The sequence below is a fragment of the Poecilia mexicana genome, unplaced genomic scaffold (genome assembly GCF_051168715.1).
Source record: "Poecilia mexicana isolate PSO_F unplaced genomic scaffold, ASM5116871v1 scaffold_19, whole genome shotgun sequence".
Taxonomy (NCBI): domain Eukaryota; kingdom Metazoa; phylum Chordata; class Actinopteri; order Cyprinodontiformes; family Poeciliidae; genus Poecilia; species Poecilia mexicana.
In genome coordinates this window covers 14,877,960-14,979,821 of record NW_028263388.1, presented here as the reverse complement: position 1 = coordinate 14,979,821, position 101,862 = coordinate 14,877,960, and the positions used below count along the sequence as shown (strand labels likewise).

Below are 101,862 nucleotides of genomic sequence, written 5' to 3'. Positions count from 1 at the left end.
ATGTTCTCCTTGCTCAGCCTTTCCGTCTAGCTGGATGGTGATATCTTGGTAGGTTTATGGTTGTGCCATACTATTTTCCTCTTAGATGTTGGACTGATCACTGTTCAATGAGTTGTTCATTGCTTGGCATAGTGTTTTACAACAACCCTGCATTAAACTTCTTCAAAACAATTATCCCTGATCTGTCTGCTTCCTTCCTTAGTCTTCATGATGTGGTTTCTTCACTGATGTTCTCTAACAAACCTCTGAGGCCTTCACGCAAGAGCTGAATATATACTGAGATTAAATCAAATCAAGACACCGGTGGACTCTATCCACTAAATAAGAGACTTCTAAATGTAATTTAACTGTCTTGATTTTATTCAGAGGTAACAAAAGGAAGAGAGCTAAAACATGCGTATCACATTTTTCAAGTTGATATTAATAATAAAATAAAAGCATGTTTGCTTTTCCTCACTTCACAGTTATGTAACACTTTGTGTTTGTCTGTGATATAAAATGCATAGTTCAAAGTGGATGAATACTTCTAGACCGGAGGGTCAAAATAAAATTCTGTCAGTTAATTTAAAGAATGGAGGTAAAAAAAAACAAAAAAAAACATAATAAATAAATCCGATGTCAATTTGTTACTACCCTGAAAAGAGCGCTAATTTTCTGTGAAATATTTCTAAAGTATTTCATCATTCATTTGCATTTTGTCTTTCCTGTCTTTTAGGTGAGATGAGATTTACTCCCTTTTACTTAGAATGTTTTTGTTGACATTTTAAAATGCATCTTATAAAAAATGTACATTAATATTGAATAAATAACCAGATAATTATGTATTTTGTAGATATTTTATCGAGATATAACTGATCAATTATGTCTGGAGTCATTATAATTATTATTAAAATTGTCAGAGTGAATCTTTTTTACCCCTCAAAGAACTGAATTTAAATGCTAATCAACAGATTAGTCTTCTGTGAAATATTTTTTTTTATTATTCTTATTATTTGAAGTTTTTTTTATCATCTAACAAAAAGTGATAAAAGTCTATTATATCTGATAAGAGTTAGCTATAAATATTTTATGAGTGTGTAAGGAGCCGTCAGGTTACATCATGATGAAAACACGCCCCCTTGTGGCTTCTGATGTGACTGAATCAGCTCTGACTGGATCTTCCATCTAAACAAACAATCAACACTCCCAAATGTTTCACAAAGGAGATATGTTCGAGTCTTGGAGGGTCAATGAATTAGATTTGCAGTGATGTGGCCATAGCTTCAAAAAGGGAAAACACAAATTAGACCTCTTATAGTGTATGGTAAATAAGCATATAAAATTACATGCACTTATACATGAGCGAATGTCAAATGCAGTTATAAATGTAATTTAATTTGGACTTTTATTGATTCCTTTGAACTTTTACTTTGGTAAAGGTGAGGGTTAAAGTGGATCCGCAGTTGTTAGCTCTCTGTAGATCCACTTTAACAATGTGAAGAAAGTTGGATCTTAGGAAGCACAGATTAAAACAGAAGAAGTTCATGACTTTTGCAAAGTACTGTAAATTACATCAATTAGTCTTGAAAGCATTACAAAATATTTTCTAAAGCTTTAGGACTCTAGTGAACCACAGTAGAAACCATTATCCACAAAATCTTGATGGTCCCAAAGACTTTTGGAAAATTAGTTTCTGGACGTCTGATACACAAATGTAAGGTTTTGGAAGGTATGCAACCTGTAACATCTGGAATATAACTAACCGTGTTTCACAAAAAGATCATGCCAACACCAAAGCACGATGGTGGTAGTGTGATGGTCTGGGCATGATTTGCTGTTTTCGAACCTGGATTAACAGAACGATTAATTCTGTTCTGGAGATTTTCCGGACTTCACTTTTTGCCCTTTTAAGCTCAAGCACAGCTCCAGTACATAGCAGGACAGTGATCCAAGTGACAGTGATCCATGGCTAAAAATTAACAACACATTATTAAGGTTTGGGAGTTGTCTAGTCAAAGTAATGCCCTTAAACAGGGCATTCATGCTTAAAACCCTCCAAAGAGGCTGAATTAAATCAATTCTGCATAGGGTGGACTGATGTTCAGTGACATAAAAAGTTATTTGCCAGTAACAATAAATACTGCCACCAAAGTTTGGTACAAGCAGTTATCAAGTTTGAAATTGGATAGGGCCAGATTGGTTGAAAATGACTTTTCATGATAGACACTTAAGTTTGTTTAACAAAGGAGAAAACAAAGGGACTCTACAAGAGATCAAATTATTTTACACAGCACTTTTACCAAACAGAATAAGAGTATTTATTCACCTTTTCGCTGGTTTTACACCTTATTTTCCTTTCATCTTGCCCTGATCTTCACTTTCTCTTGCCTTGTCCTCCTCCCTGTTGTGAACAGGACCTCGCCCGTTCACCTGGCCGAGGGGCTCACGCTAATCTCAAGCCGATTAGACTTCTTATCTGCTCAGCTCTGGTTATGTGCTTTAGTCCAACAAAAATACCGCGCAGAGTTGGCCTCCCCACCATTCCTGCTGACTCTTCACGCCCCTCCCCGTGTGCTCTCGGTAAGCCACACCAGCTTTGATATCAGGGCCTCTCATTCCTCGTGGTGGGAGTTTACACAAAATGTGGATCTCAGCTCACATGCACATGTTATTAGTGGATTGAGTCTGAAGAGGATGGATAAACAGGGCCATGCTAGTTATTATTTATCAATATCTAGGCTGAAGGGATCACGGGGTTTGTTATTTGCATGCTATGAAGTCAAATCTTACGCTGCAGCAGATTTAAGGGCCGTTATGCTCAAAAATCAAGAGAGTCGGCAGCTGCATTGTGCATTTTACACACCCAATTGACCAGTACAGCTATGTTTACGCTTTAGAACGCTCTCATGCTCTGACACAAGACATGTGAAAAGTCATCCCATGTCCATGTGAAAGCAGTAATACCATAATTACCCTTATCCTATTGCCTTAATCAGGAACCCTGGGGCACTCGCAGTATGGCTTCCCTGACGGTTTCAGGTCTCTGCACTTTCAAGGTCGGGACAAAACACCAAGCTGTTGTTTCACAGTCAGATCGTATCTCTAAAATCCTTTATTCATTTACATGTTCTTGGTTTATCTACATAAACACACAGAAGTCAAAAATATCACTTGGAAAATTTAACATAGAATTCAATATTTAACTTAATTACAGTATATATCTCTTTTTTTATTTTTAAAAAAGTAGAATCTTTTCTACACTATTTACAAAGATCCAGTTGTTACAATATACATACATACACACGCATACATACTGTATGTTTCAAGAAATAGATACAGGACAGGGGTCAGGAGGCCAAATTTTAGCTGCCAATTCACTCTAAACTGCTTCACTTCAGGGCACACCTCCTGATTCTCATCCTTCGCTGGCCAAACATTCGCAAATCAGTCACCTAATTCCGATTTTTGCTCCATGTGAGGAGCCTATCCAGGCTTTAAATGTGGACTGAAGTATGATATATATATATATATATATATATATATATATATATATATATATATATATATATATATATATATATATATATATATATATATATATATATATTCTGTGCATTCAGATGGAGATAAAGCTAAAAAGCCAAACTATGACAAACTATGAATGTATTTAGATATAAACTGTCAAGTAAAGCTGGATACTGAGCTTTGCAATAGAACAGAAACCCAGTTGGGAGGGTTTCTATCTTTTATATTCTTATGTACTGTGGCCATGAACCAGTTCAGTTGTAGGATCGTTATCACGTACAGATGCGGACACGTTTGTTGGCCATCCTGATGAAGACGTGACAAGCCTTAAGATTTATTAATATGTCACTGCAGTAGCATAAACTATCACAGAAGAAATTTAGAAACATGCAGTCTTCAGAAGTAGAAAAACAAAACTAGCAGCCTCTTTAAAAATAAATTAAATCAAATCATTTTTATGAATACTTGCTTTTTAAAGTTGAACCGAGTTTTTTAAAAAATGTATAACTAATGATACACAACCTTCTGCTTGCCTGGGATTGTGATGTGACACGGTGACCCACTTCTCTTAGGCACTCTTCAAATGGGAAAGACAAGAGAACATGCCAGTAAAGCAAAGCAGATGTGTGCAGATCCCCTTAAGTCAGGAAATGGCTACACGAAAATAGATACCTACCTAAATGTACCCAAAATTACAGCCTACATTAAAATCTTTAAAGCCCACTCTTGAAGAGATGCAGAGCTCTCAACATGCCAACTTGTTGTTTAAGAGGCATCCCAAGAAAAAGTCATAACATTGTGTAAAAAAAAAAAAAAAAAGAAAAAGAAAAAAAGCAGAGCATGCTAATCTGTAACTTTAAGTGAAAGTGGGTGCCTTGGTCAGATGAGACTTTCTTTCAACAGATGCTCCAAGTGGGTCTATTTTGAAACAAAAATCATAATAAATATAAGGGACATCTCCTAAAAGCCTGTGCAAAGTTCAGTATAGGATCTGTGAGGCCGTGGGCTGCTATGTCTTCCAAAAGCCCCTGGAACCTTGTTGAAGTTCACTGCATCATGAACTCTTTCAAATGCCTTATGAAACAAAATGCTGGATTCAGCCAGAAACTGGAAATGGGTTGCCACTGGGTCTTTCAGCAGGACATTGAGCTATAGCATATGCCCAAATCAACACACAAATGATTCACCACATGCAAAATCAGTCTTCTTTGATGGCTTTCTCAGTTTCCAGAGCTACATCATACGGAGAAGCACAAGGGTGCTTCTCCGTATGATCGGTCTTCATCAACACAGGACTGTTGATGAAGACCGATGAACGACGAAACATACTGCTTTACTGCACTGTGAAGCCATCTATTCTTTAAAAGTTCAAGATAAAGTTCAGGACAATTATAAAATGTTGCATACATGGCTCAACTTGGAAAGTTAAAGTAATTCATTAACAGCAGGGGAGCCAATGACTCTGCCATTATTTGTTAGAAACAGTCAGTTCTCTAACTGTATTGTATTGTATATATTTTTAAAAAAAAATAACATTATCAATGTGAAATTATGCTGCAGAAATTTCAAAAATAAATTTATTTCAAAAGCTTAAATCACATATTTTTATTTTATTTTATTTTTTTTATCAGATTGGGTGAGTTGGTGGAGCTGGAAAATAAAGTCTGGTAGAAAATGTTCTCTTCTCGTCTCCACTTCAGGTGGAAGTTTTCACAGTTTCTGCGGGTGGCTGGAGTTTTGCTCAGCTGACAGTAGCGACGCCCTCCTCGCCCCCTTCCTCCACCTTTGCCCCCTTGCCCATGGCTTTCATTTTAGCCATGATGTCAGTGAATGTCTCCTTTACTGTCTTCTCCAGGAGGAAGCCCTCACTCTCGCTCTCCATGTCCTCCGGGTTGGCCAGCGTGGACAGGGAGGTGTCAACGTACTGCAGGCCGACGGTCACAGCAACCTGCAAGAGTACCGGTTGAGTTTAAATGTGAGTTTGTTTGTAGCAAGGATGGCGAATATGAATATAATGAGTTAACACATGTGCAATCCACTACTTGATCCGGTTTCTCATTGACAACCAAGAAAGACTAGACATTTCTCCCAGCTGGCGCCAGTCACTGCCAAGTCAGATGTGTTATCATGAAACTGAACTGAGGCAAAGCAAGCAACAAAGGGAGTATGAATCAAATACATTTAGTTTTGGAGGAGCTTTTAGAAACAGTTGTTGACATCATCTGTAATATCAAAAGTTATTGGAGACATTAGTTTTGAAGATGACGTTTCAGGTTTTGGAACTCAATCTCCCGCAGATTGACCCATTACTTCTTCTCTGAACCCACTATCTGTGTCAGCACAAGCGACGGTTGCATAACTTGATTCTGGAAATCCTCCAACCGTGCCACTGATAAGCTCTGCGTGTTGCCTAAATCTGTATTTTTAAGACAGGTGATCTCCTGCGGGGTTTAAAGCAGAGAGATGTTATCTAAATGGCTCTATTTACAGTCTCTGCTCGATGATGATTCATAACATACTTGGTATTCTTAGACTTCAAGGATTTATCTCTACAAGTTCATTCTGAAAGCCCCAAACAACTTTGGTCTTTGCAACAACAGACGGTGGCAGCAAACCCAGAGGAGAGATCTCAAGTGAGGTTAGATCCTATATGACTGCTACAGATTACAACGTTTGCAGGTTGGTATTACTGCCGAGGCCAGCAGAAACGATATCAAGGTAAATTGGATAAAGGTGTTTTGGAAGAAGGAGAAGAACAGGAAGAAGGAAACAAATGACGAAGCTTTTTAATCCACGCAGCAAACACTTTTGGAGCAACTGGTCCTGAACTCAAAACAGACCAAATCTAAGACTTTCACTTTCATTAATCCCCATTTATAAATTCTGTTAAAGCTGGAAAAGATTACTTGCATTGATTGATCGCATGGATGCTTGTAGAAATAAACCAACCAGGATGCTTATGCATTTGGACAGTGCAGTATTCAGCAGATTCAACTCCATGACTTGTACCAGGCTGTTGAGATGGGCACGATCATGCGAGACAACAGTGAAAAGCATTAGAAACCATAATAGCAGCACCTTAAGCCTACAGCAGCTCCTGTGTTTCAGATTCTTCAAACGAGTCTCTTGCCACAGAGTTGAAGAAAAACACACAAAAAAGCAAAGCTAAATATCTATTCAGATGGTTCAGATGCAGTGTGTTTGAATATAATAAACATAACTTCTTTGTTATGACAATCTTGCCACAAACTAAAGAAAAGGAAAAACTCAGAACTACTTGAAGCATTCTTTCTGGATAATGCCTCATTTCTAGAATTGCACTGAACCCCTCAATAGGACTAACCCAGCAAAGTACTTACCAATTCATAAGAAATACGTACATTCTTTACTTTTAATAAATACATATGTTGGGAAAATTGAATTCATTGTGTTGAATAAAATTCTAGTAAGCTTATGTCATCTTTAGGTTTTTGTTGCTATATAATTTATCTTGGATGACAGTAGGCAGTTTCCTTGTACTTTCTCAGTGAAATTGAGTCTAGAAATTTGAAATGAAGCCTCATTGCTTTGTGACGGTAGCCTCTGTTTAGGCCTGCAAAGCTGACCAATCAGAGCACATGTCTTTACTCAGACTCTGCACACATCTCCTGTCATAGCTTTTCAGATGACGCTTAGATCTACAAATGCTTTAAGTGAAACAATTTACTAAAATATATTACTATAAATTTTATTGAGGACAAGCCTTATTTAGTCTTAGTGGTACTTGTAGAAGCACAACTTTGGATCTCTTTTAAGGGATCATGTGAAAAACAGGGGTGTGCTTTTTGACAGTGACTTTAGCAGTCAGTGAAAGAGTGATTGAATGAAACCCTTCGAATACATATGTGTACATACACATATGTACATATCATAAATACACATATGTATATAGCATAAAACAATCATATAAATGAGAATAAGGAACTATGTAAGTCAAGCTCCATAATTAGATAGCGTGAAAATATGTTTGCAATATTCATGGCCTGAAAGGAGAAAAGGAAACAACTAAATCTTACTTTTATTTCACTCATCCTCCAGGATATACAGTCTATGCTGACTATGAATACCTCATATTTAACTGGATAATCTTAATAATAATAAAATTAAGCAATTTCAATAAAGTATATGCTATTCTATTCATAAACTTACAACATAAAGTTTACATGATTATAATTGTAACAGGTTATGTAACTTATTGTAGAACAGCCTTCTATCAATATATGCTTATTTATATCTACTAATATATTAACGATAACTAGTCAATGTTCTTCCTTTCCCCCATTTTAAAGAATTCAGTCTGTGTGTTGTGTGCAATTCATCTTTTTAAATTTGTAATTTGTGATTTGTTATTTGTTTTAAAAATATAAATAACTCTGTGAAACAAACAAACCAAGTAGTCTCTCCTAGTAAATTCCAGAAAAATCAGTATTAAAAAAAAAAAAAAAACACCAATGTGACAAAATTATCAAATAATTTAAAATGTTCGTATTTTGGCAGTGCTAACCTCCAGCATAGTGACCAGCAGCACTAGGGCTCCAATGGTATTCATTATGCCTCCGTAATATGACAGCAAGGCTTCCCGACAGCCACGTCTCCACACGTTCAGCTCCTCGGTGTAGTGGTCATAGCTGTAGTGAGCGGAGTTGTTGGTCATCTGGTACTGGATGCAGGGTCTGGGGGAGCTGGGGTTGCAGCAGCTGAACGGGACTCCATCCATCAAATACTGTCCATCCACGTTGCTCCCGATCCGACTGAGAGGGCAAAACAAAGGTGGAAGTGAAATGAGGAAAAAGCTCAAGAACTTTCCATTCTTTCTTTCAGGTCTGTGTGGGGGGAAAAGGATACAAACAGAAACATTTACAAAAGTATAATAAACTTCCTTGATTTAAAGAAAACACCTATTTAGTACAAGCCTCTGGTCCAATTTGCCAATCACACCCTAATTTTGTAAATTTTCAGGTTACACATGTAACAACTTGCATAAAATATTGTCTGTACAATATGTTATGCAGTAGGTGGCACCAGCGTGTATCGCATATCAGATGTGACACCAGTGTGTCAGATACAAAACAATCCAAAAGTCCAAAGATACAAAGTAGTAAAAGGGAAAAAAGACCATTTCAGAAATTACTTACTTGGGTCACACAATCAGCTTTGGGTGAATTCATCCTTTCACCAATTCTCACAGATGTATTATGTTTTTGTCCATTTCTCCTTTCATTTGGTGCCTGTCATACCCATGTACTTTGTTTTTGATTGTGGATGAGTATTTCCATGTCACTACCAATCATAAAGATACTTAAATCTTAGATATAATATCTGAAAACCTTTGTAATATGCTGTAAAATCTTGTTGATTATCACTAATCAATTCAAAAATTACTCAGAAGGGACCTTTCGCTGGTAGGAATCATTTATTGGAGTCATAAAACCACATATTCATGTGGCAAACCACGATTACATTGCAGACATTACTTTAGGTCATCTGTTGTAAAAGTGGATACAAAACTTGTCTCTAGTTGGCACATAGTGATGTACGGTCAGAACAAACTTGGCAAACGGCTCCAAAAAAGTCAATTATTAAATAGCTAAAAGTCCAAAGGTATAACATGTCAAATGGCAAAATACCATGCATCCACAAAAACTAAACTGATAAACAATGGTTTCAGAACATTACTATAAAATTATTAGTTTGCTAAATGGAAGAAGGAAGAGTTGAAATAGCAAAATGGATGTGCAAATTGGTAAAGTAAATAACTTATCCAGAGTTATTTGTATTTATTTTGGTTTGTAACCTCAGTTCAATCATTTGGCTCTTACAACATGTCGTACCTGACCTTTTTGGGTGTGAGAGATCAAAACTACAAAAGTATGGAATTGCAAAGAGGGGAACCTTTGTTTATCCAGGGTATAAACAAAGGTTTATCTCCTTTATTTATCTCCTAGAGAATACAATGTTTTGAGGTCAATGAAAGTGTTAAGCTTTGAAAGGCTACATGCTATAGTCTAACAACAACAACAACAACAACAACAAAAAAGCTAAAAACGGAGTTCTCATTATGAAAAAAATATATTTTAACAAGGTAATCAAAATGAAATATCTTTGAATTTGATAGTCATTTTAATGTTGATTCATAATATTTATTACTGTCTTTACCATGTGCATGGTTTGAAGAACTAGAGATCAAACTTGTGGAAAATACTCCTAGAGTCTCAGGTAGCATGCAGATGGATAAATAGCTGCAATAAATTGCAAAGCAGTCAGCCAAATGAGTAAATCTGGGCCAGAGATCATTCTCAGAAGCTGATCTCATCTGTGACTGATAGTAGTAGGTCAATGGAAAGCCAAGTGAAATTGGATCACAAAGCATCAGTTATTTCCAGAAACTTCCACATTCTGATTGCACGCAAACAATCATGCCCCACATCGCACTTTAGTAAGTTAGCAAGTTATATTAAACTGAGTTTTAGGTAAAAAATAAATGAATAAAAAGTGTTTCATCTGCCAGAATTTATTTTTGCAATTATGTTATAGATTTGTTATTGTTTAATTTTGTTCTTTTTTACCTTTTTTTTGTATTATTTGAGCATGCCAAGTTACAATTAAATGACAGCAATGCAAACAATAAATATTCAAAGGAGTGAGTAGAAGTGTAAACTCCTTCTCATGTTTTTAAAATATGAGAATTTATACCTAAGTTTACATTTTCCTGTCTGATTACATCATATTTAAGTATTAAATCAGATGTTAAGATCATTTATCCAACTCTTGAGTAGACTTTCTACAAAATACTTTTTCACTATTGCTTGAGTAATTTATTGGGTGACTACTTTGTACTCATGTTGAAGTAGCTCTACTCTTACTTGAATACATTCTTTTGGCTACTCTGCCTATCTCTGGTTATTACAAAAATGCTATTTATAGTGACAGGATTTGAAAAGGAATAAAGGTCTCTAATGGGATCATGATAATTGTGACCGTTCAAAAAGTCTGCAGAAAATTAGGTGACATTAAACAATAAAACAAATGCGCCTCTTGCTCTCCTTCCTGTCAATGTTAAAGTCTGACGTTGAGCAGTGCTATTCTTGGGCAGCTGCTGTCAGGTCTTTGGAGATTGAAGAGGACACTGATTCTTGAAGGACATGTAATCCTGTAGATTAAACACTAATTATGCCCCAGGTTTCAAAACTCTCCCTTTTTCATTTGTTAATAAAGGGTGATTGAGACAAACCAGTCATATATCGCTGGATTGTAACAACACCTATTAAAATCTTGCAAGTGTCATCTTAAAATTTATACTTTTGAAAACTTTCACTTAAACAACCCTACATAATCTTACTAAAGCCTGGTCCTTCCCAGCTGCCACCACGGCCCAGATGTGTATTATTAGTATTGGGAGCTGATAAATACCTGTGATCTGACCTATCCCATCTGTAAATCCCCTCAAACCCAACTCAACATAAACAATCCCAAACACTATCGACTCTGCAGGATTTGAGCTTGTACATTAAGGCTAATGAGGAGCTAATTCAGGAATTTAACTCTTTACACTCACTCTTTGACTTCCTTTGCGCTGAAGTCCAGGTACCGATTGCTGACCCACTGAATCTCAAACCAGTCCCTGTAGTTATCATTCCCACAGCAACGAAACTCCATCTGCATCAGGTCCAGGGTCCTCTTCATGTAGCAGCGTCCCGGCGTGTCCGTGTCCTTGTAGAATTTCATGCCATTCTTCAGACCCTCAGCCAGGGTGAACTGGAAAGGGATCCTCATTACAAAGCATAGCAGGGCGGTGGCAATAAGGAGGGCATTGAACCCCATGCAGAACACCAAAAAGGTCTTTAACATTGGCTTCCATTTTGCAAACTTTGTAGGGTCCAAGGAGTCATAGCAGACTTTGCCTCCAAAGGCATTGATACCACAAGCTATAAGACCCATAGCTATGAGCACGTTGGGCAGGAAGTGGCTCTCATTGTTGTCCATAAGTTCTGAGCGTTTTCGCAGCTCAATCTTGAAGAATAGGCCCAAGCTGAGCACGAGAATGCCAGCCAGTACAGCAAACCAGTACATAAACCAGACCGTCTGAGCAAGCTTCACTCGCTTCTTCAAATCAAACTTGACTACCAACAAAGCCATTGTGCAAACTCCTTTGTGTCCTTGCTACTGAGAAGAGAGTCAAATGGTGAACGGTTGCAGGAGATTCAAGGTTTCCCACACTCTACTTAAGTTTTAGAAATGTTCCTTAATAAGCCGACCTGGGGTTCTTGCTTCCTTGATGCTTGGTTATCAGGATTTCCTCAAGATAGTTGACAGACATGAGAATCAGCTCAATGTAGAATCCATCCCACAGCAAAGAAACAAAGGTAAGGTAATTCAGTCAGACCTCTCAGTCTTATTTTTTCAAAACCATCTCCTTTCCCATTGTGCCAGACAAAAATAATCTCACAAAGCCCAACCTCACCAAAATCGGGTGTTTTTCTTTTCTAAACAAACAGGTGAGGCTAATCCTGATGCGGCGTTCTCCCAGAGACGCGGAGGATTGCTGAGGAAGCTAATGATTAAACTCAAAGTTGCTGTACGTCATGCTAAGCCTCTGTAAGCAACCTGATCCAATTAACAGAGCAGAAATCTCCCCCACACACAAGAGGAACCTGATCATAAGCTGCTGCCAGGGACCATAATTGGTTTGAGTGTTCACGTGGTTATGTCAACCTTGATGGAGCACAACAGGAGCCGGGAGACTCACAAAGACCACGAACACAACAGAAGAGATGCAACTTGAGTGTGTTTATGAATGGGTACGGGGTCCATATTTTCGTTAAAACAAATAGGCTCACTTACACACATCAATGGCTTCAGAGTAAGAGTCACCGCAAATCAATTTTGTGGCAACTAAGTCTTTTCTTGATCAGTCAACCTATTTTCAGGCAATATCATAGAGCACACTGAAAACAAAAAAAAATAACAGTCATGCAGTCCTGCAGTCTTGGATGTTTCAGTGTCAAAGCCTGTTCCAAGACGCATTTTTCAGTTAGGGAGTTTGGGCATCAGGGCTATATATTAGTCATCCCACCAATCATCTCATCTTCGAAGTTGGCATTTCAAAGCCTAGGAGAATTTAACAACAACGCTCTAGGAGAATTTAAAGTATTAAATGTAAGACTTCACATCATCTTGAACTCAACATGTAAGCCACGGTGTTGGCAGCATCATGCCCTGGGATTGCTATTCCTAAGCCTTATTCAGCTGGCTGGAGCTGAATGAAAGACAATCCCGGAACGAAACATGTTGGTGGCTGCAAAGACGCGAGACTAATCTAAAAGATTTACCTTCCAGCACGACAAGGACCCTAAACACATCATCAGAGCCACAATGGAGAGATTTAGATCAAAGAGTCTTGATGTTCACAGACACCCTCTATCTAATGGGATTGAAGTATTTTGCAAAAGAGAATGTGAAACAATGTCAGTCTTCAGGTGCACCTTACCTCACCTATTTACAATTGCAAAAATAAGCTAGACATATTTTAAGTTAACCTATTCGAGTCTGGTGCATGAAGTGTCACATGCAACACATCCTGACCTCACCCATTTCCTGACACTCTGTGCAACACTGACACAAAAGTTGCACAACTACTATATTTGGGTTTAGGGAAGTCATGATGAATGTTCTCATTTTACAATTAAATTATGTTACATTTATTGTACTACAACACAAGCTTTGAGTGGAAAAAGGGACTGACATGACACTGTCATAAACATGACATAACATCTGTCATGAACATGAAGGAGTCTTTATGAATGTTTATGAATGTTGTCATGAAGTGTCATTCGGTAAATAATGACACTTTTAATGCAAAGTTGCTTTAAAAGTTGCCTTGAAAGTCAATTAAAAGTCCTATCTTTGCATTAGTTTGTAAGTAATGACATTTTAATGCAAAGTTGCAAAAAAATACCTGTGTGATCATAAGGCAGATATGTTTGATATTTTGGACCATGTTAAAAGCTCAAGTAATGGTTTCATTTTTATATATTTTAGAGTTTACAAATATACAAACCTGTTTTGCACCTGAGTACTATTAGTAACAAAATAGTAGAAATTCACATATTAACATACTGGTATATTAAAAATAATTTCAAAAGTGCTTTTAAAAACAACGTGGTTCCGACTTTTAACGGATCAGTGTTGTTGATAGGATTATCAGATCACTGGGTGCTCAGGTAATTAGGTTAGTGTTCCTGGACACTCCACACAAACACTGCACGCTAACACTTTTTAAGCCTCAACGCTTATCAGCACAAAATTTAGACAGAATAGACCAATTGTCTCACAAAATATTACACAGAGAGAAAAGATTTGCACACCTAGTTTGACTTTTTTCTCTCCATTGTCAGCTACTGTGACTGTACTTATATCACAGATATTAGCTGGCAAAGAGGAAGTTCTGAAATGAACAGGATAAAATTTTAACGCATTGGTACCCAAACTTTTGTGTTTCTGACCTGAAATTACAAGTGGGAGAGACTCATGACCCACACTATTTGTTGCATTTACAAGCATTTTTGCTTTAACTAGAGAGACGCAACTGCCCCACGAGTGCTTTTATCAACTTTTAAGTGATGTTTTAATCTGTTTTAACATTTAAAAATATGCTTCACCATTTATTGTTTATTGAATTTATTTTTTTCAGAGGATACTGGCTCCCCACCTTTGATTTTGAGGAAGCACTGTTCAAACCAGTATTATCAGTGCATTTAATAAGTTAGATTATCACATTAATTTATTTTAGAAATTCAGTTCAAAAAGTGAAACTTACATCTTATAAAAATTTCTAAACTCAAAGTGAGTGCATTATTCTAATCTGAAAGTTACTCCAGTAACTTATTTGGTATGACATTAAAACAACTTTAAACCATAAGAACAAAATAATGGAAGATTTTCTGTTTTTAAACATGTAAACTTTTAAATATAAATCTACATCCACTAATAGCAGTGACCAATGTCGACTGTAAAGAAACAGACTAAAATTTGACTCTTTTCTTAAATAAGTAGGTAAAGGATCACATGGGTTTTAGTGTAATAAGAAGTACAAATAAAATGCAAGAAACTTTATTTTAAATAATCAATGTATACATAAATTACATTTAAGTGCATCACCCAAGACTGAGTGGATCAATGACAATTATCAGGTGGGCTTTTTCTCCACTTTATTTAATTGAACATGTGAACTTGGAGAACATCTTAAGGCATTCAATTTTAAGGATCCCAGGTGGTTTTTCTGTCTGCTTCTGGAATAACAGTCCAGTTTGGGGACGGCGTCCCAGCAGCCAGCCAGTTGAAGTCGTCCACCTGGCTCCAGTTGTTTCTGTCCTGATCCAGGCCAGACACAGCAAAATCCTGGTCCAGGGTGGGGTAAGACCAGCAGAACGGGGCAAAGCTCACCCCCTGGCAGTCCTCGATGATGGCCCGGCTGGTTACGTGCAGGTACACCTGGGTGTCGGTGGTGTTGTGGGTCCTCAGCTGCTGGCAGGCCAAGCCTAGGACACTGTTGCTGCAGTGATCCACGAACACAGAGGTAGCTACAGGTCCACAGAGAACCTCACAGGCTGTGATGTGTTTCAGGTGCAGGGTGCTGGGAGAACCATACAGACGAACCTTGCAGTTGGTCAGGTGAGTCAGCAGCACATCACTGCTTTGGATCTCCTCTGACGTCTTTGTCAGAGACTCGTTGCTGATGTTGGAGAAGCCAGTCTGCGCTGAGATTGTAGCTTCATCCACCTTGGTGACACCTGAACTCACAGTCTCAGATGAAGGAGGAGGAGGAGAATCAGAGACGTTCTCCGCAGCTTTGGTTCTCGATCTAAATGCGAACTTTTTCTTGGGCAGGGCCTCCTCTCTGGTCTCATTCAGAGATGCCTGGAGCTTTTGCAGAGCACCCTGAGCTACTCTTATTTGGTACTGGCTCAGAAATATCATGCTGTCGTTCAGAAATTTCTGTAGCTGCGTCATCTTGGCCGTGGCCTCTTCCAGTTTCTGGGTCACAGTGGGTCGGTCAGCTCCAGAACAGCCGGAAAGAAGCTCCTGGATACCCGCTCGCTCCGCATTGAAAGAGCTCACAAAATATTCACTCTTCTCCTCAGCCACCGACTGGCTCTGTTTCGCCTCTTTTCTTCGTTCAACGTCTTCTGCCAACACCTGCTGACGTTTCTCGATTCGCTCATGTAGTTTGGCGGCTGCATTTCGGTCATAAAACCCATTTTCTTCACTTGTTTCTAGAGTTGCGTCCATGTTGATACGGTGACGGATTTGATGTCACAACCACTATAAGGGTATTGTAGTGGCACACTGCCACCTGCTGGTACGGAGGACTAACAGAAAAGCTTCTAAAACCTGTAAATCTTTTTAAAAAAAAAATCATTCCACAGTTGATTAACTGTGGAATGATTCCACACTGATTCACTGATTAATTCACTTCTCAAACTGAATCAGTTTGAGAAGTGAAACTCAAATGTTATACAACTACATTACTCAAAAAAACGATGTATTTCAGGTGTTTCTTCTGATAACTATGACTGACAAGAACCCAACATTCAGGATTTGTAATGCAGAAATGTTATGTTAAAGCCTACATAATCATGAGAAAGACCACTGACTTAACAGTTGTCAAGCAGACAGACATTGACAGCGTAAGTCACAAAAGGTACATGTTAAAAAATTCTGGTTATTCACTTAGTACTGTAAACATGTTAATGGAAAGTTGAGCGGAAGGAAAAAGTGACGCAAGCAACACAGATCATAGTGACCAGGGCGAATTTATGGGTCGTCCTAAGCCTGTCATAATTTATCCAAAAGAGTATCAATGTCGATAAATACACATTTTTTAGTTGTATTAAATCTAATTGATTTCTAACTTTTAACTTTTTCTATACTTTATTTTAATTTTTTAAACAATACAATAGTCAGAGCTTCGTGAGCCACCACATACAGATCATATCAAGTACATATATCACTGTTACAACAGTCATACCCCTTCTGATAAGCAACTCTTGAAACTGAGACAGCATCTTATCTGGACTAAAGAGAAAAAAAACTGTTGCTGATAACATTTTTGTGAATTAATGATGACAATGGTTAAAACAAGTGAATAAAGAGATTAATTAAAAACACTGTAAACTTAGCTCCATATCTAATGCTGACAACACCTCTGTGTGTCATGTGACCTAACTTTGTGTTTTCAGGCCAATGTACTGACACCCTAAGCTTTACTATGTAATTTCAGGGCAATAATTAAATATCTACCTTATCCAAATTACCTCTTGTCACAATTTACCAGAGTTCAATGCACCATAAATATTGACTGAAAATGTTTCTAAAGTTATAAAACCTGTTGTATGTTACAGAAAATTATATAAATATACAAAGAGAAAGAGAGAGAAAATGAGAGAGAGGAATATTACATTTTAACAATGTTGTAATATTGCCAGGATGTTAAAGTAGCTATTTCACATTAGTTCTGATTTGTTCTTTTCATAGACTTTTATTAGTAACTTCTTTGTTTGAAAGATTACATTGACATGATCACCATTCTCTTTGGTTTGGATGCTGTGCAGCTAGAATTTTTGCTGTCACTATTGTGCTTTTTGACAACTGTTTTGGGAACAAAGTATTACTTTTACATCTGGCAGCAGCTGATTAGTATCTCAAAAGCTCAATAATACATCATGGATGCTCTTCATGGATGCAGAGCAGGATCAAAGAGTAGATACAAAAGGAGGAAGTTCAAACCTTCTCTTCCATAATGGGTAAGGGTCATATATCCCTGACTTCAACAGTTATCTACCCAGCTTTCTAACTATATGGTCAGACATAAATTTAAAGAGGAAAAGCTAAAGCAGATATGATGGATTAGCAGTGCTGTTGAGCAGAGCTGTTGTAGTCATACAGCAACGTATTTCAGTCAGAGGCTTCTTGAGACTCCAGTAGCAACACTGATTGCTACTGGAGATCCCTACCGCGACTCTGAAGATACTTGGATTATATAAGTTATAACAATATTTAATTTTCCTTTGAGATAAATATAGTATTTTCTAACTGCATTGAATATGCAAGGTTTTACATCTTCAGCTATTTTATAATCTTATAGTTGGACACAATAACCCTTTGTTTGTGTGTGTGTGTGTGTGTGTGTATGTGTGTGTGTGTGTGTGTGTGTGTGTGTGTGTGTGTGTGTTTAAACCAAACATTAAATAGCCTAAGTAATGGAAGATATCCAATGTTAATAATACTTTAAATTTGGCCTGGTTTTGCTGAAGTTGGATCACATGTTCATACCTGAGGAACGTCAAGGTGTGGTAAACACAGGACCGCCCTCTACTGTTGGTCATGATAAAGTATATGTCTTTTATTCACTGGCGTATGAAATATATGATATAAAAAATACAACTTGATGTAACCTTACTTTTTATAAATAAAATATCAGTGTTTGTATATTTCCCGTAGAAATATGTGGGGTCGTTTGGTGTCGTTGAGCTCCGCTGATTTCGCTGTATGCATTACCCCAGCGACCCGTGCGGTGATGGCGAGGAAACCCCGTTGACAAGACACTGCTTTTTCATGACGGTGAGTTCCCCTTTGAGTGTATTATAATTTTGTGATAAAAATTTCAAGGAAAAAACACACACAGGCTCCTTCCTCCCTTCCTTCAGGGAGGGAAGAGAGTTTGAGCGGAGAGAAAAATCTATCCGAGACAGAACAGGGACAGTGAGAAAAATATATGAGTGGGAGAGGGAGAAGAAGGAGGAGGAGGAGAAGGAGGGGGGAGCAAATTAAAAGTTGCCAAATGGAGATATTGGGTTTCAAGAGGAGTGAGACAGGAGTAAAGGGTTTGCCTCTTTTCAGTCGTCTTTATGTTATGCTAATCGGGATAAATATTTATGGCTCAACGCGGTTTAGTCCTTTAGCCTTTCCAGCGAATTCCAGCTGACGGTTTCAAAACAGGCGTCGACGACATTGCGGCTAGCTAACCTGACGGCAAGAACAGGCCGAGGGTTGAAGCTGAAAATGCGGCGTCCGAGACTGAAGAGCGACCCAACCGGGGGTGAAACCTGTTCTAACGCCCGAAAAGAAACCTCTCCGCTCGGCACAAAAGTGACGGTGTTGTGTTTTTTCCCGTGCTGGCGGGTGAGCCAAGCATCGAGGGCAAATGAAGGCTTCCCCCTCTCGGAGCAGGGAAAGAAAATGCGTCAGAGACGAACGGGCGTTTTGTCCTGCTTCAATGCGATTATCTTTTTCTAGATTCGGTTTATTTTGTGGGGGGATTTAAACCTACAAACTCAACTTCTCAGCAACCGCTTTATTTAAAAACACCAGCGTTTAAACGACAACCAAAGAAGCTCGGACTCAAAGCAGTTTTTTTCTGCGGTGTTACCTACATGCTAGGACGGATTTTCGGAAATATCCGCACTAGACTACAACAAAACGTTAAAAACCCCGCATAGGAATGAATGCTCATATTTGTTAACGTTTCATTTCAAAACCCGTTCAACACCTGAATCAAAAAGATTTAGTTCAGGGTGGTAACAATTGTTTTTAACTGGAAACGGACTTTCAACCTCATCTTGTTTTTATGACACTAGCTTAATTTTGGTTAAACATAAGAGCAGAGACAGCTGTTAACCTAATAATTGGCTTTCTTAAGTAAAAAATATTACCGTTTTTTCTCACTAGCTTCCCATATTTAAATCTAGTAAATTAATAATATCTAATGTATAGCCCTTTAAGTGTTTGTTTTCCGTTTCAATGCTATAATCGTCGCCTTTTAGCAACAAAATAGTCGAAGTTGTCTAGAGGGGTAAAAGCTTAACTTTGGCGTGTTTTTTTTCCCTTGTATTCACTCATAATTTAGCAAACAATTCTTAGTTTTTGGTACAGTTTCCCACTCGGTCTTTGTTCACCCAGAATCAAAGATGGTGGCTGAGCGTGGTGCGGCTACAAAGACAGCCCCATGGTGTGGTACAGCCATTTTGTAGTGCTGCAGTTGCTTCCACACATGCCCACACAATCAGCAAACTCTTACAATAACTGATCAGAATAAAGTCTTTCGCTGCTTTTTCCACAGTGCTTCAGGGGGTTTGCTTTCCTGACACTCTTTTACAGAGTTCTTCCATAGAATTATTCAAATACTCCAAATATTACAGCACACCAATTCTGGCTGATACATAAAGCCATTCAGCTGGATATTGAAATACAAATCCCTATATAATGTGTATATTAAGTCAGCATTTGCACCTGAATGTAAGTTTTTACACTGCAAAGCACAATTTATAATCAGTGAAGGGCAGCAGAGAAGAGTAATGGGAGAGAGTCTGTGTGTCAAAAGCATTTGTAGGAGTGGTGAAAGCCTTCCTGTTCTTCACTTGTGTACTGAATAACAAATGTCCCCTTCCACTGCCTTATTTCACCCTCTAAATGTGTGTTACAGGTTGCCATACTCACTATTTGCAATAACCCTGGCCAACAACCTTGTAAATGTACTAAAAACAGTTTTTCACACTGCAGCCCAGCCTGTTACAAGCGAATAAGGCTGTTACATGACTGAATCCATGCTTCCTGGTGGACATCTTGTGAGTTACATGCCCCTACTATCATCATCACACTGTACCGAATGCCAACATCAGCATGATTGTTATATTTACTCTGGGCTTTTAAAGGTTTATTGTGACCATTCTTTCATGTTGGAATGTTCCTACAACAAATGGCTGCTATGAAAACAAGTTATTACTTGTCCAAACTGAGTCAAAATGATACATACAGCAATATGTACATACATTATTTAGCCTGAAACTTTTTAGAGTGGTCATAATGGTTCTAGAATGCATTTTAATGTGGCAAAGCCTCAGTACGGCACCCATTAGATTGACCAATGTTAAAAACCCCATAACTGCCACTCTCAAAACACAAGTCAATAGGAGGACACCAGTGTCATTGTGACAGTTAAGGGGTTAATTCAATGATAAGGTTCAAGAAGCTCAGTGACGACCCAGAAAAGAGAGCAGTAGATTTATATGCATTCAGAAAATCTTCATGCTTTTTAAGAAAATTTGTAGTTTTTCTTAAAAAAAAAAAAATGCAGATTTTATAACTATCGGTTCAAACAGTTTTCTGGAGAGAAGTTATATTGTCAGACAATATAAATAATAACTTATGTGAATGCAATGATGGGACAAGATGTTTGATCAAGTCAAGATGAGTCTTTCTGTTGTGGTAATGCCATGCTGTTGGTGTTTTGGTACTGGTGCTTTACTCAAAGCTGATGGACATAGCTCCATAGTTCTTCAGTGTCCTCTAAAATTAACATTTAGGTAGTTCAAACCTTTATACAGTTTTCTTTCATCAGGACTAAAATGCTAAACACATCAAATCTTATTTACAAAGGGATATTTGAGGCTATCAATAAGCTATCAGTCTCTACCAAAACTTCCATCAGTCATAGCAAAAGATTGTAGCAATGTACTAAATTACAATTGTCAAGCCAATGCAAATTTTATGTGCAATATTGCAGCCACAAAAGGCTGTCAAAGTACAATGTTTGATAGTACATCACTTTTCAAGTGCTCTGCTATGACACCTTAAATGTGTAAAGTTCCTAATTGCAGTGTTTCACTTCCTCTACACAATATCTGGACTTGAAGAACTGTGACAGTAAAGTTGAATAATGGAGATTAATTGCAACATTGAAATTTAAAATGTTCATAATTCTCATCTCTACCAACCAATTTAAATGAACTCTGTCAATTCTGCCAAGAAGAGTGGTTTAATGTCATGTCTGGAAGAACATTTCTTTTTACCTAAGTGAAATACAACCATAATTCAAACACGCTTTTTTATTTTATAGATGCATGTGTTGGAGGTGCAACTTGCTAAGGAACATTTAAACAAATAATATTGAGATTGTGTGTACATCTATGCCTGTTTGCATAATTTATATACTGTGCGAACTGAAGAAAATCCATTATTAATTCAAGATGATGCATGTAATTTTGGCTCATATGTCATTGCAGTTGTTAATTGTGTAATCATTCCACCTTGAAAAATGAATGGTCTACATAAAAAGTCAAAAACCACAAATGATCATGTCATTCAACTCTGTGATTAGCTTATGCTAATCACCTCTGTGATTAAGCTAATCACAGAGGAATGAGAAGTGACTAGTATATGGTAGTATGTCTTCCAGTATACACATACCGGCATAAAAAAAGTCCTCACGTTTTTACTTAATACCATTTCAGGTGTCATGGATGATGAAGACGATCGCCGTCTTCTGGATATTTTAGGGTAAAAGAAACACCTGTTTTTCCTTCCTAAAGTGATACAAAATCAATGCACAAAATGCTTACACTAAAGTTTATAAAGTTTATACTGATCTCTTCTCTTAAATTAATGTAGTTAACCTAAAGCCCTAACAAGATTTTTGGGAAAAGAAAAAAAAAAGTTTTCACCAATTATTATGTGATTCACAAATGTAAACAATTTAATTTTGCCTGTTTATTTAATTTAATTTTGCCTGTTTATTTAATTCTCCCTTCACCATTTTCAGAGATGTGGAAGCGTTGAATGATTATCTGCACGGCAGTAATAGCAAGTCTGTAAGTGGCATTTTGCTGAACATTTTCAACCATTTACATATTTTATAAAAAATCAGCAGACTGGTAATTTAAGTGTTTTTCTTTTTTTCAATAGATTGGAGAAGATGACGTGGCAAATGCAGCTTATGGGTCAGATGGATCTTTTTTCACTAACGAGACAGTGAGTATATATGTATACTTCCACCAAAGTTAAATACAATCATGATTCAAACAAGAATTATAAAAGTGGTTGCAGTTGAAAGAATGAATTTTGTGGCCTTACATCACAATTAATTATCAGGTTTTTACTATATGCTTGAAAATTCTGTTGCACCATACATACAAGCCATGATTTAACTTTATTGCACCATTATTAATGACAAATCTTCAAATAGCAATTTTCTTTCTAGTTCAGGATTGTCTTGTACAAGAAGAAATTATTTTGACAGTTGTATGAAAAACAAATTTTTTCACAAATAAATAACAGGTATTTAAAATTAAATATACAATAATACCAACACTTTTAATGTTTCCTTCAGACTGGCTGCAACACTGGCCTCAAGGATGGCTCTTCTTCGATGGGTGAATTTGTGGAGGATCCAGCTGGAGGAGGCCTCCACCTCTCTAGTAGCCTCTCTTTTATCGAGGATGAGCTGGGGACTGGGAGCTCCCCTGAAGGGGTGGACCTTGGTGCAGAGGATCAGCCGTTTGACATTCTCCAGAAGTCTCTATTGGAAGCTGACATTACGGAGCAGACTTTGGCCCAGGAGGCCATGTTGGACTGCCAGCCAGCTCCAAATCTGGTGCAAGCTCCAGTTCCCTTCTCCTCCCAGCTGGTCTCTGGGGGTTATGGAGGAGGAGTGGGTGTGGTAACCACTGGGACAGCTGCATTCCCAGCAGGCCAGGTACTGCAAGGAGTACCTCCACTGGCTAATGGCTCTACCCAGCATATCCAGGTCTTGGGCTCGTTTGGGGCAAGTGGAGGTGTAATGACTCTGAGCAGCTTGGAAAGAACTCCTCAGATTGTTCTAAGGCCAGGAGTGCCTGTTGCTCCAGCGGTGACTGCAGCAGGGGGGCAGGTCTTTGCCCCAACCCAAGGGCAGGTGGGCTTACCTTTCAAAAACATCCCCCTTCAAAACATCATAATTCAGCGAGGACCTGGAGGGACCCAGGCTATCGTTAGACCAATCCAGCCTAAACCCTCTCAAGCTGCATCTCAGACTGTCTTCAGCCTGGGTCTTCAACCCACTCCCTCTACCCTGAGTAGTGTTGTGAACGCTAACACTGTTACTCCTGGAGGACAGTATACAGCTAATGGTTCAATAGTTGTGCAACCACCAATGGACCAGCAACAAATGCAGGCCCAGACAAATATATCACAAGGACAATTCTTACTACCCAACTCTTTGACACTTACTCCGTCCAACGCCATCCACAATGGCTCTGCCAATCCCAGCTCAAGCACCCTAATTGCCAACCAACCCACAGTGCAGATTGCACCAGGGCAGAACTTCTCTGCACCAGGAAGTCAGCTAATCCTAAACCATGGAGTAGTAAGTGGGACTCAGGTTGTAGGGACCGTGACTCAGACGTGGACGGGAGTTTCCTGTGCGAGCTCCACACCCGTACAAACGTCCTGCGCTCCTGGGCGTCTGACTCTGGTCGGGTCGATCGGGGGTCAAGGCCAGGCTTCCTCTTGCCCAGTGCAGCGCCTTCTAGTGACTCAAACCCAGAACTGCACTTCTCTGTCTCCTTTACCCAGCAATGTGACACAGGAACAAAAAGATTTTAGACAGGTATAGTTGTCAAATATCAATTAATTTCTCTTTGTTTTTAACTCTTATTTGATGAACCTGACTTTTCTCTGCAGAATTCCTTATCACCTGCATTCAAACAGGCGCAGGCCAGCAACATCCATGGTAATTAACACTATCTGCCTTATGGCGCTATTTTTTTAAATGCATTTTGAAGTCATTTCTGTTAAAATTCAAACTCATTTTTTTATTTGTCTACCTTAGCCCTGAAAACCATAACGCAAGATTTAACGCTAAACTCTGAGGTATGTTCAATAGTGATTTTATATAAATGTCTTTAATCTTAATGTTGAGATGATCTAACAGCACATGCATGATTTTTCTTTTTCTATTTTTTTTTTTTGTCTTCATAGAAAAGGCTAACGAGGACAGAACAGTGAGTTTTCACACGCTGTGATATGCAGGTTTTGTTAAGAGTTTAGTGGTTAGTTGGTGTCTGAAGTTTGCATTTTTTTTTCCCAAATTCAAAAGGGTTCTTCATCAGCTGAGGAGGGATCACGCCGGAGTTCAGAACCCAAATCGACGAAAGTTCACATCAGTTGAAGACGCGTTGCAAAGACTACTCCCTTACCACGTGTTCCAGGGCGCTCCGCCATGTCAGGACGAGTTCTCGCAAGGTAAAGTTGTGAAAAAAACAACAAAAAAAAAAAAAAAACAGACTTCACTTCATGTCGGCAAGGAAAACTGAGATTAGCTACGTGCTATGTGCTTGAAAATTCCCAGTGGATGACGAATTCGAGGACGTTGCGACTCAGGTGGTGACAAAGACCCAGACGATGGTCAATAAATACAGACGACTGCTGATGGTGGAGGCTGAGGTAAGTACATGCGCAAATTTGCTGTTGAGCTGGATTTAAGACAAATAAAAGCTGATCACAGGCATTATTTAATTTAGTTTTTATTGAACTTTAAATTATACAATAGAATAGAATATTGTTGTTTGTGAAGTATCAAAGATTTTGGGGGGATTTTGTGGCCCTCTAACTTTTCTGCACACCTTATCATTGTGCTTCCTTGGACATTTTACAGAATTGATGAATTTAGAGGATAATTGGGGTGCTTTAGCTTAATTTTGGATTTCTTCCAGATCAAATTCAGTTTTTAAAAGTCATTTGGCCTCTTTTGTTTGCAGCGTTCCAGCCCTTCATCAGAAATGGTGATGATCGACAGGACCTTCAACCAAGAGGAGCGCAGCAACCTGACACAGGACAAACGCATGGTGCTAGTGGATCCAGGTAGACACTTAAAAACCAGAAAATGCAAAATGGCCATTTTAAGATTAAATGGACATGTTTGTAATTTTGAAATCAGGCTGAGTTGAGGGTTAAGCAGTTAATATGTTACCTACGGCAGATAAATCTCTTTGGGTCTTCATTTTGTGTAAATCCAGATAAATTGTGCTGGGAAGCTGAAGCTGACAACTGAGACAAAAAGTATTCCTAAGTACTTCCAGTCTGAAAAAAGTCATAATGTCATATGTAAACGCTGTTTACAATACATACCAAGAAGTGCATTTCTTTTTTTTTTTTTAATAACTATACTAGTCTATTAAAAAATTACAGGATTACAAAAGGTAGGCTATTATTTCCTGGTTAGTGAACATCCAGATCACTTGGGGTCAGTAAGGATTGAGGCTAGAAGGTGAAAACAGTAGCAAACAACTTGGATCAACACAAGAAGCAAGTTCTAAGGTACGCTTTAGTGAACCTTATTCTGAGCAAGTAACCTTGGACAGATTCCTTCATGGATTCTGAAGCATTTCCATGTAGATGAGATGAACTTTTCCCTTAAGGATTAAAGCTCAGATGGCGTAAAGGGTTATGAGGATCAGACAGACGACTTTTTATCTCCCTTTGTTCAAGTTTTATTCCTCGGGGAAATGTTCGGTCAGGTTGGGTGAAAATGCATCTGACTCCACACCAAATTTGGTCATTGTCTCTGCAAAGTTGTTTATTAGAACCAAGCAGTCACCTCGAAACTCCCTGATTTCCATTAATTCCCATTTTAAAACTTTTAGATTGTGAGAGAACGCATTAAAAATAATTGCATTCATGTTGCTATTTTGTATTGTAATTCTTCAGTTGTCGAGGAAATGCATTGAAGTTTCAACATAAACAGATGTGAGATTTTTGAGGTTGAAGTTGTTTTTATGGTGGAACAAGACCGCTTTTGTCTCGTTTCCCATCAGACTAGTCGTTAGTTTCAGCCTCCAGCAACAACCAGTTAAATGAAGCTGCCAAGAGTTTTATAACATCGCCTTCCTAAAATGATGATTGTTTTTCGCCAAACAAGATTTTTTTTTCAAAGATCTTTTAGACCAAAACAAATGACTTAGGAAGGTGGCAATATTGCAGGTGGGATACTAACTGCTTACTTTTTAGCAGAACCACACTTGGAAAAAAAAAATCTGAATTACCCCTTTTACTTTTCAACAAAATGATTGTATGTAACCCCCACTTTCCTCTGTTTTGTTCCAAGATGGCTTCCTTGAGGAATTCTGCTGTGGAGCGAAATCCAAAGTTTTCCAAGATCCCCTTCCCTCTCCGTCGGAGAACACTTGCGACCAGTCAGAACAAGGCTCTGCGGAGCCAGAGCACAGAACAGACTTCCAGCCCGGGTTTGGAGACCCGGGAGGGGGCGGGGTTGCAGGAGCACTTCCCTCAGACAGACTCCACCCGCCACACCTAGATAACCAGAAGGTTTTGGAACTGAAGAGACCGCAGCAGAGCTTCGGGTCGGGCAGCGCCGGCAACAGCCCTGACGCTGCCAACAGTTACGCGCAAGGTAAACGCTCGCCTTTTGCAGCAGCTGCAGGAGGACAGACTCACTCCCAGGTGTCGGCCCACCTCTCGTCCCAACCTCAGTACTCGCCCCAGCTCGCCTCACCCCCTCACCCGGACACAGACTCTGCGTTAGAGGCGGCAGTCAACAGCATCCTCGAATGTTAAGACGGATTCTCCATATCATCCCTAATATGTATGATTTTTGTTTTGTTTGTAGGTACATGTGTATTTTATTCTATTTTATTTTATTTTTATTTTTTTTTTGTCAAACTCCAGTGTGGAGAAAGGTTTACTCTAGCGACACGCAGCCATGTAGCATTTGTGTAGTTTGCGTCGGAAGGTTTTAGAGGCATTACGTCTGCGAAGCATCAAAGGTGTAGTCGGGCACTTAAAAAGATCCGGGAATGTGTGCAATGAAGCAGAATAACAGATGCAAAAAAAAAAAAAAAAGAAGCAGAAGAAAAAAAATTGTGTGTTGATTTAAAAATCTTTATTTGAAACTTTTGAATGCAGGAGCGTTCCTATCTTCACACATTTAACAGCTTGTGCCATTTAATTTTCCCCCAAACACATGGGCGGATGACGAGGAGGTGGCGGCTCTGTGCCTGACTCTAGGTTTTTATGTGAAAAGTGTTTACACAAAGAAGTTCTATTCAGAAATAATTACTCCCTTCCCGTGTTCATAATTCCTTAAAAGCTTGAGCAGAGTGTTTCTGTGTTAAGTTTCCCTTTGAGATAACCTCAGTATAGAGACAGATTCATGTAGAAATTTGCACTGAACACACCATATTTTCAGGGTTTTTACATCAACGTTAGACCCACATTATTAACCAGCACTAATGTGCGTCTGTTAATTTAATTTAGCAGTTAAACTCAAAAAGTGAAATACATACACATTCATTGCACTTAAAGTGATATATTTTAAGTATTTATGTTATTTTGATGATTACGGTTTACATCAAATAAAAACTCAGATGTCAGTTTCTCTGGTGGTTCTTGAAGCAGCGACTGCAGCCACTGTCCATTGTCTTCTCAAAGTTGCTGTGATTCCTGTACTTTTTCCTTCCACTAAACTTTCCATTAATATGCATGTATTCAGAACTCTTGACAGCCAGCTTCTTTAGAAATGAGTTGGGTTTTTTTTTTGTGACATGCCATCCTGAGGTCAGCAGTCTTCCCCATGGCTGGGTTTTTATTGGTCTCATCTAATATTCACACATTCTAAGAAAGGGTTTCCATTAGCTGTATGTCAAAATCATCAAAATTATCTGAAATAAACACTTGAAATATATCACTTTGTGTGCAATGGATATGTGTCAGTTTTTGAACTGAATGACTGAAATACACCCACTTTTCAGTGGTATTCTGACTTATTGAGATGTACTTGTATGTGAACTCTAGGAGCAGAACCAAATTCCCTTTTGTTCCCCCTGCCTTCAGCTGCCTCTGAGAAGAACCTCTAAATCACACTAAAAGAAATCAATCAAACTTGTCAACTGGTGTTGCTGTACTCAGCTGTGTTCTTTAGTTTTAAGTATCTTTCTATCAAGCCTCTTCTGTACCTTAATGGTTTTCAAATCCGGACTCAAACACAGTTCAAACCTTCCACTCACTTTTTGTTAGCATTTCAAAACAAGTGAAGATACATCCTCAGATTGAGGAAGATGTGTTGATATATATATATACATATATATATATATATATTTTCTGTTCTGTTGTTGGTTCTTTTATGAGTTGTTTATGTGTTCGCCAGTTTAAAAGTCTGCCTTCTGGATGCAGTTGTACATTGATCATATCTGCCTGATTTTTATTTTTTTTTCATGCTGTCTACCAGGATATTTGTGTGTGTTTTATCTGTGTTTCCACACTGTGGTTATGACTGTTTTCAGGTAGCTCGCCTCGCTATTTGCTTCATGTTTCCATGTTTCACTCGCTCACTAGCAGTTCTCCGGTTTCCTCTACTTTCCCTCTCAGCAATACAACCAAAAATAAAGTTGGAAGCAGAATAGTCAGCTCTGGTCAGTTTGCCCCTTTGCCAGGTCACAGACACAAATTGTCTATAGTCATGTCTATAGTCATGTTTTATTGCAGTTTTTCTATCGATTCCAGTCGGCTTTTATAAAACATGAAAGATTATGACTCCTGATCCAATCAAAATCTCTTAAACCAACTTCCTGATGGTATATTCTTTATTAGAGCTGCATTACCATATTCCCAGCAGCTTAAAATCACTTAAAAACCCAGAGTAGAAGTTTCCTGCTTTATTCTGTACCCGAAACAAATGGCAAAGGTTAAAAATGACCAGAATCTGAGTGGTCTTCTCCACAATACCCCACTGAGATCTATTCAATTCTGGACAAATAAAAACAAACCACAATTTTCTTTAAAGCTATATGTCCTGATTTTAAGTTGTTCTTATATCATTTCAAATCTAAAACTCATGTTTAGTTGATGATTAATCTTTACTTTTGTTTTGAAATGACCTTTTTAAAAACAAACCTGTACCGAGACTGCTTTCACGACCAAAGGTTAATGATTCTGGACAGCACTGCTTTTGATCCCCCTGGTTTTACAAATAACGCTTGCTGTCCTCCTGGAGCAGACTTAAAAGGCCTTTTCAGCAGGGTTGATGGGGATTATTTTATTTTTTCTCTCCTTTTGAGTGCCAGTGACCATCGCAGCCTGCTCGTATCTGCCTGAACCCTTGCGGACATCTTCTAGCAGCGACCGCACGGAGAAAACTTTCTATTTGAGAGAAGGAGAGATTTTGTGCCTCTACATCACATACGTCCATAGTAACGTTGTGCTTTGACAGAGCAGCGTACGCTGGAGAAACATCAATATCTGGATGCATGTCACGGGCTCTGGTGGGAACATACTGTGCTCTCTCTCTCTCTCTCTCTCTCTCCCCCTTCACTTCTTTACTGCAGTTTCTTGTTTTTTCATCCATTTCTTGCTGTTGGTTTATCTCACTTGATTTGTACTGTTTGCTTTTGTACGAAGAAAAGAAAAAGTTAAACATAAAATATTTATAATTTTGTATGGATAAAAAAAAACAAATATTGTTTCATGAAAACAAGAAAACACAAGACTGAAAATTATTTTTTTTATTGTGTTGGCTGAGAGGCCAGATGTCAGGAAACGTAGTTATAACAAATGGCTGTCATTTCCTCATTTGTAGCTAACGTGTGTTCACTACAGCAGTGAGGAGACTCAACAATAAATTCATTTTGAACACAACAAAAGCAGATCCAGTCTGACTTAGAAGCCTCCTCTGTTTCCCCCCACCATTGCTATTCTGTGAGAGTTTGCAGGCTGGTACTGATGGACTGAGCATGCATAATCACACCAAGTGACAAGGGAAGCGTTGCAAGCAAAAAAATGTATTTGACATTTAAATTGAATCTGTTTGTGTACCACTAGGTCAGCATGTTTAGGGTATATGTTAGTCTTTATTGAGTCAAAATCTGTTGGTTGCATTTAATCTGATCATGCATTTGCACAAACGAGTGAGGAAAAACCCTGCTTCATGACACTGAAGCTCTTTGGTTTTAGCAACGACTCAACAGTGACATCTGGTGGAGAGCAGGATGTTCCACAGGCACAATTGGCAAAAATAAATAAGTTCTGGACGCTTTTCTTATTGACATGAGGCAGGATAATATTTACAACAGTCATACTTAGATTTAAAAAAACAAACAAAACAAAAAAACGAAATAAATTCACAGTTCAGGTTTCCTAAATAATTCCTGCTTAAAACTTTCACACTTAAAATATCTTGCGATTTTGAAGCCATTTCTATCAAAGTACCATAACGCAGCAGTTAACATTAGTGGACTGTGAGCATAAAAAGTCCCGGAAAATTTCAAGCACTAAACCGTGACAAAACTAGCTAGTTTTGTCACATGCTAATATTGTACTTAAAATGTAATATATTTAAAAACTTTTAAAGGAATTACAGAAATCTTAGCTTTGTCCTGCTGGCCTACTGGAAAGTGTGCATAGTCCTTGATTTGTTCTCCCGTTTGCTGAAATGTAATGGGAACACAGGTTGCTTTGATAGCCTTCAGGTTATGCTTATATTTTTCTTATTTTAGCATAAAGACAACGAGATTTCTTAATAACACAAGGAAGTATTTTGGAAATAAAGATTTCAAAATTATTTTCTTGGTTTACAATTATCTTAAAAAACTGATACATCATTCTTGTGTTTTTCCCAAAACTGTAAAATTACATAATTATTTCACAAGGTAAAGTTTAAACAATTTAGATAAGTTATTAATATATTTATTTCAAATACAACACAATGCTTCAAATGCTTCAGTGTCTTTAAAATGGTTGGATGAAACTCGAACTAATTCACCCTGTTATCTCAAAAAGTGAACTGTCTTTCTCAAATCACATTAAAATGACTTTAAGAAAATTACTTTTAGAAATTTAAATTGCTTTAGGAAGTTTCCTTGGATTTGTTACATATACTGTGTTTGAAAAATATTGTAAGACTGTTTAATGAGTTTTTGTACAGATTCCCTTTGGTGTTGACTCTAGGCCAGGCTGGGCAGCTCATCATTTTACAGCGGTTCTCAACAAACTTACTCAGTTAAATAAAGTATTAATAAAAACATATTTAAAAAATGCAAAAACAAACTTCATTGCCTTCAGCCAGAAAGTATAGATGGCAAATGTATTTGCTTTCCTCCACATTTCATTTAAGCTACATTCACAAGCAGCTGCCTTATGCTGTCTGATCAATAGGAGTCTGTTCAACTACAAGTTGAAATAAAAAATCTCTTCTTACATCAGTCACAAGTTAAATATAAATCCAGTCAAATTCACAGTTGCAGAGACTCAAATGAACACTTCCTGCTATTCCCAACAGTCACGATTGTCTTAAATCCTTCGTTTTGCGTTAGTGATACTTCCTCCAACGACTTAACTCTGAGGAGACAAGAATATGGACGAATTAGCACATCCACATTTTATAAGAAGGCACCGACACTGACACTAATGATCACACTCACTTATATGGGGGTAACTCCAGATGTAGCTGAGCACACAGTATCCTGCCAGCAGCATGCCGAGTCCGCCGACTCCGCCTTTCTTTACATCAATGTACCGTCTGTAATACCACAGCCAGCCTGAAAGGAACAACGTGCAAAAAGCTGATGGACACATTTTCCTCTATAGGATGCTGAAATTTGTTGGAAACAAAAAGCACATTGTTTCCAACTTAATAGCAAGAAAAACAGATTTTAAAAAAGTATATACAAATACAGACACTTCTAATGTCATTCTGTTGTGGAAATTAAATGCAATTATCCCATGAACAAACTGAATATAATGCATTTGCTATTATATTTATAACCATCATTTTATAATTTTTAGCCAAAGTTAGTAAGAGTTGACCTACAAATACAGACACTTATCCAAGTGTCTGTACAAATACAGACACTTATCCAATGCCAGTTGTGACTTTGGATAATAACAAAAAAAAAAGGCTCCAAATAATATGTTGTTTTAATTGGCAAGGTGGTTTCACAGGATTCTGCATAAAGTGCAGTAAAATAAAAAAAAAAAAAAAATTTTTCTATTCTGTGAGAAGATGTTAAAGTTATGTCCACGAAATTTTCAAAACAAAAAATATTTTGAGCAACAGGCTTAATTATTTTATTCGTGACTGAACTGGATGTGTACGGCCCTGACCTCTCTGCACCATTTCTACCACATCTCTGGGCCGCCTGGGCGTTCTGCTGGCCAGCCAATTAGGCAGCTCCCTCAGTCTCACCTGGTCCAAACTCAGCTGTGTCGGCAGTCCTGCATTTCACAAAAAGAGGAAAACTAAATCTCCCTCTCGACACTGGTTTGGGACAGCTTAGGGAGTCAAAAATTACAGACGCAAGTTGAACAGAAGGCACAATTGCTGACGCGGAGTTATCTAAAATGCAGCTTCAATGTTTCTAGTGTTCAATGTTAGACCCTCAATAACGAGACCTGGCCCTGCTTCCTGGAACACCGACCTTCAGTTGGCTTTTCGGCGATGTTTCTCTTCCCGGTGAGGAGCTGGAAATTTTCGGCCATGCCAGGCAAACTCTGTGTTTCAGCAGGATGGATATTGTGGCTGGAGAGCAGGTGGGGGGATGCAAAGACTGAGAGCAGTCCTCTGTGAGGGTCCACCTTCAGGCTCTCATTTAAGATGGAGGAACTTGTACCACGCTGTACTCTTGCACATGCTGAAGCTGGCTCCAGCTGACGATCAGTATCTTGTTGAGTTGGGTTGAGTTGGGTTGAGATTTTCTGAAACAGTTGTAGCTCTTTCGGTTGTTTTCTGTTGCCGAGCTGCTTATCTGACTGAGCTGTGGGTGTCGCCAAATAGTTTACGGCATGTTTTTGGCTCTCCGCTGGAAGCGGGATCAGACCGAGATCAGTGTCCAGCCTGATTTCGCTGTTCAGGCTGTCAGCTGCTGCGATGCGGCTCAGGACGCTCGGCCAACTGGACTGCCGGTGGCTGGCAGCTCTGCCTAGTGTGGCTTTAACATCTTGCAGGGTGACTCTCATCTGGTGATCATTTCCTGGCTCCACAGGCCCCTCATTCCCCCAATCAGAGTACTTGACATTATTTTTATTCACAGTAGAGTCCAGGAAGTCAGAGGTATACTTGGTTGTCAAAAGAACATCCTTCACCTTTGGTTCTTTGTTAGCTTTAGTTTCTGCAAGCGCTGAAGCAACACTGATGTCTTTAAAAGAGTCTGGAACTGCTTTGGCCTCTGTTTGGTCACTGGTTCTACTCAGACTTAAATCTTCTGAGGCTGACCTGTTTCCCGTTAGAGTTTCCTTCGCAATATGCTCAGATTTTGCTGCTTCTATCAAAGCACGGAGACTCTTCTTCTTTGGCTTGGACAAAGTAGAGGACAGTGGAGAAGGTGAGGAGGTAGACGGGGCCGTTGTAATGATTTGATCACCCAGGGACTGTTTCTTCTTCTTCTTTGAGGTTGGTGAGCTCGATGCAATAACTGACGATGGAGATGAGCCATCTGGTGTTGCTGAGTGCACTGGTTTTAATGATGCCACTGAACCTTTTTTGCTCTTCTCTGATGGTAGATACATTGCCACGGAGGACATTTGCTCGCTCTTCTTTCCCTTTGAGGTTGTTCTGAAAACCGCTGCAGCCGGATGGGAAGCAGGTTTCTGAGTGGCTGCAACATCCTGTGTGGTTGGAGGTGCTCTAGAGCTCGCTGCCGCCTTGCAGTGTGGAAGGTGACTCTTCAACCTTTTGTAAGTTTTTCCACAGAATGGACAGACCTCTGTGGGCAGAATGAATGATGGTGAGAGATGTTTGAGGTAAGTGCAGAGTCAAAGTAACACATGTATATTCACTCATCATGAGTGTGGATGTCATTAATTTGGACTGATCAAACTTTGAAATACAGGCTCAAATATTGTAATAATACACTACTTGCATTCGGTTAAATGTCCCTTTGAAAGTTATAGCCATCAATGAGCATTTGGTGTAATTTGTGTGGATATTTGATCCTTTTAATAGCAGAAATGGCAGGTTTCCTGGTTATTCTTAACTTGTCTGATCCAACGTTAGTTTCTATGTGGCCGGGATCCTTGTCCTGCCAGAACTCTCAGTTGTCAGTATCATAAAGCTTAATATGAGGGCCCAAAATGAATAAAGGTTACTTTTCCTATCTTTTTTGTAAAATACCTTAATTAAGTCCAAATTATTAAATGCATCTTCATATTTAGGAGACATAAATTCTTTCTTTTCATGAAACAAGCTTCCATATTCACTGTTCACAAATGTGAGCGATATTCCGCTTCCTGATCAAATTTCAGACTGCACCTAAAATGCATTATCGTCACTGCAGGTGAACTCAATTTTAGCTTTTCTTAGTGCACCTATTCAACTGTTCATTGCTCAGCATTTATTACATAACATGCTTTTCTGTGTCTCATCAATGAATCAACCACCATGTGTTCTGGGTCAATGGCTATTTGTATTTAAACAGTTCTCAGTGCTGTCAGCCAACAATTGATGAACCGTACCTGGCCATTGGAAGCCTTGTTGGTGTAACTGGATGCCCAAGGAGGAAAACTGTCTACAGAACTTAGACATAAAGTGTCATAGAGTGTCATTCATTGAGGCAAAGAAAGGCACACAGGAGTGGAAGCCCTTGCCCACACCCATGCTGAAGATGCCAAACTGTGTTCAGCTCCCTGTAGAACCTGATGAGGAATACAACTCAACACCAGGAACTGCTAAACGAGGCAAGAAACTGCACCTAAAATGCATGTGTAACTTCAGACCTTCCCCAGAGTGGTGTGGATGCTAGGTGACCTGCAAGTAAACCTGCCCACAATGCCAGATAGTTGGTATAATCACAAATTGCATAACAATGTGATAGAAAAATCACATCTTTCATAGCTGAGCTTCGACTGAACTATGAATATTTAAATTCACAAAAGATGTGAGCAGGATAAGAAACCGGTGGGCATCACTGCAGTTTCACGCTGATTCACGCTAACAATGTTGGGGGTGTCAAGGAAAATGTTATGCATCAGCCATGCTATCGCTGAACAAGCCATGTGATTACTCAATGCAGAACTGGCCTGTACCTCGTTAATAGCACTGTGACAAGCCGCTACTACTTGAGTAATATCAGTACTTGTGCTTCTGAGTGAGTAACACATTTCATGTTCATGGACGACAATGCACCAGCATCATCAGGAAACATTTATGTATCAAATACTGTGACCTGCAGTTTCTAAAGCCCTGCATCCTATGGAAACCTTTGAGAACAATTGTGTATAGGACTATAACCTTGCACTCCAGAACCCCAGAGACCCGAGGGTAGCTCTTCAAGAAAAGTGGAAAACATTTATATTCTTTATTGTGCTTTATTGTTGGTAATGTCAGTTTTAATTCATAAATTCAGATTATTCAAATTACCACTGGAATATATGGCCAACTTTGATGACATACATTTAATATGCATTTCAGCTCATAGGCAACTATCCCAAACTTTGTATTAGTGTATGTTTCCATGAATAGATAAGTCAGCCATGAAAGACAAGTTTTTAGCGCCTTTATCAAGTTAATGCAACATTTAAAGTTACATCAATAAAAAAACAATTTAAATAATATTAACCTATTTTATTTATTTCAAAGTTACAAATAGGGGTGACCTTTTCGTTTCTCACAAGGTCTCTTTAGATGACGAAAATTTTATATTAAATAGTTAACAGATCATTCTGTAGATGTAGTTAAGAACTGACAGCTCTAAATATGTGGATTACATCAGTTTTTAACGCACTTACCAGAGCTCATTTTACGCAGTTTTAAACAGGATGCTCCCAAAATGAAAAGAGGGTCAGTTTCAGCGGAGTCACTTGTTGTTGTAAAGCACTATCTATCATAACATTAACCAGCGCCAATGTAACACTTAAGCACTTAAACACGAGTGGTGTTTTTAAAGTTCTGGCTTCACAACATGTTGGGGAAAGACCTTTTTGGGTAGCAAGTGTGAAGCCTGAGTGTAAATAAAAACGATCAACGCAGATATTTTGTAGAAACTTTGAAGTCTTATAATTCAAAATTAAAATGATGCTTAGAATTCGATATTAAATGAACGAGTTATATAACTGGTTAAACTTTTATTTGAATTTGTAAGTGTAGAACAGTAGACTGCTTTGGTCGCCGAAAGAAACGATACGTGAGCGAATTCCGCCATTTTGTGAGTGGCAAATTCTCGGACTACAACAGGAATCTGTTACTCCTGATTAATAAAACACAGAACTTTATTATGAACTAATTCCATTAAATATTTTTAAATAGAGAATTGTGTGTTTATTTCAGTGCTATTTGTGGAGCTCACTGGACACAAATAGCAAAAATGAACATGCCGTGTGGTTTCAACACAAATATTTCTGAAGTGGATGTGTGTTTTTATATTAATGAATATTTTACAAACGATAAGGCTTATCATCATCGTCCAATAAATATACATTTGTAACACAGTGGAGAAATGCAAGTGTCACAACAGTTAAGCTATGTAGGAGCATGCACCAAGGTAAAAAGTCCAAATACATAAAGAAAACGTACAAGATATAAATGTAAAAATCAATAATATTCACGATTTTTGATAATTAAGGAGCTAACTCAACTTCTAAAGAACATATTTACTGGCAAGGTAAGCAGTTACCTCTTGAAAAACAAACTGCTTGATCAGTCACTTACATTCTATTAACGAAGTCTACAAAATTCAGTAAGAAATCTAAAATTCTGCCGCAAGCTTTCTGATTAAAACGAGAAAGCTAAACAAGGAGAGAGATAAACACATAATGCAAATATAGAAGTTAATTTATATAAGTTTAAGTGTATTTTGAGCATGTTTGTCTCTTAGTACTTCATATTTTAATCAGCAGGTATTTTTTTTATTTCTGTCCAAAGAGCTGCATTTCAAGTCAAGTACTAAAGTAAAAGTACTATAAATGGCTTATAATAGTCTCTATTTATAATTTAGTGCGTTAACTCAGGAAACCCCGTCCCCATGCACACTTGTTTCTGTCCCTAAAGAAATCTTGCCCGTTACAATATGGCGGATGTGCGACGTATTGTTTGCACAGGGCAAGAAAGCCGGTATATACTCTTCCGTGTCTAGGCGTGGACTATTTTATGTGTATAGGCAATAAAAGGGAGGCCAGGCAGTCAAAGTCCTGTTTGGACACGAAGCTTCAACATTATCTTTGGTAGTGTTAGGGCGATTAACACTCACTGTTTCCGCCTTTGCGTAAATCCCCCAAACCTCGGAATACACAACGTCGTGCGTCTTTTCCAACGCATAACGTTAGAAAAGAGAGTGATGTCATCTTTTGTTTCGGTTATATCAGCAGGAGCGTTTCTGATCTCAGTTCCAGCAAAAACGAAACACTTTACTACCAATCAAACAGTTCTTCCCTTTTTATTAAAACTTAGAATTAAATCTAGTTATGGTTTTTTTTTTAAGAAAGAGAGAGGAAAAAAAGAAATAAGCTTACACTCTCAATTTAAGGGTTTTACAAATCAGCACATAAAATCATCTAGTCTCGGAGTTTAAGTTTAGATTATGTCTTGTGATTTGGAGTACTGCTTTATTTATTGTTATCCAAACACAATGAATCACTCTAGTTTGCAGTAAATGTTTACTGAGTAGTTTAATTTGCAACCATGTACATTTACTTCTCTTATCTATTTTCAATCAACCATTTTTCATCTTTGGCTTGTGATTATGATCGATTGGTTTGTTTTACTTGTTTCTTCTTTTCCATGCCCAGACAAAAGATGGCAGCCAGCGCTTAGAGCACATGGGCATAATCAGGCTTTATTTGCCTGAGGTCAGTTCAGTTTTGATAATCTGACCTCTTTCTATTTGCTCAGCATTACTTTATAAATATGCATTTTGAGTTACAAGATGTATGTTTACATTTATCATTATGCCAGATGAATCCACATGATCTGGCATAATGTGAATTTAGTTGATGATAAATAGCTCTTTGAAGTAATTGAGGCACAAATGTTCTACCTTGTATCAAAAGGCTGTAGAGTTAAATATGTCAGACAGCTGAGGACTACGGGAGAAAAATGATTTCAAACGCAGCGGCAAGCAGTATGACTGAAAAAGAAAGCAAACAAGGTGGTGGTGGTGCCATGGCAACCTAAATGTGGGCCTGCAAACCTCAATAAATGGGGACAACGCTGGAAAGAAGCGTGGGTCAAAATACCTCCAACACAACGTGAGAAGCTGATGAAATTGTAGTTGAGTACTTGTGCTGTAGCAGCTTTTAAAATACGAAGTGTACAGAAACTTTTCTTCCAGTCTGACAAATATTTACATCCTTATGTCTCTCTGTGCCGCTTAGATATTATCTTCATTCTCGCACAAAAGGTGATTCATTTTTGGAGCTTCATTTTGAGTATCATTTTCGTTAACTCGGAGTCAGAATCAGCTTTATTAGCCAAACCTGTGTTCACAAACAAGGAATTTGACTTCTGTTCCATCAGTCCTTCTTTTTAATAACTTTCTTTACTTGTGAATTTGTTTTTCCAACATCTCACATTTAAACATTTACCTTTGCCACATTTAGTTCATTTTGGATCCTCTAACATTGACTGTTTGAGAAAATCGCAGGGTTCGTAACGGAATGTGCATTTTTATTTGCAGAAAATACCTTTCGGGGAAGGTAAGAGAGTTTCGGGGAAAGTGAGAGAGTTAGTCTCACGAATCCCCAGGATATTCTCCCCATATTCTTGGAAATTATCGACATGTTTGCGGAGTTTTGAAACGTGCCCTTGCGATCCTTTTTCAACATTACCTTCCTTGAAGTAATGTTGAAAGCATGACCTTTATTTGCTTTATTTCACATGAAAGAAAGCAGCGCTTTATTTCCTGTTAAGTCTTTAACAAAAGTCTTTTTCTTAAATTTATTCACACCAGGGCATGTGAATAATGTGACTTCATGCTGTCAGACAGGTCCTATTTTAAATCATTACTTTACTATGCAGGTCAGGCAGTCATCAGACCAAGGTGTGGTTACAAAAATAAAATCCAACCTTAAAAATACATGATTAAGCACAGCTAATTCACTATCTAACGGTGATTGGTACTTTTGTTGATTTGGGTGTGCAAACCTTCTTGATTGTTTCCCAAAGCAGCACAGAATACTAGGAGCCGGCGTATCTGGGAGAGGAGTCATCATGATGGCTGAATAGCCAATCAGATGAAAAAAGTCACGGCATGTTTGACAACCCAAAAACAAACATGGATTTTTTTTTTCCTCCCTAAAACTACATTCCTTAGATTAGAGTGAGACCAAAAATGTCAAACCCACCTCGTAGATGAAACCATCTGCTGATACAGACATTTTTACATTTACGATTATAAATCCTTGAATGCAGCAGAAGCTCACATTGTATCTGAAATGTCAAATCTTTCACCTCTATAGCAAGAAAAAATGATGCTCAACAGTCAGGAAAAAAAAAAAAAAAACGGTTATCGTTATCAGTATCATTAGAAAAAGTTTATTTTATTGATAGGGTTAGAGTAGCATGGGATTTGACATGATAAATTTGAAAAAATGTGATGTGGGGGGGGGGAGTTACAAAATAAAATCTACATCAAAAGGTCATTTTCATTGGTAAGATGCAGTGATTTGAAGAACATCCAGCATGGGAAAAAAATATGCATTTTCTACAACCATTTACATATAAGAAGATAAACTGGAATAATATTTACAGGAAAACAGATTACAGTATTTACAAAGCCAGGGATGGAAGGAAACCAAAGCTCTGCAGAGCTCTACTTATGAAGAAATAAAATAATGCAGAAAAATTGTGAAAATAAAGCGTAGAAGTATTTGGCAAAAGACACTTGAGTGCCTCTAAACTGTCCTCTAACAAAGATCAGCCGCCCCTACAGGTTACAGCTTTTCCCCCCTCTGCCAGATTTCAGCAATAATCACAATGCATTTTCAAGGGAAGTCCAAAGCAGCACAAGTTTGTGTGCAAAGAAAAACAACAAAAAAGGGAAATGTTCAATGCTTTTTTTTTTTCTCTTTTTCCATAAACACGCTTAGAGTCACAACTCAGTGCCAATAACGAAGTTTTCACAGGCCGGTTACAGTTTATTCAAAACAATCAAGAGCAAATCCCTGTACAATTATTAACACACATTCATGATTAAGGCAAAACAAAGGGGAGGTGGGCCTTGTGAAGGTAATTTTATAAGGCATCTATAATCAGTAATAAAATCAAAAGAGGCGGAAGGACGAATTGGGGGAAGGATGCAGTCCTAAAAACACCAACTAGCTAACGGCGTGGAGGCCTGTTCCCACCGCCAAACATCGAGCTTCACACATCAGTATCAACACGGGATCCGATTCAACCCTGAGGAAAGAGCGGACTTTATGTTAACTTACTGGAACCAAACGGTCCGACGAAGGTAACCGTTTTACCCTCTCGACATCCCAAAAATAATAATAATAACAACAAAAAATTAAATTCTAAGGCAACACCCATGTGGTCATGGATGAAAAAGGTTCAGTCTTGTGATTGCGTGACTTCTATAAATGACGTGTCAGTGCTGGAGACAGATCAGATGTGTTAACTCTGAACGCTCAGGTCAATAAGAAGTTAGGTTCGCCCTCAGCATCACCGCAGGGCGAGGAAATATTAAAAGTCAGTGCTTAGGCATGAACTGAATCCAATCAACTTTCTCTATGCGTCGCTTGACCATGTCTCCACAGTCGCTCGGTTTGCGTTACCAGAGTAGATGTTATTCACCAGTTTGGTTTTAAGTGAGGCCGGCTTCCACAGGTGCCAGCACTGGCATCCTAAGGGTTAAAAATAAGAAAAAAAAAATAACCAAGTGAATGAGGTGGAGCTCAGGGAGGAGGACAAAGCAGCAGCAGGGATCAGATACCATCCAGAAACCCAGTGCGGTTTCTTGCTTATACCTTTAATACCACAGTTTGCCTAAATACCCTATCCAATGATTGGATCCTGAGCTAACAACAGGATGAACACTTCCAAAAGGAGTAAAAACTACTGAAAATTAAAAAAAAACAAAACAAAAAAAAACAAAAAAAAACAGAAAGTCTAAAGACTGCAAACATCAATTTATGATCTCTGGAGTCCTCATCAGGAAGCGAGAGGTGGTCCGTCCCCATTCACGTCCTCTTACGTTCACAGGCTGCGGGGCGTGGCAGTGGAAAAGGGGGTGTTTGGGTGTGTGAATGTGTGTGTGTGTGGGGTCATTGGAGCATGAGCTGCTTGAGGTTGTCGTGGAGGATGGTGTCCTTGACGTCCCGGAACACCAGCCTGATGTTCTCCGTGTTGATGGCCGTGGTGAAGTGGTGATACAGGGGCTTCTGCGTGGCGTCGCGCCTCTTGGCCCGGAAGCACTCCACCATGAAGGCCTGCACGTCCGACAGGTTGTGCTCCGTCCCGGCGTACTCGGGAAAGTAGTCTTTGAGTGGGACGAGCTTCACCTTCTCCTCCAGCAGGTCCGTCTTGTTCAGGAAGAGGATGATGGAGACGTTGACAAAGACGCGGTTGTTGACGATGGTCTCGAAGATGTTGAGCGACTCTCGCAGCCGGTTGGTCTGGCGGTCCTCCATCAGCACCTGGAAGATGTTGATGGGCAATTGAGGTACTACTGCTAAAACTACTGTTAGCGCCAACACTTAAGGTAGAACTAGAGAGAGTGAATACATTTTCTGAAACATGCAGAGTTGCATTTCTCTTCAGTACATGTTTTAAGGGGGATTTCTAGCACAGTTAGGTGCTAGAAATTGCATTCGGTGCTTCCATTGTATGTTTACAAAGGGCCGATTGTGCCAGAATGTACGTTGTACATGCTAAACTCATCTTAAAAAATAATTGAAACCAGGATTTCACGATTGTTTTTGTGATTTTGATTTAGTGGTGCCAATTTAGAAATATTTGCAAGAAATTTTGCAGTATTTGTATGACAGTCAATGTGACTCGAAAAGCCAGATTGTGCATAAAAACATCATATAATCATCCTGTCGTTAGCTGGTTCATTGTCCACATTTCTACCAACACCTGAGCATTACTGTTTTTACAGGTATTGTGGTTGGCTGTTTAGCAGGTGGCAAAAGGAGAAAATATGTTAATTTTGTGCAATTATACCAAAAGATTTCTAATAATTATTACTTCCACACTGTAAATATGATTATTGCCATGTACCCTGCTGGAATCTTATTATGTTTTCCTAACGATAGAAACCTGAATTAGAGTTTCTGCAAGAGTTTGTTTTTATGCAATGCTTTTTAACAAACCCGAGTCATTAAAAGAGCAATTGGATTGATACTGAGATTGAATTTCATGCAGGCGTACTTTTTAGTATTTGACTGAAGGGACTGAAGTCAAACTTAAGCTAAGGTTTCAGATTTGTATTTGTTAAAATGTTAGAAAAGCAATATTCCTCTCATTTCGTGATTACCGTTTTGTGTTTGTCTATCACACAAAATCCTGTTGAAACGCACTGAAATTAATGGTTGCAACCTGACAAAACGTGACTAAAACTTTACCAAACGTCATGAAAACAAACAGATTCCTGCTCCGTCTCGTCGGCCGATCACAGAAACGATAGCCTCTTTTCTCTTTACCTGATCGTATTCAGAGGAAGAGACGAGAAAGAGAATGGAGGTGACGGAGTCGAAGCACTCGAACCAGCGTCTCCGCTCCGACCGCTGGCCCCCGACGTCCACCATCTTAAAGGGAACGTTCTTGATCTCAAAGTCATACTCGTGGATGCCCTTGGTGGGCTTGCGGGCCAGGAGGATGTCCTGTTGACTGGGAAGATAGTCCTGCAGAAACAAAACCACAGATATGTGTCAAACATTATATATTCAGAGTTGAATTTCTGCACGAGATGCTGCATTTGCAAGAAAGACAACAAGGAAAACATCCCGGATGCCAATCTTCTCATCAATCCTAGAATCCTAACATCCAAGTTTTTACTGCAAACAAGATTTCAGATAATCTTTCATCATACAACCCAAGACTGGGGCTGAGGTTCCTGGTAATTCTCTCTCCTGGGTTTTAGCAATGCTTTGTCCAAACCAGACACCAATTCAATGCTGCAGATCAGGCAGAGAAAGTTAATAAAAGAAGGTGGATTTAATGATTTGGATATCTGATGTGAATAAAAACGGTCATAAATTCCGCAAACAGCAAAGTCCCATTTTAAGGATGGAAATAACTATTAATAATCTAAAAATATTTGTCTCAGCTACAAACCGAGTCTCAAACACAGCAGAATATTAGCTAAGCCACTTAAAAATAATCTTGAAGAGGAACAGAAAATATATATGCGGCTCTGACGTGAAGATTACCTCAGAGGCTTAGATTTAATGTTCATTTATGTCTTGGATACAAGAATAAACTGCAGTGATTTTATTGTAGATGTGCCCTAATCTACAAAGGGTAAAAATTATACATGCAGACTAAGGGTGTAACGCTACACAAAAATCACAGTTTGGCAAGTACTTGAGTTTTAAAGTCATGGTTTGCTAAGCTTCAAACAAACATACATAAAATTGTTAATTTTTTAAATTTTTTTTGTTTACTTCGGCCTGCAGTAAAAATGATGTTTTTAATTTAGCAAATAAGTCAGATTTTATGATCTAAACAAAAGTGGATAGAACTGACTGGAGGTTTTGTTGGATTTCTATAATGAACAAAGAAGTAAAAGCAAGAATACATTATAAAATAGTATAACCACTTAAAACTGTCAAGGTTAATGTGTAGAACTTTTTTATGAGACCGTTCCCTTTATTAGAGTAAAACATGTTGAAACTCTTTGGAGAAGCTTTGCTATTTTGACAACCCCGTTTACCAGCTGTACCTGAAGGCAGCATGCGCAGCTGTTGGGAAAATCCCCCCATCAACAGGATTTTATATAATATATAGAGTTTGGGTGCCACTGGGAGCCATTTGGAGGTCGGATGATTTTTTATTTTTTGCTAGTATCTGTGATGTTAAACGCTAGAATTAAAAGTGGCTTTGTATGAGTAATTAAGTTTTTATTTGTAAAGGAATGTATCCTACCTCTTCAACTTCGCACTCATGTATTATTTGCAGTGTCACAATAACTATTAACAATTTTGCTGGATGATAACTTGTGCCAACAATTACAAAACAGATTTTTCTACGCATTACCAAATCTATTGGTAATTATTGCTTGAAATGTTACAATTTTCAAGTAACTTATTGATGACGGCATAATAATGCAAGTTGGCTCCATTGAAAACCAATAAATTGTAATTTTGTAAAGAACACTTTACACTGAAACTGGAAGATATTTTTAATTTGCAAACCAAAAACAGTAAAATAAAAACAAAACAACCTGGAGCCAAAAAATAAAAGCATATATTATGTCCGTGTAAATAAAACTTCCCTCAAGTATTAATCAAAATGGAAACCCATTTTTATTTATCATGTGATTAATTGATTAATTGATGCGACAGGCTTACTATTTAGTATCAGTCCTTTAGGTTTGGCTGTAGTGAGATAAAAAGTGTAAAGGTTTTGCAAGGCAGAGTGTGGGAACGATATCCGCTTTTTATGGTGTGTAACGGAACGGCTTAAAAATGTAATTCATGAAAGATGGAATTTGGTACAGTGACAATAGAAGACCTATAATGTTTCATACAAACATATATTTATAAATAATGCAAAATGCCTCAACTCCATGGGTAGAACTTTCCCATTAAAAGAGCAGTTGTGTCAGCTGCAAAGGCGGTTAGGCAACTTCATTTTCATTAGAATAAAACGGAGCATCAAGACCTGCAAACAAACACGCCTGCAGCTTTTCAGTTAACCTCCTGCTGTCTGGACCTGTTGCTTTATTAACTATAACATGTACATGTCTGATCATAAAAGTAAATGCAGGCAGGAAGAACTTACCGGCTGGGAGATCTTCTCCAGATTATCCAAGAAATACTTCACCGACTCGCCCTGCAACGAGAGAGAGGAGGGACTTCTGTTACTTTCACACCATTCAGGACGTTTCAGACCGTTCCATTTGTCAACGAACATGGTCTGGATGTATTAATACATTCATCAGAAGTCAGTTGTGGAGTGGAGGCGCCATGAGAGATCCCTCCCTTCATCTGCCACACACACAGGCTCATGCACACACAGGAAATCTGCTTGTTTTTTTTCTCTGTAAGCTGCATGTCTGCCTCAGAGTCGAGCTGAAGCAGGATGCAAATGATCGGGTGCTGAAGCAGACACGTGTTCGCAAGTGTGTCTTTGATGTGCAGAGGAGTGCGGCCGGGGTTCTCTGTATGTAGGAGAAGGTTTGGTTATTTTCTCTTTTCCTCTTGAGTCACTTCTGACGCTGCTTTTGTGCAGTTAGTGCAAGTTCAGACACGGAGCTGCCAGGACCAAGGAGCATTCCTTTATCCGAGCGTATAGGGGAGTGTGTTTGTGTGCGCGGATGAGTATAATAATGGATCCGTGACGGAAGATTTTGGCAAGAATTCTCCGAAAAGCAACTTCGAAATATCATTCGGAGTTTCCCTGGGACCCGTCCACCTCGACCCCACCTTAAAACTGAGATGTTTAGCATGCTATTTGCATAAAATGCAGCATGAAAGGAAACTGTCATTGTAAAATTCAAATTGGGTCTGATGTAGTGACTGGGTAGTACTCGTGTGGGTTGACAATGTGTGGCAATCATTTCTACCCCGACAACCCCCCGCCCCCACCCTCGTCACTACAAGTCTCTGTCCTAACCTTTTGATCTTTGAGAAGAAAAAAAAAAACTAGCCTGACCTGAAAAACCTGTGAGTGTACGGATGTGTGTGTGCACAGGTAGAATTACACAAGGGAGGAGCAGGATGGTCTGCTACGACAAGAGAACCAGAAAGAAGGCAAAGAAAAGAAGCTAACCTTCCTCCACGCGAAGCCAAATTAAAATTTTGGCTTTGGGTGGGTGAAGAAGCTCAAATCTGACAGGGATCGGTGGTTTTGAAATCGTCAAAAAAATCAGTTTTGACAAAAAACAGGAAGGGAAACCAGAGGAGCAATAACTCCGAAGTTCAATATGAGTCATCATGGCGCCTGTAGCTAAAGCACGGCTGCTGAAAAAGCAAAACTGAAACACAATAAGCAGCAAAGTCAGCTTTGTGGTATATTATTGATCTAATTAAGTCTTCTCCCCCAACTTCCTAAGCACAATTGTTCAGAACCTGTCATGCGGAAAACAACGTAGACAACGGTGGTTTTATGTTGATTATTTCAAACTAGCCGTAGGGGCAAGAGCGGTTTGAAATGCAAATACTAAAACAGTACAAAACAGGGAGCCCTCCTGGTGGGAGAACAAGCTGATCCTCACAGATCAATGACAACGACATATTCAGGTTTCAGAAGAATCCACTTGGATTCTCCATTGGAAAAGGCTGGAAAGGGAAAGTGGAGATGTCAGGTATGAGTACAGACGAATGGATTAAATCCAAATATGTTCTGGAATACCAAAGAAAATACAAAAATACTTTTTAAGCTGTGCAACTAATCACCACAATATATGTACATTTTGTATTATTATACCTTGGCCTATTCTGCGTTGTAAGTCTGCGCTTATTGTATGATAACCCTTTTGAAAGAGTTTCAAATGGGCTACTGTCGTTTATTATTATTATTTGACACAATAATTATATATCTTATGTTATTTATCCACATAACTACTTCCACAATGAAGCATGTTGTCATCAGCAGTGCTCATGGTGACTCAGCTGACCGGAAAAAGGAACGTGATTTTTAGTTTACAGTAGAGTTGATCACTGATCAGGAAAATCAGACGATTCCAGTCGTGGGCAAATCTATTGGTGCGTTTTCCTCTAGCTTGCCTTGGGAACGCTCAAAACTTTTAGTTCAATTCTTGTCCCCTGCTGGCATCGCGATATGGCACATTCGGTCACATCAAACCAGTCGACAGAAAGGAGCCAGAAAAGTGAAGTTCAGCACCGGATGGAAACCCAGGAATATTATGCTTTGGTCAACTTTCTTACACTTTAAACCCAATTCATTTACCAACACTTCTTACAGTTATTGTCTTCTCAACAAACCAGAACAAGAATATTTCCCAACGAGCATCTCACAAACAATCTGTGGTTGATTAATAGCATTGAACTGTAACTCGGTGTGGAAGTCCAGCTGTAATATGGCAAACCACAGTTTCCTGGAGAGGACGGTGGCGGGAGCTGAAAGGTGTCTCTAGTCTCCACCATCCTCACCTTCAGGTTCAGTTTTAGAGCTGCTGCTGGAAAAGGGCTATAAGCATCACCAGATTCCTCCCACCCTCTCTGTGAACTTTCTGAACTGCTGCCAACGGGCAAACGGTACCGCAACATTAAAAGCAGAACCACCAGACTACTACGCAGCTTCCTGCTTCGAGCTGTTAAAAAGCTGAACTGCTCTTAAGGTCCTGCGCCCATTTTCTCTGATTGATCTCTCTGGTGCTTCGATTCAGTGTGCTTTATCGATTGAACATTTGATCTGCCCAACAATTTTACATTTTGCCACAATTTGCTATACTATAAAAAGAAATAATAATAATTTCATTTGCGATTGAACTAAATCTGAGGTTTTGTGTTCTGCCACAAATGGTCAAGTGATTTTAGGAATTTATATCAATAGAAAGGTATATAAACACATTTTCCCTCCTGATGTCCTAACGTATTTTCTTGAACCCCAACATCTTTGTCTCCAAGACCCATTTTGGGTGAAAACAATAAAGGTTTATCCCTGAAGCCAAATACTTCTAATAAGAAAATCAAAAGTATAAAATGATGCATTCAAGGAGTGATTTGCAATTTATTCTGATACTATAAACTCTAACTCTAGCACTTAAAATCCACATATGGACCAGAGGAAAGAACCACTTTGGGCTATTAAGGTGGGCAACTGCTGAAAACGTGGTGAGCTCCATGTTTACAAATGAGTCAGATTTGTAAATCTGACTCATTTGCGTTCATCTGCTTAATTTACAACGGAAACACAAAAAGCCCAAAGCTTTAACATGGTTTAAAAGTCAGATGAGCTCACCGTCTCTCATCTTAATGTTACGTTGTTTTAACTGTACATGCTTCGCTTGGATAGACCGGAGTCACAAAGTGCACATTGTAACATTTAATGTTGATTTTCATTGAACTTATACAACATTTCCAGTGGGTTGAATGGGCTGAATCAATGAAACTGCAGGGACTATGCAGTCTAAATGTGCCTACATATAGAGCGATGGGCGAGAGAGGTTTAGGTGAGGAAAGAGTCTTGTTGGAGACATGTTGAGTATTGCAGACATTGTGAAAACAAAGTACAATAGAACCCTGGTATTCACATGGGGTTTCACGTAAAATTATGCTGAAATGCATGTATATTTAAAAACCCAGCTAAACATGGGTATAGCTGCAAATTTTAGCAGTTCAAACACCAAATATGCTTTTCTGCACATCAAGTAGAAACCATCTTCAACTAATATACAGAAGCTAATATCTACAGTTTTTCTTATTTCTGTTCTTGGGTGTAGAGCGAAAAATAAATAGCCCTCTTGTACTAGCTGGTTTGCAAATGCCAGTCAATAGCGTGGGAACAAGAAGCATGTAGAGAGCACGCTGCAGCACGTTTCACGCATCTACCACGGTGCGATTTGAACCGTTTTGAGTGTTTGACGACGTCAAAAGCGTCCAACAAATAGGCCGACAACGGAAAACAACCGCTATAGCGATTTTTACGCATCTGACGCGCCTCATGGACTTTGAATGTAAACCAGAAGCGCAAAACGCTAGGTGTAGAGCAAAATGTCAAGCGTCTGCACTTAAAGTGCACACGTGTCGAACTTGAAGCATCTGACGCGTTTTTGACGCACGTAACGCGTTTGATGTGAACGCACCATAAGACTAAAAGTAGGAAAATTCTTAGAATTTCTGTAATTCTGAGATTTTTTTTTAAATTTTACTTCTTCAGGTAGAAGTTATTCAAACCTACACAACAGGGTAAACCGCACATCACTAAAGATGGGAAACTCTGCCATCTCCTCACTTAGTCCTGAGAGTCCTTGGCAGGAAATTTTAGTCCAAGATGGGAGCGCTCTGAGAAGACTCGGAGAATCTTTGAGAACACACACCCTGGTGTTTATCAAGTCATTCAGCCAGTGCGTTGTAGATTTGTTGCTGTGTTTGCGATAACTGAGCATCAACAATTAGCCAGATAGTTGTCAGTTTCACTCCAGAATACGTTTTTAAGGTGAAGTTTAGGGAAATCTTAACGTCTCGTGACTGTGAAACAAGCTCAAACCATTGCCCCTCCACTATTGTGCTCAACACTTGTGCTTAAATGCTCCTCCTAACATGGTGCTGCACATTATGTTCAAACATATCTACTTTGGTTGCATTGTGCAGCCATTGTCGTTTTAGTATGTAGTGTTCTTCTCCCCTTAAACCTCTCTAAGCTAAAGGAGGCCTTTGGCCTATTTTATCTTTTCTTTTAGTTTCTCTGATTATTCATCAGGGAATTCACTGGGATGTCCAATCCTCAGAAGATTGGCGCGCACTTTAAAAGCGTCCACATTCAACTCTGATGCAAGATGGACTTCAAAAAGCTGGAAGGTCACCTTTTTAACGAGTTCAAAATTGCTCCAGAGAGCAAAAATGACAATTGATTTAATCAACTTAAAGCAGCAGCACCAGGGTGCTACTTTCGCCCAGATCCGACGGAAGCAGTAAATGATTAGATTTCCCTCACACCTCTGCTACTTTTACTTTATCTAATAATTACATTTTTGTATATTTGTGGTTAAAACTAAATCAATTTAGAAGCAAAAGAGGATGTAGTCTTCCGCTGTGATTGCATAAATATATATGAAGAGATGCATTAAAATGTGGCTGTATTGTAACTTTAAGAGTTTTGAAAGTCGGTTTTACCCTTCACCACATTTAAGGACATCACCTCCCATTATATATAAAAAAAGAAAAGACTGTGAGAAATTTTTCAATACTAATGAGCTGAAATGAGGAGTTTTGAGCCCTGAACACGTGTTGTGCAGGTGTGTCCTTGTGCTTATGTTGCGTGAGGCGTGTGACACTCTTAGTGTTTGTGTGTAAATAATGCAGAATAGGAGAGTTTGGACTCTGTTGGTAAGCATAAAGCCGTTTAAAACTGCAGAGCAGATCAACATTCCTGCTCTGATCAACACTTATTCCCCCTCCTGCCTGCAAGAAAAAAAAAAACAAAAAAAAAACAAGAAAACAATTCCCTCCAGAGCTAAATCCCACTGAGAACACTCCAGACTTGTGCAACTCACAACTTTTGGCTCATTACTGAAAGCAACTTGGAGAAGTGCGTCTCTCGCTCTGTCCTCGGTGGGGGGCCTCTTCTTTGACTCAAACATTTGTCACATGACATCTCATGAAATCACACACAGACAGGCAGAAAAATGAGGAATTTTTAGACGTGCAGCAGATTGTAAAAGTCCCGCCACACAAAAACAGCGAGAGATCCCACTAGTCGGCGAGACACGTGAGCAGAGCCTCAACCACAGCTGCCACTCTGTGGGAAACGTCACAGTTTCAAAATGTGCTTGAGATATAAGGAGCAGGGAGAGGTGTAAACAGGAAGCTGACTAAATCACATGTCTGACCGCCTAACAGAAGGCAGAATATACTAAAACTAAGCTCGAGATGCAGTGGCAGGAAAGGGGGATAAATTCTAAATCTGGTTCACTTTCTCTTTTTAACTGCCATTTTCTATATGCCTTCATTTCTCTAACAGAGAGAGAGGAAAAGAGAGAGAGAGAGAGAGAGAAAAGTCAAACTATAACCACCTGAAAACCCGTTTCAGATTAGCTGATAGAAGACGGTGCTCTGCAGCAATACTGAACAGTTATCAGCGCCAGCCGCCGGAACAAAGAAAAAAAAACAAACAAAAAAACAGCACCGTTATCTCCATTTCAGTCGAGTCAAACCTACCAGCTGAAACTCCCTGCGCCGGTCGTATGCGTTCTGAATGCCCGTGTCCGCCCACAGCGCTTTGAGTGCCTTGGCGTACTGCAGGAACACCAGCATCTCCAGCTGCCCGTTTGCCATCTTGGCCGACCGGGTGTCGAAGGCCATCACCCGGTCGCCGTGCTGCTGGTTGTTCTCGTCGCCCCATGGGATGTGCAGCTTCTCCCGCGCGTCCACCAGCACACGCATACCTGGATGGGGGAGGGAGGAACGGGCAAATCAGGACCAGCGAGCACAGAGCCAAAACATTTACTATTACTAATATTATCGCCGTGATAATAATAGGGGTGCACAAATTGCAGCTTTCTGGGCCGATCACCAATCAAACGATCTTTAAAAGGCGTATCCCGCCGATTCCGATTTTGGCTGATGCAGATGTTTTTGTCCCAAAACTCACTAAATACAGTTTCTAAGTTGGCAACAGTGGGGAGACTATTGTTAACCGCACACATGCAGACGTGACCTGGTGGGTGGGTCTGTCAGTCAGCTCTCTCTCTCTCTCAGTCTCTCACACAGCAGAGCAAAGAGAACAGTGGCTTATTTTCAGAACTTTGCAGAGTTAGATAGGATCAGTGGATAAGATAGGTTACACATGCAAGAATCAATGACTCGTCAATAATAAAAGGAATGGGGCCGATTTATCATCGCACCCATATTAATAAAATATTATTTTATTCGTGAGATGATGAAAGTATTCAACATCATCCTTACAGACCATCGAATCACTACAGGTGTTAAGTATTGTTAGATATCAAGCTGTTTTATACTATAATATTCTGCTATTATGATTAGTTATAGAGAATATTATATAGCAAAGCAAGCACAAAATACAAAATGTATTTTGATGCCATTAAATCAGATCCACCAAGCAATTGGACACCAGCTATTCCTTTATTGACCTCATCAGTAATCAACAAGTTAACAATGAAATTCATGTCCTTTTCACAGCTTATTGAAAGCTAACAGGTTAGGGAAACACACTTTGCATAAGAATATTTGATTCTTACATGTTCTGCATGACATCTATGTGTTAATCTTTAGAACAAAATATAAAACATAACTGATTAAAATTAAAGTAGGCAGAAAAACCTGAAATTATTTTGTATTTGCAGAAAGTTTGTACACCTTTATCATTTTTACTAAAATATTCTCTTATTTTAAAGATTTAACAATGATCAACAGAGGTGATCAGGAGGTTTTTTTTGGGGCACGTCCAACTGGGAGGAGGCCCTGAGGCAAACTAGGAACACCCTTTAAGAACTTTATATCATTCGAGGCGTGTTGCTGGGGAGAAGGATGTCTGGATTTCCCTGCTCGACCTATTAACCCGGCAATGCTATCTTAGTTAGCCAGAAGTCAATATAAAGTATAAATATACACAAGATTTGTTCATCTGACAAATGCCATCAATCTATTATCAAATGACAAAACAATTAAGTACTGATGTATAAGCTGCCAGATGCTGATGCTGGAGATGGTTTGAGCAAAAATACACAAGCAGTTTCAGAGACGAACCAATCAGGCTCTTCCTGAGTGATATAAATATTCTGAGGTCCGATACCCCTTTTGACCAACTCATATATTTTGTTCTGAGAATTATTGCAAGCGAAAAATGGGAAAAGATGTGATGAAAGTTCTTAGTTGAGGTGGTAGATTAGTAAAAAATGAAGAAATTGCACAAATATCGCCATTTATGTCCCTAACTGCAATCTGATTTTTATTTAACTCAAAAAAAAAAAACAAAAAAAAAAAAGAACTGTATCAAATTGATTGACCAATATGAAGATGCAAGATGCTCTTAATTTTGATTAATTTAATGTATTGGGGGAGGGGGGATGTAGTTTTTCCCCCTTTAACTTTGCATATCACTGATGAGAGACTTCTTTTCAAACAGGTGCCTCGTAATTTCATATCTTTGTAATTTTGGTCGTTTCATTCCATGGAATAAAATGACATTTTGAGACTCTTGGGCAAGCACTAATGTTGAGACTTGGGCTGTCATTTTAGAATATTTACTTTTAACATAAATTATTTGCAAGGTGATATTAATCAAATGCAATGTTCAGTCAATAAGCACCAAGAGTCCAAAAGATGCTGTTAAAGCGTCCTTAAGTTTGAAAACCAGTTGGATTCCACTATTCTGCTTCATAAGAAAGGGCAATCCCTGATGACAATAACTCAGGAACATGCGCTGCATTTCATTTATTACTTTAGTTGGAACTGGGATCTGGAAATGACGTCAAACTCACCTTAAGCTTGAAAACCAGTTGGATTTGTTAATTGATATGCAGTCATGGGGCTTAACTAGAGATGGTGCCAGTTCTTTACTAGTTCCATAAAAGAACCGGTTTAGTTTCCAACAAATAGGGAATCGTCTTGGAGCCAAGTCAATACGACACTTTTCCACATCACGTGAACGTTTGGTCCAAGTTTCTGAAAAGTTCACTAAAGGACGCAGTCTATAACCGTGTTCATATTAGATTCCACAAGAAACCAATAATCAAAGGTGAAAATAAATGCTGCTCACACTATGCTTTAAAAGCAAAGCAGACATATTGGATGTTGAAGCTCATGAGAGACTTACATTTTGATGTTTAGGGATAAGTTTGTTGACCTTTCATCCAACTTAAAAAGTAAAAATAGAATACTTGAGTTTAACTAATTGTATTATGCAACTAATTGTGTGTTTTATTTATTTTCCCCCCCCCTTTTTGGTTTTTACAGAGCAGCACATTTGTATTCATGGTAACACTTGTTAAAAACCAGTTTGAACCACTGAGCTACTCTCCTTATAGTCTTGACAGGAAGTGGGGTTAGATGACCCAAATAATAAGAATATATATGTATATATATATACACACACACCAGCAGGCGATTGTTTAATGTTATTTTGGTTTGATCAGTTATAAACTGCTAACTAGTCCAGATGGAGAATAGCGGATCAAACTTTAAACAACAAAAAAGAAAATCCTTATACTCTTAATCAAATTGTGTGATATTTGAGCTTTCTTTTAGTTCTTTTTATTCCTTCTCTTTGGCTTTTGACTAAGATGAGATGTTGCCTTTGATGTTTTAATTGTTGTTTTGTTTTCATGCCCATTTTATTCGTTTTAATGCACATCACTTTGGCCAACGATGTTTTAAAGTGCCTTGTTAATAAAATTGTATTGGATTTTTATAGTTAACTTTATAATTAATTTAACATATGAAACAACCAGGAGAAAAAAAATGGTGTCATTGCAATGGGTAAGTCCATGAGTAAGAACTGGTTTGTTTATGGGTATGAAACCAAAGTAGGGTGGAACAAAATGGGGCGAACTGACTCTGAGGCCAGGTAGAGTCCCAGCTCATAATAAGTCACCAGAACATGCAAGCTGGAAAGTCACTCAAATAATTTCCACCATGAAGTCTGAAGTCAAGAAATGTACAGTGCAAGTCCAAGGTCAATTTGTAATGGGAATATGTAAAGATGAACATTTAAAAAGGCCCTTGAGTAAACATGCTAAACTACTTTCCACTATTCTGGGTCAATTTACTCCTTTGCCATTTCATACCCACAAGTTGCAGTTTCATCTCTTTCTACTTTCGTTTCATTCTCAAGCCATTGCTCTATTGTGTAGTGGTGCCCAACTCCTTTTGTTAATAGACACTGCCCTGCAAATATTAGATGCATCCTTTCTCACCTGACTCAAATGGCTGAACTTCCTCCTCAGCGCATCATGCAGCTCTGCAGAGGCCTGGTAAGGAGGCGTTCATTTGATTCAGGTGTGCTGGAGAGGGCATGAATCTAAATGTTGCAGGATGTTTGTTCTCAAGGACTGAACTTGGTCACATCTGATTTGAACTAGTATGGAAACGTAAGCATACGTTATTTTCTAAAGACTTAATACTCCACCCTATTTCCATTGACTGTAATCCTTATCCCCATTTAAACCAGTTCATTCTTACCGATTTCCAGTTTTTGTTGAGGCTTGTTCTGCCCATTCTCATTTTGAACTATTCCTGTTTTGTTTGTTTTTTTCTTGAAAACTTTAATATATGAAGAAAAAAATGTGCTCTGTAGGCCCTTTGATTAATTAGTTGTGTTAAATTCAACTGAAAACTAATTGCAATCATTTCTCCATCAAGGATATGTCCAGATGCTATCAGATGGAGTTTTTAATGATACAAATGGAGTTCTGTAATTTGATAAAAACAAAACAAAAAATATCAAACAAGAATTGCAAAAATTATTTTTTGTCTATATTTAACTACATAATCACCGATCAAAGTTGATCAAGAGAAAATAGTGTGAGTCCAATCTCTACCCATTGACTGGTTTCTTCTCCTGAATAGCATGATTATGCTACATAATGCAATGGGGTAATGACATACAAACTGGCAGTTACTGAACTGCAAGTAGGTTTTTACAATTTTAATCAATAATTTTAGCGAGACATTGCAGATTGAAAATTATTTTTGTAAGTCTTAAATATATCAAAAAAAATTGAGATTTTGATACTAGATAGTTTCTACAAGAGTCAATGCAAATAAAGTTTTACCAAAGATGCACAGAATCAAGGTTTTCCTGATTGATGCCAATTTCTGTTTTGAATAATCAACTGTTTCAATATTTAAGGATTGCGAATTTAAAAACAGAAAAAGTAAACTAAACAATAAGTTCACAGGGAATTATCACTCATTCATTACTCATTGTAAGACATGAACAGTTGAAAGCAATCAGATTTTTTTTAAATCTCAAACATGAATAAACATAATTTGAAATCCAAGTTTGAAGTAAAACTAATAGAAATATTAAACTCAATAAATGATTAGTTGGTTTAAACTAACTATGCAACAATCAGGCTTTTCTTGACCAATACAATTTTAAAATAAAAATAAAAAACCCCATGGTATAACTCTAAAGTTGACCTAACAAGTCCTCATAATAATACATTAACACCTCCAAGATTGAAAGCATCAATTGGGGCAATTTTTTTTTATTTAAAAATGATTGAAATTTTAGGGGAAGATGATATTAGGTTATACATTTAATTCAGGAAATACAACAAAAAAATATACGTTTAATTAAATCACATAGAGAAATACTTATCTACATAATTACTAATGAGCAAGTCGTTTTTATTGGTGCTATTTGGGGAGTGGACACAAACAGGAACACCTTACAGAGATTAGTACACTGGTGGGTTATCCTCCATTGAGCAACAAAACGTGGCCGTGGCTATTTGAGCCTGCTAACTCGGTTACAGCCGTGTTAAATCGGATATTTAAACTTTATGTGCCGCAAAAAAGTGTTAGAAAGCCCCATCTGAACAGAAACCCGGCTCACTGGGTGTGCCGACAGCAGATGAAGACTGTTTATGTGTGTCCTCCGAGCAGCCCCAGCGCCGCTCAACAGATGTGGAAACTTTCCCATCCGTTTTAAACGCCTTTCTGGGCTTTTCTGTCCCAGGCGAGCGTCTCGCTTCCTCCCTCATAAAGTTACCAGTCGTAAAGCAATACAAAGTCAAGTTACCTTTGATAACATTGCCGTAGATCGTTCCTTTGAAATCCTCTCGGGCTTGCTGGTCGAAGTCCTGGCCGTGGATGATTCGCATTTGTTTGAGGAAAGTCGACTTGCCGCTCTCGCCAGCGCCCAGCAGCAGGATCTTCACCAGCCGCTTCACGTACGTTTTCTCCCGGGACAGATTTTTGTCGATCTCCTTGGACTTTCGGATCTGCTCCGCCTCGCCGGCGTTAAGCAGGCAGGGGGGCAAACAAACTTTTAACATAGACCTGGACGGCAGGAAATCCGCCATGTTCGCACTAACTTCATCGATGCTAATTTGATGCGCGTTCTCGCGAGGCGCGAGCACAGGACCAAGCCCCTTCCCTAAACTCAGGAAGTAACCGCTCCTGCTATCAATCTGAGAGCGCGCTCGGTTATGACAACAGGAAACCGCAGCTTCACATTTAAAACGACTGGTCGTATTTTCAAAATATCTATAAAAAACTATAGGAACACTCTATAAATAATTCAATGGTGAGAATAATCAGTAAACTTTCAATAAATCAATGTTTTTCAAATGATACAACACCACTCTCTGCTGGATTATGTTAGAAATTGCGGCTCATGGTTTCCGTGTAAAATAACGCATGATTCTGATTGGTTGATTCATTTTTCCTTTTACATCGGTGTGTTCAAGTGCTGTAGGCTTTCTGAGCACCAGCAATACTGTCTTTTGACGTCTTTGACCTCCCATGAGCATGTTGGTAAAACTGCAGTGTCGTTGACATATTGTGAGTGGCAGTTTTATTGACTTTATAATATTATATACAAACAAAGACACCTCTTTCATTATTTACTAGGCCCTACTTTTGCTCGAGATTGATATGAGGCAGCATCAAAACCCTTTACAATATATATTTTTTGTTATTAATAGATATTTCTGAAGAATATATATCCTAGATTTGTTGAAACACTTCATAAAGCATTGATAATTAACGTAGCAGATTGGGACAAATGAAACACAAGTAACTCCTTGGATATTGCATCTTTAATTATAAGTTATAAGTAAAGCATCTCTACATTTTGAATAATAATAATTACAATATAGAGGAAGCACTGGAAGATATTTCTACAAAGTAACCAATCCATTGCTACACTAAAAACAATAGAAAAAAACACAACAGCAGAAGATTGTTTAGAAATTTTTTCTTTTACTCTGGCACATTTGGTTTTAAAGACAGAAGTTGTTTACATTATTAGAAATTCATCGTTAAGACAATGTAACATAAAATAACATTTTCGGTTACTTATTTATTAAGTGCATTTGCAGTTCATATTTCCTCATGTATAGAAATTAAAGATACTCTACAATACGTTCATTTAAGTAGGACAAAAAAAGATTAGACTAGATGTCTATTTCTATTCAAACAAGCGCTATGGTGAGGCATTTGAACGCATCACCAGCATCGATTACATCGATTCCCCCTCACACGGCACGGAGCTCACTGGCAACAACAGCATTAGACACAGGAGCGTGAGTGAGTGGAAATAAAAAAAAAAGATGACCATTAGAAACGCTCTTCGGGATCATGGACAGAGATATCGACCTCGGATGGCTTGTCTCAAGAAGGTAGGCTTTCCTTTTTTTATTAGACATTGTGGAAATCCTTCTCTGCCCGGGCGATGACAGCACACCTGCAGATTCTCCATAATAAACAATCTAATAACCGAACTCTGATGGCCACATCTTACCTCAGACGTCCTTCTGTTGATTTGTTCCTATATCACGTGAAATGTTCAACCTCCCTACAGTGTGTAAAAAGACGCAAAACAAGTTATGTGGGTGCTTATAAAGCCAAAATATATTATCAATCAAAAATAATGAAAATAATGAAAATGTATTACATGCTACATTCATTCAGTCTTATTTCTGAGTTTGAATGAACTGTAATTTCAAATAATCTAGTGAATAAAATAATTCACCAGATTATATTTCCTCTTGATACATTTGATCAATACTTACAGTTTTCTATCTTATTTTAACCTTTTCCCAATGATAAGGTCATTCAGTTTAATGAGCATTAAGTATGGATCAGTATAAGTGCTCCCTGGTATAGTGAGCTGCTGCTGGGAAGAACTTAATCCAGGAGCTGTGTACTTGAAAGCAACAGCCTGGTCCTCTGGCCTGAGTACCTGATCATAAACTATTTACACCTAAATTGTAAAACATAAGTGTTTCTGTATATTTTAATGGAATATTATGCGATAGACTAACACAACCTAACATCAGCTTGTTTAGCGAAAACAAAATGACACATTTGAGAAGCTTTTTAAATACACATATGAAAAGTGTGGCATGCATATTTATTCAGCCCCACTTACCCCGATACGTATGAATAAAGATAAGATCAGCATACCAAAACTAAGTCCAAGCAAGATGACTTGGTTTTGGCATGTGTTTGGTAATAAAACACATAAAAAAAAGAAAACCAAAAAAGTAAAGGACTCAAGGGTGGCAAATTCATGCCACAGAAAATGAGATTAAAACAATCTAATGAATAAATGAAAATGAAAAGAAGTGAGCATTCATGCATCTCCCTGGTAACTCTGGAGAAGCTGCATAGATTCATAGCTCAGGTGGTAGAATCAGCTGAAAGGACAACTATTTTTTGGGAACTTTGCAAATTTGGTCTTCTGATGGAGTGGCAAGAAGACAGTAATTGTTTATAACTACTACTGCTCCTGAAGGCATCACCTGTGCTGGTGGCAGTGAATGCTTTTCTATTGGTCAATGTTAAGACCTAAATCCAAATAAAAAAAAAAAAAAGATATTCAAATATATTCCCTATTCACTCTGAGCTTAAGTTATTATTTTTTTTCAAAAAAGGTTTTTTAAAAAAAATTTTTTTAGATACTTCCAAAAGGCAAAGGAAAGCCTTTATAAAGAACAACAATTCTTCCACTTCACAATATCATGTATTGCTTTGTCTGTGCCATAAAATCCCTCCTTAAAAAGTGTAGCCCTGTGTATTTGAAAATGTAGATTAGGGTTTTCTAGTGTTTAATATTTATTACAAGAAAGCAAAAGGTTGAGGAAGTAGAAATACCAGGTAATAGCAAGTAATTTGTTTTGGTGTATTGTATATGCAGCACCCCTCTCTCCTGGGGAATGTGCACAAAATAACTTAGAGTCCTAGTCCATGAAAGCCCACTTTGGTTGGGCCCAGCTTCGGGTTTATAGCCTCTCCAGGATGACTTCAAAGCACAATGCCACTTCAAACAGACCTGAGAGTCAGCTGAACTGCTTGCTCTCACTCTCTCTCTCTCTCCCTCACACACACTCACCTTTACATAAACCGAATGGGTTATGTGCAGGATTTCTTGTTTTTCGGTACGCACACCCGAGCTGCTGGGCGTATTGGGAGCCGAGGGATCAGTTAGGATAACGGAAATTCTGTTTGGGAACGAGAGGATGACTCATTGAACGCACCCACACAAAACCCAAAGTAAAGCCATGGGATCTAGGCACAGTATGTCGCCTCTCAGCAATTACTATTGAAGCCTCAACGTTTTTGGGCAAGACACTGAGCAGTTGTCCTGTAATATTTCACAAATTACAACAGGTGTGCTCCTGAAGTATTAGTGGAAGCCAATGCAAATGGTTAAGTCTTTCACGAATGTGCTTTACAACAGCACTATGAGTGGTTAAAATGACAATATCGAAAACCAGCAGCATTTTTTACTCATTTTGTCTTTTTGTTGTCACAAACTTCAATGTACTTTATTGGCATTTTACATAATAGTCCAACATAAAATATTGCTGAATTGTGAAGTGGTATGAAAGCAAGACATGATGTGTTAGGTGTTTTGTTGTTGTTGTTGTTGTTTTTTTTTTTTTTTTTACAAAAATTTAAAGAATAGCATGCCTTTGCATCAAGCGGATCAACTCAAAACTTTGAAAAAACATCACCTTCAGTTGCAGCTTTAACTCTTTTTGTATATACCTCTACCAGCTTTTCACATCAAGATCAAGATTTGATGAAGATATTTGTGAACATCAGTTTTCAAGTCTTACCACATATTCTCTATTGGATTTAGGTATGGGCTTTGACTGGGCCAAACCAAAACCTAAATTGTAGGACTGGTGTGTTTATGGTTGTAGCCCTTAATGTGTTTTCTTCCAGGATTGTTGGAAGTGTGAAGACCTGTGGGTATGTGAATGTGTAAACTCGAGAGTGCAACTTCTTGTGTTGGATTTTATTTAGGGGTGTCAGATCAAAGGGTCCAAATGGACACATGTAATCCACACTAACCAGATTTACATTATTTTAAAAGCCATCTAAGCCTTCCACTCTGCAGATAAAATCCTAATGATATTCACTGATGATTGTGGTTGTAAAATGGCAAAATGTGGAAAAATCTGAATTGGATTTCATTGACAAGTTTTCAATTTTTTTTTCTTCAGGTGCAGCAGTTTCCTCCTCTTCTTTTCTCATCTCACTCATCTCTCACTGTGTTATTTTACAGGCGGAGAAGGTGCTGCTGGAGATGCAGGACCCCTGCACAGGAGTGAAGTCGCAGCCTCAGAGACTCGTTATCACCATCATACCCCATGCTATCACTGGTAAAAAATAAAAAAAAGGAAGAAAAAATAATAGAACCCTCCCACATAAGCACAAAAACAGATCAATGAACTTGCATAGAAATGCACACTTGATGTAGTTATTCAGCGGCCGACTCACTGATTGTGGCTGTGTAGTGTCTCTGAGGGATACCGGAGCTATGTATGGGCTCGAGAGCTACAGATTTTATTTCCATGACAACCATGGCTGTCTCAGACTGAGTTGGAGGGGGAAAAGTAGGAGGTGAAAGAAGATGATTGAGCAGGCAGGAGGAAACGAGGAAGAGGGAGACAAAAGCAAAGATTCCTATCTTGACTTCTCCATCATTTCTTAGCTTTAAATCCCAGCAGAAAAATGGCTGAAACTGAACATGCTGGGGAATTTACTTCTTCTTCTGCTTCTCTTTGCCTCCCTCTTTTCTGCAACCATTTCCTACCCATAACTTCATCTTTGTTTTTTCATAGTCGTGATTTTTTTCCCTTAACCTTTTATAAACTTTCGTCCTCCTCTGCAGGTGAAGATATAATTGCATGGTTAGCTGACAGATTTCAAATAGATGCTCAAGGTAAGACATGAGTCATCCAGTCTCATCCAAATGGATGCCAGTTGTTGAAATAATTTCAGGAAGGTGTTATTGTTAAATCCTTAGCACTATTACAGCTTTAATGTTTTAACCTCTCCACCTGCTGTCTCCAGAGGCCAGAAGCTTTGGCTCCATGCTGGTGGCCTTGGGATACATCTACCCTTTGCAGGACCACAAACGTTTAGTGATCAAACCAGATGCTTCCCTCTATCGCTTCCAGGTGAACACATTCTCCATTTCAGGCGGTTTACGGTTTGAAATCCAAACCGTAAACCCAAACAAGCTAGAACACTGACACGTAAAGAATCATTCCCCGTTTGTACTGCTGAATTGACGCATCCCTTGCAAAGTGGGTGGCCATGTTGTTTGTGTTGGTCCTGCATGTTCTGCATGCAAAAATGCATGGCACAGCATTTTTAAAAAAATGCATTTTATCTGTTCATTTGAGCTGAAATGTGCAATGCATCATGACTCAAATTAAGTCAGATTGCACTATAAAAATTTAGGTTTTCTGAAAAGAGAGCGCACCAAAAAAATCTGTAAATGTTTTGTGTGGATTGGATATTTTATTGTGCAGTTCATGTTTTACAGGTCACATATTTGCGGTTTGTCATTTGTAGTACAGTACCTTGCGATAGTATCAGTTTGCAAGGTACTATTGTGACACTTTGTCACACTATAATCACAAACTTCAATATATATTGCGATTATAACTGATGTGGGCCAAAACTGCCAAACTTAAAGTATTAAATGGGCTAACATTTGTAGAAAATTAATCCGTGAATGTGCTTCAATCTGAAACATTTAAAAGGTCATACACATTTTCTTTACTAAAAGACAAGCATGTAATTTCTTAGTTGTTGGGTACATTGTTTTCATTTTTTCCCGGTCTATCGTCAACAGCATTGGGATGGGGTTCCCTGTTTCGTATGAAATATTTGCAGTTGGTTTAATGATTGGATGAGCTCAGGATGATTTTGAGTAAAAGTTGGTGGACGTTTGTGCTGCTGTCTTCTCCAGTGATAATATCAAAAATAAGAGATAATTGCCCTCTGTTGTATCAAACACTTCCCGTTTTCTTTTTCTGCTTATTTTTGTAAAAAGCACATCTGTGAATATTCTCCCCTAAAAAAAAGTATCTACAAGCATTTCTGAACCTGTTGTTTATTGAATCTGAAATAATCTGACTGAACTTTAGCTTGGTTCTCTGGTGTTTCAGACGCCGTATTTCTGGCCCACACAACAGTGGCCTGTTGAGGATACAGATTATGGTGAGAATGACGCATAGGTGTTATTTACACTTCATCCCGTGGTATGTTACCAACAGTCTACTGATTTATTACGCGCTTTCAACTCCTGAAGCAATCTACCTAGCAAAAAGAAACATCCGGAAGAAAGGAATCCTGGAGCTGCACGAGCAGGTAAGGAAACTTTATGAAGAATGACAAGGTTCACTTGGAGGAAGGGAAAAAAACAAACAAAATCTGAACTGAATGTTTTGAGTGGATTTTTCTTCTTTTCCATTACAGAAGAAAGGAAATATTCAGAATAACATGAAAATTATATCTTGGTGAAGCCGCTGTGTTCTTTCCAAGCAGTGTGCGTTTACAGGATGTTTCATTTGCTGAAAGTTAAATAATCTCTTTGCTTTTAAATCTTTACGTAAAGTATAGAAGTTACTCTCCAATTCACACAAGACAGCTGTCGCAGGTGTTTGTCGCAGTTCTCTGCACCATTGTCATTTTGACTTTGTTGTCATAAAAATGTAAGAACCAAAGCAAATGCTAATCCATATACTTATTTCTCCAAGTGAGCCTAATACTCTGTCATAGAGACGCAGACTAATGCCAGGTGAAATCCTTCTTTTTAAATTTGTTTACTGTGCTGGTGTTTAATGTGCTCAGGAGCAGTACAACCATCTTCACAAGTGGATGAACCACAAGTGGGACTTTGTAGTAATGCAAGCTAAAGAACAATACAGGTAGGCAGGAAAGAAACTCGGCAACATCCCAGGTTTTGTTGTGAAGAAAGTGTTACAATTGTGTTTGTGTCTTCTTTTACCTTTAGAGCAGCAAAAGAGAGGAAGAAACCGGACCGGGTGGTGTTTGACTGCCAGGAAAGAGCCTACTGGGTTGTTCACAGACCCCCGGTTAGAAAACATTCACACAAGCTTTAACTATACACCTGTAGCTTTGATTTAATCCCAGCAAATGAACACAAAACCTTTTTGGAAGGAGCTTTGTCCTCGTAGTGTAAGCATTTAACAGATTTCAGCCCCCAAATCACAGAGTAACATTTACCCCTTTAGATATTTATTTTTAAACAATTTTTTTTTATGACATTTGTAGGATCAAAACAAACATTTGCATTTTAATATCGGACTAATATAACCTGATTAAATAAATGAAAATGCAGGCCTGCAAGAGATAATTTGATCTAATTAAATCTAAAAACTGGTTGTACCCACCCACTTTTATGCAGAATTATTATACATAATGTGGGGGCATAGCTCAGTGGTAGAGCATTTGACTGCAGATCAAGAGGTCCCCAGCTCAAATCTGGGTGCCCCCTGTCCAATATCCACCTGCAAAATTCACAATGCAGCACCTTCGATAACAAGCATGCTCAATAATCTGAAATTGCAAAATAGAATGCAATATATTCCTCAAAGGCAAAGCTTTATCTGCTTCAAATCCATATTTTAAAACCTATTAAGAAACAATCTCATGAATTTAAATTCTCAACAGCCACTGTACAAATTTAAAAAATGCTCCCCATCTATTCGAACTGTGCATCACTTTGGCAAGTACAGCAAGAACGCATTCTGAAGTTAATTGTAGATGTAATGTTAACTAAAAAACAACTTGAGTTCATACATTTGCTGTTGACAAAATGTTAGGAATTTTGGGATCATAGACAAAACCATGACTAATTTATCAGATTCAGCTAATAATGGCATTTCTGAAAAATTCCTAATGGAGGATGCACCAATTTTCTGGATTTCAGCAAATTCAAAGCTCAAGTCTAAACACTTGTTAAATGCAAAATAATAGTTGCATGCATGAACTCAAATGAGTTCAAACATCCTGATCTGTAAAACAAGCTAAATCTCCACAGCATTACTTTGGGGAAATAAAATCACTTCAAGTATAACTCAATATTTTTAAAAAAGGTTAAATAGTTTACACTTTAATATATCTATGACATATAAAAGACTAGAAATTTGATAAATATCTGATTGTCATTGTGTGTGACAATAAAACACTTATGTAATGTGGGGGTATAGCTCAGTGGTAGAGCATTTGACTGCAGATCAAGAGGTCCCCAGTTCAAATCTGGGTGCCCCCTATTTAATATCTGTTAGTGAAATTCCCAATGCAGCACCTTCAATAATAAGTATGCTGAATTATTTGATTTCATACAATATATTCCACAAAGCCAAAGCTTTATCTTCTTCAAATCCAGATTTAGAAACCTACATTATCACTAACGAAGAAACATTTTCAAGAATTTAAAATCTCAACAACCACTGTACAAATTTATAATATGCTGAATTCAAACATCCTGATCTGTAAAACAAGTATGTAGCAAATATTTTGATGCCAGCCAATCAGTTTTGTTAAATTCAAAAGGATATCAAAAACATTTGTGTTGTTAATCTGGATACAGGGTTTTCAGATGTCAGCTAGCTAAACCTCTACAGAGTTACTTTGGGGGAAAAATTAATTTCAAGTATAACAAAACATTTTTAAATTAGGTTAATATATATATATATATATATATATATATATATATATATATATATATATATATATATATATATATATATATATATATATATATATATATATAATATATCTATTACATATAAAGAACTAGAAATCTTAGTAAATATCTGAAATCATCATTGTATATGACAATAAAAATTATACATAATGTGGGGGTATAGCTCAGGGGTAGAGCATTTGACTGCAGATCAAGAGGTCCCCAGTTCAAATTTGGGTGCCCCCTATTTAATATCTGTTAGTGAAATTCCCAATGCAGCACCTTCAATAACAAGCATGCTGAAAAATGTGATTATCATAAGATTGACTACAACCTATTCAACAAAGGTAAAGTGTTATGTGCTTCAAATATAGATTTAAAAATGTACATAATCACCTACTAAGAAACATTTTCATGAATTCAAATTCTCTGACTGTATATGTTATATGACAATAAAAGACTTGCACAATGTGGGGGTATAGCTCAGTGGTAGAGCATTTGACTGCAGATCAAGAGGTCCCCAGTTCAAATCTGGGTGCCCCCTACCTAAACTTGGTCAACATCCTGATCTGTAAAACAAGTACACAGCAAAAAATATTTATCAGTTTTGGTAAATTCAAAAGAATATTAAAACATTTGTGTTGTTAATCTGGACACAGGGTTTTCAGATGTCAGCTAGCTAAATCTCTACAGTTACTTTGGGGGAAAAATTAATTTCAAGTATAACAAAACATTTTTAAATTAGGTTAAATAGCTTACACTTTAATATATCTATTACATATAAAGAACTAGAAATCTTAGTAAATATCTGAAGTCATCATTGTATATGACAATAACAATGACACAACAGGGGGTTTTTGAGCATTATATTTAATAGTCATGTAAGATCAAACTTTGACTAGACCTCTTCAAAAAGCCTACAATTGTTTGGGCTTATGTTTTTTGAGCAATTCAGAGATTAGCTTGTCGGTTATGTTTTGGATCATTGTCTTGTTAAATTTGACAAAAAAAAGCAAAAACAGAACAAATCTGAAACCTTTTTTTTATAGCATTGTATTTCACAAATGTACACACTGATAATAGTCAGAAACTGAATGTTCAACGGCAGCCGACACAGAAACCCGCCGCCAAAAATTGTGAGCCTTCTCCACACTTCACAGGGCATCTCATTATCTCGACCCATGACTCCTCATTACCATTACATGTCCAGGCAACAGAAAAGGGCACGACTGTTTAATATTTCATTTCTGAGCTAGAGAATGTGTTGCAGTGTGTTGCGTCGTGGGGACGCAACACACTGCGTGTGTTGCGTCCCCACAACTCTTGTGTCTTGTCACGACACAAGAGTCTTATGTCGTGACTCTGGTGCAGAGACCAGCCGAGTAAATCATAGCCTGTCCGTCAGTTATTTCAAATAAAGACAGATCCAGCTAGAAATCCACCAAATAAAATACATCAACCACAAATTTTCCTGTGATTTTTGGTGTTTTATGTAATATGCAGCTGCTTTAGGAAGCCTGTGTGTGCTTTAATCTATACATTCATCTGCAGTCACAGCAAAAAAAAAAGAAAAAAAGGATTGATTCAAAATCCACCACTTTGTCTATTGTAACAGCTTTCGACTGATTAAAAACAAGATATGCTTACTCAGTTAGTGTTGTAGGTCACCGCCCAATGTGAGTCAGGTCATGACACTAAACTTATGCTGCGGAAACGAATAGCTTCTTCTTTTAGTCTGGGATTTATTTGAATAAATAAAGAAGTTGATTTTGGAGTAGCAATTTCTTGATGAATTGTAAATCTTATAGTTCAGGTTATGCGTAAACTAAAGGTTCTCTATTTGAACAAGGAGGACAGTGAAGCAGCCAAATTCTGAGATTGTTATTGATTATTTCAACAATTATTATACATTAAACACAACATGATTATTTTGGGGTGTATTTAAAGGAGGAGCTATCAATGGTTTAAACAAGATTCTTGAGGAGCCAGGTGGCCATAAACCCTCGATTGACAGAAAAATGCCATCAGCAGGAATTGCTGGCAGCAGCCGCTGAGCTCTCCAGCTTCCGATGTATAAAATTATACAATATATTAAATGCCAAAGGCTCCGTGTCTGACCTTCAAGATGAGCTCTACTCCTTACCCAAAGCACAAAAGAGTCAGCTCCAGTTTTGCTCACAACTACATATAAATAAACCAACGAGCTCTGAGGGTTTCTGTTCAACAGAGTCACTAATCAAAACAGGAAACGTTCCCGTCTGTGGACCAGCTGGTTGTCTGAAATAGGAAGTATGAAGCGTATTCTGAAAATAACACTAGCCCTACAGTGAAGCATGGTAGTGGCTTAATGATGCTCTGGAAAACTGCAAGATGTGGAGGGTAAAATGGATTCAGTCAAGTATCAGGAAAATCCTGGGAGAAAATGTCACGCCATCTGCAACGCAGCTAAAGCTTTGATCTAATTACAGGACACTGATCCACCAAAACTTGATTTAAAACGAAGTTATGGGAATTACTAGAATGGCCCATGGCAATCGCTTGATTTGAACTGTTTTGAAAAAAAAAAAAAAGCTTGTCATAAAGGGCTTCAACAATGTAGATTACGCACTCATCATTATGGCATTTTTGGTTTAATTTTGGGAAATAACTAACATTATAACGCTACCTGTAAGAAACAATTTTTTTGTTCCCTTTTATTTCTTGTTGCATATTTACCAAAATACATCATTTAGAGTTGTGGTTGGATAATTTTGGTTCCAATTGTTCATTATTGCCACTTCACACTTGTAACGAGCCACTTGGTGTTTCTAATGGCTAGGAAAAAAAAAAAAAAGATCATACAGCATCAACTGTTCATTAGCATCAGAAACAGCCACCTGTTGTAATGAATTGGTCCCTTGCTAAGCCCACTGTGTCTAATTGCTTTTATTGTAATGTGTGTTCAGCCAGGGACTGTGAGTGCCATGGACTACGGGCTGGATCGAAGAACAGATCCCAATACAGACGAGGTAACAGGTGAGTCCCCGCATGACCTGCAGGATCATAATTCTTCTCAATCAGCTTAAGCCCAGTAAGAGGCTTTAATGCATGAATGCAGCTGCATAAAACGATGCTTGCTTTCTATTTCAAGCCTACGCTGTCTGCTTACAGTGTTGATTTCCATCTTATTTCTTGTCTTCGCTTTTGTTCTTTTCTCCTCTGCAGGCATTTTCCCATGGCTCTATTTTTTCAGCCCACTGGTTACACCACCAGTTTATACCATAAAAAAAAAAATCACCATAAATATATATACATATATATAAAAAAACAATATCAAATGTCTTGTATATATATTCTTGTTCTCAGACACAAACACCTGACTACTACGAGAGAATTGTGAGTAGGATTTTGCTCTCTTGTGTTTTCCTCTTGCTCGCGTTTTTGCTCAGCTAAAATTGGTACTTTGTTCTGCCTCGTCTCACCTGTTGTAGATGATCTTCACCCAGCAGTCCATCATGAGGCCCAGAGTGAAGTCATCTGTGTCCATCGGCGCGTAAGACAGCCTCAGATTTATGTTACCTGCACTCTGATGCCCGCAACAACAAATTCACCTTTTAGTTAGATGTAAAAGGTCAAAAAACATAAAAATGCCTCCTTAAAGAAGTTGAGCACAATTGTCCTTAATGTTTTCCTTGCTCTCTTTTTATGAAAACAAGATGATTTTCTTTTTTTTTTTTTTTTTTAAGATAAGATTTTGAGTTAAAAATCTGCAATTTTTCTTCCATTCAATTTATTCATGCTTTACTTAGCTGCACTTCTGCGGAGCTTTCTGAGTGGTCAGACAAGTAAATTGGTGTGAACTCTTCTCAAGGGTTTAAGGAGAAATCCTCTTATGCTAAATACAAACAATAGCATAACTTAGGTTAGCAAAGTTTGACCCAAAAGGAGCACATTACCGCTGCAGCAATGTGCTTTCGACCAAAGTGGAGATGTTTGGCTGCCATGCAGCGTGTTTGGAGAAAACCACACATAGCATGTCAGCTCAAACATCTCATGCCAACTGTAGAGCACGTCAGTGGAGGTGTGATGAAATGGGCCTGTGGTTGTTTTGTAACCACAGGATCTAGGCACCTTGAAGGCACTGAATCAACAGTGAAGTTCTTTACCAGAGGATTCTAGAGTCAATATGAAGCCGTCTGTCTGTCAGATGAAGCTCTTCCTGAACAGCACAGCGATTCCAGACGTAGCAACAAGTCTGCATCTGCATGTGGTAAAACATTATTTGTGATCTACATCAAACAATGAATCTCATTTCCTGCACTGCAGACTGGTGAAGTACAGCGCCACCTATAGCGGTCACGACCCTTTTCTCTCCAAGTGTCTTCCCAGCAACCCGTGGCTCACTGACGACACGACATACTGGACCTTGAACATGTCTAAGTGAGTCAGCCAACAAAGACATGTTCTCTAAAAGTCAGCCTTATTCAGCAGTCTGATTTTCCTCCTCTGTGGTTTTTCAATTTGTGCCGCAGCGTGGAAATACCCACCAAGATGCGTGTAGAGAGGTGGACGTTCAGCTTCAAAGAGCTTCTCTCAGATCCTCGAGGACGAGATGATTTCAGACTCTTCTTGAAGAAAGAATTCAGTGGTATGGACTATATTGAATGAGAAAACCCCCCAAAAAACCCCAAAAAACAAAAAACGCAGTGTTGACTTGAATACTTGTGTGGTTTTCTTTTCTGGGTGTTTTTAGGTGAGAACTTGGCATTCTGGGAAGGCTGTGAAGATCTGAAGTGGGGAACTGCTGTCGCGATGAGAGAGAAAGCAGAGCAGATCTACAAGTAACGACTTTTTGGGATCTACTGATTGGATTCGAGTTTGAAAGATCTCTCTTTATTTTCCCTACTGCATGAATTTCTGTAATCTTTCAGCAGAAAATTGATTCAAACTGACCATCTTTCATCTTTTCCCAGGACATTTTTGGCACGTGGCGCCCCGCGATGGATCAATATTGATGGAAAAACAATGGAAATCACAGTGAAGGGTTTGAAGCACCCACACAGATACGTTCTGGATGCAGCCCAAACTCACATCTACATGCTGATGAAGAAGGTCAGTGAACACATCAGCAGTGGGGCCTTAGGATTGGCAGTGTTCAATGTCTGCTTGTTGGGCTCTGCGGTATGTTCACAAGACTACAGAACCTGAGATAATTATATCATTGCAACAAGTAGTTTGATATAGAAGTATGAGTTGATAAAGCAGGAGCAATACATTTGATGATTGATGTCTCATAAGGTAAATATAATTATTATATTTGAAGATAAAGAATGGGTTGGCTTTTCTTTCTGTCTTTCTTTCCTTGCAGGACTCATATGGGCGGTACCTAAAATCTCCTGTGTTTAAAGAAACCTTAAAGAAAGCCATCTGTCCCGAAGAGCACAAATTCAAGTGAGCGACATCTTTTAGACGTTCTTGCATTTGACGTCCGATACTTGAAGAATGTCGAACTTCTATCCACTTAAACTTGTTTTGGAAAATCACATCCGTCACTCTCCATTGTCTCCTTTTTCCATTTCCCTCAGTGAAGTCCAGTTGGAGCAGAACGCCAGGAACAGACGGCCCAGTCTTAGCCCCATCATCATCCGGCAGCAAGAGCAGGAGCAAAGGGCCAAGATGGCCGCCAACGCCCCGGTTGACATTACACAGGTCATGAGCAAACTCAGCAAGCAGGGCAAGGAGATGGGTCCTCGTCATTCCAAGTGAAAACACCTCAAGTTCAGCGACAAACATGACTAGCGTTTATGTTTTTTTTTTCCAATTTCTGCAGAGGTTTAGTTTGAGATTAAATTAGTACTTTAATAATATTCATTTCGATCCCAAACTGATGAGAAATGTGAAGTGAAGCTGTAGAGTAAATTCAATGTGACTCATGTTCAAAATGTTGTTAGTTATACAAAACCTTTATTTAAAATAGTAGAAATAGTAATATATTTTTGCTAAGCCTCCTTACTAGTGACATATACTGAGCAACAGTGAAAATGTTTTTTGTGAGCAATCCTGTTTTAATCAAACTCAGATGACAAGTTGCACTTGTTAAATTACGGTTTTATTATGCGTGATGAGTAACGACAAGCAGAGGACCAGAGTCTGTTGTCTTATCAGTGAAAGCTGCCATTGTTTCTCATAAAGTGTCCATCTTTTTCTGTTGTTGTTCTGTAGTGCTGCTCTCTGTCTTTCTTTGTTATCAGTCATAAGTGAATAAATCAAAATCACCTCATTTTTATTTGTTTGTGTTATTTACTGTGTTTCAATGTAATCACTTCGTTGCTATGCACGTTGTTAGGATGGGATTTATTCCTTCCTTTGTTTCTTCTCTCCTTCCTTCTGTCCTTTGTCCTTTCCTTTCTTTTCTCTTTCCTCTCTCCCTCCCTCCCTTCCTAATATCGTTCTCTCCTCTATTCTTCTTTTTTCATTCTATTTGTTGTTTCTCCCTCTTTCTTCATCTTCTTGGATGTTTTCATCTTTCTTACCCTAATCCACTGTTCTTTTTCTTTCTTTCTCTCCACTTACCGTCCCTTTGTCACTTTCTGTCTTCCCTCATATTGTACCTTCATTCCTTCCTTCATTTGTTCGATCATTCCTTCCTTCATTTTTTCTTTAATGTCGTCCTTTCAACAACTTGACTCAGCTGCTGCACAATAAGATATTTTAAAGGTAACTAACCAGTGACTGTAATTTGTCTGTTTCATAAAATATTCAGCTGTAATAATGTTTAAAACTATCAATTAGTATCAATATCTCTCAGTTAACTCTTAGTTGGATGATTGAAATATAATGGATAGGAAAATTTTGAATTTTCCAGATCCCACACACTGACTCTTCCCAACCCAGATGCCCTCTGACTGTTGTGTCTTGCCCTCTGATCCCACAGCTGTGCCGATTTACCACTCCCGTCCCGCACCTCGCTGTCTACACTGGAATCCCTGACCCACCTTCTGTCACCGCCTCACCCTCCCTCCCTTTCCTCACCCACACCCCAGTCTGTCCGTCCCCAATTAGCGTGGCCTTAGACAGCACCTCGGCTTCTGAGCGGCGGATGGAGGCCAGCGACGGTGAGGGCAACACAGAAGTTCGGGCCCCTGAGGGGGGAAACTTGTCCAAGTCTCGAATGGCCCTGTCGCTGCGCCGACTGCTGAAGAGAGGCTGCAGCCCCTCCACCATGTTCGCCAGCCTGTCGCCCAAATGCCACACGGCGGCCACAACAAGTAGCCGCATTCAGCCCATCACACCAGATGAGGCCAGCCAGGCTCCACCCAGAAGAATCGGCAAGTAAGTGGTGGCAAATACAGCGCTCAGTCGAAAACACTTCGACAACGCTTTAGCTCTGGTTAACACTTTAGTTCATGTAGTGCAATCATCGAAATGCACAATCCACAGCTATGGTGCTGTGGATTATGGTACTCATGTCAACCACAACAGAGGTGAAAATGGTGGGAAAACATTTAAGAACAAAACAGATAGGGACAAATACACACACTCTTTCTATTGCAATTTTAAGAGTAAGAACTTATCTTTAGTACCCTCCATGCTTCTTTGTATGTGTCAGAAGCACTAAGAAGCACTTCTTCAAGAGTATGTTTTGTATGAAGAAAATATACGGTTAATGGCAACAAAAACTCCTTTAGTGGCTTTGCTTAGAGAGACACAGCTACAGTCATATGAAAATAATGAACACCTCATTAAACACTCAGTTTATTTGGATCTGAACACCACAAAAACAGAACTGGAACGACGTACAAAATCCTCTGTTCGATATCTCTCAGCTTCTTCCAGATCAAAGTAGACATTCCTCCCGAGTGCCGGATCTACCCCATTGAGTCTGAGGACGAGGATGAGGAGAACAGGCCTGCATCTCGGGACGCGGTGGGAACAGAGGAGATCATTTGCCCCTGGGAGAGTCTTACTCGACAGAACGGGACAGGATAATTGGCTGGATTCATACAGGTGCAACGCCACAGGACTTTTAGGGTGGAACATGTAACACAAATACCAAACAACATCAAGAACTGCAAGAATCTCTCAGTCTGGGACACCAAATGACAAAAACCCCTCAGCATCTGACTGCCTGCTGCTTTGAAAGGTTGTTGCAGAGATGTTCCATTGCTTACCCTGTTTTCTGTCAAACGCCATGACAAAAGTAGCTGTGAAACAGAAATGCTGGTGAAATTTTAAAAGGTAAATTTTTGTTTTCAAAACGAAGGTTTATTGGAGTTCAGTCGCCTGGTCCTTGAAAGAGGCATTTTGTAGGGAGGCTGCAGAAGTGGAGGTGGTCAAGATCAGTCCTAAACCGTGTCCACAATCTGAACACAAAGACCAAACAGTTTTCCAGACCCGGCCAGGTCTGTCTTTTGTCCCCAATCCTATTTCTGGTGTTCATGTACTGGATGCATGACTTAGTCTCGTCTTTGCTTGTTCAAGCCAGGACCTCCAAGTCAAGAGACAGCTCCTGTATGTCTAATCCATGGGTCTCAGTAAGAAAATGATGGATTAATCTTCCAGGGCAGAGTCTGTCTATTCCTCTAGAGGCGGATGGGAGTGTTACTCTTGTCTGTTGTGGTGAGAAAACAAAAATCTCCTTTTTTATTTAATAACCATTTACATTCCAATCTAAAGCAGTTTTAAAAATAAGGTAAGAAGCTTTGTCTTTAGGGAGGAGATTAGAGAAGAGCTGCACCTCCTCTACATTGAAAAAAAGAGTCTGTTGACGTGGTTTGGCTATCTGATTATGATTCTACCAGGACACCTCCCTTTGGCAACGTTTCAGCCATGTCCCACTGGGAGAAGACAATGGATGGATGCATTTTGCCTTTCAACAAAAGCAGAGCTAGGCAGCTCACATGGTTTAGGTCCACAAGACGTAAAAAGTCTGTCTAAAAGTGTTCCTTTAGTTACAGCCTTACCGTACAGGACTGATGTGAGCCCCAGCGGAGGTCAGGCTGGAGGATGGTTTTAACAAGAGTCACTCCAGATGGGGACAGCAGAGTTTACCAAAGTTCAAGCGCTTTCACAGCTTGAACTTTAGCTTTCATGCTGGAACCTTACTCTGCATCTCAAGATGAACTGAAGCCCAACAGAAGCCTTAAACCACATCTCAGTTTAACCTCGACACTTTCAATAAAGCAAGACAAAGACATCCAAGGTGTTATTTTCAGAATAGCAAGGATAAAGAAGTCAAAAGCATAGAGTACAAAGATAGACATACATTCACTGACATCGTTGTGGCTGTAAAGGAACATTAATTCAACAAGTAACTATGTCTGAAACCCTCGGCGGAGAATAACCAAAGCAGACGGAGACCTGTAGACTCTGCTTCCACATGCTTGTTCGGATGTTTCTATATACTTACTAATGTAGAGACGTTTTCTTGTTCTGCAAGATAGATTTAGAAGCCCCTGTCTATTAAATTATCTATTTTGTGAAAAAACAAACAAAAAAAACAAAAAAAAAACTGAGCCAAACCAGTTTGAGGTAAAGTGGGAGCACAAGGACAGCTTGTACAAAAAGATACACAAGCTGTCATATAAAAAGTTACACCCTCTTTTAATCCTAGGGTTATAAATAATCTGGTCTTCATCAGGTTTTAAAATGATAAATCTAACCTCAAGTGTATAAAAACAGACAACAGCTTCCATACTGCCACTATTTAATAAGCAAAGATCAAGTCTAAAACGGAGAAGCTGTGTGTGGAAAAATAAACAAACAGGAGTTCGATTTTCTCATTTGGTTATGGAGGAATTTTGGCCCATTTTTCTTTGCGACATTGACTTTGTTGTTTGACGTTTTCAGATGTTTGTATCTGCACAGGTTTCTTAGAATATCACCACATTATTCTGCCTTACTTCTCATCAACGATTCAGTTGTAGATTTGCTGGAATGTTAAGGATCATTTTTGACTTTTGATGGCCCAGTTTATTCTAAACTTCAGACAGGTCTAATCTTTGACTCTAGACTTATTTGGTTGGAGATGAGTTTGTGTTTGACTCAGTGGTTTTGAAGCGCACAACAGGTCTAGGCCCATATTATCACACTTCAACTATGCTTGAGAGTTTTTTTATGAGAATATTGTGCATTCTGGTTTACACAGGAGTTCATTGTATCCTCAATAGGGCCTTTCAGGTAATAGTTTCTACAAGAAAGGTTTGACCTGCAAACCCCTGTTTATGAATACTTTTGTCATTCATATAGCACAGGCTGATCTTGCAAGACAAACAGGTAGATGTTGTGTTCCAGAGCATGATGTTGGAGTTGTTGCTCAAATAATCACTTCTCCATCACCATGTATTTGATAGAAAATGAAATGAACATCTCTCACAAGATTGAGTTCTTCCACTATAGTGGAATTAGCTCCAAGTCTTTGATGTGCGATAGAATCCCTGTCTTCATCTTAGTGTTTAACTTTTAGACGAATCCCATTTGATTCAGGTGTATTCGAGAAGGGATGCATCTAGAAGTTGCAGGCGAGTAGCTCCTGTAAGTTGGACATGTCATGCTGCTTTTTTCATTCAACAATCTCAAGGAAGCTATAGATGTTCCCTTTTATTCTTGCTATTCTCTCATGAATTTTCACATTCAAAATTTTCACTGCGGCTTATATGGAGCTCTTAGGTTTTGGGCTCTTCTGGGTTTGACCAGCAACTTTTAAGATATATCTTAAAAGTTTTTTCCACTTGGGTGTAATCGCTCTCTCTTCAGAATGATGGAGTTCTTAATGTTTGGAAAAGGCTTTCTGACCCTTCCCAGACTGATGGACAGTCACTACGGATGTTTTTCTGCCTTGGCATCTGCATTGCAGAAACTCCTGCTTTTGTAGCAATTGTGGTAATCAGTAAATTTAATTGCATCTTGCTGACCCTTTTCCTTTTCACCTCCATGGACGCAGCAAAGGTGTACTTAGTTTTTCAAACACTGATTTCATTTTTGGATGCATTTGTTTCATAAATGACAATGCTGAATCTGGTGTGTCTTCTTACAACCCTAGATTTAAAAGAGGGTGCTCTTTCTTTTTACCCAGGAGGATGCAGGTTGTAGTTTTGTATTTGGCTCCACTGCTGTTTTGTACCCTCTGTGTAGCTGTTGTGTACCAAACACCAAACAGAACGAGATGTTTATGGTCTCTTCTTTTGGGGAGGGACAGCAGAACATGATCTAACTAACTGAATGTATTATCTTTATCATGTTTACAGATGCAAGAATGTGAAAAGTACCTTGAATTTGTTGTATCTGATATGTACATTCCATAGTTAGTGTCAAGTGCCTCAATAAAAAAAGTGTCTTTTCAACAGTTTGACATCTAATTTTTATTTTTTTTTCTGTCAGGGCTTCCCAGGTCCAATCCTCAAGAACTATTGTTTTGCAACATTTAGATGAATCCCAACGCACCTGAATGAAATGAATGTCTCATTATCAGGTGTCTGCATAGTTAAATGTCATGCAGCTGAGGAAATTCAGTCATTTGACTCAAGGTTTTGGAGAAAGAATGCAACTAAAGTTGCCGGATACCGGAATAAGGCATCCCTGTTTTATTTTGTTCCAACTATCATTGAGTTGTAATGATTATGTATTACCACTAGGTGGCAACATAGAGAAGAAAATAAACACATATTGTTGCAAACAAGGACAGTTCAGTTTATTCAATAAAACAGAATTATTTACAAAAATCAGTATAGTTTTTGGACATGTTCCACTTTTTTATTTACATTCTGCGAATTACCAAGATCTTCACCTTGCGCATCATTTTATTATACAGACAAAGAGATCCCAAATGTCTTAACCATTTTTTTTTTGTAAAAGTAACCTAATATCCAGACATACATAACTACGATCTTTACATATGCCTGTTTTTTGCGACCACATTACTTCTGCTGTTTCAGATGTCACCGACTGATGTGCAGAAAGAAGCACAGCATCACTGAGGTGACTGAACAAAGACTGGAGCAAAGCTTTGATCTGCCTCTGTTTTTCATGGCGTCTCTGAGCTCAACAATCTGATTGCTCCTTTTCAACACTCACGGTGGGACATTCACACAAAGTCCACTGATGCATTAGCCCAGCAAAGAGACAGAAAAACATCCAGGTGTTCAAGTGTTAAGAAGCATTTCTGGAGATGCATTCACGCCACACATTTTAAGTTGTAATATGAGGTAAAAAGAAGTATACATGCTTATAGGTAAATGTATTTGTTTATAATCTCTAAATTTATTTGAAATTATGCAAAAGGAAATAACAGAAAGGAATAATTTAAGGAATTAGTGGTAGAACAAATCATAAATCAACAAATTTCAGATTCATGGGAACAATTTGCAACAAGAACTAACAGCATTACCGTCAAATATATATTCATCAGTTGGCTCCAGTTTTTCATCCATCAAGTCCTGAGCTAAGTTGTCTGAAATCAAATTTTTATTCATTAATAAAATCTTAGAGTGCTGGAAAACACATTTGTAAGCAGTTAAAAGCGGTTTAATGTATTATTTGTATTTTGTTTACATTTATAGGCGCATATAGCAAGATCCACATCGCAACACAGTGGGAAAGGGACACATTGTCTTTAAAGTGGACTTCCTGCAGCCCAGACAAGCATCCAGCAGCATAGGAGTTGAACACATTACACTCTCCTCTGTCACTTTGAAGAAAATATTTAATATATTTAACCTCCCTGGCTCAAATACTTACATAAGAAGATTTAGAAAACATGTGGAACGCAATCCAACATTTCACCATCAACTATGAACTCTGTCGATACAGACATGATGTTCGCTCTGCGTGACCTTGCCCTGACATGATGAATGACCAAATCAGAGGTGTAATGAAACTCCAGACGTTCTCCTGCTGCTCCCCCGTGATTTTCATCTATATATGTGCGTGTGTGTGCGTGCGTGTGTGTGCGTGAGTGCCCAGAACCTCCATCAGACTCACAGGTGACCAAGTGTTTCTCCCCGAGACTCCAGTGTTTGACGGAGAACAGGTAATTATCAGTGACCTCCTGGCTTATAAAATTTAACAGCGTGAGAAAGTGATGTGAAAGGATGAGCGAGAAGCAACCTTGCAACTTTAACTTCATCTTGATGTCTCCTTACACCTTTTTTTCCCTGGATTCTTCCCTCAAGCCACCAAAGCTCTTCTTGGCCCCTTTTAATTCTGCCTCTGTGTCCCTGAGGACTTTGATCATTAAGTGAAAGTTGATGCAATTCTGCTGTAAACCTGCACCTTTCCAAATGATTTATATTCCTTAAACTTTTCCCAAATTTGTTAGGTTATAACCACTACCTTCAAAGCGGTCTTAATTCTTTAAAAGCCACTAAAGTTATTGGGGATTATTCTGAACTTTCTCAGTAGTTATGCTACTGTATGTTTGGGCCTCCAGATATCTTATAAACTACATTTCCTGAGTCTTTTCTATTAAGCCACATTTGTGCATTATTAGTGTAAACGCTGTAGCCATTCACAATTTTTTCCATACACTTTTTGCCAGTATACTACTTCCGCATACTTTGTGCTATTTCAACCATTCCACTTTTCCCATATTTGTCTCATTCAGGACATTACGACTATGTCTTTTGGTATTGATATCTTCAGTGGTTTATTAAATATTCAGCTTTTTGGGATCATCTTGGGCCCAATTGAAATGAATGGAACATCCCATAATTTATGAAAAATTCTGCTAAAAACTTTGTGCTCTTTCACATAACTGGCATTTTCAGTTAGAAATGCCATTCAAATTTTAAAATGTAGTCACATCCTTCAACTTCTTCACTTTATATAAGCTTTTATATCTTTTACAAATTTCATAAAATCTCTCTTCAAGTTTTTGCTTGCATTATGCTCAATCTTCAGAAAAAAAAAACATAAAACATTGGCCCACTACCTCTGAGGGTTCCCAAACTATCCTTAATTCAAAAACTTTGTGCAATTGGGATGCTCCTTTCAACCCTAATCCTAACCTACATGCCCCTTATTTCAGCATATGAACGGATTTACACTGTTCTAGATGAGCTAAAACTTTTTTCTTACTTTTTTTATTCTTCAACATATGATAAGCAGAAAGTTTTGCTTTGAACGAAGATTGCAATTTTTTTTGTGTTGCTTATTACGTTCCTTCTTTTTTTTTTTCACTCTGCATGAAGTATGCTACTGTAGGTCAAGATGCTGGTCCTAATCTAGAGGCTATCATTAGTAATTCAGCTAACTTTGGCTTTTTAACTCATTTTAGCTTATAATCTGTTGAGATCTTAAATTTTAGCATTGTAAACTTTGTTCTGCACAAATTTCTATCGTCTTTTTTGCATTGACTGAACATCTTCACTTCACTTCTACAGTTTTTCTATTTGCTTTTTTTAGGCTTTTGCTTTATCATGCTCCTTCTGCCTATTTTTTGCATTTCTGCAAGTCTGCTGCAGCTGACTTCAAATGCTTCACTTGAAATATTCAGTTTACAGCATTCAAACTGCATTTTCTGAAAATTGCAAGAAATGCAATTTTCCTACTGGCCTAATTTTTCTGTTCTCCTCTCTTTTCCCGTTGAGGTTACGCCTGGCCCTTCTTCCACTCATCTCCCTCAGAAATAAAAATTCCACCCCACAAAACTAAAGCAAATTCGAAACATGAACGAACGCACATAAACTCATGCAAGCCTATCGTTTGTCTCTTGAGGAACGATATTAATATCTGACACATTTCGAAATGTCAACTGAACTCAAACAAGGTGCACAAATACCTAATTTATTTATAGATCTGACACCTCTTATGTCTCTTCGGCTCTCAAGCTATTTCTGTTTTCAAAGAGTGTTTTTTCAGAGAGAGAGGGTGGATGAAGAGGGAGATGAAGACTGACAGACAGGTCAAATGCAGGGAAAGGTGTGTGGCTAAAGAGATCAGCCAGCAAAGCCCCTGAGAAGTTAGTATTTTAATCAACACTTGGGGAGGGGGGGGTGGGGGGAATCCTTTAAGACGATTCTTCCACTAGTGACACATGAGTGTGATCAAAGACTCGTGTTGAGTGATAAAAATACCCCAAATGTGGGCTAATCACAAATCTGCATTCAGGCCTGATGGCTGCTTTCTAATATGGGCTTGTGGGGTTTAGTTTCTCCTCCTTCTCGCGTCGGCTTCCTTTGTGTTTTCAGATTCTCTCTCTGTCTCTCTGTCCTCCTGTCTTAGTATTCACCTCCTGTCATGCAAATGTTAGTTCAATCTCTAGAGCTGTTTACTCATTGAGTGATGATTGCCTGTTCAAACATCTGTCCTCGGCCGTGTATGCACCACCACACACACGCACACGCGAATGCTTCCACACACAAATGCAAATGCTTTCTAGACATTGAGTGGCATCAGTCTCAATTTAAAGTCTAAATAAACCAGAAGGGTTTGCTCATTAAGTTATTTACATAACTCTAAAACAATTTACAGCAGAGCAGTGTGCTTGACATTTAGAGTGGGTGATTTGTGAATTGCACTTCTATTTATTCTGAGAGCATCCATACCTGTTGAACCCTTTCCGCATAAGCTTCTGAATGTTTCACTGAGAGCTGTTGGAGCCATAATCTGGAAGGAGAAAGTACAGGATTTGACTACACACCATGTGCGCTCATACGATTTCTGACAAAAGCAGCCAAACTAATAACCAAAAGAATATCCCAAGAGCCGAGGAGCAGTCACAGAGGGCTTCAGAAAGACCTTGAAAAATAAAGTCGAGCTTCTCCTGTGAAAACAACACACGCTGCTTTCATCTGCACTGGTCTCAACACACATGCAATGCTGACCTCGTACAACTTAAGGAAACGTGAATGGAGAAATGTACCTTAATAAAAACGGGAAGACGAAAAAAAAGTGTGGGTGTCCAAACAAGGCAGTAGTCTCCAACACAAAGCCAGTGAAGTGCTAAACTTTTAGTTTCAGAGAAAAAAGAAAGAAAAAACTTGGATTTCTAGAAAGAAAGTAAAATTACTAATATGTCCCAGTCAATCAACTGACTTGCATCTAACTCCAAATCTATTAAAAGATCTGAAGATCAGAGTGCACCAAGAGCTCCAGTACCTTCTAGACATTAAGAAGGTTTTTGTAGAAGAATGAGTCAAAATCACATCTGAGTAAGTCGTGTGACAAGTTTCTCAATACATGAGATCTTTTAATACTGTCACTAATAAAGGTGCAAACTCGAGTTAAATGGCTAAAATTAGAGTCAAACTCCCACATAATGTCTTTAGACCAACTTGGACTTTCAGACCAATGACTTGAGACTTCACTTTGACTTGAACCCTTTTATTTGAAAAGCCCTGATATGTTACACCAGATAGAAAGTGTGTTTCTGGGCTTGTAACAATGTCACCATATCTGTCCTGCAATCCAGCTCGCTTCCTTCACCCTTTGGCCATTTTTCAATATTTCCTTATTTTGTTACTTTAACCAGCACACTTGATCTATCTTGTTTACCTGCTTTTCTTTTACATTATGCAATGACAGCAAAGTCTCCAATGGTGCTAGAGAGGTTCTCTTTTCCAGCAGGAGGGGTGTGCGAAGTTAAACAAGAAGAAAAAAAAATTAAATAAAAAAATCCAATCAGCATTATCCAAAAGGCAGACTGCTTTGCAGCATATCTATATGCCATGATGCATAGTAAGTTTATAAAGTCAGACAGAAGCAAGTGTCTCAGACACATTCTTAATTGTGAGCAAAGAGGCAGTGACTTGAGGGATGTCAGCAGCTGTATCGACATTCTGTGAGAGATCCCAGAACTCCCACAAGTGTGGGGGCATTGTGTTGGGTGACGGACTAAGTGCATAAAGCACAGAGAGCACACGGTAACGTTTTCCCTGAAGTCATAATGGAAGAGATTTTTTCTTCTGTAAGAAAAACACATACAGAATAAACAAATAAATAAATAAATAAATAAATCTTGAAGGGCATTAGGACGTCTTTTGGCAAATGTCAGGCAGGTCTTTGTGTTTTATTATTTAATCAGCAATGGCTTTTGCCAAGCACCTCTCCCATGAATACAATTTTTACCTATAGCTGCTCACTTAACAGAGGCAAATGAGGCTTTCAGATCTTTAGATGTTGCTCTGGATTTGTTTGTGACCTCCTGGATGAGTTGTTTATTGCACTCTTTGAGTAATTTTGGTCAGGAGAACACTTCTCAGGTGTTCTGATCTATTTCATTTAATCAGACAGGTTATGTTAAAGTCTGCAATGGACAGGTGGTGTACCCTGGCTCTTGCCCGGTGATTGACTGCCCCTCTTAATCCTGCTGGACGTTCCCCTTTATTGATCTGCCTGTCAGTGGCTGCCTGCAGATGGCTCGGTGTGATAGGACAATCGGCTCTTTTAATGTTGATGGTTCTTGCAAGTCCCTTACAAGCTTGATGTTGATGGAGCTTTTATATCAGCTGAAAACACCTACACACACACACGCACGCACGCATGCACACACACACACACGCACGCATGCACGCACGCACGCACGCACGCACGCACGCACGCACGCACGCACGCACGCACGCACAAAACAATAATTATCCTGGAAATTGATCTTTTGTAAAAAAATTTATAATACATTTTGAATTTTTTTTTTTTTTCAAGGGGCGATCTTTATAATTAAACTTGAGACACGTATACTGTTCTGGGTCAAATTGACCCACTGATTAAAATCAAGACATGCAGAGAGTATTTATGTTTTCCACCACTTCTGCTGAGTGTCCACTCAGTGTGAGTGGAGTTCAAGACCATAAAAAGTTACCTTGACCAGTTAAAAGTGGGTAACCACTGTGTAAATGAAGTAAAAATTCCTCATCCAATTCAACAATTACCACCGCTTTGCATTGCAGAACATTCTTTGCTCGGACGTTAGAAATTCCTAACAACAACATTCCTCACATTCCATCTGCTTTATTCTGCTCTCCGCATTTGTCATTGCTTTATTCTTCTAAGGCTGAAACTTTCAGTAAAACATGCTACACTGATTTCAATCCTGCAGTCTCTTCTGCAAATGATGAGCAGCTTCGTTGAGTCAATTCAATATTTTACAGAGAGCCAGTGAAGGGAGGATGAGTGGGTGAAACAGAAGAACTGAACCAGTAATAATGTATAAAAAAAACCCACTTGCATCTGTATTAGACCCAAACGTCATTCCTGAGTGGCAGCTGAGCAAAGGAGGCTATGAGTGAAACCATAAAAAAGCTATATGAGTCAAACGTAAAGAGTGCATGAGTTGCCATGTCCGTTTAGTTTAGAATATTTTATTTACGCTTTTGATTCTGTTAAAAACCAGATCTGCATGTGTTCCCATCTTTGCTTTGTTTTGATTTCATTTTTAAAAACCTTATTAGTGATGTAAATAACACGATGCGTGGACCGCCATAAGGATAACGGCAGCATTACTGCAGCTAAACGAGGATCGTAAATGAACTAAAATAAAACTGTTACAGGTGACTTTACGATCAACTGTCTTGACAAATGACTTGGCACCACCAAATTTACTTTTCGGTGAAAGTTAATGAAAAATCCAAATTTTGGCAGTGCTGCCATGAGCCTGGCTCCTTTCACTCCATTCTGCTCCCCATGGTTCAATTTATTCGGTCGCATTGTTCTGCATTTACACTCTTCCTTAAGGGCACACAATTTGTGAGCTTGCTTATTTGCAGGCATAAAATTGGACCTAATTGTTATGCAGATGACATCGCAAGTGAGACTTAACGAGGCACGCTGATGCTGGTAACTTCCCTGACTCTGTGACCGGGATATTAACAGTTTGATGCCTCACAGTTGGGCTAATTTAAAAAAAAAAAAAAAAAAAAGATTGACACATTTTTACCTCTGGTAGTAAAACTCTCTAAATATTCTTCATGCAATGCCTGGTTATTGAGGAGTGTAAAATATTTTCCCAATTTGTCTAAACAGATGCAGCTTAAACAACACTTTCCAATTTGGAAGACGGATGGATCATTGTTCTATGAGATGTTCTCAGTAACTTTATGTTTTGACCTGTCGACTGTGTTGCTTAGTCTTGATGATACTGTTTGTTCTCTAATGTCCTCTGAGTCATTCACAGAACAGCTGGATTTTTACTGAGATTAAATTACACACAAGTAGACTCTCTACATTTGGCAAAATCCGAAGGAATTTGATTGGACTTGGTTTTATTTTGTAGCATCACTGCAAAGGCACCTGAACATAACTGCAACCTCAAATTTTAATGAACAAAATCTTTTGAAAACTGTATAAACTCCTTTTATTTTATGCCATAAAATTCCAGTAGCATGCATTAAGATTTGACGGTTTTATAGGAATACTTTTGAAACCTTCTGTGTAGTTATCTAGAAATTTTGTATTCAAGAACGTTTCTCTGCCTTCTTGACCCGGCTCTGTCAGAAAAAGAAAGACAATGAATCAGAATACAGCGCTTCAAGAAAGCTAATGTCTCTGTCTGACACACTGATGACATCTTTTGCAGACATGGGGAGATTGGTGGAAAAATGACACCAGATATCCTCCTCAGTAAGAAGAACAAAGGTGATTAGAGTGATGGAGCTGATTAAATGCAACGCATACAGCTGAGATGAATGAGCAGAGTGGAGAAGCTGTGGCAGCAGTGGCAGAGTCAGATTAAAACAGGACGTTTTAGATGGTATAAGTAATTTGTTCAAATGCCTGGAAGGGCAACCACTTACATTTACATCAAAAAGACCTTGCAGCAAATATGACTTCCATTACATATCTTTAAAACGAAAATCATGCATTTAATTTCCTAAAAATCTGCCTTCCATGAAAAACAAAATTATTATTCAAATTAAAAAAAAAAAACACTTTCATGATCCCAAAGGGAAATTAAATGTTGTAACTCATAATAATTCAAATTCTTCAAAGGGTAATTATAGATGGTGATGGGAGGAAAGACATCATGTAACGGCCTGTGTTACAACTAATTTGAAGAAGCCTCTGACTGAAGACACTCTGTTTTTCTAAGACTCATGAAGAGAAAATTAACCTGCAAGAAACGAAGAGAAATTGAGACATTTCCACATTGTAACCGTTCATTTGAGTAGGCTTATGAAAATGGAAGTGCTTTAACTCACGAATAATAACATACTTAGAAAATATATAATAAAAAAAAAAATGGACTGGGCACAGAATAACTCAACACACCTGTGAAACTCCTCAAGGGAATTTGATCGCTGTTGATTGGATTTGATCAAAGCCTCTGAGAGAGTTGATTCATATACGATGATTCCAACCGTGTCACAACTAAAACTACTTATTTGGAAATTATGTAGGGTCTTAAGATTTAACATGTTGCTCTTTGTTAGTTAGGAGGGACATTGTGTGTCCGTGGAGATGCACTCCTGGCTGTGATTGGTTGTTTTTCTGTATTTCTGCAGATGAAAGTAGGATCATAGTGAGAAGGCAGAGGAGCATGATGTTTTAACTGTCTCATACTATGCTGTCATGAGACAGTGACAGTTTTAACAAATATGTAAAAAAACAAAACAAAAAAAAAAACATTTTTTTAAGTTACATACTGAGTGGGAAGAAGAAATGTTTGAAAGTAGTTCTTCAGGAGCCTTGGATGTTAATAATACTCAAGCCACGATTAATCTAAAATTACTCATCCTGAAAAACATATTGAGACATTTATTGGTTGTGAGATTGATTGTCTTCAGCTATAAAGACAAATCATCAAACTTTACTTTTACTATGCCCAGACAAAGCTTTCTTTGTATCCCTGAATCCAAGCTCTCAGTTGGAAGGCAATCATCTGTTAGCAAGTATTTAAAAAAAAAAAAAAAAAAAAGCTCAAAAAAAGCTGAAAGAAACATAAATTGTTTCAAGTATTCTTCCAAACTTGTTACCGTAGAGCCTGCAAACAAAACAGCTTTTCCAGATGTTTACTTCATATGTTTTAGTAGAGCATGTCTACGCAAACAACCGTCACAGCATGTCGCTCAAATTCATTTATTAATTTTTTTTGCTCCCTTCTTTCACTCACATTGCAGGACAGCTGTTCTAAGCAGCAGTGCCGTCATTTCTAATAAAAGCCTATTTTCCAAAAAGACAAGCCTTTTAACGCAGCTCTAAAAATACAGACAAGTGTTAAAATAGCATATCAGATGTGAGAAGCGTGACTGAGGTGTTTCTGTATGAGTAATAAGCAGGAAAGCGAATGAGCGATCCCGCTGATGAATGCAAAGTAACAATAACAGACACGTTTTAACGGGTGGTCTCTCTCTGCGTGTCAGAAGCTGGACAGCGTGTGAACCAGCCAGATGAGAACATATGCTCTCTGCCCCGCAGCATGATCACAGACTCCCAGATTAAAAACCTACAATGTCTTGCAAACATATTCACAACCCTTAGGGTTTCTCACCTTTTTTGGAAAAAAAAAAAATTACAAGCACAAATTTGAACATGTTTCAGAAAATAAAAACCTAAAATCACATATTACAAATAGTGAGACATGACTCTGTTCTGCTGGGCAGGGATGGATCGATCATCGAAACGCACTGCAGCTGTGAAGCTGTAAAACAGCACTATTTAGATTGTGGTTTTCAGTGTAGACGGTGCATGAAAAAAAGAGAACTTTATTGTCTTTGCCTCGTCACTGTAATCTTTACAGCTGTAGAGTCATCTAACTAGAACTCAACAGATTGTAGCTATCGCTACATGCTTGGGACACTAGAAAATATTGAAAACAGGCTGATTCAAAGATTCGCCGAGGGATTATTTTTAATCCTATTTAACCAGTTAATAACACACATTTCATGCCCCCAAATAACTCCACAGGCTCTGATCGGGAGGCAGCTGCGCTGAGTAGACGGAGTGGGTGGACAGGAGGCAGATGCGAGCTCCAGATTGGCTCCTGCTGCTCTAACATAATGGGGGCTTCTGGTGTCGTACAGGGCTTGCCCCCCATGACTTAGTAAAAAAAAATTAACCAGGATTTTGAAATTAAAGACATACAAAAACCTTGTTTTGATGGCACAGCTGATGATGGCACATGTTATCGTAATTAAAATGCTCCCATAGTTTCACTAAGCAAATGCTACATCTGTGTCTAATAGATCTTGATCTATTAGCAGCTCCGAGGGTTTAATAATAACCCCCTTAGAGGTTTCATGGTATGTAAACATTTCAATCTGGAGACTCAGACGGAGAAAGACGATTAAAAGGGTTTATTGAATAAAAGTTCTTTGGCGCTCGGGCCCCGGCTGAGGACGTCGAGCTGTGAATTGCAACAGCTCGGATGAGCATTCCCAATACTGATTAGGAATGTCATCCCCCGGGACCTGATACTGGTGGTGGAGGTCGGTGAAGGATGGGAGTTTGTTGAGTGGAAGTAGAGAAGGGGCGGAGGTGGGTTGAGCGCAGCTAGAAAGCGGAAGACGCCATGGATGGAGGTTCTTTACAACGGGAACTTGGTCGGTGATTGGTCATGATGTGGCTGGGTTCAGCAATGATTGCTTGACGACGATGAGCGAGACACGCCGATTGGATGATGCAGGTGGGGCAAGAGAGTCTTCCAGTTTGAATTTACGCCAAGGCTTAAATTCAAACCTTGGCATTTTGCTTTGTTCTGGGATTGTTATTTTTTATCTTTATTCTCTGCTTAACATGCAGAAGAGCAAGACCAACGGGTAGAGGTGGTGCTCTTCGTGTCATGCAGCAATGAGGAATACTTGTAGAAACACCTTATTAATGAAACAACAGCAGCAAATCACAGTCAGAATCAGATTTGCCCATCCTTCTTTGGCAAATAACTAGTGAAGGCCTCCATGAACATAAGTTTCCAGTTCCTGCTACAGATTCTCAACTTGAACTGGACTGTGGTTTGGACTTTGACTGGATCATTCTAATATATGAGCATTCCTGGATCCAAATCCCTGCAGTGTTGCCTGTGTGTTCAGGGTTGTCGTACTGCTGAATGCGACACTCTTAACAGGTTTCCTTCCAAGGTTGCTCTCTATTTATCCCCGTCCTTTTTTCTCAACAACCTGACCAGTTTTGTTATTAATATTTCTATTAATAACGACACATAAATGAGCTCAAGCTTTAACCAGAAAACTTTCCCCGGCTTGCAAATGCTCAAATTTAAAACCTATGCAGTTTTCGCGAGATTCTCTGCAACGCAAAGCTTGAGTCAGCCTAAATATATGCTTTAAAATCCCCACTTGAGAAACCTTATGAAACTGTTCTGGAGAGCTGACAGCTGGGACGTGAGATAATTGAGCTTTAGATTCATAGCAATTGTGTATTACCTCTTTAAAGGACATAGTCCAGCTCATTGTGATATTTGTTTTAGCAGTTTGTCCAAAAGCTTATGACCTGTGAGAGAATCTGTTGGTTTATTGACTTTGCTAAACTGCATACTCACCGACGTACAATAAACAGAGCATCGGGGGCTCCTGACTGTGAAAACAAACCTGCTTGTCAGATTTGTGTTTGACCTGTTGATGCTGGGAGAGAATTGTAAAAAGCATATAGATGTAAGTGAACAGCACAGAGTGGTTGATTGGAGAGAGGGGGAGAAAAACAAAAAAAAAAGGAAGCAGAGATTGAAAAGATGAAGGTGAGTAACGGAGGAAACTAGAGCAAATGTGGGCCGGTAGAGGAGGAAGAGGAGGAGTTGATCTGAAGTGAAGGAGAGGGAGGAGAGAGGGGGAAAAGGGAGGCAGGCTTAAATCCTCGCACCATCATTACCAAGGCGCACATGCAGCCCCTCCTGTGATGGAGTGAGAGGGGATGGAGAGAGATGCAGGGAGAAAAAGATGGAGTTGCACAGGGAAAGGAAAGCAGGATTACTGGTGTGACAGCACAGGCAGATGAGCGTCAGCGCAGCGGAGAGGGAGAAACTCTGCTGAAGGAAGAAAAAAAAAAGAAGAAAAAACAAATCAGTGCAACAGGATGAGGACCTGCTAGTGCACAGCCTGCCCGACCCCACAGACCTGCCATCTGTCCTGCTTTTTTCTCTCTCTGTTCCTGACGCTTCCAGCATCCTATAACATCTGGATCACCTCACATCCATATGGGAAGGAGGGCAGGAGGGGAGGAACAAACCTCAATTCGATCCTTTTCTTTTTGCTGCTAAAGCAGGACCAGAGGAGGAGCATCAGCAACTCGGGGGCCTGATAAGTGAAGCAAAGGAGGAGGAAAACTTTCTTCAAACATGTTTAGGTTCGGACAGGATCTTTCCCCATGCATGTGGGAAATTTTCTAACTTTCTATGGATTTTTATTTTTTTTTTGTCTCTCTCTCTGAGGAGGGAGAGGTAGAAAAGGAAGGAGGAGGCTCCACCGTCAGCAGTGCTGGAGTGTTACAGAGGTTTGTGCTCCTGTCATTGAGGAAGCATTTTATCACTCTCCCTCCCTCTCTGCCTCTTTCACTCCTCCTCTCATCCAAGCAGCGGGGAGCCTGACGGATACAGACAGAGAACCAAACACAGCTGCTTCAAACACACACACACACACGCACACACACACACACACACACACACACACACACACTCAGGCTGCTGTGCCAGGGCTCCCACACCTCCCTTTCCTTCTTTCACCCTCCGTCACTTTCCTCTCCTGTCCCGTTTTGATGCCCTGTCTTCACCTCCACGACCACTTGTGAATGTGATGCACGCAGGAAAGCAGACGGAGAGCGGAGCGCCCAGACAGTTTTTTTTGGGGGAAAAAAAGACACACACACACACTTGCCATCACGTTGTGAAGTCCTTCAGGAGAGTGTGTGGATATCAAAGGCTGCTTTGCACACACACACGCACGCGCGCGCACACACGCGGAGGCACTGATGAACTCACACTCTCCTGCTCTCGCTGAAAGACGTGGTCTAAATGTGGACTCCTACAGGTGCTGAGAGGGGAGAGAGGGGCAGGTGAGGAGCAGGTGAAGGCAAAAGGAGACGCTTTGAGGAGAGAAAAAGAGAGAATAATGATGGAGCAGCTGGAGTTTAAGTTGGATGAGAGCAGAAAACACAGGTAAGTGCATAAGGCAACCATTCTGTCACTATCGGAGACCTATATCCTTCACGTCTAACAAGTATGATTGGATATAAATCAATGGATACAGGCAGAGCTGGGATGCTCAGGGGCGTTCTGAGAGCCTGGTGCGAGTAGTCACACTTTCAGTTTTCGTAAGTGACGAGTTTCCTCGAGAGAAGGTGCGCATCTGTTGCTGACAGAAACGGAGCAACGGTTTTGTTAGTGGAACACCGAGATCCTGTGTGAGACTGAAGACATTTGCATTTCCCTCTCAGGGGTTTGATTCTTACCTGGCGTCTGAGTTCAACCTGTTTTAGTTGTGCTGCTGATTTGCCCCATAATCATCAGCAGCTGTCTGCTCCAGTTTTACTACTGAACGCTGAGCTGCAGCGTCACTGCTAAGCAGACCTGTGGGTCCTGAGCAGGGGCTTTGGGCCCCTTCACTAAGGCTCAGAAAAGGGGTCACACAAAGATTTATTAGAGTGTTTCATCAGATAAAGGAGCAATTCTCATTTTAATTTTCATTTTGCATTGATTTATTTTTCTTCCTTACGCTGTCGTATTTCGCATGATTGCTTTTCACATTTGAGTTACACGTAATTATGATAATAATTTCACTTGAGCCCATATTAATAAAAATAATATGCTTACATGGTATACTACATATCAAAGCTGGGCTTGGATTGATTTTCGATGCGATTAGGATGACCTTGGGTGAAAAAGTTAGTCAAAAGGAATAATGCTAAGCATGATAAAAGCATTTATATTTAAAACAATCACTCCCATAAATGGAAAAATATAACATATTGATTAGTTCATTATTTTAATGTTCATATGTTTGTGCTTTTATACATAGTTAAGCAAAAATAGTGAGCTAAACACCCATTTCATCCAATAGCAGCTTTTATATTAACAAGACTATAACACAGAATATTACATACACGAGGTTTGCAACTTTAACTAGTTCCTTCATTGGGTTTTGTGCTCTGCTAGCTAGCCTGCAATCAGCTGCTTAACAGACATGTTGCTTGTAGATTTAAAACAGTGGTAGCTTAACAAAAGAAAACTAGTTAACAGCTACTAGTTTTCAAAATACTTCCAAATGGCCAAAATTGAAAATATTTGAGGGAACATACAAGAACTGTGAACATCTTCCTTCAAATTCAGAAGACAGAAAATCACAAAATAAATGTAATAAAACACTTCAGTGATGAAACAGAGTTGCTAGCATAAAACCAACGTCAACAGGGCATGTTAGGAAAAAGGACATAAGTTCTGAATGAAACTGTTAGGTGTATGATATTATGTGACTTAATGGGAACTAAGTGTGTGGTTACAGATGGGCTGTTGGAGGCTGAAAGAGAGAAAGGACTAAACCAAAACAAAGACAAAAGAATAGCAGAACCATAAACTAAAATTAAAAAAGAACAGGCATCAACTCAAGAAGAGTCAAACCACAAGCAAAAAGAAAACACTAACCAAGTCTTTGACATCATGACTTCTGAAAAAACATGCCGGATAATTCATACCACTTAAACTTTTTTTGGAGTTTGTGTCATTGCAACCAAACATTATCCTTTATTAAAATTTTATATGACACCAATTGTAGCATTTCTATTCAGTACCGTTTGTTCTCACACCTCTAAATACAGTACAGCAAACCCAACTACTTTTAGAAATAATTGTTAAAAACAGTTCAAATCTCAGCTTTAGTTCAGGTGTTCTGTGTTAGTGAACATTAGAGAGAAAAAAAATCAGCGTCATAAAGACAGAGGAACACAGCAGAGAGATTAGAGAAAACGTCTCGGAGAAGTTTAAAACATAATAATGATAAAAAAACAAAAAAAAAACAATACCTCAATCTTTGAACATCTCAGAGATCTGTTCAGTCCTTCATCTGATTGTAACTCTGCAGCAGAATCATCTGTAAACACAAGAGCTATTAATCATGAACTCCATAAGCTGACCTCTGTGGAAGACTGGCAGGAAAGTCACTGAAGTTGTTTTCAGTTTGCGGTGAGCAGTGAAACATTCGGAGCCATTCGGACATTTTTGGCCAGCAATGCAGACTAACACTCCACATCACTGTGAACACAACATTTTCAAAGTAAAACATGAAAGTGGAAGCTTCATACAGTGGGAATAAATTTCTTTAGCATGGACAAGAAAGTTGGCCATCATTGATTAGAAGACACAGGGGGCCAATTGTAGACGAATACGCTGTTAAAGGCTGTATAAGACTATAATGGAAGTTCACCTTTCAGGATGAGCCTTACAGCAGGAGCTGAGAGTGGCCTAGTCAAAGTCTAAACCTAATTTTACTTCAGTATCAGTGACAAGACTTTAAAACTAATATTCACAGACAAAATCTCTTCCACCTTAACTTGAGCTACTTTGCAAATCATAAAACAGCTGTGTTTCAAGAAGAGACATACTTCCAAAGACTTACAGCTGAAACTGCTTCGACACTTTGACTGAGGGAAATTCACACCGCACTTTTCAGATGTTTTTTTTAGCTGAATGTGTTATGGTGTCATGCATGTATCATCATTTTAGTGCACGGGTATGGCTATAGCCTGTCAAAATTAGAATCATCTTAAAGGACATGAAAATAATGTAAAACTATAGAAGAATCCATGTTTACATTATCTGTTCAGTTCTGTGCCATCTTGGATTGTTTTTATCGTGATTTTCTTTTCCATTGTTGCTATATAAGTAGGTAATTTATTAACAGTGCTGGATGTAATAGATATTTGTCTTAAGCTACTTAAAAGGATGATACCTGGGGCTAGTTCTGCACAAAAGTAACACAGAAAAGTTGCATTGACGCAGTAACAAACAGGACAAATGCAAAATGAGAAACAAACGTCTGGCCTTCTCTCAGATCTCTGGGTCCCCTCTTATTGGACAGATGTAAAGTAAACAAAGGTGTATTGAGGACCTTTTCCCCCTGATATGTGGAGAGGAAATTAATTTCCGTCTCTGATTTTCACACTTCATATAGCCCACAATAATTATTAAGAATATCAAAAGATGAAAAGAACAAAGGAATGATTTCAGTTACACTCGAATTAATGGGACTGTGAAGCACATCAATCACTTCTTACCCTTAAGTCGCCATCAAATCAGTTGAGTTAATACAGTGTTGGACAGATAACACGCTATTACCCCTGAACCAGGAGCAGCAGCTCTGTCCTCATCAGTCAGCTCAACTGAGACACCATTTTCTTTCTTTTCTTTTTTGCACTTTCATCCAGCCATGTGGATGACTTGATGGAGACGAGCTGACGTACAGCTCTCACAACCTCCTGCTCGCATACGTTTAACATCATTACTCAAGCTTCCAAATATAAATTAAACTCTCAAAATGAATAAATACATGTGTCACGCTCAACCCCGGAGCTTATTATGAAACATATCACATAACGTCTGCCACATGAATTTATCATAATTAGGATTTTAAGTGCTAACACTGCAACCCTGTCTGTCCAGGGGGGGTTTCTCCTCTCTCACATGAAGATTTGACAGCTTTACAGGAAATCGTTGCGAGCCAGACGTTATCGTCTGGATGACTGACGTTGACAAGGTGAGAGGATTTCTAAATCGGCTTGGGCCTTCACCACTCAGATCTATAGCAATGAAAATCTCAGAGACTCCAGCCAGAAGTGTGGCTAAAACTGTCATATATATATATATATATATATATATATATATATATATATATATATATATATATATATATATATATATATATATATATATATATATAGCCTTGAATTTAGTGATTATTAATAGGCCATAAATGTAAGAAGAAATCACTTTATTTTACTTGTATCGTAAGTGTAGAAGCCCTTTTTTAGATATCTCAAGGGGCTCACATTTTCTTCAGACTGTCACTTTGAAAATCTCAGGAAAAAAGCAGCAAGGAAATGAATCAAGTGACTTTGTGAAACGAATTTGAATTTATTATGGTTCTATAGCTGTTGATATGGGATATTAAAACAAAGTACAGTAAATTGGAAACCAGAGAATAAAGCATTCCCTTGTGTTTTGCTTACTTCTGAGTTTTGAGTGCACGTCTGTCCCTTAAGTCAGAATTGCAAGGAAAAAAAAAAAAAATCTCAGACAAAAAATTAGAACACCGAGAGAAAACATGATGCCATCACGAGTCCCTATCCACATAGCTTCCTGCATTTCAAATCTTAAGCTTGGTTCACGCAGCAAGATCTTTATGCTGATTTTTTTTTGCCTTGCAGAACAAAGGTAATGGCCCTATATTTATAGTCTTATGTTCCTGCCATGTGCGGTGTGTTAAGAGTGATCTAGTTTGCTTGGAAGGATGTCAGGACCACTAGGATCTCAAATCAGTAATATTCATCATGTTGGATTGTTTACGCCTGATACTCCAGCGTTTTGGGTGCTTCCCAAGGACAAAGAATAGTGCAGCCTGTTGAATGTGATCTGTAACAAATTAGCAGGCGATCTTTGGCTCTGAACTAATGTTTCAATTCAGTAGAATTTATGAGATTTCCCTTCTGACATGTGCATGTTTATGTGTGAGATCTGCTGCTTGTATCGTCCTTGGTCAACATTTCATTACTATTGATAGGGATTGGACATGGCCCAGTAAATAAAGATCTTCTTCCTTGGGTTCAAGCTCTTGCTTTGCTACAATAGACATGTTTACCTTTAAAGCTAAAAACCCATTTGGAAATAAGGTTAAAATGGAGCCAGTACTCCTCCTATTCAGAACTGAGCCAGCAGGAGGGACTATGTCTGCCCTTTTGACATGGGGACACTTTAGGACCTCAAGAATGAGCTGAACAGTGTTGCTGTAAAAAAGATGTCTTGGTTTCCTCCTGGATGGATAATACAGAGCATTAAATGTGACAACTGACTTCAGGAACAGAGACAATGTGGAGAAAAATTGGTAGTTAAAAAAAACCGAGGCACCAGTGGCTCAGTGTTGGAGTGGAATCATCATACACAGAGGCTACAGTTCAATTCCCAGACCCGGACCTTTTACTGCATGTGCTCGTCTCTCTGTCTGCCCTTCTTCCTGCCAAGCTGCTGATAAATAAAGGTCAGTAGGGCCAAAAAACCTTTAAAAAAGTTAAACAAATTTAGTGCATTCGCCCAGAGCTAATTACATCATAAACTGATAAGTCAGTGATTGACAAAGTGACTAACTTGGGAGACAGCTGTGACTTCTTGATAAAGACCAATCAGATGAGTCTGTGGTTGTGTTTGGAGAACACTATCATGTTGTATAAAATTGATCTCTTGTATGAAATTATTTTGGACTTTAGAACTCCTAATCATGAGGGATGCATAGTTTACAGCGTGAAGAAGTTCAGTCACCTGACGAGATCGAAAACTGCACGGCACGACTTCGCCCAAGGATTATAAGAAGGGCAGCCGCAGAATAAATGCTCTCACTGGGACTTCTTAGACCTAAAATCTGCATAAATCATCTTCAGAGATTTCTGATGTTTCATGCAGCTGACAGTGCTGTGGCAGCAGCACGCTGATGGGAAGACGGCAGTGTGTCACGTTAGTCTAAGCCTACAAATTCATTCTTCCCAATTAATGTATTCAAATCAGAAGCAAGAAAAAGAAAAAGAAAAACCAAGGTTCGAGGCAGACGTAGATTATTCTCTGATGATGCTCATCCCTTTAGCTACATCCTCTCTGCTCATTTCAGGATGACTCCTACGAGTTTACAGACTGATCATGCGAGTGTGTAAACATGGGAGTTTTTTCTTAGTTAAGTAAGAAAAAAGAAACAAAGATATATTAAGAAGCCTGCAGATTTTTAACAGATTTTAGACTAATCTTGATTTTGCAGCTGCACAGATTGTATACATCATTCCGTTTAAAGGGTGAGTCTCAATTTTTGTAATCTTGTTGATGCCAGTGCAGGTATAGATTTAGGATTATCCTGCATGATTAAGCTGCTTGAGCTCCATAAGAACAGGAAATATGACAGACGCAGTTTGCTGACACCACTGTAGATGCTGATAACTTCAAGACATGTGGAAATCAAACATCTGCATGTCTTTAAATTGGCAAATTGGTGTGTGTGTCGGTGTTTCCTGCATGTTTCGCATACTAGCCTAACCTTAAAAATGGAAAATTTTCAAGCTGTGCAGTTTGTGTGGATTTCGTGTCTTGTAAGATGTTGTAACTGCAAGCAATCTGGAGCAAATTTCTACTTTCTACACTCGCCATCCACACACAGTGCTTATCTGTGACCCCGTTATGTTGCACTGTGCAATCAGATTACACAGCGAAATGAACACTTGACCTGATATCCAGTCAAATGATCCACCCAGTAAACACTTTTCTGCTTTCTCACCTCCCCTCTGTGTTTTTGCCATAGCTTTGTCTTTTCATAAGCATCATTTGTTCCTTTCGATTTCATCAGTTGTACTTAGGAATCTGTGTATGATAGCCACTTTCTGAACAAATAATATTCAAAATGAACTGTGGTGATTTTCATATTCGTGTCACTGAGTTGATGTAGTTTTTTTTTTTAAATTGTCATCCAAATATAAGGTTGTTTTTATACTTTTGTAACTGAAAAATGAGCAGCGGTTCAGTAGGATTGTGTATCTGTGGTTTGTGTCGGATGCGATTCATGTCTCGATTCATTTTTGTGTTTCATACGCAGAAGAAAAAAACAATAAGATTCACTAATTTCAGGATGAAACGAGAGTAATTTGATGTGAATCGGTATGCTTAAGTCTTACTTTAAATAGAGCTTGCTTGAGCAGGTATTTTGTTTTATCATCAGTATAATTAGCTGTATGCTTTTAGTCATTACACTTTCTTTCTTTCTTCTTTGGTATTTTGAATTAGACGAGTTAGAGTCAGCACGCAGCTTCAGTTGTTACAACTAGAAACTAGAGATCAGGCTCAAAATCTGAGTGTAGATTTCGAAGTGTTGTGGCCAGGGTTCAATAAGCTTGTTTGTGCAATGCAAAAATATGAAAAATGTAGATTTTTGTTTGTTCTATAAACAGTATTGTTAGGCTAAACAGATAAGATCAAAACTAAACTTTATTTTAATATAGAAAGGGAGATGTATAAAGTTGCATTCATTGCTGCAAGACAGATCCTCTTTTCCTTTTTTGGCTGACATAATTTGATTCATCTCCTCTTCAGGCAACGACTTAAAAACTAGTGCAGCTATTTGAATTAGTTTTGGGAGATCTTTACAAAAGCATACTCCATCCTGTCTAGTTTAAAGTCCATCTATGTGCATCGAAGGCAGTAACTGTTTAAATCCTTTACTGTATGTTCTTTTTTTTTTTTTTAACTCAACAGGGATTTGATGTGGTTCATTCGTTCCCGTTCATTGGCCTGATTGGTTGATATTCGCTTATTACAGATGGTGGGAGACAGATGGTTCATCCAATCATTTAATGTCCTTGTCCTTTTGCAAACACTTTTCATGAACCTCTTCCCCACTGCTCTTTTATGACAAATCCTCTCACATGCCAGGTTAAGGATTTCCTACTGTAATCCCCCTGTCTTTACTGAATCGATGACACAAATCAAAAGATCAAAAATTGTTTTGCATGTTGCAGTAGTCAAAACAAAAATATGCTTTTCAGTTCATACTAAAGTATTCAAACCACCTACAGGCCTAATTTACATCTCCTAGTCCACTCTGCTGTCCATTTAACAGCAAATCCTGACATCATTTTCATCCTCCCATCCAATCCACTAGGTTTTCTTACTCTCTGTCGATGTCTACATACAGATCTCTGTGCGTATGATGTCTGAACTGTCTGCCGCTCATATTATTTGTGGAATGAGGAAAAACAACGAAAGGTTTGTTTTAAAAGAATTTCAGGTGGGAGAAGATCTTCTGTCTTTCTATTGTAGATAATTTCTGTCAGGAACTACAGCGATGCAAAAACTACATTCACCAAAATGAAGTGAAAAATGACTTCATGCTTAGATTTTCTTCCTTTCTGAGTTGACACTGACCAGTGCATTATTGTCCCCTAAAAGCTCTTCCGTAAACCGCACCTCTACATAGAGCACGGTTTTTTCGGCTGAGCTAAAATTATGTGTTTGTGCTTATCTGTCCATAAGAGCTAAACAACTTGAGAGGCCTTTTTCATATTTTACCACAATGACAAATGACAATGTGTATTGGGGATTTTATATAAGGATCCAACAAAAAGTTGTGCACATGTTGTAGCTCCTTCACGGTGACAATGGGTGTCTTGGTTGCTTCTCTAATTAAACCCATGTTTTTAAAGATTTGCAGTTGTGCAGCTGGTGGACTGAAAGTTGATTGCTTTTTGAGATGTTCGTAGCTGGGAAAATAATTTGCATCCCAGTCTTTTAAATTTCCCCTCATCTTGCTGCTTGTTCACTAATATTTTCTAGCAAATCTCCAAGGTTTTCACAGAAGAGTTGGATTTACACTGAGAATAAATTGCACACAACTCTATTTACCAATTAGGTGACTTGTAAAGGAAACTGGCTGCATTATATTTCATTCATGAGCCCAAATGTCCATCACATTTAGGCTCATGAACTTGTTTTAAAAAGTTTAAACAATTTGAAATGTGTATTTTTACTTCCACTTTACAATCATGTGCTAGTTTTTACTTTATGCCACGTAAAGTTCTGATTAAATTTTGGATTGTGTTGAGGCAAAGTGTGAAAAAGTTTAAAACATCAATTTCAGATGCCCTTTGTAAACTTTTCTCAAATTAGGCAATCTTTGACCGTTGACTTGCTGCTTACATCCGGCTGTTTCTGATAACAACGGATTGCTTCTAGGTTTCAAATTGTATCTTTCTTCATATGAACTCCAAAATCCCAGGAGCTGAAAACCTTATTAAGATGAATGATTGGTGTGCCAGGTTGGTGAAGAGAGTTAAAGGAGGTGGTGCACGTTTAACTCTGTGTTGCTTTGAATCAAAGCTGGGAGCTGCTGTTCATTAGCAGAGAGTCTCTGATGGCCACCGACTCACTGTTTATCCCGTTCTACCTATTAAATATGCCTGTGTACCTGAAGATCTCCCTTATTTCTTGCCATCCTTTGCTGTATGAAAGCCCTCCTGTTTTTACCAAAGGTTCAAAGGTTCTGCTCCAACGGAGGGGTCGATCTTCAAACAGCAAACGTTCGAATAAAAGGAGCCTAATTCATATGCAGATTCCGAAGGCGTGAATTGTTAAGGAAATTAATATGGAAATGATGATTACAAAACTGACCAACTTCACCAAACAATCCTGTACTTTCAACAGATTTTTAAGAAAAAAAAAACTTCTTGTTGCTTTTTTTGTTTTCCTTTTGTCCTCTGGTTTTGGACCATATTATAAACATTTCTTTGTTATTCTAATCATGTTTATATTTTAGTTTGGACGCCTAATTCTTTTGTATGACCTTTGTATAACAAGTGTAAAAGGTAAAACATTTAGGTTACTCAATGGTTAGAATTACTATCAGATCCAATCCTGTGTGTTGCCTCAGAAAATTTAGCTTTTCATTTTGATCTGGAACAGAGATCAGACAAGGGAGCGAACAAGCATGATTTTTCTTTTGATATCATATAAACTGTATTAAAAAAAAAAAAAAAAAATCCAAACCCTAATCCTTCCTTACACCAACTAGAAAAAGTAGCAAAATATCTACATAAAAACACGCCCACATACAGCACTATTTATGTCTCTTCAACGTTGACGACCAAGCAGGAATTAGGATGATGTTATTGTAGAGGCATAAAGTCCACACTAGGATTATGTCAGAATGAATAGATGGGTGAAAATCCCACATGCTAACATTCGGCATCTGTGGCAACACAGAATTGAGTCATGTTGAACTGAACAGTGGTAGTTCCCTAACTAAGGCCAAGAAAGGCGGTGAAGGTCATCAAGATAAAGTAACAGTTGCTCAATAAATTATTTTCTACAGAACAAAAATTGTACAAATGTTGTCAAAGGCTATCTGTCAACTTATATATGCCCGGTGGTTAATAGGGGAAGTTGTCATCAATCAAACCAAAATAGAGGAATAACAGAAACTCAATCAAGCATGGACTTACTCACTCCTTAGGAAAGGAAACATAGCATTAGTTATTTTTGGCCTATGGGATTAACCCAGAGAAAACCCAATGCTGCAGGAAAACATGCAAACGCCACACAGAAAAGCTCCAATCTGGATCCAAACTCTTCTTGCTGTCGCTAAAATTAAAGCATGGAAGAGCCTCCACTTGAAAAATTTGTGATTATAGACTGCTGATAGTGTAAATATAATTCATTAAACATTCAGAGAATCAAAAGAAACAACTAAAACGAACAACAACAACAACAACAAAAACACGGATTAACCAAACCCCCACAGTATGCTTCAGTTTGTGACAAAGTTCTGAGGTGAAAATCACTGCAGGGAAGAAGTGCAAGTTTGCTGTTCCTGATAATAATAACAATAATATTAATAATAATAAAATCAATTTAATGGATGCATCGATGCATGTGTTTCTAACATGTATCTTCCATCCATTCATCCATCCATCAGCATCACCTGCTGATCCTTGTACTGTGATGAAGGGGCCGGTGCCCATTTCCAGCAGTCTATGCGTGAAAAGGTTGGTTACAACCTAGACGTGTTGCCAGTCCATTCCATGCAGCACAGACAACCATGCACACACAGTCACACCTAAAAACAATTTAGCAAGCTCAATTAGCCAAACAGTCATGTTTTCCTTCCTCTAAATAGAAGTGGTTTGGAAAAAAGACAGAAAGAAAGCCTTTACCTACTGCCCATTGTTTGATAATCCTACTGCCGTAAAAGTCCAAATAAATCCAGCCGGCCTATTTAGAATTTTGGTCGTACAAGAATTAATCGTTTTACTGTGGCAATATGATGCAGTAACTGGACCCATTTCCTGCTAAAGATATTTTTGGACCAACTTAATGAAAAACAGTTCTTGACCACATTCATAAACATGAGCCAAAATGCTCTCAAAATTGATTAAAGTCGTTTAACGCAGCCAGACGTTGTCTAAGGAGGCTCTGAATGTACTTGTTTGAG

The 101,862-nt window shown here is 38.6% G+C and overlaps 6 protein-coding genes and 4 non-coding genes across 13 annotated transcripts; 6 read left to right on the top strand and 4 right to left on the bottom strand.

Moving 5' to 3' along the window:
- Positions 1-3,593: 3,593 nt before the first annotated feature.
- prph2a (peripherin 2a (retinal degeneration, slow)) lies at positions 3,594-12,054 on the bottom strand. The gene is made up of 3 exons (XM_015005584.2): positions 11,099-12,054; positions 8,048-8,294; positions 3,594-5,452 (listed from the first exon to the last, which is right to left on the bottom strand). Exons 1-3 carry the CDS (start codon positions 11,677-11,679, stop codon positions 5,246-5,248), a joined length of 1,035 nt encoding a protein of 344 aa, XP_014861070.1. The 5' UTR covers positions 11,680-12,054; the 3' UTR covers positions 3,594-5,245.
- Positions 12,055-14,636: 2,582 nt separating this feature from the next.
- tbcc (tubulin folding cofactor C) lies at positions 14,637-15,893 on the bottom strand. The gene has a single exon (XM_015005585.2). The coding sequence runs from the start codon at positions 15,829-15,831 to the stop codon at positions 14,800-14,802; it is 1,032 nt and encodes a 343-aa protein (XP_014861071.1). The 5' UTR covers positions 15,832-15,893; the 3' UTR covers positions 14,637-14,799.
- A 2,126-nt stretch (positions 15,894-18,019) lies between these two features.
- bicral (BICRA like chromatin remodeling complex associated protein) lies at positions 18,020-27,216 on the top strand. Of its 3 annotated transcripts, none has more exons than XM_015005563.2 (13): positions 18,020-18,162; positions 20,101-20,165; positions 21,831-21,876; positions 22,139-22,187; positions 22,282-22,347; positions 22,706-23,962; positions 24,037-24,085; positions 24,185-24,225; positions 24,334-24,356; positions 24,452-24,597; positions 24,704-24,798; positions 25,113-25,215; positions 26,459-27,216. In XM_015005563.2, exons 3-13 carry the CDS (start codon positions 21,836-21,838, stop codon positions 26,926-26,928), a joined length of 2,340 nt encoding a protein of 779 aa, XP_014861049.2. In that variant the 5' UTR covers positions 18,020-18,162; positions 20,101-20,165; positions 21,831-21,835; the 3' UTR covers positions 26,929-27,216. The 3 variants fall into 3 exon arrangements, with proteins under 3 accessions (XP_014861049.2, XP_014861050.2, XP_087872518.1); XM_015005564.2 differs by having other exon boundaries at positions 20,024-20,165; XM_088016392.1 differs by lacking the exons at positions 18,020-18,162; positions 20,101-20,165 and having other exon boundaries at positions 20,186-21,876.
- A 2,639-nt stretch (positions 27,217-29,855) lies between these two features.
- LOC106928954 (uncharacterized) lies at positions 29,856-36,270 on the bottom strand. The gene is made up of 5 exons (XM_015005571.2): positions 36,085-36,270; positions 32,781-34,064; positions 32,467-32,577; positions 31,785-31,901; positions 29,856-31,701 (listed from the first exon to the last, which is right to left on the bottom strand). Exons 1-5 carry the CDS (start codon positions 36,092-36,094, stop codon positions 31,673-31,675), a joined length of 1,551 nt encoding a protein of 516 aa, XP_014861057.2. The 5' UTR covers positions 36,095-36,270; the 3' UTR covers positions 29,856-31,672.
- A 3,530-nt stretch (positions 36,271-39,800) lies between these two features.
- Positions 39,801-57,209, bottom strand: LOC106928955 (guanine nucleotide-binding protein subunit alpha-13-like). The gene is made up of 5 exons (XM_015005572.2): positions 56,849-57,209; positions 51,298-51,524; positions 45,236-45,286; positions 42,934-43,134; positions 39,801-41,925 (listed from the first exon to the last, which is right to left on the bottom strand). The coding sequence occupies exons 1-5, from the start codon at positions 57,129-57,131 to the stop codon at positions 41,554-41,556; spliced, it is 1,134 nt and encodes a 377-aa protein (XP_014861058.1). The 5' UTR covers positions 57,132-57,209; the 3' UTR covers positions 39,801-41,553.
- Positions 57,210-57,719: 510 nt separating this feature from the next.
- LOC106928953 (regulator of G protein signaling 9-like) lies at positions 57,720-72,050 on the top strand. 2 transcript variants are annotated; one of them, XM_015005569.2, is made up of 17 exons: positions 57,720-58,451; positions 61,349-61,445; positions 61,958-62,008; positions 62,140-62,246; positions 63,246-63,297; positions 63,389-63,447; positions 63,931-64,007; positions 64,094-64,175; positions 68,737-68,799; positions 69,137-69,166; positions 69,262-69,323; positions 70,097-70,210; positions 70,303-70,418; positions 70,524-70,611; positions 70,744-70,882; positions 71,139-71,221; positions 71,356-72,050. In XM_015005569.2, exons 1-17 carry the CDS (start codon positions 58,383-58,385, stop codon positions 71,534-71,536), a joined length of 1,470 nt encoding a protein of 489 aa, XP_014861055.1. In that variant the 5' UTR covers positions 57,720-58,382; the 3' UTR covers positions 71,537-72,050. The 2 variants fall into 2 exon arrangements, with proteins under 2 accessions (XP_014861055.1, XP_087857224.1); XM_088001098.1 differs by lacking the exon at positions 57,720-58,451 and having other exon boundaries at positions 59,818-61,445.
- On the top strand, positions 64,526-64,597 carry trnac-gca (transfer RNA cysteine (anticodon GCA)). Its single transcript has one exon. It is a non-coding gene; the product is annotated as a tRNA-Cys (tRNA).
- On the top strand, positions 65,303-65,374 carry trnac-gca (transfer RNA cysteine (anticodon GCA)). Its single transcript has one exon. It is a non-coding gene; the product is annotated as a tRNA-Cys (tRNA).
- On the top strand, positions 65,966-66,037 carry trnac-gca (transfer RNA cysteine (anticodon GCA)). The gene has a single exon. It is a non-coding gene; the product is annotated as a tRNA-Cys (tRNA).
- Positions 66,264-66,335, top strand: trnac-gca (transfer RNA cysteine (anticodon GCA)). The gene has a single exon. It is a non-coding gene; the product is annotated as a tRNA-Cys (tRNA).
- Positions 72,051-101,862: the final 29,812 nt, after the last annotated feature.

Excerpts from the sequence above, each read along its gene's own strand:
- prph2a (XM_015005584.2), bottom strand. The coding sequence starts at position 11,679 with ATGGCTTTGTTGGTAGTCAAGTTTGATTTGAAGAAGCGAGTGAAGCTT. Across the intron at positions 8,295-11,098 it reads AGCGCAAAGGAAGTCAAAGA|TCGGATCGGGAGCAACGTGG; the intron begins GTGAGTGTAAAG and ends TTGCCCTCTCAG. Across the intron at positions 5,453-8,047 it reads TGCTGGTCACTATGCTGGAG|GTTGCTGTGACCGTCGGCCT; the intron begins GTTAGCACTGCC and ends GTACTCTTGCAG.
- tbcc (XM_015005585.2), bottom strand. The coding sequence starts at position 15,831 with ATGGACGCAACTCTAGAAACAAGTGAAGAAAATGGGTTTTATGACCGA.
- bicral (XM_015005563.2), top strand. The coding sequence starts at position 21,836 with ATGGATGATGAAGACGATCGCCGTCTTCTGGATATTTTAGG. Across the intron at positions 21,877-22,138 it reads CGTCTTCTGGATATTTTAGG|AGATGTGGAAGCGTTGAATG; the intron begins GTAAAAGAAACA and ends CACCATTTTCAG. Across the intron at positions 24,357-24,451 it reads AGGCTAACGAGGACAGAACA|GGTTCTTCATCAGCTGAGGA; the intron begins GTGAGTTTTCAC and ends CAAATTCAAAAG.
- LOC106928954 (XM_015005571.2), bottom strand. Across the intron at positions 31,902-32,466 it reads GGTAGAAATGGTGCAGAGAG|GCTGGCTGTGGTATTACAGA; the intron begins GTCAGGGCCGTA and ends TGTTCCTTTCAG. Across the intron at positions 31,702-31,784 it reads CTGGAGTTACCCCCATATAA|AGTTAAGTCGTTGGAGGAAG; the intron begins GTGAGTGTGATC and ends TTGTCTCCTCAG.
- LOC106928955 (XM_015005572.2), bottom strand. The coding sequence starts at position 57,131 with ATGGCGGATTTCCTGCCGTCCAGGTCTATGTTAAAAGTTTGTTTGCCC. Across the intron at positions 51,525-56,848 it reads CTACGGCAATGTTATCAAAG|GTATGCGTGTGCTGGTGGAC; the intron begins GTAACTTGACTT and ends TCCCCCATCCAG. Across the intron at positions 43,135-45,235 it reads TGGAGAAGATCTCCCAGCCG|GACTATCTTCCCAGTCAACA; the intron begins GTAAGTTCTTCC and ends TTGTTTCTGCAG.
- LOC106928953 (XM_088001098.1), top strand. The coding sequence starts at position 61,205 with ATGATTGTGGTTGTAAAATGGCAAAATGTGGAAAAATCTGAATTGGAT. Across the intron at positions 61,446-61,957 it reads CATACCCCATGCTATCACTG|GTGAAGATATAATTGCATGG; the intron begins GTAAAAAATAAA and ends CCTCCTCTGCAG. Across the intron at positions 64,008-64,093 it reads CAAGCTAAAGAACAATACAG|AGCAGCAAAAGAGAGGAAGA; the intron begins GTAGGCAGGAAA and ends TTTTACCTTTAG.